The sequence below is a fragment of the Scomber japonicus genome, chromosome 13, assembly GCF_027409825.1.
Source record: "Scomber japonicus isolate fScoJap1 chromosome 13, fScoJap1.pri, whole genome shotgun sequence".
NCBI classification, from domain to species: domain Eukaryota; kingdom Metazoa; phylum Chordata; class Actinopteri; order Scombriformes; family Scombridae; genus Scomber; species Scomber japonicus.
The window spans coordinates 23,069,998-23,214,176 of NC_070590.1; the positions used below are offsets into that span (position 1 = coordinate 23,069,998).

The window sequence follows — 144,179 nt, forward strand, 5'->3', positions numbered from 1 at the left end:
CAGCTACAGTTTTAGGTCGTTTTTTATCCTCATCTATCAAGTAGGAAATTCTGTGTGGCCACTGGAAACTTCAAATCCTACACCTCCCACTTCTCCTATGGAGTGCTATTATTCTCCATTTATATGCTATCTTTAGGTCAAATCTTTCATAAATACAACATTAGTCTCCATTTTAAAACTCCCAAATCTATTTCCCTTTTTACTCCAACAACACAACACAACGGGTCCAAATTAGGGATGTCAGTTTCGGTTAATTTTGCTTTCGATAGACCCATTAACCAGTAACTGACTTTTTCATTTTTAAGTTGTGATGTAGCTTACGTTTGAGGACTTTTATCTCATCCTTCTTCACCTCAAAGTGTGTTCAAAACACTTGAAGTACCACATTAGCTCTTTCAATCCCTTGCCCTCTACCATACTAATTGGCAGCATATCGGTCCCAATTATTCAGCACACCAACTTGGTAATGGCTTAATAACAAAGTAACACCTACATTGTCCTCACATGTATACCAAAGGATGAGTATTCTAGGCAAACAGTCTGACAGCTAGAAACCTATTTCAGGGCTGCACACATTCTGAGTCCTGCAAGATACCGAAATTTGGCACAGATTAATCTAACATGAATAATGGGAAGTAATGACTTCAGTATCCAACCCTAGTATGCTAATTAACCTATAGACATGCATTACCGTTCAAAAATATTTTCAGAGGTTAACCAACTAAAAGCTAGCTCAAAGACTACTAATCCAATAGAAGAGTCCACATAACATCTATTTTAACATGTCTGCACTGGTTACCTGTATGTTGCGGAACGGTCTCTTTGTAATTCCTGGCTAAAAACCAGAGACTGATCCTTTTGAGTCAGGGCCCCATGACCCTGGAACAACCTGCTGCATGAGATCATGTCTAGTTCAGTCTTCTTTTAAATCTCTTGCTTTCTCTTCCATTTCAACCAGTTTTTACAGTGTTATAGTCATTCAGAACTTGCTTATGATTATTACTGTAACAATTCAACTTTCATTTAATAATTACCTGGTAACTTATCTTGTTTTTATGGCTTTGAGAAGCAGTTTGAAACTTCTTTCTGAAAAGTGCTATATAAATAAAGTTATTATTTATTATTACAGAATTCCATTTAATTTCATTTTCAGCAACATCTATTAGCTCTGCCCTATGCTCTGGTGCATTGTTGTAAACAGAAAAGGGGGCAACTCATTCTGTTTCCCGCCTCTGCCTGCCATGCAAACTGCTGACTTGGTGCTGTGATAATCACATATTTGTGAGAGCTATTTGTGTCGTAGGAATGATTAATGTGGTCGTGGATGTGCTCTCTCAGTGGGGCCTTTTGCCAGAGGATTGGAGACTTCACCTGTGGGTGGTCTCTTAGATCTGGGACACAGTTAGAGCTGAGGATCTATTCACTTTTGGAGAAAAGCCTCATCACTCTGTAGTTGTTGCACCACTGGGAGCAGCTATTTGTCTCACCAATGGCCCAAAAGCCTGCTTTACACATTTCCTCCTGAGGAGTTGATTCAGCCCACGCTGAAGAGGGCAAATTTTGATCTGTCACGACTTTCATGTCATGTCCTACTTAATGCTGTATTAACATTATGGAAAGAATTATTCTACTGCTTGAAATTAGTATCATAATATTTAAAAGTCTTGACTAACTTAATATGTAATGATAAATTTATTGTTACAGTATCAAGAATCGACTATAAATCATTATGACAGAGGAAAGCAATTGAGCTTGTAATGTGACGTAATGTGCAATGATACATGTAATTATAATTAAAGAATATGAGCAGAAAAGCCTTGTAACAGTCATGCCAGATTCATACTACAATAGCCTACATCATGTCTAATGTGATTATAATGTGTGTATAGAGTTGTGTACAACAATGTGTGCACATTATTTGAAAAACACACGCACGCTCAATACTGAGCTGCTGCATTATATTCCTGAGCCAGTCCTTCAGGGACTTTCAAATGTTTTTTGGGCAGGCCAACTAAACTTATTTTGGGTCAAAAGGGATGTCTTCTCTCCAAAGATACAGACTTGGGCCTGGCCCAAAGCATATTTTATGCTGCAGTGGACAAAACTAGCTCGAGCCAAACTAATGGTAGTTTTACTGGGAAAAAAACCTTTGAAAAGCATCTGTTAAGCTGCTCGCAGCAACATTTATGCCCCTGGATGGAGGTTGAAAAAGCCCTCCTGGGCCAAGAAAGTTTGCCTGATGCTATCCAGCAATGCTTGAATCTAGGAGACATCTAATACAGCAGGTTCAGAATGATGATGTTGACCCAGCAGTCCGTAGCATATCAACACTGACATGGATGGCCAAAATTACAACAAAGACAGTAAGAATCCAGGTATTAAAACATCCAGGAAAGGGACAATGAGCATGCCTAAATCTACGGCTCAGTTAAATGCCAACAAGCAGACTTCACCTTCATGTACACAAACAATCAGCTTAACAAAGACAGAGCTGGAGTAAAGCCTTTTGTACACTGACTGCACTGTCATGTCTCCTGGTCCCTTTATGTGTCTTCCCTCAGAGAGTGTGACAGAAGTGAGGACAAACATCTATGTGACGAGTTTTGGGCCGGTGTCAGATACAGATATGGTGAGTATTAATCTCTTTATCTTCCTCTTCACTCTAATTATCACTATGAGTCATCAAATCTGTGAGATTTATTAGATTTTATTTCTCAATTCTGCCAACATCATCATCATATAATATGTGAATGTATAGCACAGCAGCATGAAGTAAACATCTTTTTATGTCAAGATAGATAATTAGATCTAGCTTAGTATGAAAACAATAAAAAAAAAAAGTCATGAGGGTCATTTTCAAGATAGAGCATGATGACCTTAATTTAATGAACTTGCTTGCTTCTCTTCGCGTGTGCTCTCGCTATCTGTGGCCCCAGTCCGACAGGCTACAGCTATTTTAAACCAATATTCCTGTTGGACTCCAAAGGAAGCTACTTTCCGCATGAGGCATTCTACCTGTCTACTTGATGAAGCTCCTACAAAGTTCCTGGCATCAATTTTGACATTGTTGGCCCAAGTAATTTATTTTTTATACATAGTTATGCGGCTACCGGCACATTTTCCTCTACTTTCATGCATGCAACACTTCTGGAAACACAGAATCTAGTTTGAGTACAGACAACTATACAGACGTAAATGGTGTTTCTAGCAACCATCGCAAAAACTAATATGACAACATTGTTTAATGAATAAAGTGGGGATATTTTGGTTGGACTAATAGCTTTGGGTGATATGATCAGTTTTCATCAATCATTACTAATGCGATTTGTAGGTAGTATCCATTAGGCCTGTCACTGTTATATTTACTATTCAGCTAGAGTCACACAACTTTAAGGGGAAAAAAATCAATAATGCAGTCTTTCGCAGCAGGAAAAAAATTGGTGTGTACGTCAATGCATTACATCAACCAAAATCCTTCAAACCATTTAGAAAGTTGTAGTGTTAAAGTGCTATCTTTCGAACAGCATTACTCTGGAGAAATTCCCCTCAGTGCCCTAGATGACCTCCTTTAAAAACAGCAGATGCTGGAGATGGTTCACCCTTTGTCTTGGGACCTTATAGGGCATTTGACATATTTGATTATGCAGCTCTAATTGACCGCCTTGAGCACTGGGTAGTTTCTCTGGTTCGCCTCTGAGCGGCCTCGACAGTCTGTGTGACGTAGCGAGATTAGCGGGTTTTGAGTTGAGGTTTTCTTGGTCTCACGAGAGGGACTGTTTCACATTATAACAAGGCTCTGCGCATAAGCTGCCCAGTTGCAGCTTTCGTTTAGGCTGTCAGAGTCAAACTTTACATGAGTCCATGAGGATCTCATGAAGATTTCATGGACTTAAGTGAAGATAATTATAGCGGCTGGATAGACGGCAAAAGTCTTCAGAAAGAATCGCTTTTCTTTCATTGATGGTGTATTAGCAGCAGATTATGTGCGAATCAATTGGTCGCCTATGCCAAAATTATGTCAAGAAACACAACTTGTTAAAGTCTGGTCATAACTGTGGCAGAGACCATTTTCTTTGACATTTTCTAAGTTATCGCTGCAGTGCTGTGATCGATGTTCTTGAACTGACTCCCAGAGACCATTTTCTCTGACATTTTGTAACTTAATCGCTGTTGTGCTGTGATCAATGTGCTTGTACAGACTCCCAGCCATGTGCACACACACACAGCAGGTAGCTAACATTAGTTAGCGATAGATATCAATAATTTACCAGTTTTAACTTTGCATATTTAAAATCTTGAGGGCGATTGATTCAGTAGCCTGCAAACATTTTTCCATCAGCGCAGCCCTGGGTGACATGTGCCTGACTGTGAATAGCAAATAGATTCACAGCCTCGAGGTGCAGGAACCGGTGGGGTGTTCATATTTTTCAGTTGATTTAATGTGGAGCTCCCATCCGTACATTAGGAGCTGTGGATTGTGCTCAACAGGAAGGAATGATTTACTGCAAAACATCATTTGTTACGAACGCCATGTTTTTTGAATGAAAGCTTCTACAACTTGAAAAAAGAAAATTCTGGGTTTGGCTTCCACTTCCACCCTCATGCCATTGTGGATATACAGTTGCTGAACTTGCTTTGTGTGTTAGCTCTCTTACTTTATGACAATAGGAAGTACTTTATCTTTTTCTGCAGATATCACCTTTGGGGTCTCTCTGGGCTCAATTCTAGCTCCAATCTTTTATTCTCTTCACATGCTCCACTTGGCAACATCATGAATCAATGGCAAACGGCACAGAGCACAGTCAGTGGCACACGAGATGGGTGAACAGGACATGGCGGTGATGCTGTGGTCAGAGCCACATGTTGTGCAACTGCAGCGTGGTTAGAGATAAGAACATTTGGCCTCTGTGCCACAGGGCTGTATGTACAATAGCTGCCACTGTTTGACTCTTCCAATTTGTGGAAACAAGGCATCAACATATATATTTTTGCATTGCTTAGTTAGTTTCAGATTTGATGTCAGGATTTCACTGATCATTACCTTGGCAAGGCTCATTCTGGCCCCAAGCTACACTGTGTGTTCGTCCTCAATATGCACTCGAACACTGCATGAAGGCTTCCAGCATTTCCTTTCAAGATTTTTCACAGTCTAGCCTCAAAAGATGATAAGGATTTAGCCTTCAGGAAGGCTCACAGTATGGGACACATGAGTCAGTATCATCTTGTAAAGCACTTTGCAAGTCTGTACATACATGCATTCCAATGTGTATATTATATGCTCGTTTTTATCTTTCACTTCTGTGATATATGTAATGTATAAAGCCAAATCTCTTTTTTCCACATTTACATCTTGCATATTCACTGTCTCGATTTGAGTAGTGATTACAAAACAGCATATGTGGGAAAATGGATTTGAGCATTTTGAGCAAAAATTTAAGAAATTCACTACACATTCTCTCTAACATTTCTATTGTATCTACTAAATTCAGCTTTATAGAAAAGGTAGAATGTGTTGTGGGCTATTGTATTGGATAGCATGTTATCCACAGCAATGAAAAGTTGGTCACAGATTAGCAATAGGAGCCCTGGTGCTCTTTTTGCAGAGGAGGGAATCAATGGACAACAACGCCGATTATACAGTACACTGAGCAAATGTGGCTGCACTACAGTAAGTAGGTTTTGACTCTGGACTTAAATAATAAGCAGTCTCAAAAGCTGAAATTGGTACCTTTTTCCAAAACGGAGGGCACCCTCTGTGGGTGAGTGGGTGGGAGGGTGGCTCACTTTTTCTTTGAGTTTAGAGAATAACAAGGACTGTTCCATCTGGTAAGCAGAGAGTTGCACTAGGTTTATAAAGCAGGTAAACCTGTGACGGTCGAGTTATTTTCATGATTTTATGAAAGTAAATTTGGGTTTTGACACTGACACTGAGCTCTGCTGCACACAGACAATGAAGAAAAATCTACAGTAGGTCAGGGTTGAGCGATCATGTTTTCTGGTCCATGGGTTTCCAGGCTCCCAAGTTCAGAATGAGTTGGAAGTGTTATTTAAGTGTGCAGAGAGAGACGGCCTCAGAGTATTGCAGTAAACAGTTCTGGGAAACAAAAGCAGGGACCAGTTTTCTAGGTCAGTTAAAGGAAAGGAAATGACTAAGCCTGGAGGTATTTCAGAGGTGAAAAGAGGCTTTTCAAGATATTTCCTTGATGTGCTCTCCAAAGGGAAGTTCTGTATTGGAGATAATTCACCAGAGTTTAACAGATTCATTTAGGGCAACTATGTATCCAGTCATTAAAATAAAGTGAGGAAAATCAGCCGTAACCTGCCAAAAATGAACAAAAGAGAGACATCTAATTCTTATCATGTTTCTCTGTGATTGTTTGGTCAAACCTAGTTGTTTCCCCTGTAGATTCCTTTAATCAGCCGTTTAAATAATGCTCATTAAACTCTTTAATACGCTTTAAATTGAAAGTGTTCCACCTGAATAAACTAATATACCACTTTATAAATGCTACCTTTCCTTTTGATGCAATGCAGGGACATGAATGAAAAGTCAGCTGGGCAGGTTAATAACATCTAAAATGAATTTTAACGGGTCAAAACTGTTTATACATGCAGATTTTTGTTTGTAATTAGTTTACTGTGAGGTTGTAAAAATGTAGAACTTCATTCGAGGCTTGCTTTTTAGTTCTGTATGGAAAGAGATAAAGCAAGCACATGCACACAGAGATAGCACTGGATTGTGCTTGGCATCAAATACCTTATCACCTAAACCAGAGAAAGCTACTGTCTATTCAGTTCTGTCCAAAGCCCATCACCAACTAGTCTTTGGAAACTTGGTCTTATGTTATTTGTTTGGAGCACATTAACTGCAGGAGACCTTGAAATTATTTGTTGAAACATTTGTTAGAACTCTTTGTTAAATTCATGAAATGGATTTTTGATATGTTTCCAATAAGCATAACAGTCAAACTAATGGTTTTGTGATGCTTTACTTAAGCAAAGCAGTACTTTGAGCTAGATGCTAACGTCATCCATCCAGCAGTTGTTGAGACATTTCACTCAAAACCAGAAATGTCAGCCTCATGGTGGTGTTTGCAGAAAAATCCAGGGACAGTAGAAAACTGTCCAGGAACCATACATGTGTGTGCCAATCATCTTGTAGCTGTACAAAAATTTCACCAGATAAAAGGAACATTTTGACATCTTAGAATTCATCCTCTGGAGACAATGAATGTCTGCGCTAAATTTAATGACAATCCATCCAATATTTGAGATGTTTCAGTCTGTGCAAAAGTGGTGGAGAGACCAGCATTGCCATCCCTTGAGCCACAATATGCCATGAGCAGTGTGGCTAAAAATGTGGAGCATTAAATGCTTGAAGAAATTGTTAAAACTGAGATATCCCAAGACAGAGGACACTCTATACCCTAGGCATCTCATACTTTATGTGGTGTATATCCAGTGGTCCAATTACCCATCTTTGTAACATCAAGTGTGCCAGAAATGTCTGCTTTTCGCTCACACTGGGGGCCATTCGCTCAGCCTTCACTTGGACCCCAATACGCCACATCTGCCTTTAGTGTCCCACAATCACAACAGGAGGGAAGCTAGCTGCATAATTGGAGTGAAATTCGAACATCAAGCCAATAACAAGGCAAGTTATTCAGAGTCTGTGCGAAGAGCTTAGAGTCAGTGACTGTGGCAGATTTCTCCAGTGTGTCACAAAACCCTGAAAGTGGGTTACGGTCTTGATGCTGATCTCTAGTAAGTACGTGGGTGTGTTTCTCTACCTCGAGCCTACCCCTCCTCCACTTCCTCTTACACATCCTATGCATTGCATCTCATCCACATGTATGTAGTGTCAAGGCACATTTACCTGTTTCATGGTAGGATTTGACAGGCCTGCTCTGATGAAATGGGTAGCGATTTAGGCTGTCACAGGTACTGTGCTGAAGCCTGCTTTCACAAAGATGTCAGCGATGGCCTGATCTCCCAGAGGTTTCACAACCTCTGCAGGAAAACATTGCTGGAATAGCGAGAAAAGAGTTTTCAATACACAGCCACTGTTTAAAATACAATAGATTCAAACTCTAAAGTTCCTGTGCAGTTCAAGGTGAAAAGAACAGATGGAGGTTTGTGTTACAAAAATTTGAAGGTGAACTCCTAGATTCTGCATCAATCATGTTGTCCTTGTTCAAAGACTAGCACGGCAAACTAAGGCCCTTTTCATGAGAAGACAGAGAATTGGAAAAGCTGTCGTGGTCCCTCAGAACCTTTTAAAAAAACATACACTCTTAAAATAGGGCTTAATTTTTATCCCCTCACCATGCAGGTCAACATGTTCCTTAAAGTCTCAATATGATTCATGTGAAGGGTGGGAACAAATTGAAAGCAGAGCAGGCAAAGCCTTTTTGCATCCTAGCACAGTGTATTTTTGGTGCAAATTGTAGCCTCAGGTGGCAGGACTTTTGAGAACTCCTGTACCCTGCAATCATGTTGCAATCAAATGACAGAAGGAGCCCAAGTTTTTCTCAATTAGGTGCAAGTTATTACATAGGCCCTAGTTTCAACTTGTTCACTTCTAAGCACACAGATTACCCACCTGCTGTCATAACCAAGACAACAAATACATTTGAGAAAACGTTAGTGGTACAATGAGACCTTCTCCCTGTTGCATCCTCTTGTTGTGAAATTTGTGTTGTTAAATTGATAGTGTATTATATATGATTTTTTTCATTGAAATTTATGTTGTTTAATGAAAAACATGTCTCCTCCCTAAAGACATAACCCACAAATATTCTTGTTTAGCATCATCATTATTATTGCGCACTTATTTCATCCAATTACATCTTTCCTTCCAATTACATCATTTAGTTTTAGCTTTGATACATTAGAAAATCTATTAATACTTATTTAAAAGTTTTAAAATGTGTTTTTGTCAGCAGTAACTTAACACGACCCCAATACAACTGAAGGCAGATAACTGAAAGTACAAACTAACCCAGGAGATAAACTAAACTTCTACCACAGAGATTCAATTAGAAGCCACAGAAGTACTGAGAACGGAACACAGAGACACAGAAAACAGACATCAGTTGAGGGTGACTGCGTGACACATGCTTTTTGAGAGGGGAAGCAGGGAGAAAGGGTGTTCGGCCATAGTTGGCGAGACATCACTGCATCCCACTTGGAGGTGGGTCAGGCTCACTTTGGCCTGACTCCCGAGATGGTCTCAGCCACGACTCTGCACAACTTGGCACTTTTAAGCTGATAATGGAAAGGAAAATCAAAGCACCCTGGTTTGACTTGGCACAACCAAAAGTGCCAATGGAGAAACCCTTAAGGGATATTTCTTCTCAAGGTGTTACAGCAAGGTGTTACTGTTGCTCCTCTGTCACTTTGTCTGCTAAAAATTTGGCTAAACTGTAGCATTAAATACATTTTGATTGATTTGATGTTTGGATTTATTGGGTTGTTGTTTTTTTTGACACATAATGTAACATTTTAAATGAAAGCTGCAAAATGTTTTTCCTTTTTTTTCTCACAATATTCAGTCATTGCAACTAAAGCATGATTAACATTTACATAGCAAAGAAAAGAATCACCTGACGTCAAAGATGTCAAAGATAATGCACACAGAGAATTATCACCCAGCTCTGCATTACCCCTCAGCTCTACAGAGCATTATAGCATCTTTTATCTCATTGCTTTGGTTTTCTATTCTGGTTCACAGTCACTTCTCTCATAAACACTGTTTCCAGAAAAAGCAGGCAGCTGTTTTCCAAGTAGGCAACTAGCTGGCGAACATAGTGGTGCATTTAGCAGCTAAAAAGGTAGACACGTCCTTTTAGTAGTAGGTGGAACCCAAAAACAGAGCTAAAAGGAGAGTAAATATATCTTACATATATGTATCAGTAGACCAGAAATACAACTCTAAATAAATGCTTTTACCCTGTTTCTGCTGGATGTGTAAGTAAGCAACCGTTTCCTAAACATTTCCCATTTCAACATAAAAAGTTAGAATCTGTCTGTGTTGTTTTTCTAGTTTTGTTTCCGTTGCCCCAAATGGGTGGAATATCTACCAGACCAGCTGCTGTTTTATTATTAAAGGTATTTTATAGTTTACATTTTGGGGCCAAGCAGTGTTGACTGAGATTGTGACATGACAGAAATAAAAGTTGAGTCTGACAAGCTTTAGAGAAAGATCGTTAGTGAATGGTCTCAACCGTATGCTCTGTACAGCCACTATCCACCCTGATCAATAATGCAGCATTTAGTGAACATCAACCACACAGCTATTACATTTTACTCCAATAGGTCTGAGGCAAAATCAATTAGCCCATCAAAAAGCCCATTTTTAGAAGATACTGTTCTTGAATGTGAGTTGCTTGACAGAAGCTATAAATATCCATGATTTAATCATGTGTCTGATCTTGAAAATGAAAATGTTTATATTAGCTTAAGTTATTGCATAAACATGTTCAATGCAATATACAGTTCATTTGTTTCTGCTATCCAATTCCTTGCTAGTTTAGTTGTTGAACAAAATGTCGGTGTCTAAAAGTATGGCATAATGAAGTGCTAAAATGTGTTTACGCCTTGGAGCAGCAGACGCTGGTGAACACGGAAGATAATTGGAGTTGGTATGGGATTCACAGCTCATTGCAAGTCTCACACAGGTTACACTCCCAACAGGGAAAGGTGAACTGTACGCAAAAAGCAAAGCGAGAGAGAATAATTGACAACGGGAGAGCAAGAAGGACTTGTAATTACAGCATTAATCAAATCCTCGACAAATCATCACAATGCTCAGAGTGTGAAGTTCAGAAGAGCCAGGTCTAATAGATATGCCTCCTCCAGGAAGTAGTCGGTGTCATTACTACACCAGCTAATCAGTGTTATCGCTAGTTTGCTGTGAACTGTCAAAAACAAGACACTATCACATATATCACACCTAGCATTTCTGCCTGAGAAACTGTGGAAATGGCACTCTTGCAGAATACAATATCTTGTCAGGGACACTAAATCAATCCCATCAAGCGAGTCAGTTAATGTAGATAAACACAATGTGTGTGTTATGTGGTTAGCGAGTAAGAACATTGGACAATAATAAAAACGGTGCAAAAATATTCAGCTATTTCAATTTCTTTGACAGAGTAATGTCTGTAGGCAATCTTTCAGAGATGAGAGATCCATTGGAGTGGGGTTTGTAATTTATTTGAAAAAAGAAAAAGATTGGTGGGCTTTTAAAATACCAGCTATGTAGTGACCAAAATACTAAGAAAAAAAGAGCTGAACCTCAAAAGCACAGAACACTGAAAGAAGCCAAAAAAAGTGCCCAAATCTGCTCATGAAACCAAATTAAAACTAAAACCTAACGACATTATTAAAATGTGAGGTAAAATCTAAATGTTTAGAATTTAATGAACTCATTAGTTCAAGATAAAAAGGCTGCATTAATATTCTATCAGATATTAGACACAACCTTCCTGCCATTATCAGGGAACCAGACACTCGTTTTTTTAACGTCTAGACTCATTTAGCCTGGTCTACTGTACATCCTACCTTAACTGCCACCATATCAGCCTTTCCTCATTTCCTTTCATTCTCATCATTTTCTCTCTACTTCTACCCGACTATTGGCCACTTCTCTCCTCCACTCCCCCTCCACTGAGACTCAGTCTCACATTTGAGCAAAGGAGACATTTCTTTGTGTGCGTGACATGCTTGTTTTCTCTTGTCTTCATTTATCTGTCTGCGTGTTCTTTTCCTGCTGCGACGATCCAATGCTATTTACTGAAAGTGTTCAGTAATTAACCTCAACGGGGAACATTAGAGACCCTTTTAGTTAAGGCATATAAGACAATGATAGTGGCTTCTACAGTATTATGTTCATGGGGGGAAAAAACTTGATTAGTCATTGTATATACGCCGCAATCAAAGTGACTTGCTTAACTGTAGCCTGATTTGAACCATTAAAATGTGAACTTAGAAGCACACCAGACGTGTATCTAGAGACAGCACAGAACACTGCACCTTTAACCTTCTTAGTTACTGTATGAAGGACATTTAAATTTAAAGTTTCTACTGCTGGAGATTGGTCAGATTGAATTTGAGTATTTTAGCTTTTCAAATGTGAGTGTTTGCTACTTTTTTTTTTTAGTTTTGGACTACTAGTTGGACAAAACAAATAATTTGAAGGTTTCTTGTTGGGCTCTGTAGAGTTGTGATGGGTAGAGACTAAATCAATGCAAAAAAAACATCAATATACTGCATGAAGACTAATCATTAGTTGCCAGAGAACTAGACTCCACAGTGATAAATTCAACATTGACTCTAATTACCATTTTTATCTGGGGATGTCCTGAGCAGTTTTTTCTGTCCCTGATCCCGATCAGAGTCCTTTAATATTGGGGACAATCTGATACTTAATTTTAAATAGCAGCAACAGATATGCAACGTTGATTATAAATTCAGCACTCTTTATTTATCACTATCAGGTCAAATCTATTTAGTTGATAAGCTTAAATTGTTAATATGATATGAATAAAAGTTTAATTGGGGAGACTTCTGAAAGTGAGAACACACATTCAGCTGTTCCTTTACTGTAGAGGAATCACTCGGGTTGTTTGAACAATGAAAATACTGATTGTACAGTGGAGTTACAGAGTGGAGCTTCTTCCCTTACAAACAATCTTGACCACGAACAAATCCAGACATGTTTACAGAGAGCAATCAAACCGCCAAGACAACAGCCAAGTTTTATTTTGACCAGTCATTAAGTTACAAATATTATTAATTAACAACAGCTGATATGAGCTGTCGCAAGTGACGTTTGTCATTTTAACAGCAAAAGTGACAACCTATGCTGTAGAAAATGAAAAGCTACTACCTAGATGTTTTGTCCTCCACTCTTTTCAAAAAAAAGACAACAGATTAGTTACGGCGGGAGCCTCTGTTGTAAATCAATTTTTAATTTAATATATTTGGACTGGTCTGTGCTGTTGGTCAGACAAGACAAACAACTTGAAGACATCATCTCAGGAAACACTGACATTTTACAAGCCAGGCAATGAAATGAAAAAGCAGATTAAAGTGATAACAAAAACACAACCGCTTGTTGCTGTTCTAATTGTATCAGATGTCCAGGTTGTTAATCTGTATGTAGAGGAGTCTTGGTGACCAACTGAAAATCTAAAATGTCTTCCTCCTGTTTCTCTCCTCCCCCACATTTCCTCACTGCAAGATGCCAAAAATTACATACAGGTTTTTAAAAAAACCCTATATCTCATCATATATCTGGAGAGTAATTCTGTATTCATGAGTGTATTTGTAAAACTGTCATACAGGTGCCACAAATGTGTTTTAAAATGTCACTTAGATTACATTTGTTTACTACATTAAATCCATTCATGATCCTCCCTGCTATAAAAAAGGCATTTGAAAAGTGCTGTTGGGTAAAGGCTCCACTCTGTCCCCTGTGTCAAGGAGAAATCAATCACTCAGTCTCTGGAGAAACACCAGCTGGCATTTGAACTGATTGTGCCATTTGGCTCTGTGTGGAGACTGAAAGATAGGAATAAGGAAAAGTGTAGTCAATCTTCAAATTTATTCCTGTGTTTACTGAAGATTTCTGTTTAAAAAGGAACAAACAAATGAAGGCTTTGCCCAGCTGGGCCAAACACGCCATTGTTTATTTATTTGTCACAGGACATTTTACACTGATTTGGATGGGATCTGGCAATGCTGCTGGATCTCATAAGGAAGAAAAAAGTGCATATACGTGTAAAACTGCTGACATGGAAATGTAAGTTATCCTGGGTCATTGTGTGGCTAACCTTTAAGAATTACTGCCAGGAAGTTTTGGACAAAGATACACAGAACACAATAAAACTAGCATATTGTGTCTTACTCGTACCTTAAGTCCTTTGTTGTCTTCACAGGGTAAAAAATGCGCCAGACTTAGCATTAAAGTGGATTAATTATTTAGACCTTGGATTTTTATTAGATATATAAAGATTGTGGACACATTAAACAGCGACTGCAATTAAATTAGAAACATAACTCAATAAAAGAGAGGAAATGGTTTGAGGGGAACGTGTTTGTCGCACTCCCTCTTTATTTCCTGCCATTATTCATCAAAGAAGACCTCTGCGGGTTTTATTAAGGGCAGCGTTTTACAGTACTGCAGGTTTTCAGGCTGTCAGGAGGTCAATCATATCAATTAACAGATGTCCATCCTGTGCTGTTCATCCCTGTTGATGTGTTAAGTGAAAGCTGTACACCTCCCCTGCTGAGGGTGATGGCTTCCTGGTGTTAAAGCCGTTGAGAAATGGCCGCTTACAGCTCACAGGTGAATTGCAAGTGCCCTTTCACTGAAAGAACAAAAGCACCATTATTGATCACCAATAATGTGGACTGTTGCATGATGCGGTCAAAAGATACAGATGGCTCACTTCCATCTCAGTCTCTGAAGACGGCTGCACAGCCGCTGCACACGGCTGATGAGGGAAGTCTGTTGCTAGGACACCAAGTCCTATTGAACGAATAATGTGAAATAAATTCCTTTTGGCTCACTACTTCCTGCATTCATTTTATTTTATTCAGATTTTAATGCGCTGGCAACATTACAAACACACATTGTTGCATTTTAATAAAACATGAAACAGATGTATTACAACATTTCTTGCTGAAGCTAATTTGACTTTCAGCCAATGCTTTAAGTTAGAAACAAAACATTATTAGCAGAGCAATAATGACATAATGGAGGAAGAGATAACTTTTTTTACAATTACTACAATTAATAATGACTGATGATAGTTTGACATCTCTATAATTGCCACAAGTGATGCTTCCACTACAAATCTAATGTTATCAGTTTATCATCAATCTTTTCGTCACTTGTTCACAAATGACTTCTTTGCATCAGTTGGGTTTTCTTGTCTTTATATTTTCCTTTATTATTTGTGTGTCAAGGTGCAGTTTTGAAGTCTAGTTTAACATAGCGCTAGTAGAACGGTGTATTAAAAGGTTAATATTAAATACAGCATTCAATTACCTCTGTGTAAAAAGCTCCATCTATTTCTGTTTGGTATTACATATTGTTTCTCAACTCTGTACACGGTTTCCTTGCCAACTAATCCCTCTTGCTCTCTCCTCATCAGGAATACACCATCGATGTCTTCTTCCGTCAGAGTTGGAGGGACGAGAGGCTGAAGTTTGACGGGCCCATGCAAGTTTTACCCCTCAACAACCTTCTAGCCAGTAAAATCTGGACACCTGATACCTTTTTCCATAATGGAAAGAAATCTGTGGCCCACAACATGACAACTCCCAACAAACTGCTACGACTAGTTGACAATGGCACTCTTCTCTACACAATGAGGTGAGCCACTTTTAAAAACAGCCCTCGGTCACAATGACACTTTCTTGTTTAATGATGATGCCACCATTAGTTTAGTGTGTCAGCAAGTTCAGGTTCAATTGAGGCTGATGGGATTGCTGTTAGTTCTGCAGGGTTTTACCTTATTAGAACTAAACAATTAGTCAATCAACAGGAAATTAATTAGAAATATCATAAACAATTTACCATTAAAGCCATACAGTCTTCCAACTTCTAAAATGTGAATATTTTTTAATGAATGTTTTTTAAGTTTGATATAATAGGAAAGTAAAAATCTTAAAAGACATCATGTTGGTTTCTGGGAAAGCACATTGGATGTTTGACTATTTTCTTACATAAATGATTTAGCAAGAAGATAATAAAGCAGTTTAAATGATCATGAAAATACCCCCCAGAGCTGCTGCTATTTCCATGAGAAGAGTCAGATTTTACAGTTCATCCTGAGGATAGCATGAATGCGAGGACAGAATTTCATGGCAGTCCATCCAGTGGAGTAGCCAGCACTCAATAAAAAGTCAAGGGATCAAAAATAAAGTTTGTGAGAGCTGATGCAGCAGCTACTGTACCTGAATCATATCTGATCATCTCATCTGTTGCTGTCACTGAAGTGACTTGCAGACAATCTGGGCCACATATGTTTCACACAGACAGATCAGTGAATAATATTCACTTGATCAAAGGACTGACACTCTGTGTATTTTGTACTTAAAGTATGAAAGTAAATAGAATCAGTTACTATGACAGTCACAGTCAGTACTATTACCTACAGGATCAGAGAAAAGAAAATTCATTGGTTTAAACCCACTAATCACTGACTGTCAGTCAATCAGACTTCACTGCAGCTTTGCATCAGAGCTTTATCAGAGCTTGATGCTCAGCCACAAGGTCAATATTGATTTTCATGGGTGAAAATAAATAGTGAAAGAATTTCATTTTGCAGTCCCACATGAGTAGATTTGATGTGGTTGCAGTTTTGCCAAGGCCAAGAAAGACATCTGAGCTCTAATGGAGTATTGTAAGGACTGTCTTGTTTACTGTATATAAACAAGTTCATGTGCAGTAAGATGATGAATAGATTGTATAATGAAGCAGTATGATCAATATCTGTCAGAGAAAAGCAAAACCAGCTTGTTAGTCATCCTTTATGCAGACTGAACAACATTTCTATTCAATTCCAAGCAACAATAAAAAAAACTTAACTTGGGTCTCTATCTTTTGTGTTGCATTTGCACCAGGCTTTATTCAGATCTTTTAATTTATTTGTGCTATTAAAAGCTTACAATAATCTTTTACATCATTCCTTTTTTTAAACTAGCACTATGCAAAATGCAATAATAAAACCGAAGGCTAAAAAGTATTATTAAGAATAATTTATAGGTGTTTCATAGGTTACTCTCATGGACTATAATTCTCAAAAGGAAAGACTGATAACTTTACATTTGCTTGAGCACACTTTGCAGGCATTAGGCTTTAGAAAATAAATCCATATTTTTAGTGGAAGTAGAAAGTGGGGTGTCTCAGCAGAGCAGCATGTGTTGATTGGCATTTCTCACTAAACAACTGCTTAAATCCATGTAATCAGCACGTCGACAGCATCTGAACTGACAAATGCTGTGAAGGCTTCTCGTTCTGCAGGACTGCGTCATTATTTTTTGAATTGAGGGAGCTGGTATTGTCTGCCGGTGCTGCAGCAGTCTTGTGTTTGAGAGAAAGCATGTTATCACTCACTCTCAGCTCACCTCAATTTAGATCAAACCCTATACTTACTATAGTTACTAAAGCAATTTGGTTCTCCTGACAGACAATATTAATTTATGAAAAGTTTTAAATATCCTCAAAGGCAGTAGCGTATACTTCTTGCAATAATTTTGTTACTTTTCAATGCCTGAATTGGAGCTTATGAATCACAAAAACAACTGTAAACCCACATATAGAAAACTAAGCTATTGCACTGATTAATCTAGTTCTTCTTGTTCCCCCTGACCTTTCCTCTAACGTCACCATCAGGTTGACATATGTGGTTTTCTGTTAAATATCTAAACAACTATTGAATAGATTCAGCCATGAATTTTTCATGTCCCCCTTTATAATGAAATGTAGTAACTTAGGAGATCCTCTGAATACTCCTGCAGCACCATTGCCAGATATCCATTTGTTCCAGACTTTATGGTTTATGACTAAATATCCTCAGCTGTAAGCAAATGACTAAGACAACTAAGATGGTGAACATAGTAAACATTATACATGCTAAGCATCAACATGTTTGCATTGTCTGTGTCAGCATGTCCTTAGGCTAACATTAGCTCAAAGCACTGTTGTGCATGAATATAGCCTCACAAAGCACTAGCATGGATTTAGACTGTACAATGACAACTTCAGATTTAGTATAAAGGGAACCAGACTACGAAAACAACTTGCCGTGTTGTGATCAAAGTGATTCTAATATCCGTTTTGTTGTTCTCTCTTTTCTGCATTTGTTTCTGTCAGAAAGTCAGTACAGCTTAGAAATTAGATGAATTTCGTCAATTAGTTGCCAGTTTAAATGCTGTATGTTGCATCGTTAGCAAGGCCCTTTTCGTAATGAGGCAACAGCCGTGAGGGTTGAAGACAGGAGGCACATGGTTGTTGTGAGGGCAACAAAAGGAGTTAAGTAGAAAAAAATAAATGTGTCTGTACAAGTGGTCCCTGATGTTGCGGATGTTATTACAAGTGTTAAAACATCACATTATGCAATATTATTTTATATTATTATCTTAAGTTATATTTAGTACAACTGACATGTTTTACAAATGAGAATTATAAACAAACTACACTGACTTGCTTGATTGCCCAAATAATCAAGTTTTGTATTGATGCATAGACTGTAAATGTTGTAATTAAGTACAAATAGCCAATTTTGTGACCCATTTATTAGTAACTCAGTCCACTGTCATTGTATAAACAACAGTACAAGTATGAATGAGACAGTATGAACAATTTCTCTATTCACTCAGTGAATTTTGTAAACTCACTCCTCTGACCAAATGAAATAAACTTTGGTGCAAGAGATCGATATTTCCCCTTGCTGTCAGTCAGCTGAGCACTCATTACCTCTGACAGGCTGGGTACAGAAGGGAAGATAGAGAGGGTAGAGTCTGTTCGTCCTCTGGTTTTTCTTCAAACTTACATCCTGTGGCTTTAAAATGCCTGTAATACACACTATATGTGGGCGTATCTCAGCTTGACAAGAATATTTAACTGGTTTAATTATTACAGTGATTAATCTCTGTCACTGAGTACAACAGGGGCATGTAAATAAAGCTTGAGCTGAATGAATTATGTGTCTATGATAATACACCCTGCATTTTGTGTCTTTTGTCACATGTCATGATGTGTTCATAACGGCCACCACAACCATATTGCAGCCTGACTGCTGGAATATTGTCTCTCCCCGTCTCTCCCTCTGACCCCCTCAGGCTGACCATTCATGCCGAGTGCCCCATGCACCTGGAGGATTTCCCGATGGATGCACACGCCTGTCCTCTCAAGTTTGGCAGTTGTAAGTTAGACCAGATGGTCAGAGTGCGGACTGTTCTCTGCAGGTGTTGGGCTCCTTTCCCGTCCTAAAAAAAACTTCAGGACTCAAACTGTACCTAGCACTAGACACATAATACCAGGAGATAACATTCATGCTTAAAAGTCTTTTATGGAGGGGAAACATAGCAAAAGTAAACACTGACTTGAAATCAGAGTTACCTTGATAAAGATAAGCAAAAAATATATCCTTTCAAATCACTAAATTATACAATATGTTTATGTTTCTAGCATGTGGACCAAACTTTAAACACCATTAAAGGGAGGAATGTCAGTCTACTGTTTGTTAGAGCTTTATTTATAAACTGTCTGGGCCAAGATTGACCAAGATAGATCAGTATTGACGTGTGTCGGCTGTTAAGTTTACAAGAACGTTGACCTGTCGGTTAGCCTAAATGAAAAGACAGGTGATCACCAAAGTCATGAGGACTCATCCTCTGGGGATCATGGATGTCTATATAAATTTTCATGGCAGTCCTTCCAGTAGCTGTTGAGCCTGAAAAGTGAAAGCTAAAGAGTCAATATCAGCCGATATATTTTTTAAGAACTTAAACACCTTTATTAGTATTGGCTTCAAAGGTCTACCAGCCTAATCGATATTGGATTGATACCAAAAATGTCAAGTCACTCCTGTCCCACAATGTGCTCATCTCATTCCCTTATTTCAAGGAGTCTAGGAAGAAGTAACAGAATGTAAAACGTTACTTCAAATGTTGAATCTAATCCATGTTCTCCACTATTGCCCAGATGCTTACACCAATAACGAGGTGATCTACCTTTGGACCCAGGGAGACGAGAGGTCTGTTGCTGTGGCAGAAGATGGCTCCAGGCTGAATCAATATGACTTGCTAGGACACGTTATTGGCAAAGAAACCATCAGTTCCAGCACAGGTACATCATATACCCTCTGCAGTCAAGACAGTACTCTGCAGTATTCTTTAAATGCAATCAAATGTTGTGAGTTCAATCAAGCAAAAGGTTTAGTCCTAAAAGAAACAACATAATAGGCTTGTATGCAGTTCGCCAGCGTCTGCAGGCACAACAAATTCTATTTTGAAGGAGGAAACTGTGAGCAGTGAAGCAAAATTAGTTTTTCATGGGATGAAACTCCCACCTTTGAAATAAAAACTCTCATTGTATAAAATTTCTAGTAAATGAAATTGCTTTCCTCCTTTTTTGTTGACACATACTAGCACTCTTTTTGTGAGTGTGTTTTTATAAAGTAACAAATGGGCACTTTTCTCCACTTTCTGTCATTTTAGATTCAGCTTGCATTATTTCAGGTCCATCGAGAAAATGAAACTATTCAGCATATTTACAGAGATAACATAAAGAGGTGTGCCAGAGGTGAAAGTCTTATTTCCCCATTCTGATTTGGGCTATGGTCCAGAGTCAATTTTAATAAGTCCAGAATTAAAAATGACAATCTGCCAGCCCATACGTTTGATTACATATTCATTTGATCTTAAATTCTCCTCGTCAAAACTGATGCAGGAACCTTTTATCTGTCACACTCCATCAAAATCACCTTTTTGTTATTTCTCTACTGGAGGACGTAAAGCTTATGGTAGCACTTTAACATAAAAGTACGAAATAACAAGGTATGGGCTGAAGATTTGCATATGCTAGTTACAAACAAGACCGTTCTCAGTTATTATCTGGTAATATAAAAGAGTTCAATCACCTCAGAAGAGGTGGATAGAGTACTGAAGCACTGATTACTGCAAAGCTATAGATAAAGGGTTGCATCAGTGGTTTGCTTGGTAATTACTGAAAGACTGCATGCCTAGCTCACAACTGAGCCACACCGAGTTTCCTTTTGAGAGATTTAACCTCTGCGGTGAAGCTGTTGGCTTGTGCAGCTCTCTGGAGGTGAGCTACTGAGTCACATAGATCTGTCAGACTTCAGTTGCATTGGGAGACTAAACCACCATTGACACCACTTTCGATGGCACTCAACTTGTTTTCCTCGGAAGCAAAAAGTGTTGTTGAAAGCTGTTGAAAGAATTTCACTTGTACAACTCCACTGAGAACACTTTCCTTGAGCTCATCTTTACTGTTGTGTTATTTGGTGGTTAGAATTTACAATATGTGCTGTATATTGCTGAGGTAATTTTAAAAAGGAACAAGAGCAACTAAAGTGTGGCTACAAACACCAAAATTTAGTTTGGACTAAAAATGATTCCTTTATAAACTGGTTTAGCCTCTGAATCTCATTTCTGACTTTAAACTTAATGGACTACATGAAGGCGAGGGCATGGGAGGATTCAAGACAGTTCAGCTCTGGTTAGAATCTGCTCAGAAAAACACCTCCGGGAATGAAAAGGCTGTTTTTCTCATATCTTTGCAGCCCAGATTACAGACATGGCAATGAGAGCTGGTGCTTAGGGGAGCTGTGAATTTGTCCATTTGCTGCCATCGCTGACAAAATCTGAGCTGAAGGAAATGTCCAATAAATCAAGGGTTAGAGTGACGCAGGGAGAAGCACTTCACATTTGCAGCTAAGAGATCACAGTAAAATTTAACTATATATTTAAAGGAATACTCCACTAAAAAGTTTGAAAAGTGGCACTAAAAATGTACCTTTTATAAATACTTTGTCATGATAGCATTTTTAACAATCTTTGTAGTGATGACTTTTTTTTCCATGACAAATTATGTGGGTGCATGTATAGTGTGCAAATACCAAACATGCATTCAACCACTGGCCCATGCCTTCATCATCATCTCAATCCACCAAAGCATTGTATTTTCTTTTACACATTTAATATCTAATTATATCCAAGAGGAAAAGAAGAGGAAGGAGAGGAGGGGTGGGGGTCTAAAACTAAAACAAACAGCAGCTGAAAACTGAGACAAAGCCAAAAACATACAAGGCCATACTCAAAGTAAAGTACAAGTAGTGCTCCCCGAAGTGACTGTCAGCCCTAAAATGGAAAACCAGTATATTTAATTCATTATTTGCTTACCATATTACACTAACTTGACTGCTGAGACCATTCTCTTTTCAAATAGCTTCATGTTCTCCCTCATTTTGCAAGTAGTCCATCTGATATATTTGTTGAAGCGTGTCTACCCGGGAGATGTTTTTGGAGCCATTTTCTTGTTATTTGTCTTAGTGTTCACCATTATATGCAGTATCCTTAAATATTTATCATTTCCTTTTCTTATTTTGTGTACCATTTTGCCAAACAGCACAAAGTCTACATTCAAACGAATACCATCACTTATGACAGTATTGATTTCCTTCTGTATAGTGTCCTTAAACTATTGAACCAAAAGATATAGCCAAAGCATGCATAAGATTCACCACACTCCCTCCAGCACTTTTTACAATTACATTTAGCTTGTTTCTTTGGTTTTATAAAGTAATGTGGTTGTATTTGCTATGCTGGAGATGTGTGTAAATTACAACTAATTTCCTTCCAAGCGTCCTCAGATATGAATGTATTAAGTTATTCCTATTTTAGTTTGGGTCTTGTTGCTTGTGGTTATTTTCTGCTGAGTTTAATGTGGCACTCTGAATGTGCTAAATGTTGCCTTAAAGATTCAAATGACATTATTCCATTTTCATTTGGAAATGGTCAAAATATGGTAAATCCCTCTTGTGCCCATCTATTAAAGGCTGTATTGTGTTTATTATATTCAGTATAATTAGGTCATTCCTCATTTCACAGCTTCTCTTAATTCTACCCAAAGTATTACTAATTAGAGCACTGCCAGTTATTTGTGCCCTTTATTGGTTCTCTGTACAGAATGGTATTCTTTTATTGAAACACAACACATGTACATCTCTATTGATCTCTACCTTGCTTCTGAATTATCATTTAACCAGGTACGTATTGGTTACATTTGGGCTGCTTCAAAATAGTGCTTTAGACTGAAGAGAGCCCCCCTTCTCCCCCCTTCTCCCCCCTTCTCTTTAGTCATTTGAACCACTTAACTCGTGGTTTTTTATTGTCTTATACAAATTTGTTTATCATCTTATCCCAGTTTTTTAAAGTACTTGCAAATATATACAGTGGTAAATGGAATAAGAACAAAAAATGGGTGAGTACATTCATTTTTATTGCATCCATTCTTCCATCTAATGATAAGGGAATAGATTCTCCACCTTATGTGTTGCAGTTCATGTGGTAAAATAACTTGATATTCTTTGGTATCACAGGTCCCAGTAATGTAACTCTATTCTTGTCCTTTTTCCATAAATATTCATTTTTCAGTTATCTGCAGGCAGGGGCACCTAGAAACATTGCTTCACACTTACACATAATTAAATTGTAAATTGATAATGAACAGCAGTTATTAATATAACTTGCAAAAGTGCTGGTAATGATTTTTCTAAGTTTGGTATATAGAACCACATCGTCTGCCTATAAAGTCAGTTTGTGACATTCCTCTGCTATTTTCACACCCTCAATATCATTGGTCGCTGTGAAATATGCTACCAGAGGTTCAATATAGATCACAAAAAATAAAAGAAGATAGTGGGCCCACATGTCTCGTTTCCCCATTTTAGCTCAAAATACTTGACAGGGTTCCATTTCCCCTGACCTGCTGTCTTGATGTTTTATACACTGCTTGAAGCCATTTGATAAAAGTCTAACTTAATACAGGGTTCTAATATAAAAGTCCATGACACTCTGTCAAAGGCTTTCTCAGCATTCCAAAATTAAAATCAATGTTTAAATTTGATTTTCTATAAGTAGTCTATTATATTATATTATATATATATAGGGTTTGTCTTAAATTATCATAAATTTGTGTTTAGCTTGCTTGGTCTGGGTCTATATTATTGCACCAAGCATTTGCCCACTGACCCTGATCTAACACCCAGCTCATGTTCTTTTTAAGATCAGCAGTAGGTCTTCATCTAATTTCACCTTTAAACCCGTTACTTACAGGTTTGCATTTTGTTTTTCTGTTATCTGTGGTAGTTTTACTCAAGAGAGACATTTATAAATTGTATTTTGAGGAATTTGAATATTGTCAGGACTGTATAATTGTTTGTAATATTCTAAAAATTCTCATGCTATTTCTTGTTTACCTTATATTCCTGGTTTGGTCTTTGATAGAAAAGATGTGCCTTGTTCCTGAAGTTGTAGTCAGAACTCTGCGAGGGATCAAGCAATCAACATCTAGAAAGAGACAGAACAGAAGATAGATTATTAGGAGAGTATTCAAGTTGAAAAAGTAAATACATATTTTATACCTCAGTCATCATTTTATCTCTCTGACCATAATGGAGTTCAAATGGATTTGTTGACATTTTAAAAAGGAGTGGCATTGGGAAAAGGGAATCTTATTAGGCTCTTTCTCGTTTACATTTGTACCTTAACTCAAGGTTTCCTCTCAAAGGGAATTGTCCTCAGTTTTCTAATACAAGTTGCTCCTTTGCCATGACCTCTAAATCTTTTCACAGAAAGCACAATCATCCTCAACAAAGCCGCTCAGTCAACGACTATGTCTCTTGTTTAATTTCTTCCACTCTTTCAAATTCCACTTTTTATGCTTTTTTTGAATAGATCTTACTTTAAACTGAGGTGAAATGGAGGGTAACGTTTTAATACATAGAGCACATGATAACGTCTTTGGAACATTTCTAAGCACGTGACATCTTTTTAAATGTTTTCATTTGTGTAAGTGGCTCCTCTAAGGGACTGCCCTGATATGATGGAAGCATACACTTTAATGTTATAACTTAAATAAATCTTAATCATTTGAATATTTCAGCTTGTTTTGTTCCTGACTGTGCATAGCTGCATTAATTATTATGATCTTGTGTGTCTCTCCATCTCTGTCTGTTTCTCTCTTCTCCCTCAGGAGAATATGTAGTGATGACAACATACTTCCATTTGAAAAGGAAAATTGGCTATTTTGTGATTCAGACCTACCTCCCGTGCATCATGACTGTCATACTGTCTCAGGTCTCCTTCTGGCTAAACAGAGAATCGGTTCCTGCGCGCACTGTATTTGGTGAGTGCCATTTTGTGTTTTTATTCAACTCACAAAAAAATGCATCAATGATTGATGATGTCTGATGATTTGATGACCGGCAAAAATGGAGCTTTTAAATTATGAGAGCATAACAAATGTGCAGAGCGGCATTTGTTCACATTGTCAGATGATTCAGCAAACAGCAGATCAAGCGGAGGGTTTAAAAAAGGAGAAGTTCTAGTTAACATAATGATGTATAAAACATAAGATGGTGCATTTAGGTGCATATGGGCATGAATGAGCAGTTCATTTTTTAATCACAGTATTGATTTGTGCCTACACCTTTGTTACTGTAAAACACTAATTAACCAAAGATAAGTCGAGGCCATGTTGGAATAAAAAATGTGGTAGGAGAAGCTGTTGCATCACATAGACAGGATGTTCAGCTGCTTTCTCGACTACATAACAGCCAGCCTAGTTTCAAGTGTTATTACTCACTGGACTATAGCTGCTGGAAATGAGATCAAACCAGAAACATGCTTTTTAAAAACAGAGATAATCTCTTTAACTCTTAAAGATATATCCAAATTAAACATGTTGGACAAAAAAAAAAGAAAGAAAGGGCCGTTTAACCATTCAGTCTAATAAAACATTGTCACCATTACAATAGGACACCAATCAAATCATCATTCAATCAAATCCAAGATTTTATAAGAGTATCTTAGATTTTACAAACAAAATGTCAAAGGGTATTCTTTAAAAAGTGTAAGATGCACAATACACCCATTTTTTAATATTGACATTTTGCCTGTCACGCATGTAAAACCTGACTGCATTATTCTCCCTGTGGACTGTGAATAATAGATATAATTTGTCCATTCAGTCAGTACCAGCACCATTCACATTAAGAACATTTTGTCTGCTTAGATCACCCCACACTCAAAGATGAGATGTGATTTGCCCCTCCCCTTTTTCTTGCTGTTTTTGTTGCACTGCATAATCTATGAAGGAGGTTCTTAACCCATGTGTATTGATGTTTGTTCAATAATTAGCATTTTGAATTGGAAATGAAGCACACATTTACACGCTGTAGCACAGGTGGTACAATGGAGGTTGAATAACATGGAAAGCAAATGATGTTTTTCATCATTTTGGTCAGGATTCAGCACACATTTGGAATAACCACGGCTACTCCACACACACACACACACGACCATTTTTCCATGAACAGTCATTTGAACATTATTTCAGTCACACATGAAATTCCATTTTTAGAGAACAATTTCCTTCACATGAAGAGAGAAGCTGTAGTCAGTGTCATTTGTCTCAGTGAAATGATTGAAACATTTACAGTGAAGAACACAGTTTCCAGCAGTGCTCACATCTTATCATTTGTTCTCACCGCCACATACATAGATCAGCTGAAAGAAGAATTATCTTTCTGCTCAGTTCTCAGCTGCTATTTGAGTAACTTAACTTACACCAGTGTTTGACTGGAATATCAAGCACTCAACGTCCTCAAATGATCTGACATTGTTTTACCACCACACTAATGATGATGATGATAATGTTGATGATGTTACAAGTTAGATTATTAGAGAGAAAAAAAACCTTGAAATGAACCATCTCATTTTAGATGGGGTCAACAGTTTGACACACTCCAACTAAGACAATTATTAACACTTGATAGCCACAGCGACACTGTGAACAAATGCTTGCCCAGCAAAAATAGAAAGCAAAGAGTAGAATATATATATATAGGTATGGTATCATCTACAACATGTACAATTTATCTCAAAATAAAGGAATGGAGAAAACATTGTATAGGATGCCCAACTGATAAATTAAGGGGTATGGTACCAAAAACTGTTGTAGGTAAAGAAGATAATTGCATTGCAAACATTTAAAGATGAGTTGCAGCCAATGAATGTGTCTTCTTACGTCAAGTAGAGGCCACTTAAGTGAGTCATTATACAGTAATGAGTACTGGAGAAACATCTAAGAGCAAATCTACATATGTTATTGTATATGAGTAGTGTAGTATGAACTGGTAATATAGGTTGTGAAGCAAGTTTCTTTTATGACACTGTTTGTAGATTGAAATAAAACACTGGTTACCAAAGACCAAAACGTAACATGTGGTTTCATAAGGTACTGAAATCCAATTGGAGGTCACTTTGGATTTGCAGTAGGTTTAGAAGTATAAATGACAGTATCATCTGTATATAGTCTGACAGAAGAATTACAACAGAATAAAGTGGACCCACTGTCAAACTCTGGGGTACACCTCTTTGTTTAACCAATAGAAATCAGAAAAATGACAAATAACGTATTTCAAAACCAACTGCATAAAAGACAATCTAGTTTAGGTAGTGATCAACCAAATCAAAATCCTTCTGGAGGTCAATAAAACCAGTACCAGATGCTGAAAACACACCATTGAATTCTATCTGGACTAATATGGATAGGATATTATTATTAGTGTATGTTACTGTGATACCCGATTAAACATTAGTTTTTCAAATACTTTAGCATAAGAACAGATTATTGATATAGATCTCTAATTATTTGGATCAAGAATGTCACCACCTTTGTAAAACAGAGATAGCCAGTAACTCAAAGGTCGATAGGAACATATTAAACAAGTCAGAAAGTAGGTGCATGAGTAAATGAGATACTAATATAAATGTATTTATCTGAATGCAATCACATCGATTCCTAGTATCACAACATCTGTAGGTGTTATTTTTTCAAAAGGAAAAGGTACTGTGACAAGATTAAATATTAATGCTAGTGTAAGAAGAGTCAGGTATTAAACCAGAGCAGACAGTAGAAAATTGCTGACTCAACCCTTGGGAAATTGAGTCATGCATCATTATATTGCCTCTATAGGACATTTATGTGTGTGTTTTGACTTTTATACTTTACAGAAATGTTTAAAATTATTAGGAGAGGCATTATTTATAATTTTAGGCGGTGCAGATCATGGTCTTGGAGATACTTTTTTAGTTTTGTGTATGTTTCCCAATCAGCATTCTCCTTGATGAAATTTAGCCAAACCTTTATCTATCTGCCTTAGAAATTCTGCACTTATCCAGGGTGCCCTCCCTTGACCTCCTAGATTTTCCAGGGAGTTACTAGTTGAGTGACCACAAAATATACAAAATATAAAACACTGCCTAAAAATAAATCAATCATTCGCTAAAGAATGATAATAGTTATCCATCTTTTTATGCCACAAATTTTAATTTCTTACCCATGACCCTCTGAAATGAGCTGACCTCTCCTTTCTGCAACACAATATTCATTTTTTTTAGAACTTATTGTGTATCTATTTTTCAGCAGTTGAGATAGGGTTGGAACAGATAAAGTGATTGCTTTGATGTGGTTGGATGAGCAGCCATTGTCCGAGCCGCATTTCATTCCAGGCAACACTGAATATGGAGGCCAGGATGTGAAATGATCTGCCAAAGTTTCCAAGTCTTATACGCCAGAGGATTAATTTCCAGATGTATTCATTTTAGTAGGTGGAGATCTGTTTTCACTGTGGCACATAATCCTGCGCTTGTGATTGCCTGCACCGACTGAGGACAATAATGTGTCTGTTTTTGTGTATTAAGTAAAATTAATTTGAACTTTTTACACCTTGGGTCTTATCTTCATGGTTCTTAATAAACCTGTATTCAATATTTGACATTGCATGCATTTTGTACCCTGCAACTCCACTAGAAGCTTTACAAACATCTTTTGGTGCCAGGAGGAAAATATAGCCCAAAACACCCATTATAATGGTTCATTGTGTCGAGAGGCCAGTTCATGTTTGAACCTGCAAGATGGATTGTGCACACTTATGTTTATGCATCACTGAATTGAGTCAGTGGCTCAGTTTTCTGATTTCACACATTAGATGATGTGAAATTGAAGCTGTGAAATACAGCGAACCATCATTTTTAGCTCGTAACTTTTAACTTTCACTGTACTTTTTAAGTTAAAAAAAAAAGTAGTTTCACTTCAACTGTTTTAAAGCGATATCAGATGGCTTCCTGAGTAAAAGGTCACCATGATAGAAATAATTATGCAAAATGTGACCCAAGTTGTTAAAAGAAAAAGAAAAAAAGTAGAGTTTGGTGTGTTACCTCAAAAAGAGACTTCTTAACTGATCTTTTCATTTTTATCCTCAGGGGTCACCACTGTCCTAACCATGACCACTCTGAGCATCAGTGCTAGAAACTCCCTCCCTAAGGTGGCCTATGCCACTGCCATGGACTGGTTCATGGCTGTGTGCTATGCCTTTGTCTTCTCTGCCTTGATTGAGTTTGCCACAGTCAACTACTTCACCAAGCGCAGCTGGGCATGGGATGGGAAAAAGGAGGGCATGGAAATAAGGGTGAGTGTTTCTTATTTGAAATAGTTTCATATCAAGAAATGAATGGATATCACACGCCTGCACTTTCTATTCATCACGGCACACCAAACATTAACGAACACGTCATCCTAAGAAACTAAATGCAACACCTTTTTTTCAGTCTCTCTTTCGGCTTATTCCATTCCAGATTAATTGTTCCTCATCATCTTTTGCTTTGATAACCTTGCTAAAAATGCTTCATATAACAATGGAAGAGCGATATGGGCAAACTGCACTTTAGAAACACTGATAGAAAGTTCCATCCTTAAAGCAGCCCGGAGTACTCTATAAAGACTATAAAGAGAGCTTTTATTTATTCATTAACAGCCAAATGGAACAGGGACAGTGAGGCGGAACAGCGAGAGCAGAAACAGAGGTAAACTCCCAGAGACACTGGCCCTGATTTATGACGGCAGCATATGTTCAAGTCTCATCTTAAAGTCAGTGTAGGCTCATTCTGCCCGAAAGATCTAGTGTTCCCTTTTTTTTTTTTTTTTTAAGTGATTAAAAATAAGTGAGTGTGCATGATTGAAAATGAATCCCCACAGGCTGACGTTTTTATTTTTCAGTGTGAAATCTGATCATTCAAACTTTACACATCAACGGTGCTGTTTTTTGTGTTGTTTAAGAGGGCGGAGTAGGGTGGTAGATGAACCTACATCAGTGTAGGACAGTAGAAATAAATGTGTGTGGGTACAGAGCTTTTAAGCATAAAGTTGTTTGTACTCGGTTCCCATTCAAAGGATCTGTGGTTTTATTTGGAGGGAACTGTCAAGTGTGGATGCAGTGGTCTGATCAAGTTGCGATGAAATCACATAAAAAGTCTCATGATAGCCTCGACGCTTAGATTTACCATGATGTCTATGATATTTTATAGCTGATCACATCAAATGAAACAGATTAGAGGCATGAGACAATATCAGTGCAGACACGGAGAAGCAATAAAGGACAATTAAAGCACTCGGTTTTGTGTTGAATGCATGAAATGCTCATGTGTCTCTGTAATTCATTTAGCAGTAGCATACGCTGGAGATCTGATGAAGCAACAAGGAAAGTAACAAATGGTAATTTTCCTGTTTCAGTGTGGCTCACATAAATGACAGAATCAGGTGTTGATATCCTACTGAGATTTGAGCGACAGTGCTTATATGTTGACTATAAAATATGCCTTCCCTCTGTCGATAAATATATTTCTTTTTGGCATTTACTCATCCATACATGTGCATTATGGTCCGTTACCTTAGCAACTGTGCACATGGTGTTAAGAAAATGTAAAAAAAAAAAAATAGCTTACAATTTGATTTACTGTAATTTGTAGAACCACGTGGAGTCACACTGATTACTGACATTAAGAGAACTGGAGAACACACCTATATGTATTTTATTCATTTCAAATACTAGAAACTGAAGTGTACGACTCTGTTGTATGTTAAATTATTCTTTAAAATCTCATTTAAATGTTTCTGATCAAGAAGACAGCACAAAAACACTATTATAGTAGAAAAAATATAAACATGCTAAGGCCGATTACTAAATGTAAAGCTAAAATGGGATGAACAGCTGTCTGGGTGTTACTCATTGGGCAGCACAGGTATCACGGTGGCACTGTCCTACCCTCATACTCATCATTCTCAGGTAAATGCTGTTGTTACAATGTGTTGCTGCTAGAACAGAAAAAACACTGCTGTGCTTTTATCAGACGCAGACAACATAAAGAGCATCGTATTTCCTCTACTGTGACAGACAGTGCCACAAATCTATTTTCTGCTACTAATGTACAAACTGTTTGACACAATCGGTACAGCATTTCCAGTTTTTTTGTTTTTTTTTTAATAGCTTGACATTTGGTGCTCTGAGTGACTGACAGAAATGCGTATTGCTGCCACAGAACTTTTCAGTTGATGGGGATAATTTTCAGCGTTACATCACAGCAGAGTGGAGTGTTTTTTCTTTTCTTTTTTTTCTCCTGTTTGATGCCTCATCTTAATGGCAACAGCCTGGGCTGCGTACTCAGTGGGGGGGGGGGGGGGTGGAGGGAGGGGGTGGTCTGTGCTGAGCATGCAGTTGTCATGATAGATAAAAAAGAATGGGGTCACAGAGGGAGACATGGCACTCCCATCACACTCCCCCGCTACAATTGAGCTACTGGAAAGCAAAGGGATCACGCTACGCAGGCTTTTTTTAACCCCTCTTTTTAAAACATTTACAATAAAAAAAGCTTATAGGAGGGGAACCCTAACAGTGAAGAGTGCAGACCTAACTCAGTTAGTCCTTGAAATATACCCTGCACAGTTATCTGAGGCCAGGTTTCAGCCGCCGTTCTTACCGGAACCAAACAATGATTTCATCACCCCGGGGTCCTTCTTTTTTAGGTCTGCAATGGCGAGCTGCAGACGAGTCAAGAAGCACTAATTTACTTTGCTGGTTATGCAGCTTCTGTACCATTTTCTCCCCTTTTTTTTGTCGCCTAACATTCTGTTTGACAAGCGATCTACCTAATTAGCTCTCCCCTCGCCGGCTGAAGGTGTGCTTATTACAGAAATTAGCCGGTGGGGAGTTCGGTTGGAATGAAAGCCTGCGTATTCTTGGCTCTCCGTGACACATGATTGGACACCAGCGTGTTAGATATTATGAGCTGGTTTCATCAGCGGAGGCGGGAGCGTTGGCTCGGTGTGCGGCGGTCTTTTCGGCTGGAGCCAAAGGAATGATCACGGTTTCACGTGTATGCCTCATAATCTTGTGTAGTCACACCTGCACCACTAATGACTACATGTACAGACAGTTTGCTGTAATTGTTGGTTAGAAAACGGTGGTGACAGTCTGTCATCGTTGTTCCTGGCAGTCACAATGCAGCAGGGCGCAGCATGACCCCGGTACTCACTTAACTGAACAACAAGGAGGCTGCCGCAGTTCGTCTGGTAGCTAAAACAAAACTTAACTAAGCTACGGATGGAAATATGGTCTACTGAGGTGGGAAAAAAACGATCCTGAGCTGCAGTTTCTTGAGGCGTCTTGTTCAAACAGTCTTTGATGAGAATTGGTTTCTCCACACCTTTGTTGTTTGAGCTCGAGGTGTCACTGTGCACGATTATCTGCCTCATGGCAAGCTTCCTGTTACTGTGGTGACAAGGAACAACCTCTGTAATACAGCAAGATGAAGAGGTTACATCTGACTGACAACCCTAAACCCTGTTTTTATTGCATGTTAGCAAAAGCGTTCATGAGATGCAGGGCCTTTTAATCAGTTCAGTGTTGCCGTGTGAGTTGGTTTTTTTTCTATATCTGGTGAGAAGTGGATACACGTTTGGAAGGGATGATGCTGTTTTAGGAATTAAGTCTGAGAGGGACAAAGAAGAAAGAAAAGAGAGGTGGTGTTTGCTTTGATTTGGGATTACAGTGTGTGTTAAACTAACTCTCGCTGACAGGTAACCTAAAACACAATCTGCTGTTATGACATCATGCTCCACCACTACAACTACCAGATTTCCCAAAAATGTGGTAACTCAAACACGCACTCAAACACACACACGTTGGTCTTTATAACCTTGTGAGGACCCAAAACTGACCCTGAACCCAATTTTAACCTCAAGCTTAAAACCAAGTCTTAACCCTCAGATTTCCCCTTTGAAGTTATGAGGACATTTTGGCCGGTCCTCACAACGCAAATGTTCCCATAACACTGGTTTTCAACTGCAAGTTCTCTCAAAGACAGAAAGACATGTACACACACACACTCACTCACTCACTCACTCACTCACTCACTCAGGGACACAAACAGGGCCATAGTGGCTCCCTAAATGGAGTCAGCACATTTATACACACAAACACACACACACACACGCTCAGATACTTGAGGCTATTAAATATGCCAACACCTCATCTCCAATCTTGGACAGGAACAGACTGTCACAAGGTTCAGTTACACGCACACATGAACACTGAGCTCCAAACAGCAGGACACAGCGAGGCACATTTTACCCCGAGGATATTTAATCACACTCATAAAAGAAATTCGGATGCAACAATTTGCAGAAGTTACAAAGACAAGGTCAATAGATGGTGTTGTGGTTGTGTGGGGGGGGGGGGGGGGTTGTGCCTGCAGCTAGCCAAAATGACTTTGAATGGTGCGCAACAATCTTTTGGCCCGGGAGTAAATTATGTGCTGTGTCACATTAGGTTTATAAAAGAAAAAAACATATACACAGCACAATGTCGCATGCGGTTCCCCCTGCCCCCCCCCCACCCCCCCACCCCCGATAATTAGACCATATGAATTACAGCAGAGGACGACTCAGCTAAGTAGCAACAGAAAATTACTTTGTGTTGTTGGTTTGTCAGGTTTATGGGTATAAAACATCGCTAATGCCACAGACTTTAGATGGCTACGATTAAGGTCATATGACGTTGTAGTAGTCGGTCCCTTTTCTTGCTGAGTAAGCTTTTTGCTGTAATAGAGGAGGCCTTGATGTGGAGGAATCAATGTCCTGGGAAAGTATCTGGCTATCCAGGAGGCATCGGTGCAACTCTTTTGTCTCTCTGTGCTAATTGACTTGAGATGGAGCCATTCCTCTGTTTAATGCAATCGCCTGCAAACTTTGTTAGGCTCTGGCTGTTGCTTGCGGAGGTGCTTGAAGGATCGTCCTTTGCGGAGGAAAAACGCCAAACACTCTGAAATTGTTTCCTCCTCATTTCCGCCGCCTCCTTCACCATGAAGCTTAACAACAATTCAACTCGGGGGTCACCACCTGTATGTCGCATGTGACGTTGAAAAGTGGTCCTCCCTGTAAGTTTTATACATGATGGTGACGCACTGAGCAAACATAGTGTACGTTTCCTTGCCACATCTAAAATCATTTGTCTGTTTGTGTGTGTGTGTGTGTGTGTGTGTGTGTGTGTGTGGTTGTGTGTTAAGGATGAAGCCCAAACAAAGCGTTCAGTGATGAGCTGTGTGCGGGAAAGAGATCCACCGTGAAGCATTTTGGAGGGGAAAGAGGGGACATTAGTTATGCTAATTAAAAAGATGGAGTGAAGAGGGGGGGAAAGGAAGGAAAATTAAAGCTGAGAAAGTAGAGCAAAAATTTTAAGCCGGGGCTCAAAACAAAAAGTGAAATGAGGGAGCGCTGAGGGGGGGGGAGGGTTTGGGAGGGGGGGGCAATTTGTTACAAGACACACACGGCTTTAGTTTTGCTGCAGATCTTAAAAAGTGGTTGAAATGGGATGAATGGTGTGAAGAAAATTAGGCTGGTAACACAGGAAACGTAAGCCTCTTGCCCAGTGATCAATCTTGGGCGCCCTACTGTTCAGGGGGCGTGGCGCTCTATTATGCTGGCGGGATCCTAAGGTGATGCAAGATGAGCTACCTCAGTGTAGCAATTTAGCAAAAATTAAACTCCCAGTGCCATTATCATTTGAAAGACTAGTAATGATTTCTCTCTAGTAGTAGGAAGGAGGCAGTTTTTTCTCCAGCCAGCTTTTATCACATTCAGCCTTTTTTTGTCTTGTTTGTTTTATGGTGAGCTGTTTGCCTGAAGAGCCCCGGCTGCTCTCATTGATACAGTTTGTCAGACATGTCTGCAGGCTTTCTTATTTTTTTTGCTTTGTTTCTCATCCTGCTCTGTGCTGCTACTTTTTACTCTTAGCAGTATCAGACGCCAGTCCAGCCTGGTCCTGCAGTGATGCTAAATACAAATTGTTACCCTTTCCACGCTTTTAATTCTTTTCTCAGTCTGATAATTCAGTCATGATCTTTTTTTTTTTTTTCCTTTTTTTTCCTGCAGTCCAGATTTGTATGATGTAGATCACAACTGACAGTAGTGTAAAAATGTTTAAAAAACACTTCCAGCTAGAAACTGATCAATAGAGTATGTAAGTTGGGTAATTTTAATATAATTGGTAAACTTTTTTTCTTTTCCACTTTTCTTTTCAGGAACCGTTTCAGGCTAACATGGCCAGGATTAACGATATGGTTAGGCTTTTGTTTTGTTCTTGTGTGTGTCGTGTCTCGTGGTGTTGCTTCTATTTCCTCTTTATGAGTTCAAATGGAAGTATTGTTTAAGTCTGATGCTGCGCTCCTGACGATCTTTTACTTTTTTTTTTTTTACTTCCTTCTTCCCCTTTTCAGAGAAGAGAATCGGCGACGCTGTCCAAAAAGACGAACAACACCTTCAACATTGTTGGGACTACCTACGCCATCAACGTGGCTAAGGACCAAGGTTTGACCACCATTTCCAAGAGTGCCAGGGAAGCGGCCGTCAAACAACACCCCTATCTCCACAAAATGGACGACCCGTACATGGAGGCCAGGAAGTCATACAACCGTGTCAGCAAAGTGGACAAGATATCACGCATCATTTTCCCGGTTCTTTTCTTCATCTTCAACCTGGGCTACTGGGCCACGTACGTCAACAGGAAGCCCGCTATCATGAAGGCAAACGACCCAAACTGAATCTGACAAAATGCTAGGCTTGATAATGGTTTGGTTTGGAGGGTAGACCAGTTTGCAGGAGGCCAAGACCATAACATCTTATTGTGTGTGTGTGTGTGTGTGTGTGTGTGTGTGTGTGTGTGTGTGTGTGTGTGTGTGTGTGTTTCTTGTGTCTGTTTTTTCTTAAGAGTTTGATATTTTGCACGTCTGTATAGATGGAAGGCAAATACAGTAGATTCACATAGTGGACCTTGGACGGAGCACATTCTCACATCAGACTGTTTATGTTGCTTTTATTTTCTCTCCTCCATAGGGCTGAACAATTAGTATAATTTTACCAAAATTGCAATTTGGCCTACTGCTATTTTCAAATGGCAGGGGGTGCAATATTTGTTAAGAAAGGTTAAATGTGTGTTAAACTACCAGAGATGTCCTGGCCTATACACCATACTCTTTGTTTGGTACAGCTCCTCATGTTTATGTTTTTCAGTGAAAACTAGAATAATGATGGAAAAAATCAGCATTCCCTCCAATATTGCAAATCATACTGCAAATCATACTGCAATCGCTGTGTCAGTCAAAATATTTGCAATTAGATATTTATTTTCAGAATGGTTCAGCCCTACCCCTCCAGACTTAGCTCTGGCCCTGTTCCCTGCTGTGAGTAGCTCCTTTAACTGTATCTTGATTGCGTGCCGTTTTGTATAGTAGTCCAATTGTATTTCATTATGTTTTGAAATGTTTGCGCTTTGCTTATAATAAGTTACAGCAAGCATGCGTTTGTACAATTTTCATTGTAGCTCATTACCAATGATTAAGGTTATGACATATTCATCGAGTTAACAACATGCATGCACGCACGCACGCACACAGAGACACACCGTGACGCATTAGAAAAACGCCAGCGCAGCCGTTCATTGGTCGCTTTACTGTGCTCTGCTAGCCGGGGGCAGCCTGTATAGTTCTTAAGGAAAATCATTAATAATCGTCAGTGTCTGGCCTTCAGCTCGAGCTGAATCTCAACAGACCCCAATGCAGTATCATTTGGAATTGCTTTTGTGTCCCCACGGGTCGCCTGTACATTACGGAGCCCAGTGGCTCTTATTATTTTAACTGGCTGAGTATGTTCAGTGACAGAGAAGCTATGTGCCTTGGTGTATACACACACATCGTAAATAAAAAGGCTTTGAACGCTCACACTCACATCTACAGCACACATATGCACAAAAGGTCTGTGTACATATATAAATAAATACACACACATTGCAACACATACTGGTGTCCGCAGGCTCTGTATACTGTAGTATGTGGTCGTGCCCCACCCACCCGCGGCCTATGGGTACGGGCACCGAGTGTAAAATTGCCCATTAGTGTGGAAGGTTAACAGACCTCTGCCTGTGACCAGATGAAGCAAAGAGATTAAAGGATCCAGCGTAGTCCACAACAATTATCATGTGCATTTATGCTTGGGCTCGTGGTGCTGCGTCTCCATGAGCGTAGCGGTCATAACAAACTACCACCATTACCTCAGAATCGAGTCAAATTCTCAATTGCAGTCGATCGTAACATATCCATGAAAATGCAAACAACACTAGATGTTTTATACATTCTAACACACCAGACGCTCGTCCTTTCCTTAAGTATTGTGGGCACTCTGGTGCTGTTATTTTCTTTGTTTTATCTACATCGGTAAATGTTACGATTTCTTTGCATTTCTGCCTCGTCATGAGCTAGATTTGAATCCGTGTTGTAACTTTTGCCCTTTTTCTACTTGATTGTGAAACGTATATAGGTGTTGATTTGATTGTCTACATTTGCTGTATTGTTTTTGTGTTTTGTAGTAGACAACAAAAGCAGATATGTGGCAGTCATACAGTATTTCTGAACACACTTCAACACTGGAGACTGTATTATACGCAGCACAATGCTGTCAACACATGTATTCATATCTCTGACAAGAAAATCATAAACCAAATGTAATTGTTGTGATCACACTGAAGAGCAAACCAATGGTCAAACTGGATATGTTTCAACAACTGATTGTTCCAAAGTTTAACATCAGATTTGTCTCAGCTGTGTGAACTGTCTGCTACATTTGTTTTCTGCATTTCTGTCATGTGTTGCATTTTGTACATGTTGATACAGATGTTAAAGCAATTTCTGTTGCTTTTTATTTTGCTGGATGCACTCTGGATAGTTCATCGCATCATCTTAAAATGATAGAGTCTTTGATAACCACTGTACTTAACACTCCAACATGCAGCCATCTCTTTAAACTGTATCTTCAGTGGTAAGCATAGAAGAATGAGTAAACTGTGTTGTGGCCTCTCTCTCTAAAAAAAAAAAAAAAAGGTGTGTTAATGTCACTAACCATGTACAATGTATCAGTCATAGGTTAATGCATGACAATCTGTACACGTGTACAGATAATGGTATTTGTCACACTGAAATAGGGCTTAGTATCAATGTTTCTGTGATTCATTTCAGTTACTCATCAATGACCTGCTCGTAATCTCACCAACATCTGCTTAAAACACACTTAAACTGCCATTATTTGTGCATATTGACGGGATGCTGATAATGTATGGTTGGTGCAGAGTTGTGAAGGTGTTTTACCCTTGTTTGGTAGCACAGAGATTTTAGGTTTAACACATATTGAACTACAAGCCTTGATTTGGCTATTATATTGGAAAAGATTTTCAGGTCACATTTCGAACTAGTAATTACAAATGACACTAAAATATAATACAATGTTTTTTTTATCATTGTCCTGAAACTAAACAAAAAGGAATCAACAACAGATCAGATATCTACTTTCGTTTTTTTTACGATTAAATATTTTGGCTGGCTTCAGTTTCACAAACTCTTACAGTGAGTCTGAATTATTGGACACTGACATCCAATCAAAACAAGCATCAAAAATGGAGCCTCAGATCTTAGAGGGCATACTTACATTAATATCTCCTGGTGAACCATTTTCATATTCAAACCATAAACACATCAACCTGCAGACACCGGAGTCTATTTGTGAGGAACTCATTACATTTTGTCACATTAAATTCATAATTACAAACCAGGTGATGATGTCACTGTTTAATAGCATTTTTTAAACACTTCCACATATTTCCCCATACCACGGGAAGATAAAAGTATAGCCTAATAAAATTAAATGCATTTCATGATCAGATGCATTGTTCAGAGCACTGTCTCTTTTTCAGACTCCATTTCTATCATTTGGTCTGAAATTGATTCATGGTGCACATCTGCTGAGAGTGTTTAAAGCCTGCTGCTAATTCAGGATGCGATGACACAGAGCGCTAATGTTTATTTATGATTCTTCAGAGTCATGTGACTGAGGTATTGTAGGTAAGTAGTTCAAAGCGGCCGCCGTTGAATATTCAAACTGCACTTGTGAAATAAGTTGCCTCAAAGACAGCCATCCTGTGAGTGACACAGCTGTCTGTAGTGCTGAATATCACCAACATGCCCACTCGCCTCCACACTGCTGACGTGACCAGTAGCTTGTATAATGCTGTGACTGAAGATACATTCATGTGGCAATTTCAGATGTTTACAGCTGCTCAGTACTGACAAAGAATCCAATTTAATCCCATTAACACTGCAAATTGATTTTAATGAGTAATGCAACAATACTTATTACTTATTCAGAAAATAAATTATACATCTTAACATGTCAAATTAGCCACATTAGGATAATAAATGCATCCAATAGAAGTTACATTAAGAAAATGGTTTACCAGGAGATTGGCTAAGAGTTCTATTGTACTGTATTAACACTTGTGACTATTTTGACCCATTTTCTCATTGGTTCAAATAGTTACAAAACAATGTAATGCACATATATCTCATCTGTCTGTTGATAGCAAAAAAGGAGGAAAAACACTTTCAGAGCCATACAGCCAAAACTTGTGCACTCTGCAGCTGGACTACAGCAGAATCTCTGTCATCCAAACTGCTCACTGACTGATAAATGAATGGACCTAAATATGCAGTAGTGCAAGAAGGACTCTTAATACAACTGGTGATTAACTGCATTTTTGTTTTGTTTTATTCAAGGAGTGCATTTGAACAGTATTTTTGAAGAATATGCATGTGCAGTGGGTATATTAGGAGAAGAGTATCACATTTGGAGGAGTTTTGATCAACAGGACTCTACTGCATTGTTGTCATTTAGCTTTGGTTATAATTCATGTGGTGAATCTTTTCCTCACAGGGCCAGAGTTAACTTCAGCAGAAAACATGTCATCCTATAAGATACAGTATATTAAGAGTATATTACTATATGAATATATTTATGCTATTCAGTACAGCATTAAATAGTATATGTTTTATAAAACATAACCTCTACAGCATTGATGCAAACCTCTTGTAGAAAGCCGTAGACAAATAGATGAACTGAACAAAATTATTCAACTAAGAGGCAACAACTCTAAATCGCTCAGAATAGTGTTACAAAGTTGTGAATTTGTAGATATTGTGAAATCAATTCCAATAGTTTTTTGTGAATATTGATATGTCACGTTATTTATTTTTACATGGGATAAGTACTGCTGTCTTACATTGATCTCTGTAACACTACGTGTTATAGTATTTTAAAAAGACGTACAGTAGAGATTATGTTCATCAAGCTACTACTACAAGATTAATACCTTGTGTGCACTTTTTCAAAAACCTAACTGTGAATTAGCAGCTGTTTGCAAGCAGAGTTGTACACACTGTGTTCTCTCTCTCCAGCAATTTCACTGCATGTCCCTACGCATTGAGAGATCAAAGACTTCCTCCACTAAAGACAGCTCCGGGAACATAGTGGACTTTTGTGTGTGTGTGTGTTTTTTGTTTGTTTTTGTTTTTGTTTTGGTTGGGAAGTTGCTCTCTATATGCTCGATGACTGGACTCTGTATGTTGCCCTCTCTCGTTCATGTGCTTACTGTATGAGATGTAGAAAATGGAAATGGGAATTAAAGCAGACGTTGTATTTTGTCTCAGAGTTATGAGGCGCCCTTCTTGGTCACAGTCGAGCCTCCGGGTGCTTTTTTTCCCTCTTCTTTTCAACACAGTGGACTCGTCTGATGTTTCTTGAGACGCTCATTTAGAAAAAGCGCTCCTGTCTTTGTGGTTTTCATCATTGTCTGGGGGCTGTTTGTATTGTTTACACTGTTGATTAATAGGAGGAGGGGGAAAAAATCCAGCGGTACAGTGTGAACAAGACACAAAGCACAGCCACTTGAAATGTCTCTGAATATTTCTGTGATATTGCTGTCCTGCATGAACAATATGCAACTCACAATATTTAGGACTATTGTTCATTACACACAAACAGCCAGACAGTTTTATAAGCTCACTATACCTCCATTTTATCTACTGCTGTGCCTCGCAGGTGCACCAACAATTCACCCACTTGACTTCAAATGATTTAGCATTACAAGTACAAAACCTACAAATCCTCAGAGCCAATCTTTTCTATGAGACTGCCAACAATTCCCAACAAGCATTGCTTTTGTTTCTGGAGCATCAATAATATCAATATCACTATTTAAAGCTGGGATCTTCAAACTGTAATGAAATAGACACAACAAAAGATGATTCGACTAAAGCCTGTGCAGGGCAGTGAATGAAGCACAAGGATTACACTGTTAACATTACAGAGTTATTTTGAATAAACAAGGCTGTGCTGCTTCCTGCAGACTCTGAAGGTTACTGTTACTGTCCTGTACACTGCACAGGAACACCATTATGTTTAAAGCTAAAAAACACCTCATTTTTCTCAGCGCACCATGGAAATGATCTCTAAAGTACCCACGGGGACATGTGAGGTTGTTTTGCTTGCTTGTGCTCGCTATGATAAATCAAACTATCCATTACACGTTTAGTGGCTATTGTTCATACCAGCTCTAGGACCATGTAGTGCTTTGTGTGGGTGTGTGTGGGTGTGTGTTGCACTGTTAAGCTCTACTCCCTGATATCACACCAGAAAAAAAGAAGAAGAAAAAAAAAAAGACATTTGAGAATTTTATCATAGTAAAGATGAAAGACTTGTTTGCATTTATATTTAATCAAAAGGTAAAAGCTGTCTTCTGCTGGGAAAACAGCTCTATTTATTCAGAGACAGTGTAACATACAAGACAGAGTGAGAGCACTGATACAAATCCTCAATACAAATAACTTAATTATTATTTTTCTGGTGGTGTACGATGGTTATTTGGACATATTCAAAACACAAAGCAATTTTAAAGAAGATGTATCATTTGGAGTCAAGAATTATATAAGAGGTAAGGTCACAAAAGGTGTGTGAAAAACATTGAGATATAAATAATGCCCACAAATTCCCCTAATAGAAGGCAATCCGACACCTAACATTTTAAAGTAAGCCCAGTTAAAAGTTGTGTAAGTCATTCATGCATGAAGAAAAGTGCAATGCCATTGTTAAAGTGTTTGATGTACAAACTGACAACCTCAATGAAGACAGTAAGTCAATAGAAGCTAACATTAAACACGCAACTGGGGCTAACGTGCTTCTCTGTGTGACCTGAAGAGAGTTTGTGAACAAACAGAGTTCATAATGTGAGCCCTGGCCCTATCGACCGTGTGAAAAACAGGATGTTGCAGGAACGGAAGAAGCTGCTCTCTGATCTCTGCTGACTTTTGTTCTTATAAGGATGATGCGGAGCAATCCTGTCAGACGTGAAAAGTCCCCCCCCCCCCTTTATTTTCAACCTTTGTTTACCGTCATCTAAAAAATAAAAAAAGTGTCCACCTTTCTATAACTGAGGTTTATTTGTGGGCCTACTGACAAAATGTTTCCCTCCTTTTTGTCCAGGGATTGCTGTTCTTTACAATGAATAAAAGATAGAGTGATTACATGTGTCTGTTTGGTAAAAAAATATAAAAAATGAGCAGCTGATTCCAGTTAATGAAAAACATTACAGAAAATACTGCAGACCAGAGATGCACCAAGTAATAGTCTGGTCCACCAGAGCTACTCAGGGGAGTCTTCAATCTTGAAGACATGCAGTTGTGCACAGGAGATAACAGCATTAAACTGGAGCTAGCCAGGGGGGGGCACTTGAGATGTAGTTCAAAAGGTGCAGAGACACATCTTAACACTACAGTCAGACAACTCACATGGAACAGATTTATATGAATGCTTAATGTATAAGTCTCCTATACAAGCCCTGACCTTGTCATTCACTGTACTGCGCAAGTTCAGCACAGCAGAAAGAGCAGCGTGACAATAAACTCTACCCCTCCAACAGCAACATACAACCTGATTCCACATTATATGAGCCACTGCCCAAGCACTTTCACACATTGCAGGGAAAATGCAGAGAAAAAGCTTTAAATCAGCTGATATAGAAATATCTAAACTATGTCCACCTGATATACAGCAACAGACAAAGGCATGCCATCTATGCAGCTGGAAATGATATGTTTTAAGATATACAAAAATGATCTGGTTTGCATAATATTGTGTGTACATTATGTTTTTCTCCATGATAGAAGTTCAACTACCTTAAAATGAAATCTACTCCTCCTTTATTGGGAAAATCTGTGAATTATATGCAAGATGATTCTTAGTGTTTGTGCACTGGAGGCTTCAAGTTTCCACATCACTCTTGTATATGTTGCATACTGGTAAACAAACAGAGATGTCAGCACTCACACATTACTGTATATTATTATAACTTTAATGGTGCACAGTGGCAGAAGCAACGGGTGCATTTCAGCCCTGAGCTTTCGTCAGCGTTACTGTCACTGTTGTGGTTTGAGACTATAACACAGCAGACAGGGATCCGCTGATGATTAAACCTAGCTGAAACATATCATCTCACAAGGTTTTATCAACCACAAAATAACAAGAAAATACCTAACACATGAGATGTTCCAAATTGTGACTGGGTGACCAAAAAAAACACCTATTAATTTACATGAGCAAATATGTGAAGGAGTCTACAGATATGATTTCATCTTTTGTTTCTATAAGAACAGCCGACCATTGCATAAAAACAACCATCCTCAGGAGACTTAGTGTCTTCAAAAACAGCCTAAAAATAATCAAATAGAACCAAATATGTCACTTTCTGTGACTACAACAGCTCCAATAAGACCACTAAATCCACATCATGTATCACACATGTAATGGAACCATAAAGCATGTGTGACTAACTGATTTACCAAATACATCATATATTATACATATACTAGTGACCAATAGGTTTGCACAGGAACACTGAAAACATATGTCCACGTATATAGACTAATCATGTGCTAATCTCCACAATAAGTGCAAAAATACATATATCAATAACTAATACAAGGACTAATATTGTGTGTAAGGCCCATCAGTATACACACTAACAATAAAAAAAGTGAAAAAAAATAGTAACCAGAAAATGTATTTAAAAAGGATAGTTTTACTTTGATTTGATGACTCTTCTAAAAGAGTTGAGTACGCCACCTCTTTTGTACAGTAAGCTACATATTGGACCAGGATTGGCTCTAAACTGGTTACACAGCTTAAACTGAGATTTAAGGTGAGCACAGAGAAACTTTCCTCCTTCAGCAGCAGATGAATGTGAAAACAGCTTTACACTGTCAGGCTGTGCACATACAGTACCATGTCAAATGTTTGGACACACTAATTTAAAGCAATGGAGAAGTGTGTCCAAACTTATAACTGGTACTGTACATCATTCAGCATATTGAAAGAGGGTGAAGAGCTATTTAAACTAAAGCATATTACACTCAGACTTTCAAAGAATTCATGGCTTGGAGCAGACAGTCTCCACTTATGTAATGTTATGCTGTGTTGCAGCAGATGACCTCAGTACAGTTCTGTGTATATGAGTTTAATTAAACCATTAGGCTACTTTCAGATTAAATGTTTCTCTAATGCTGCTGAGATAAATATTACAGGAGAGAGGCCAGAGGTCACTTTGTTTTTTTCATTTTTCTGAACTACCTTACATTAGCAGGCAATATATTTTGCATTACTTGTAATTTGCCCTCTATTACCATAGAAAAGGTTAGTGTGTTGGGTCAGCCCTTCAGAGTGTTAATAAAATTTGGGATAATGGACCGCAGATCCTACCGAATAGAAAGATGATAGTCATGTACTTCATCATTTGTTCCTTTCAAAAAGGACGAGATCCAACAATATACAGACACTGAGTGTGACCACAGCTGCAGTAGGCTATTCATGGCAGTGAGATGAACGATGGCTGAAGCTGTGGCTCAACCTGTGACTGTGGATATTAGGGCCTAGGGCAACAGATGCAGCTGTGGCTGTTTATATTGCTATCGCTATGGACATGGCCTCGGCTGTAGGTGTATTGCAGCTATTCTTCAAAATTCCCATAACATTATCTGAGAGAGCATTGGAAATCCAGAGATGAACCAGGAAATGAACCCTGTATTTCACATTTGACAGACGTGATGCCAACATGCACCAAAGGGGTTCAGACATAACTTTACTACAATGATAAGCCAGTACAGCCGTGGCAATTCACTAAACACACACACACACACACACACACACACAAAATCCCTGCATGTAATTAATAAATGTCATAGCCACGGTAACCATAACAACGGAAGCCAGAGCCATATGGCTTTGGTTGGTAGGTGACAGTGACAAAGCTATATTGTCATCCTCTGGCCTCAGTCAAAGTACACAAATGTGGAGAAAAATGTGCCGCCCACCTGTGTGCCACAAAAGCTTTTAGTTTCCCATGAAGCTAATATTACTGGAGTATAATTATGTGCGATAATTGCCACACAATAGTCACATTTACACCCTGAACACAAACAAGCTTACAATATAACTCTCTGTTAGAGACTCTCCACAGTAAGCTAACAGCAAAGTCCCTGAAACAACAACAACAAGCTGAGAATAAAGATGTCCAATTGTGTTTGGTGCTGTACCTGGGGAGGTATTACAACTTCTTAGTGGTTCAATATTAACACACACTGAGATTGAAAATGTGTCCTATAAACAGTAGTGTATTTCTTGAATAAGTTGACATAACCAAGAACAAATGCTTAAACAAATATATTAGAAATCATGTACAAGTTGCAACACTACCCCCAGGAAGATTGTTTTGGTCATCTGTTTATGGAGAAGTTAAGCGGTTTAAAACTTGGATCATTGGAGACAAGTTCTGTCTTAATAATAAAGTTAAGGAAGTTGCCTTTCAAATCTGGCATCGTATATATATCCAGTAAAAAAAACAGAGAGATTTAGAATAGATATTTTTTCACTGTATACAATAAAATATTTTGGGTTGATGTACAAAATTGTATAATGAGGAAAACTAATCAGACATTTCATCTCAGAGATAGAGATGTGTTTTTACACTTTAAAATTAAGAGAAAGACAAAGGTTTTGTGTATCTTGAACAGTTAATATTGTTGCTGGGAAAATCCCATGTACATAAGAAGAAATGGACCGACTCCAAGCCCAGCTTTGGACACTTTGCTCAAGAACTAAATCAATATGTCACCATAATTAAGGACACTAAAAACTGTAAGGCAATGAACACAAACTGTACTTTTGAATACATGTGATTGTTTCCCTGGAAAAAACAGATTTGCCATAATTCAGCTCATAACACTGTTGAGTCATGATGGGAGTCCAAAATTATCACTCACAACAGAAAAAATATAACAAGAAATCCATTCACACATCACAGCAAATACTACACAGACTAGAGATAGATTCAAGTACACTACAGCAGCATAAAGAGCACCAATTAGGGCTAGCAGACGCCAAGAAAGTGACCACTAGCAACTCTGTGGTAACAAACAACCAACAACCACTAGCTTTGACAGCCATTTTACCAAATAAACAAAACACAGAGTAGTGAAAAAGAGAGGAAGACAGGACTCACAATAAACATGTCAGCAAAAGCACCAAATATAAACTTACCTGTGAGCACAAACAGAGGCGGTTATTCATTCACACAGTCGTCCTGAAGACACAGGCTGGTACAGGTGAGCTAGCAGCAGGTGTCATGTTCGCTAATTAGCTAGAAAAGTTGGTCGGACATTACAACAAGTTTAAATGGAGCGCGTTTTCTTCTTCTATTCTTCTATTGTTTTTATTGGCGGTTGGAGTATGGGTTTGTTTTTTTAAGGTGTGTTTGATAAATGTCACAGCCATGGCCGTAGCTACCATTGAGGACACCGATGCCATGTCCTCGGTTTTTTTTTATTTTTATTGAGAAGTGAAAATAGCATCAACGGACTGTCACGTGACCCGTACTTGCAGATACCGCTGCCATGTCAAAACCAAATGAAAGTAGTGAAGTAGTTGAAATCCACCGGGAATGTTTCCACTGGCCCCAGCCCCGGTGTTATGTCCCCACTGGTTTCCAATTTAACTGGTTTCCTTACCGAACAGCTGATTCGTCACAAATTCACAAATATACAGCATATTACTGGAGATTTTTAAGTCGTAGTTATATAGTGCTCACTTCCAGAAAAAAATATACGCTGCAGTAGATGTGAACTGCGACTTGAACATCGCCAGAAATATGTTGTCTACATTTGTAAATTGAACTCGACCCGATTTTGCAAACTGTTCTTTCATTGGATGAGTCCTTTTCTCCCTTTCCCAGCAGGCCGTGCTCCAGTCCACAGTTTAAGAACAAAAAAAGAAAATAATATATAGCAGTTATGATTTTTTAAATATACAACCATGAAAGTTGTAGAATACTGAAATAGGAGTTGATTTAAATGCATAGCAAGAAAGCATTATAAATACATCACGGATTACTCAATATTTGTATATGATATGAGGTCTTATTTTTGACCTCGGTATTTGAAAAATCCTGGCTACGGCCTTGGCCACAGCTAGCACAGTGTGTCACGTGTAGTTTGAGTGTAGCAGCTCAGTTGTCACCTTGAACTAGAATGAAGGCTTCCTGCTATGTAATACTGCCTTTTCACAACATTTTGACCTTTCATGGTAGGAAAAACGCACACGTGATACTAATGACATTAATAATGTATTTCATTTCATGTAGGCTATTCAAGTGTCCCAGTGTGCCATCATCAGAGGTGGAAAGGAACTATAAGTACATGACACAAGTCCTTAATTACAATTTGGAGGTACTACTTGTAGGCATTGAGTATTTCCATTTACTCCCACTCCATTATATTTTAGAAGGAAATATTGTACTTTCTACTCCACTACATTTATTTGACAGCTTTAGTTACATTTCATATGAAGATTTGACACAATGAATAATATAACAAGCTGTCAAAATACAACACATTGTTAAAGATGAAACCAGTGTTTGTCTTTTGATGTCTTAAAAACAGCAGTGTGTAGTCACTAAGTTGTTAACAGCTCCACCAAATCCACCTCTAAACTTCTCACATGGTTTACACACTGATGCTTCAGTATACATAATCTAATGATGTCATATATATTAATATATCAGTCAGAGGGACCAAACCACTACATTTACTGTAATACGTTAACTACATCAAAGTCATTATACTTATGTATTTTACTGCAGTACTTTAACTACATTTTGCTCAATTTTTTACTTAAGTAGAATTTTTACATTGCTGTATTGGTGCTGTTACTTGAATAGAAATACTTCTAATTCGTCAATTAGCTATACACCTGTGTGTGTCCTTCTGTGACATGTCCTCTGTGAGAAAGGAACACAGTCCAATTTTTAAAACTATTTTGAGATACTTGTACTTATTTCTCTATTTGATTGTTTCACATGTCAAAAATGTCCATGATTACAAATCATTTTGTTAATAGACCCTTTTCACAACAGACACTTTTGCTTATCAAAGCAATGTTGTAAATAATAACATTAACAATAGCTCCATTGTTATTTCCATTAATTTTCCTAGTTTAGTTTAGTTTTACTAGGATCCCCAATAGCTGCAGCCTTGTTGAAGCTATTCTTGTTGAAGCCATGTTGGTGGGTGAGCATGCACAATACCATGAGGGCACTGGAACTGGATCACCGTCCTAAATCTTCCATCACAAATGTTTTTGATTCCACCTGTGCTTTGACAAGTCAAATGTCTGCCATTAAAAGGGTCTCTACTTATCTTGTCATTTTGGGATAACAGTTATTAGTTATTAGTGATAATATTTCTAAAAATGTTTCTTTGAAGGCAGAACTTTAACTTGTGAATTTCATATACTGTACATCTCCAATTATTTCTCAATGTCTATTTGACTAATTTTACCATCCCATTTTACAGCACATCACTGCACCAACCACCCTCAAATACGGTAAGAAAACCTAGTCCAAGCTATTAAAGTATGTCTGTAAATGTTTGAAATTTGATGTTGCAGATCTTGTCTTACAGCTTTTACAGTCAAGGTAGAACTGTAAATGTTGAAGAGACTCCAAGAATCACAGCTGCTAACAGATTTTCATCTCCATTAATACATCACACTTTGTTCCACCATGTAATTTGACAATAATACAACATTTATGGATAGAGGTCACCACTACCAAATAATAAACGCGATGCCGACTGAAATCTATTGCAAATTTGTCTGACTTTTTCATATGGTATATATTGAAATGGAAACTCTGGAAAATCACTAATTTTTGAAGCTGCTAATCTCTCCATGATCATAAAGAAGTCTTTTAAAAGATCAGGAGATGTCAATGTAGTCAGACACTTTTGAGATGCTTTGAAAGTGCATGTGGAGGTGTGAATGAAATGCATCAATGTGAACTGACATTTAATGAGTCAGTCATCTTTCAACATCCCTTCAGCTTATAAAAGCCCAACCTCTGTGCCCACTGATGCAGCTGACAAGTACATGTAAGTCTGTAATGCACAGTATTATTATCTTTAATTGTAGCCATGTAGTGAAGCAAGAGCATTGCCTTGTCATCTGCTTTCTTCTCAGTGTCAACTACGATGGTTGCAGTGAATACGGCCTGCTTTTTTCTGGTCGTCACTTTCATACATTACGACGAGTCTCTAATTGTTCAATCAGAGTGTGAACGTAATCCCATCATGATCCTTTTCAACTATTTAGTCTCCTTTGGGGCCAGTGTCCAATGCAACTGTAATGCTCAGCACGACTCCACATTATTCTTTAAGCCACTTGTCACTTGTACAAGTGATATAACCTTTCACTTGTCCAAACCTATAATTACCCAGACAGAAGAAATGTGTTTCTCTGTAGACATCTGTGCAAAACATACAGTGTGGTAGCATTTTGTGTATCAGAAATTGTGTATTATTTATTGGCTCATTATAAGTTAAGTATGGCTAGTCAGAATAATTGATGATTATTATATAGTAATAATTATAGCTATCTAAAACACTTACACTAGTGTACTATAATTATTACATAGTAGATAATTTTACAGTTATCATTTCTACAAAAAGATATATAAAGTAAGGACCTCAAAATAATGTCAGGTTTCCTTCTTGTTATTACCAGGTGACTTGTATGCTTGATTATGTCCTTTTTTATTTTAAGACTATTGGAAAGCGTGTAAGTGCTGTAAACATAACCACAAATATGTGGGTTGAAACTGAAGCTTAAATTTGATTTATTTTCCTTCAAGGACTCCTCTACTTTGACACCTTGTAATATTAGGGCTCAGCTCAGTGGTTCTTACTGAATAAGATACCACTGGCCTTGGTACATGCTGCTTTTCAGCGATTCGTTCAGGTACTGGATCCCCCGCAGGCAGATACGTTGCCTGGAGGGCTTGTCGAGGCAGGCTTTTGTAGCTATGTTGTATATTAGATTGCTTGCTTTGTGTTATGCATTAGTGAAAATATTACTTAAATTGTCTCCTTTTATTACTGCTATTCTCATGGTACAAAATACATAAAATAAGTAATAAGTGGAATTATCACAATCAAACACTCAAAACATGTAAAACTGAATGTTATGGAAGGAAATTGGAAGATAATAATAAGATAAATTGCCTTAAAGCACCACTCAGTAACAGCTTTAAGTGTGCTGTGCCCTCTAGTGGACAGGTGGGACAGGTGCAGAATAGGTATACAACTCCATTACCCAAAAAACTTTCAAGTTTAATTAATTAAGTAGTGACTGGAAAGGTAACAAATCAAGGGAAGATTTTGACTTTCCAGAATCACTGTGTACTTGCCAATGAATCATTTTGGTAATCAAATCTTTTTCACAACAGACATTTTAACACCTTAGGAAACAAGTAGGTGTTACTAATAACATTAACAATGGCTCTGCTCTAGTCAAGCATGCCAATTGCCTTGACAGTGTGTGAGCCAGCATGCACAATAGCAGGACCCTGAAACTGAAGCAGCTAAATTGAATTCAGCTACCATTAATTTAATTATTTACACCTTTGCTTTCTTTTACTACTGTGGCATGTCAAAATGTCTTCTGTTAAAAAGGCCTATTGTCTTCATGGAGCCATTGTGTCATTGTCTCACATTTGTGGTCCTGTGTCAGTACCATGGTCAGTACCAACAGTTAACATTTGATAACCTTAAGATTTAAAAGTTAAATACCAGTATAGAATTAGGGAAAAAAAATACTCATTAGGCTGCCTTTGTGGAGAAATTGTAAATTATGGAGGATACGTACTTGCCAAGGTTTTTGTAGGTCCCTACACCTGCCAAATGGATGTTTCTAAAAAGCCATAATTTACTGATTGTACCTTTAGAAGCACAGTGAATAGCACCAGGATTTTTGCTCAGGGTGATTATGATTTATCCTCAGGGGGCTCAGCCCAGTGATGACGATAAATACTTTACTCAACACCTGCAATTAATACCCTGCAGGCAATTATTTGGTGTGTGCAAAACAGACTGAAGAGGCATTTTTTCTGATCTGAACTGTTGACTCATGGGGCATTCTGGTGGGCTACAGTGCTAATGTGTTATTGTGATGTCAGGCACTTTTTGACTGTGTGAACAGGGACCTTTGTCACATGCCATTGCCATTGGGGACAAAAGCCATGTCCCCAGTTGGGAGAAAGCTGATTTTGGGGTCAGTGGTTAAAGTTCTGGCTAGGTTGAGCGTAGGGTTAGGGTTACACAAGCAGTGGCGATGGTTAGGGTTAGATTAAAGCCCAGGGAAATGAATGTTAGTCTATTTAAGGTCCCCAAAAGTGTCCATAGTCTGCTTTGTGCGTGCCTGTGTGTGTGTGTGTGTGTGTGTGTGTGTGTGCGTGCGTGCGTGCGTGCGTGCGTGCATGCGCGCGTGTGCGTGCGTGTGTGTGTGCGTGCTTGCTTGATGCAATGTCATTTTATCTGCCTGGGAAAAGATTGCCCCACAATCTCTGATGATTTCTCAAGCATACAAGAGCAGACTGACTGGTCTAAACATTACGACGAGGCTATTCATCTGCCTCTGAGTTCTGACACGGCCCTCTGCTGCTGGGACAAGCAAAGGCCCCTGTGGCTTCAGACTGTGGATGACTAACAAATGGTTTTGGAAATAAATATGTTATGACCCGAAGAAAACTTGACTTGAAGAAAAGTTTTTGGCTCTAATGTGGAGGAGACACTGGATACACACAGATGCCGATATGAACGAGTTGTGTATATGAACTTACTATACTTTGTTGTATTTTGGGGAAACAATTGTCCATGTGCTTAATCAAATGATCCCCTAATTTTTAATGTGTGTATGGCTGCACTGCACATGGACAACTTATGTAAGTATGTGTAATGATGTCAGTTCCATCAAAATTAAAAATGTTTGACACTGAAGCGTCCTTGACCAAGACAAAATATTGCATGGGCAACAGAGATGTATCACAGTATTGTTGCTGTAATGCAGTAGCTGTCATATGTCGGGTTTTGATTCATTACGTCATAGCAGTATGGCTAAATATCTTCCCCTTGCTGCACATTTAATGGAATTGCTTAAAAATGTACCTCTATGCAGCCTTACCTCGAGTAGCTGAACTGTAAATTCAGCTTTGGTTATGCCATTGATTAGCGAGTTAAAATGGAATATGTTGGCATGTTTCTGTTGCAGTTAGCACACTTGACAGTCGTGGTACATTAGATTAGCTGTGGAGTGGAAAGCTCATGCCCCGCAGTCAGTATGGGGTATCCTCATGGAGGAAACAACTCGACAGCTGTACATGTCCTTGGGAACATAACCCAGTGTGAGCAGGAGAAACACAGAGGCAGAACTGAATATTGTGTGAAGGTAACTAGAGAAAATGAAATGCAGCATATTTTAGGTAATAAGAAAATGGACTGGTCTTGAATTTTAATATTTCCAGCTACTTGTGTGCCTTATTACAATGGCTGGAGGATTAGATTTCACTAAGATGAATTACATTAACATATAACTCAGACATATAGCTTTCTTCTTTTCCCACACAGGAGACACGTGTTGTTCTTTGCGGGCCACTGTGGCGACAGTGGCTTTCTCAGCTCTCTCTGGCTTTTTTGTAATACAGATTATGATGTGGTTCAGTGAGCTATGCACAAATTTCAGTTTTGATGGTGCCAACCTCTTCAGTTTGGGTTTTATTGTGTGCCTAAAGTCAGCCCGCATCACATCTCCTGAGATGATACCCTGACACACTTACCCATTCAACTCCCTTCCTCAAGCCCCCCTGCCTCCCCCAGGAGATGCATGGATGAGCAAGCTTATTCTCCTTGTGGGGTGTTCCCCATGCATGACTGATGTTTAGATTAATATCCTTGACTGATTCCTGCTCCGCAGTGAAGAGAGGAGCGGGCCTATCAAAGCACAGCCGCACTCTCAGGAGTCCATTGATTTTCACACCATTCTGACAAATATAAACCTCCTAGACCCACAAAATATTTTATTTGTTGTCCATTTAGATGCTATCTCTCGGGCCCAGCACAGCTGTCCACATCTGCTTTTTTGTTTTAAATGAGTGTCCTTCAGCCGTAGTCGCAAAATCAAGTCTGCTGCCAGATAAATCTTGTGAACCGGATCCAGCTAGAGATCAGTTATGTAAATGTATGCAAAATGTGAATGATGAGTGTACACTTTGACTGCATCAAATCACTTTATTTATTTATTTGGTTTTCTATCTTCTTTGTTTTGAAGCCACAGTATAGCTTATTCTGTAGCAGCTGTAATGTTCTTGTGGTCCGCATAATAAAATGTAAAATTACTAAGTCAATATTTAATAAAATAACTTCTTAAAACGATAATGAATTAAATGTAAACAAAATCACAACAAACAAAATCAATATGAAGATTTATGTTAAAAAATATTGACCTAAAACGTATGATGTGAGGTCCAAATGAGGTTTGGCAGCTGCACTGTGTTGATTTGACTCCTAACTCTTTTAGTATTTGCAACATGAAAACAATAGAATGACAAAAAAATGCTGTTTTTGGATATTAAAGCACATTAACCAGCTAAAGAACTAGAGCCCTATAAGCAATTGCTCTGTAATTGGTCTACATTCAAGAAGGTTGGGATTTGCAATAAAGTGGTACTTTATCAAATATCCTCTGAAAAGCCTCATGCGGGATGAATGCTGAAATCCACACGGAGAGGAAAAATGACAATATCGCCCCCTGCTGACAGTAATGATACTAAGGAAAGGCTTCTCCTTGTGAAAAACATTATACATTTTATTGCCTTATTAATTCATTTCAAAATGAAAATTCCATTTGTAAAAATGTTTGACATTATGTTTGGTATTAGGTTTCATCCCAAGTCCAGGTACAAATGTACAGAGCAGCAAAGCACAGATATTACAAACAGTACTGACAAAGATGATACGGAGCTTGTGCATCAGTGTGTGTTTGTGTTTGTGTGTTTGTGTCAGACATAATCCATTTTATATTTGAACATCGGGTTTTGATTCAGTTGTGACAACACTGGCCTCATAATTTTTGCAGTTTGGAGAGCTCGAGAGTCAACCCAGCTTTGAATCCTAATGCCTTTAGGTTGACTCAGAGCTTAAAAACTCTCACGCAGCTCTGTATGAGCTTAACAGCCAGCACTTATTTAGAGGGACAATTTGTTCTTTATTATAGGAATAAAAAGATATCAATAATCGATGAGCCAGCCTAAGTATTATTACAGCATTAAAGGAACAAATGGTAAAGAGGACTAGGGAGGATCGTGTGGTTGTCATTGTAAAATCAATCTACAAAAGGATGAAAATAGAGTACGTACTATATACTAACTATATAATTTCATATACATTTCACGTTTTAGCACAACCAAACAAATCCCATCAAGTGTGACGTTTATGTGCACTTTTTTTTCAGTATTGACAGTCTCTTAGGGATGCATATTCTTTAGCTTTAGTTGCAAACATATGGTAGTTTTTAGATGAAGAGGTCTTGCCCAGAAATATCTTATTGTTCATATTTCTCCGTGATCTGCTTCCTGTGTTTCCTGACAAAGACTGCAACCTTGAAACTACAGTACATAAAAAACTAACAGAAGCTGTGCTGCAGTTTTCCCTCCAGTTGTTCTTCCTCCATCTTTTCACTCTTAAATTATTTGGCCTCTTAAGGTCGACCAGGCCTTAAGGGTCTCGATTTTAAGTTGCACCTGTCTGACAGTTTTCTTTTTTTTGAGTTCCGTATCTCGAGCCAAGGGACCAGCTCACTCTTTATCCCTCAGGATCAAGTACTAGGAGGCCATTTGATCTTTAGCCCTCTTTCTGCTCCTCTCCACCTCCTGAAGCGAGCCCTGGAATCAAGCCAGAATTGGTTTTTGAACTGAGTCAGCGTATTTCCCCCCATGGGACTGAGACAATATACTGTATCACTGTTTTAAGAATGTTGGAAGTGGGGCTCAATTTATTTTTCTGGGCAGCAAATGATAGGAAAGTGTCTGGTGATGAGATATCAGCAGGTTCTCTTGCTTCTGAACTGAGGTCTGATTCACTTCAGCAGCCTGTTTGGAGTCTTTCAGGTTTTATATGTTTACGTTACAGCTCTCCCTTTCCTGGTACCAAAGAATGTGATTCACTTTTGACTGGTCATCTCAAGTCACAGCACCTAAACCCTAATGTCCAACTAACATGAATGATAATGACTCTCATGAACCTTGACAGGATATCAATAATTAAACATCATGTTCATACACAAAGCTAAAAGGGATGTTTTTTTCTCAAAGCACTGGATAGTAACATAGTGCTGTGTTTGCATGCCCACTCATGGGTTTCATTTATTTAAAATAATAATAATAATAATTAATTAATTTAATTTGTACTGCACTTTTCGTTAATAATGAAACTCAAAGTACATCAGTATTAATAACAGAACACACAAACATAAATAAAATAGTAATAGGAGATAAGTTTTAAAAAGTCTTGCTGAATAATACGTTTTTTAAGCTTTTTTTATTTTTAAAGAGCCTAGGGTCTGTGCTGCCATCAGATGGTTAAGAAAGCTTTTTCCACAAGTGTGGTGCAGCAGAGCAGAAGGCTCGATCCCCCATGGTGCAGAGCTTAGTACTCGAGGCCTGGAGGAGCAAACTGCTGGCAGATCTGAGGGTGTGGGTGGAGATTTGTGATATGATCAGGTGTATTTAAGGTATTTCCGTCTGATAAGAGACAGTTTTGCCACTAAGAACAGAAAGCTCATTGTCGTTATGCAGTAACTTGACTAGAAACTGAAAACACACTCAGACTCAGTTTCTCCACCATTAAAACCAAACCAGAGTGACATGCTAATTGCTTGTTGTGCTCAGTAAAGCAGTTTTGGCCACAACTGCAAAATTTCAACACAGTGTCATTTCCAGTCAGGATGGTAGACACTTTGAAATGAGCCCTGCACTACTACTGAGTGCTACACACACACATACTGCTACACTAATGGAAATATGTCAGCGTGTGGTTATTTCAAAAACTGGGCATATGGCAACCAAAGCAGGCACTGTGGGAGAAACATTAGATACAAACCAAAGCTTCCTTATTTCTCCTCTTTTCTCTTCCCTCCTGAGTATGTCAGTCCATTTCCTGCAGCCTCAGTCAACCCACTCTCTTTGTGGCTTTGTGAAAAAGTATTTTCCATATTGAAGGGCATCTCAAACCAATAAGTGTGGAGAGTGCGTACGTCATTTCCCCGTACTACGATGGAAATCCAGTGCCAAACAATCACGTAGGAAAGCGGCTTACTGAGGAGTTCTCTGTGGACTTCTATATTGGCAAGTGTTTTGTAATTCACATCAATCAGACTTTGTTGCCTTTTCTCTCTCGTAGTTAATGAAGTCATTTCAAAGGAAATATTTGGGTCCCATCATAATACTAATTAAAAAATGGCTCTCAAGTTAAACCTTCCTATTGCTATCAGTTCTGTTCATGGTTTAAAGAGGATACATGTGTTGTGATAATATTGTATATGTAATGCATTTGTAGGGATTAAGTTGAAAAAACAATAATAACAATTAGATGAATGCAGCACCCTGGTGGTTGAGTGGTTAGAGCGCATGCCACGTAATTGCAGCATCCTTGGGTCAAATCTGGCCAGGGACCTTTACTGCAGGTCATTCCTCTCTCTCTCTCTCTCTCTCTCTCTCTCTCTCTCTCTCTCTCTCTCTCTCTCTCTCTCTCTCTCTCTCTCTCTCTCTCTCTCTCTCTCTCTCTCTCTCTCTCTCTCTCTCTCTCTCTCTCTCTCTCTCTCTCTCTCTCTCTCTCTCTCTCCTGTTGGCCTCTATGCTATCTAATGTATAAAGAAAGGCCAAAATTAAAAAAAAAAAACATTAAGGTGAATGACGTATCTATTGATAACCATGGTGATGGCTGATTTCTTCCAGCTGGTGTGCCACAATTACCAGTTCTTTACCCTGTCACTCATTAGGGAGCACTCTGCATTTGGAATGACACCCTGCAATTAAGTGGTGGTGGAGATGGAAGCAGAAGGTACGACTGGATACTCTGTTTATGGCAACACATACATGCTGATACATGGATTTAGATATGTAAAAATTGGTCTGACAGCCGAGCTTGAGGAAAGGTCAAAGGGTCACCAAATTTAAAAGGTTTCCCACTCTTAGGAGGCTGAATTTGGTTTTAGAGGATAAACTGAAACTGACTAAGATAATTTATTGTTACTGTGTGTGTCCACTAGTGTGGATATACATGGAGGTCTAACAAGGTCTAAACTGTATCCTTACTCTTTAGTGGCAACATCTGGACATAAATATTGCACTGAAAAGGTGTAACTGAGATAATAAAGTTTATGGGCTAAATAAAGTGCAGCTAAGAAAGCCATCTGAAAATTTATTATGGATATTATAGAATTAAATAACTTAACCATAGATGTGTCCATATGGAGAAGGAACCCAACCGTCAAAATATGAACCTGCAGCTTCTCATGTCTCCCATGTGTAATGAAATTACACAAATGAGTAATACTCATTTGGTTGACGCTCGACGCAACTAATTCAAGATTCCTGATTTTTCATGAACGCTCCATCCTTAACATCACGTGTGATACGTCCTTGCTTTTTCAGGGTGTTGTATTTCCTGAGTTCGGACTGTCAGGCAATGTTCAAACTCGGCCAGGACGGGGTGAAAATAAAAACATTTTTTTCCAAAAACGACGTTGCCATTAAACACCCAACAGAAGTAATAACTACCATTGATGAACAATGAACATTACTCTACTAACTATACTCGTGTTTACTCATTAATATACATTTAATGATAGCTTAGTTGCATGCTTAACTTCCATACGTCTATATTAATGTGTCAAACACTACATGGTACATGTTGTTGGTAGTAAGTAATTAATAATAGGTTACTGAGCAAACAAGAACATTTAGTCCTTTAACTTACATCGCGACCATTTTCCCACTTAAACTAAGGGCCCTGAATGCATCACTACGCCTAGACCCAGAGCGATAGATACAACATGTTCCATCTATCGCTCTGCCTAGTCCCAATGAGATTCGTGCTCAGCCTGAGAGACTAAACTCAGGGTGCAATAATGTGTCGGTACCTTTTCAGCAAGGTAGTCTCTGTAGCTAAGCTGTAGCTAACTCGCGCTAAAAGTCAACCTCCGGCAAACTGCTGCAGACAGCTTGATGTGACTCCGAGCACGGAGCTTACATGCGTGCCTACTCCGTTTAATGCGGACTGTCCACGTCGGAAAGGACGGTTGCTGTGGTGTGAGAGGCGTGAAAGAGGAGAGAGAGAGAGAGGTAGAGAGGCTCGTCACTGCCCACCACCACCACCAGCAGCAGCCGCAGCTCCGGGTAGTCTACAGCTGCATCCTGCTGCTAGCTGAAGTTCCTCATCCGTCTGTGGAGGAGGTGGTTCTGGAGAAATTAGCTCAACTGGAAACACACCGAGGCGGGTGGATACATGTCTGCCTCTCAGCCACGACACCAGCTACGAAAGGGAAATCTCGCAGTTCATGTTTCGCCAAGAAGTCGGTGTGACGTCTTTTATTCCATCTTGTTCGTATCTTTTCCAACACGAGAAGAGGAATATGTCCAGATATAACATATACAGCCTGTTGGACTGGATCTATGGCGGGGTGGACCCGAAGTTTGAGGGCAACGGGGGCCCCGAGTGCGCCGCCTTCATCGCGCCCCAGCAGCGCATTAGTGAGAGTCTGGTCATCGTCGTGATCTCCATAGTGGAGATATTTGTGGCGCTGAGGAAGATAAACATCTCTAAAGAACTCAAAGTGGTGGGAAGAGACTGCGTGAGGTCGAAGGAGGATAGCCTTGGCAAGAATCTGTTGCTGGTTGCCCTATGCATGACTTTTGGTGTGGAGGTCGGGTTCAAATTCGCCACCAAGACTGTGATATATCTGCTGAATCCATGTCATGTGATGACCATGGTGCAGGTAAGCATGTTCCTGATACGTGTGTGTATACACCACATGTTTCCTGATACGTGTGTGTTAACACCACACACACACACACACACACACCACCACACCAGTGTGAGTTGCTTGAAACATTTAAAGACATTTCCCTCCTTTTCTCAACGGTGTTATAGTTTCTAATGTAACATATTAGCTGGCTTTGATGGGAGTTGTCCTATCACAGTCCTCACCCCACCCAATTACAGTGCAGTGACATACAGTGGTTGGTGTTGTGCAGTCAGTTACCTAAGTACTTGTTGCTTCCCTCAGATGCGTTTCAACAAGCTGTTCATTATGGTCCTGCAGAAGTAGAAGTTGAAACTTTGTGGCTTTGTGACTTTGTTGAACTATATGATGTGTTGATAGTTTTCTCTGTGTGTGTTTACATGAGGTGTTTAGTATTGCTTAGTCTGCTTCTTGTCTTTTTTCCACATAAATAGTTATGTCCAATTCAAATCTGGCCATCATCTGCTAGTAATTATAAACTAAATGGCTGGTACACAGCTCTACTCAAAAACAATAACAGACCAATAGTAATTGCAACAAACCATTCTATTAAATCAGAAAAGGGCAAGCACAACTCAAGAAAATGAAAGTTTAGGTCCTTGTTTTTAATTAATCTGGTCTGTTTTGGGGAGGTGGTTCACACACAGGGAGTCCTGCTGGAAAATAAGACCATATGTCTTGAGTTCAGACTTCGAGCTTTGCAGAAAAGAGCTGGGAGTCATTTGATTTGAACCCAGCAGGATTGTTTATGACTCAGCTTAGTTTATAACCACACAGATAGCTAAGTGAAGAGTTTGAATGACACAACAAAAGAGTTGAAGTGTGTAGTTAATTGTATTTAATTGACAGAGCAGAACATTACAAAGGATCTCCAGCCTTTTTTTGTTTTGTTTTGTTTTTTTAATGCCCGAGGGCCCGGATCTCTGCTGCCATAACAACACACAGTACCTGCATGTTTTTCTTTCTTCGCCTCCAGGTTGACCTTCATGGTACATGATTGCCCAGCACAGGGTCGCGGTGACAGGTCACTGCCAGCTGTCTTTTAATGTGGCTGTCATGAACTTTAAAATATGGAGAACAAGCAATATTGATGTATTCTGCTTAATTTACATAGTGTGACGGCCCAGTGGACACTGATGAATAATTCCTCATGATGAAGGGTTGAATGATGGTAGAGAAATGTCCTTCGTGAATGATGACCAAGGTTAAGATCACCTACGGCAGGTAAAAAAAAAAAGAAAGAAAGAGCTGCACTGAAATGAAGTGGAAGTCATCAGCTTGTTGTTAAAACTTTTATTTAAAGCAGCTGTTTCAGTTGGCGGGGCGGAGAAAGAGAAAGTTCCCTCCAGGTTTATTTATTGCATAGAAAGTGAAGCAGAGGCTTGCTGCAGCTTGACTGTATGATAGCAGGAAATACTTGTGTTTGTGTGTTGGTTATTACGACTTTGATGAAAGCGATGAGGTGCAGCTGCAGAGGATTTCTTCATGAGATGTCTGGAATTGTTCTTTGTTAAGTCTGTTTATATTCCCTCACTTTATAATCTGACTCAGAGTTGGTGGATCAACAGTGGTTGGGTGTGGTTCCTCTTTCTTTTTAATCCCTTTTAGATCTGATGGAATAGAAGGGATTGCAAAGAGCGGCCCAAATGCTGCTTATCCCACATATTGTAATTATTAGACAAACACAAACATACTTTTTAGGATGGAATGTCTTTCATGTTACAAATGTGGATTCTTCCTGTACACTACAATAATATAAATACACTGATTTGGAAGAAATTGTACACGTCTAACTTAAAGGGACCCTTACCTTTCTTACATTTTTACACAATTTTGGAGAGGTTAAAATGCTATTAATAAGACAATGGCACTCTAAAATGTTAAAGAGATCCACCAGGCATAGAAACTCATTATTCCATTCTCATGTGGTTCTGTGAAAACTCTGACCAATCACATCATTAGGTCCGAATGAGGGGTGGTGTGTGAAATGCAAGAAAGGTAAGAGTTGTTTTAACAGAACTTGTGATGGAAAAATAATGCTTGGTCATGTCAGCTGAGGAGTTGTCACACATGTTGAGTACCAGCAGAGAGAGGGTAAAGAGTTTAGAGTCTGATGACTGATGAGTTGATGCCCCACATCTGACAACCCAGATGTCTGATGTGGTTTTCTCCACATAATACAGGAGCCGTCACTCGCTGTACGGTCCAGCCGATCACGGACTGTCTGGCTGATCAATCTGCCATCATTCATTTTCATTTACATGCGGTAACGCACAAATCTCATCTTTTCCTTGAGTCATGCTGCCGGGGGTTGGATGATGAGATGGAGAAACATAGATACAGAGAGCTTCGGAAGTAAACAGCCACATGCATTCAATTTCAGGTTTAGTTTCTTTCTCCTCAGCAGTCGGTAAGAATTCATGGCACCTGTAGAAATGCTGTCCAACAATATGAATGAGGATGCTTCGGGGAGGATATGGAGTTCAGGAAATTGAATGTCTTTAGTGTTTATGTGACTTCCAAGTGACTCATCAACCTGTCACATGATCCTCCGGTGTTGTCCCAAGAGAATGGGTGTTTCCATTTAAACACATGATGATCGGTAAGCTCTTATCAAGTGAGCTTTCTTCCCCACAGGTAAACAGTAGAGGATAAATATGCTCAAGGAATATATAAAGTAATCATTTTAAAAGAAACCTCTCTGTAGCAGCTTTCAACAGGTTTAATAAGAGTTTAAAAATATATAAAGACTTTGCTCCATAGCTGGACAGTTTGTCTATAAAGCAAAGTACAGTGTTTTTAACAAGAGTCCTTCAGTATCAATAAGAGATTACAGTATCAGTGTTATCATCATCTTTATCACAACCAACAAAACAGATTGTTGACTCAGTCAGTGAGATTATGCCGAAAGTGCTACACTGCATTACTGTAAAACTCGTAGAAGGGAATCATGGCTTATCAGTAATGAGTTCTCTCTCATTCTATAAATAGTCCTTTTTTGATCTTTTTATATATCAGTTTTTATTCTCAGCTTGAAAGATGATTACACAGTTTCGGTTGTAACAGTGACAGAACATGTGAAATGTTAATGCAGTTATATTTGCACTGCATGAGTGTACACTGTGAAGTCACATTTACATAAGCAAATAGTCAACATTACTCGCTTTTTTACTTGCAGTTTTCCAGGCCAGTATTTTTTTCTTCCTGTTTTGTTGGATCGCTTTGCATAAAAACTCCTCATGCAACACTCTTAAACCTCTTTGTCCCCGACTCTTTCATGTTATTTCCCAGTCCGTTGGAAGCAGAACAACATTAGGAAACGGGAGCGACGATGACATAACGTTTCAGCCTGTTGCTTCTCCGGAGCACCTCCAGATACATTTTATATTTCAGCTGTAAAATTAATAGAGAGACACGACCATTAAAGTTAATAGTGTTTGTAATGCTACAACAACAGCGTCAAGGATGGTTTGCCTCTCATCATTGTGATGCTGCATGTTGATGTAGTCTGGGGCCCGACTCAGTATTAGAGCAGCAGAGGCTCCAGCGTAGTGATAAGACGATGAAGACGATTGACCGTTGAGATATTGACTTGAGTCTCTTGCTTGTTGGTCAGTCAGCGTATTTCTTTTTAGACTCTTTGTTAATTCAACAAGTGATTATCCAGGTCAATGACTTTATCAACATTCAATAACTGAATCTGTGAAAATGTTAGTACTAGTCCATAGAACAAGACGTCTCAAAAACACTACAATATTTAGCTCAGTCCCTCACTTATCATTCTCTTGTGTGTTCAGTCAGAGCAGAGTAGTGTAGCTTATTTGTTAGAACAGAACACCTGCTGAGCTACAAATATGGTTTTCCTGCATCTTTTTAAACTCAGGTATTAGTGCTGATTAAATTGAGTCATATTTGTTCAGGATTCAGCAGACTCCACTGTGGCTGCAACCAACAATCATTTCCATCATTGATTAATTGTTAAGTCCAACCAATAATCTTAAAGGTTTCTAGTTTACAGTGATTTCAAACTGATTTCAAGCTGAAATGATTAATAGCTCAGTCAATCAACAGAAAATTCATCGCCAACTATTTTGATAATCAGTTTATCATTTTCAGTCTTTTTTTTTTTTAAAGAAGAAATGCTATCATACTCTGGTTCCACCTACTTACTTTTCTGATCTCTTGATTTGATTAATCAAGAAGTTAATTCCCATGAAAATGAAAATAATCTTTAGTTATAGACCTACTTAAAAACATTCAAATGGAGACGAGTAGTACATCCCCCACACTGGAGAACCTGCATCTGACGCTGTTTGGAGTTTTTAATCTTAAAAATGATCCATACCATCATTCAATTATCAAGTAGTTGTAGATTAATCTCTGTCTGATTTCTAATGAATCCATTTAGTGGAAAGCACAAAGTAGGATATGCCTGCCCTCACTAAAAGATTAATACACCCACATAATACCAACATTTAGTATTATATTAAATGCTAATAGAATCTCCAAATGTTGCTTAATGTGAGTCATCTAAACATTTGGAGGATTTGTCGACTTGACAGAAGTTCTAATGTTGGTCTGTCTTTAACAGTCCATCATCCATTTAGCTGAGTACAGAGTGTGAAGTAGTCTACGTAATTAATATGAGCACAGTGCTTTAGATAAACATGTGTTGTCTATTTAATGAACGCCCAGGATCCTCTCTTCCAATATATACAGCAGCTGGATTATACCTAAGCAGTACTCCTCACCTATAAATAGGATCATGACTTCATGGACCGGTATCCCAAGGATTAATGCTTGTTTGAGACTGAAGTGGCCCTTTGAATCACATTAACTCAAATTGGCTTTCCCAGACACTTTTTTGGGGGGGAATATGCCTAAATCTAGCAGTAGTCTTAAATTAATTGAACTGATTAAACAAAGTAATATAATTGTCCAGGAGTGTTTCAGCAGGGACACATGGAGGGTTTAGGTTTATTTCAGAGTGGACCAGCTAGCATCACCAATCACACATTTTCTTTAATTGGCGTCGAAACCCAAACTGCTCTTTCTAAAATAGTGAAAGTCAGCGGTAAAGTCTTAGGTTTCCAGTACAGTAACCCCACTGACAGGCCTAACAGACAGTTAGTGCACGAGTCTAAATCTATCCTATCAGTCAGTACCCTTTACCCTGAGATCCAGATCATGCATTCTGGCTCTGGTCTCAGGTTTCCACTATAAAGAGCAACTGATACATTCCCAACATCATTCCCCTTCCTTATTCAGGCCAGGGGCGCAGATAGTGGTGGTGATGATGATGATGACGATGATGATGATGATGATTGTGACAGTGTTTCACAATACTGCCAACCTTGGCTAATTATGTTGATTTGTTTTGTTTATTATCTATTAACTATTGTTATCTATTATATTGTCTGCTGGGTTGTTTTATGTAAGGTAGTTAACTTGTATTGGCATAATATCCCTGTTGTGTTTATTTTGGTGACCTCTTGTAATTGATGTCCCGAAATTCAGCACTGCAGTTCTATGATGGAGAAAGGGATCACTGTTGTTTTCTCCACAACATTCATTAAGATGATCACTGAGAACAGCTTTGTATTGATTTGCAGTGACTCTTCCCTCTAATGGGACCCAAACCATGCCAGCAAAATGCCCCCCATAGCATAGCAGAGATACCAGATCCTCTCACTGTAGGGGTCATGCATTCAGACCTCAAATGGTTTTTCCATTCATTTGTCACCAGTCTGTACATTTATACTTTGATTTCGACAAGGTAGAAAAGTGTAAACAAGATGAAAGATGTACAATAGAAACATTTATGCCTTCTGGAAACTGTGTACATGTAAGTTCCTGTCACTTGTGTTCTCACTGGTGCAGATTTCTATGAGTTGATAAGTGTGCAAAAAATCACACCTATACACAAATCCCAAAGATTCTCAGTCAGTGGATAGTTTTACTACACTTTAAGTCAGTTGCTTTCCTTAATTTTGTTTTTAGCTTTTGTCTTCCATGCAAATGAACACTTTTTGTGTCAGATGGTATTTTGAACCAATCAGTGGATTTTATGATGCTAACTCTGTGATTCATTGAGTCCTCTCTTCTCCGGCCTTTAGCCGTGATCCGCAAACTCATTTCCCTCTATCATCATTGAGGATCCTTCAATCCCTTAAATGCCTCTGGTGGAGTAATGAGTCTCCATGGGAGCTCAGCAAAGAACCACAGGTGTATTCTACGCAGAAGTGTTTTACTAGAGAGTAACACCCTTTTAGAGACAGTATGTTTACTGACCGGTCAGCTGATCCGAGAGGACAGTTAACAGTCGGGGGTTCGTAATACAGCAGATCAGGAAAACTACCAGTGGAACAGCATTCACGGCATCTCATCATGTTTATTCATAACGTTCTCTGTTTCACGTATGTCTCCACTCCTTCACGAAAATCTGACACTGCACAGCTATCCTGAACCTCAAAATGATTAGAGGCTTTCACAAAGTAAACAAGCAATATTCTTGTATATAATATAATATTCTACAGCGGTTGTTTTATCGCTCCTGTACATCAGTTGTGTTCCTTCAGTGATTTACAGATTTGAATTGTCTATTGGTGTCTTATTTTATGAAAGCCAGACACTGCTATCAATCTAAACTCAAATGATAAAAATCGGAGCAGTTTTCAGTTTTTTTTACTTCCAGCTTTCACTATGTAGAAATTATTAAGTAACAATGTAAAGCGTTAATTAATTTAACGTGAATTTTAAGGGTAAACTTTAGAGTTTAAACTGTTATTGCCGTCTTCTCAAAGTGAGGCTTGAGTGACCGAGGACGTCCAGTCTGATGAATTATATTCCTCCGTTCTCGCATCTCTCTCTCCTCACTGGATGGAGCTAAGATGCGAGCGTGTAGCGAAGAGACAAGCAAGAATAATGAAAAACGCCTCATGTGTGAAGTCTCCTACGGGCCCCAGTAGGATCTTCACTAAGTGTAGATGAGATGCATAACTGTCTTGGAGCTCGCAACCTGAATCCATACTCAAGATTTAAACCAGTATATTAATCTGAAAATGAAGATATTAGAGTCTGCACTTGCTACTGTTAACGTATAGACTATTTTGATAAATCATTAGCGAATTTATCCTGAACTCATAAGTCCTAACTCTTCATTTTGTGTTTTTTGGTTCCTCTTATTTGAAGCGAGCAGCACTCCACAGTTGCCTCTGGGACTTTCTGTTTCAAAGTTGCTGCTCTTATTATAATATTCAAAACTTGTTAAAGCAATTTGTTCCCTTTCTTTACGTACAGCTCTGAGCACTGTAAGCTCTCGAAGCATTGAAGCTGCTCCATAATGAGTCGAATACGATGAAGTGATTTCTTATTCATCTTTCCACTCTCCTCCACAGATCTTCCTGCTGGCCTGCCCGCCATGTAAAACAGCGATGGTTGTATTTAGGTGAGTATATGTTACCTCATGTGGCTTTAGAGTTTAGACCCCGATGCCTCAGCTACATTCAGGGCTGCCCATTTATGATGAGATCATGCCGGCAGCTTTTCAGTGCCACATCCTCACAGAGTCTTACAACAGTCATCCACCCTCCATTTCAACCTGCCATAGAACGAATCTGTCATGAATGAAACTCTTCAATGTGATATGAAATTGGCAGACGGAACCAAATAAAACACAGATTTTATCACCGTAAGAAAGCAAATTGCCACATTGATTAGAATTACCTGCAGGCGTCTACAGAGTAAATAGGGTTTTCACTGTGTTGATACGCCTCCGCAATAGCAATAGCTTCAAATTTGACACAAACGTCTACTTTGACTCAAGGACGAAGTGATTAGATTTTGGTGGTCAAAGGTCAATGACAGTGTGACCTCATTTCCACCCTATTCTCTCGTAAATGTGATATCTCATAAAACACCTGAGGGAATTTTATTATTTATTTAGTATTTATCAAGCACAAACGTCCACTTGAACTCAAAGGATTGAGTCCAAGTTTTAGAATTTCTACCGTCTTAAAATCAGCTTTACTAGCCAAGCATGTGAACACTTTACTGTAGTTGTCTATAAATATGACCTACACAAGTCATACAACTAGATAAAGGAAACCCACTTAAACAAATTAGACAGTAACATTAAATGTAGTCATTTATATATTGATGAAAAGCCTGTGATGGAAACCCTGTCCTATTTTGTGTGAGGCAAAAGTATGTGAACCCATGCTGTCATTAACTGGTGTGACCCCCTTTCAAATCAATAACATTTCTGGTAACTGTTATCAGCCCCGTACATCGGTAGAAGAATTGTATCCTGTTCCTCCTTACAGAACAGTCTCAACTCATAGATGTTGTTGGGCTTCTTGGCATGAACTGCCTACCTCAGGTCCCTCCACAGTATTTGTGTAGAATAAAGGTCAATACTTCAAGACTCAGCCATTCCAAAACATGAACTTTATTTTGCTGTAACCATGCTTTGGTAGAACAACTTGTGTGTTTGTTGTCATTGTCTTTTTTCATGAGCGACTTTCTGTTGACCTCCAGGTCATGGACGGATATCTTGACATTTTCTTGTAGAATTTGCTGGTACAACTCAGAACTCATAGCTCTATCAATGATTACAAGCTATCCTGGACCAGGTGCAGCAAAGCAGGCCTAAACCATGGTACTGCCACCACTATGTTTCACAGATGAGATCAGGTTCTTATGTTTGAATGAAGGGTTTGTTCATCACCAAACAAAATGCTTCTCATTCAAACCGAAAAGTTTGATCTTGGTCTCATCCGTCCACAGAACATTTTTCCAGTCACCATCTGGTTTATCTATGTGGTCTTGAGCAAACCGTATATGGCAGCAATGTTCTCCACCTGGTCTTGAGCAATCCATATATGGCAGCAATGTTCTCCACGTGGTCTTGAGCAAACCATACATTGCAGCAATGTTCTTTTCAGGTTTGCGGCTTTCGCTTTGCAGCTCTGCCATACACACCGTTAATGTTCAATGTTCTCCTGACATTGGACTCATGAACATTGACTGTAGCCACTGTAAGAAAGGCCTTTAGTTTCTTAGACATTAGATTGTGGTCCCTTGTGGCATCCCACACTATTACACACATTGCTCTTTGCATGATCTTTGTTGTCCCACCACTCCTGAGAAGGGTAACATTGGTGTTGGATGTCCTCCATTGCTACACAATCTGCCTGACATCGGCAACTGGTGGAGTTCAAATTCAATATAAATGTTTTTTCAACTCTTTCCAGCCTGCTTATACCCTTTTTCCACCAAAGCAGTTCTAGTGCTGGTGCTGGGCTGGTGCAGAACCAATTAGCTTTTCCACGGCTCGAGGTGGTTAGGGAGCCACGTCATTATGTCACTGTATAAGTCAGTTACGTCGCAGCTTTCCCATAAAGACTCGCTCTAAAATCGAAGCAACAATATTACAAAGAAGAAGAAGCAACAACAACGATTGCAGACTATGCATTTGTACAGCTGTTGCTCCTGGCTCTACGAGGCTTCATTGGCATCCAAACACGGCAGATACAACGTATTTGTGCTGCTCGACAGGATTGAGATGGTTATGTTAGCCTTTGTTGTAAGCTAACGTTAACTAGCATAGCACAGCTAACTCACAACACAAATGTGTATGAATTTCACCATCAGTCAAATGTTCAAGGGATAATTCACTCCTTATCTATTCACCACTATGCGGTCTTGTTTGTTGTGGTTGGTCTTAATAAACCCGCCCCCTGCCCCTTAAAGTAAGCGGTTCATTCTTCTAGTCCAGCAAAGACCTGGTGCCACTCTGGAACCAGTTTTTCTGGCCGAGAGCCGGTTCTTTGTGTGTCGAAACAAAAAAAACGGTTCCAAATTAAGCAGTGGCCCAGAAGCCGCACTGGAACTGCTTTGGTGGAAAAGGGGTATCAGTATCACCTTCTCCTCCTCTAAGGTCCTCAGGAATCTCCTTTGTGTGAGCCATGACACACTTCCACCTTTGATAGTGAAGACCATTGATTGAAACACCTGACTCTAATTTCCCCGTCAATGAATTGATAATGCCAAAGGTTCACACACAAATATGTAAAATTAGATAATTTCCCTCAATAAATAAACAAACAAGAGTAAGGTAGCTGATGTCTCTGTATCTAGTTTTAGGACTTGGATGGAAATCTGATCTCATTTTAGATCATATTTATGCAGAAATAGAGACAATTCTAATACAAGCAGCAATCTACATAGGCTTAAAACCTCTTTTATTGAGTTCCTTTAAAATCTTACATGTATTATGGACAGACATGGATGTAAACTGCAACTTTACTGGTTGAAAGAGGCATGCAACCATGAGGCCATGTTTTTAGTATCGTAATGAATTTGTTGGAGGTTATTGTCTCCTCAGCAGCTGCCCTGCTCTGGTTAGTTAATTATTCAGGAGAAACAATTGTGTTTTTGCCAGTGGGAGCAGGAAATGGGATTTGCTCAGAAATAAATACAAGCAGGGTCACTTTCTGTTGCCACAGCCTGTAGAGAGCACGAAGCGAACTGACACTGTAGCCATTTCTTAACTGAAATGACCATAAAGTTTCTAATAAAATATAAGAAATTGAGTTTTAAAAGCTTTTATGAAACACATTCTAACAAGTCTCTCATGACAAATACTTCAATAATGCAAAAATAGCTCTCCATTTATCCATCAGAGCAAGTTTATAATACTGTATAATTTCATGGATTTTTCCATTGAGACATTATTCTATTTAAGTCTATTTTCATTTCTCTAACAATGCATAATAATTACCTGTTGAGCTGGTTGCACCAGTTGTCGGTAAGTTCAAACTTAGCATTGTTAGCTTGTTGCATAAATATTTACTAAGTGCAGATTTACATCAGCAAATTAAAACCAGTCGCACCACAGAAAGTAGCTTTTACAGTGAATGTAAGTGAATGTAGAGATGAGTTGTTGCCAAATATTTGCATGTTTGTGTTAGCAAACACCAAAACTGTCATTTTAAGTTACAGTTTGTGATGCAACCATAACTTCGTGGTTACATAGTTGGTTGGTTCTTATTGGACAAATGTTTATATCAGCAGATTATTTAAATTCCTTAAAAGAAACATGACTGAATTGTTTACTAGATAAGACATTTATCAGATTTGAATGGTGCGACCTGGTAAATCACTAGTTTGAAACCAGCTAGTAGTACCCTAAAAACTAAAGAACTGCACACACAAACTGAGACAGCAGCTCAGTCTTGGTTCAAGAGGCTGGCGTCTCTAGTTTGTGTAAACAAAGCATTTAGCATGAACCTGGCAACGGTAAGGTCAGGTGGTACTACTGCCAACAACCAGGGATGAGGACAAAAGCTTTTCAGAACTGTGTTTTTGTGATGTGACTCTAAGAGCTCAGTGGAAGACTGAACATTTGACTGATTTGGGTTTATAATCTCTGCTTCATCATCATGCACAGATACAGCTGCAGTGTAATTCTGTATCAGAGATTTAGTATCGATCAGACAGTCCTAAGACAGAGTAGCATTCACACATACCAAACCTCCATCTCATTTTCAAACATAGTCAGTCAAATGAGAAATCTAACTGGGCAAAGGTGGCTAATGATCAATAAATGCGGTGGCTTTTAATCCTATATTGGATTGAAGCAGACTGTTTTTCCAAAAAAGATCCGGAGGCCCCCGGAGTGACAGTTGGGCTTATTGGAACTGACATTCCTACAGCACTGCTGTTTTTCCAGTGACCTTGGCTGTCACAACAGTTATTTTGGCTCATTTGACAAAAAGAGCAGTCAGAGGAGATAGATGTCTGCCCACACTTTGACACATAAGCTCCTGGCTTTCTGTACACGGTGGCTCTTAGAATAATTGTTGTTTGAAAGAAGCATTTATTCTCATGCTGGATGTGCGGCTCCGCAAGTGAACTGAACAAGCATCACACTCTCTCTGTCTGCAGGAGCAGACAGGCTGTGTGTGTACTGGATGGTGAGTGAGATGAAAGCAGCTGACTCCGCTAACTAAAGGCTCCCAAATGTCCAAATTATACTAATTATGAATGAATAGCTGGAATGACTTGATTTATCAGAATCACAGCAGCAATTTGTGCAATTTCTTCGTCGGTTGTAATAATGTCATGTCTCTATCTCGCTCACTCTCTCTCTCTCTCTCACACACACACACACACACACACACACACAGCGCTAATAATTGCCTGAAACAGCAGTCACCTGACTTCTCACAAACGCTCACTCCCACAAGGAAGTGACCCTGACAGCGAATGAGACAGCTGCTTCTAACAGCATCAGGGAGGACTCTGATTGGTTTTCAACAACACAGAGCATAATCAGTACTGTCCTCCACCTGTTCCTCTGCGCTTATATCAGCACTAATCAATTCAAACTAATATGCCAATGATGCGTGCAATGTAGAAATGATAGTTAAAATGTCCCTCTCTGGCAGATGTGGAGGAGGAGGTCGCACACATCTGTGGTTTGGTGAGGTCATGTTGTAGCAGCATTTACTAATATAAATGCTGAATATGTGAAATGTTTTTTATTATTAGCTTATTTTTTTATCCCTGTGTGTTCTCAGGCTGCAGGTCCATATGTTGAACGGTGCTCTGCTGGCTTTAATGTTTCCTGTAGTCAACACTAGACTGGTAAGTAACCCTCAGCAAAGCCATGATGTCATTCACAGCTCACCTTCTGGTCTCATCGCTCTCGCCCTGTCTAACAACAAGTATTTGTTCCCTTTTTACCTGAATTTCATCGTTCTTTATGACAGCTCAAGCAGAGAGCAGCATTTATTTATAGGTTAGAGTACTACTTTGTGACATGTTATGCCAAAAATGTGACGTTTCAATGAATAGAGCCTGAAACTGAAGAAGAATTCCAGCACACAGAAGACAAAATGTTGGACACAAGCAGCAGATCGGTGTGACAGCTGCTTTCTATAGATGAAGCCTAGGTGGATTAGTGATGCAGTAACTTTAAACTCAATTTGTGCAAATGAAATCAAGTTTAACAGGTTTGATCTGTTGAAAATCATCCAATTCTAACATGAGCCCAGTGAAGCTCATAAGTAAAGCTACGTAACTCTAGTTCCCTATTAGATAAACCTCCAACAATGAAAGTATGCGTTCACAGAGCAGCTGAGGTGTGTAATAGTTTCATTAGCATCTCTCTACATTGTCATTGTTGAGCCTCAGCCTTGGAAACAGTTTTCACAGCAGATATTCAAGGCTGAGGACTGAACACTAACTTCATTTAAACTTTAACTATTTTAAATGGAATCGACTCAGGAGGCAATTTACAGCAGATCCTCTTAAATCTTCTTGTAAAAACATTACATTATGCATGAAAAGTATTAAAAATGAACACATGCCACACATTTACAGAGAATAGGTGAAGCATTTTCTTCAAAAAACTGCTCTCTGTACTGCTTAAATAAAATAAAGTTACCATCTGTATCTATATATTACGTATCTGAGTTAGTTGTAGTTATTACAGTCCCTCCAGAAATAATGCACTGTGCCTGTATTACTCATTTTATAAATATTAATAATAATAACTTCAGAGAGGCTGCTGATCTCAGGTCTGCTTTGAAGATGAGTAATTTCAGATAAAGTCAGGGATGTTTTTCCTGACTTTACCTCAGATGTTTCTTCAGTGTGGCTATCTGTTTCCAGCTGTGTGTGTCTTGTAAAGAAGTGACATGTTTAATTCTCTCCCCAGCTGCCGTTTGAGAAGGAGATCTACTACATCCAGCACTCCATGCTCTACCTGGTGCCTCTTTACCTTTTCAGGAAAGGAGGCAAGTGTTGATCTTCAGTAATTATAATCAGCTGTGTTGTTTCCATTCCACGTTGTTTCTATTCACCCACAATGACAAACCTTTTTACTGGCCGACCGAGCAAGTTAATAATCACAGGACGTGTTTTATCTTTTCGTTGATGACGTTTGAGTCGATGTGGATACTTGGTCCACTCTTCCTTGGACACATCAGCTACACAGTTTTTGGCTTATTCTAAACAAACGTCAGTTGCTGAATTAGAAAATTGGAGAATAATATTTTTATGTTGCTTCAATGTTTCCTGTTCTTCTTAAACGAGACTAGTTTAAAACCTACAGTAGTACATGAAGCAGGTATGAAATGCTAGAAAGCTTTTCAAAACCACAGATGCAGGAAGTAATGACACGTGGCAACCAAGCCCCCAAGAAGTGTGCCAGGTTTTAACTGAAGCCAATTTAACAGAAACTTTCTATATACCAAGTGTGCCAAGTTCAGAATTGTTTACCTGCTAGTTCAGACTTGACAAGTTGAACTCAAGAGTACAACACAACAATGTAACTGTACTGTGACTAAATAACTTTTTTATTCACTAAAAAATAACCTCATTGACCAAGAGATGCAGTAAATTATGTTGTTGAATCTGTAATGTAGCCATAATACACATCCAAACTTTAGCTTATTAAAACAAAACTAAATTGAATAGACTGATCTTTTCATTTGAATACATTTATATTTATGTAAATGTGGTGTTATTTTTACATATAGAGATCCAGAGTGCAGTGACAGAGGCAACATTTATCTTCCAGAAGGAATTATTTCATATATGAAAATGATACACAGACATTAGAGTCAGCAGAATCAACAAAGGAGCTGCTGCAGATCAGATCATCAGATTTCGTTCTCCACGGAATGTCGACAGACGTTGACCAGCCGAGAAGACTGCCTCGTAATCTCTGAAAACATCAAAGCAAATTTCCAAACAGGCATTATTTGGATAAACTAATCACATGTTGGGATTCTACAATGTTACTTTCTCACCTGGAAAAAACAATATTAAAACCTAATTAAGTGATATATTAACAATAGTTTTTAATCTCCGCCAACGCTGCTGGTTGTTGTGAAATACATTACGGGATGTTTAGCTTAAAAAAGCAGCACAGTGGTGTAACTTCATCCATCTTGACTGTCAGTGACAGACACATTCAGTCATGCTAACAGTGCTGGCAACGGTGCCGACCAGCCAAAAATACCTGCTCACTGCCCACATTCTGCAGCAGCATCATTATCATACATGCTACATTTCACCCTTTGTTATAAAGTAATTCAAACCTTCAAATTTCGGGAAAAGGGACCAACATAAAGAACTGAGGGACGTGTCGGATCAGTTATCCAGGGTGTAGTACGGTAATCAAACCCCAGTAGTGCCTCATTGTTCTGCAGTAACGTGACACTGGAGCCCACAAAAGGAAATATCCATTGTTCTAGTTAAACCAATAGTAGAGTTGCACATTTGGAGCCTTCCCCTGGTACAACTCGTACTACTGCCAACAGTGAAGAAACAGGATAAGCCACTCTGACACCACAGCTTCCTGTTCCCAGCTATCGACTCCTCTAGTCGACTTGTTACAAACACATCAATGCAGGGAAGAGAATGGAAATGGTGTCCCTGTCCTTTTTTTACATGTCTTTCTTTTTGTAGGCGTTTACAAGCCAGAGCCTCTGGGGGACATGTGGTGGGCACTGCTGTCCACTGGCATCCTCTTCCTCTACCACTTCCTCTTCTTGCAACTTCTGGGTCTGGTAAGATGGAGCCCTCTGCTGGGCATGCGTCATAGTTCACTATGCAAAGTACACTGTGTGCAGTGATGATCAGGTGTGGCTACACACCATCACTTATGTCACCAGATTCATTTAAAGGAGAATGAAAAGTAATTTATTTTAACATGGAGGTGTGATCAACAATACTTTCCAATATAAAGCAAAGCCACACAGTTGTACAGTTGTGCTTCAGTAAATACTTCCTTCTGTGAAACTTATACATTTTATACTGCAGTTTTAAATCATCCTCTTGATGGTTCCTTTGATTAACCCCTTTTTACTGAAATGAATTTCAAGGTATTTGAGGTATAAATCTTGAGGGTGGCGCCTTTCAGTGACCATTGATAAGAGTTTACATGTGAGCACTGCTGTTTCAGAAATGCTTTTTCTAAGCTTGCGTTTCTGCTGCTGGTTACTTCAAGGTTAATATCCTTGTTTGTGACTCATAGCTGTTATCTTGTCCACTTGCCAACCACAGTTAGATAGGAAGCATAGAGACATTGGATTGAACACCAAGTATATAGACGAATCTAAACTATTATGAAGACTAAGACTAAAGTAATAAAGGAAACCATTAATGGAGAGAAACAGTGGTCAGGTACACTCTCCACATCACTGACTGAGATTTATTAGTCTTTCAGAGCAGAAATTAATGATGAAGATATGTAGGCGGAAGTCAGACATGCCATAACTGAAAACTCCAACTGGGTACTTGTATTCTTACTCTGAACACGAGCATCATGTGAAGACTTGTTCTTATTCAACGTGTCTCTCTGTCCACCTCTAGGCTACTGAGGTCAATCTAAACAACATGCTTTGCCCGGCCGTGTCCGATCCCTTTTATGGGCCCTGGTACAGGGTTTGGGCGACGGGCCACCAGACCCTGCTGACCCTCAGTCACGGGAAGGTCCTCACACTCCTGTCGCAACACACAGGTTCAGTCTGCAGATACCTGCTGGACACCCTCCGACTACGCAGCAAGAAAGTTGACTGAATATCTGCAAAGACACACACAGACCTGGCCTTTCACTCTTAAATGCCTGCTCTTTTCATGGAGTTTTTTTCTTTTTTCTTTTTCTTTTTTTTTTTTTTATTGACATTTTAATACATCTTTTAAGACTCACCATCTGTTTTACTGAAATGTGAGCATTTCAGGGTCAGTGAATCAATGTGTCATTCTTTTTAGTGTTGTAGTTGGCTTGAATACATACAGTACTTGCATGCACAAACATAATAGGCATTTTAAGGGTGGTAGTTAGCATCATCGAGTTAGCCTTTTTTGTTTTGTTTTTTGGAATACGCTTTCCAGAAATACGTACATGAATTTGAGGGAGATAACTATTTCTCAAGCTGCCTTTTTGTAAATGTAAAGTTCTAAGGACAGAAAATAGGAGTCACTCTAATGTCACTATTGATCTACATTTGTTACACTTTCAGTTCTTTACATGGTAGTTATGCTAGTTCATATGTTAGTGGGTATAGCTTCCATTTTATTTGTCTCAAGTGCGTTTTGAACCAGATTGTTAATGTGAGATATTGTAAAAGTTGTTGCTTGTTTATAGTCGGATTGACATGTATGGTCCCATGTCAGTGTTGTCATGAATGCAAATAGAAACTTATTTATGGCACCACTCTGTTCCCACCTCACTACACACAGGTACAGGGTTAAAAAAAATAAAAAATACAGCGTCTGTCTCCCACCTTCAGCCCATTCAGAACATTCCAGCTGTGATAATCAGGGGACACGAGGATGTATTATTGTGCTGAGATTCAAAGTGATGAATGAGAATTTATAAAGTTACACTGGGGGTGTTATTGTGACCTCTGCCGAGGAGGCTATGTGTTTGTGTGTGTTATTTTATTGTAATGCTGGACCATATTCAATGAGGTATGAACTTCAGTGGTCGTTTGGATGAATGTGATGTTTGCCAAGATGGAACAGATCTTGACAAAATATGTATTTGGGCTGGAAACTTGCATCATGACTCTAATATTGATTTTTTTTTTTTTTTTTTTTTTGATGCTCAAGTTAATCTTACAAGACACCCCAAATTTACGGCACCACCCACAACTGTAAGAGTCACAGTCTCAGTTTTGTATAAAAAATTAATCTGATGATTTGCATGAAGTCACTTTGGGTCATGTATTGACTACCCATTGGGAAGAAAGTGTTAACTATTAACATGGATAAATGGAATATGCCAGTCATAGCCTGTATCATTTCAAGTGTGAGGGGTGTGTGTATCGTACTGTAATGTAGCATATACTGTACTTCACTGTAAAGAAGGGATAAGAAACTTTTGTATTTCTATAAGTTTGACTGTGTGTGCTGTATTGACAATAAAAGTGATTTCAGTTGATGAAAGTCAACATTATGTTTTGTCTTTTCTAACAAGACCAGAGTCTGTTACACATCTTGGCATTGTACATTTTGTACAGATTCAATACTTAAATCTCTTTTTCCTCACACTTTTTAGCTGCACAGTGGTGTAACTTATACTTTTTTATTTTATTTAGCCTCAAAAATTACTTTAAATTAATTTGAAGTTACTGAATAATTTTACCTTACATGCTCTTGCTAAAAGTTAAATTAAAAGACTTCACCGTCTGTCTATTCAATTGAAACTGCAGCCAGTTAGCTTAGTTTAGCATAGAGAGTTATGTTAGCAGCGACTGGGATTATTTTGTTATTTTGTAAAACTAATTTTACTTAGCCTCACAAATGACTTAAAAATCATTGGAGGTTACTTAATAATGTGACATTGTGGGAACTCATGTTCAATGAAAAGACTGATGTCAGTCTCATGTCTGTCCATTTTACATGAAACTGCAGCAAGTAAGCTTAGCTTAGCATAGAGACTAGCAGCAGCAGGGAACAGCTAGCTCAGCTTTGTTTGGAGGTAATGAAATCTGCCTACCAGCACCTCTATTATATCGAGTTATATTTTATTTGTTTAGTAAAGAATTAAAGTGAAAAAACAACAATTAGTTGATGTACTTTTTTAAACATACTCTGAAGTTTTTGACCACTAGTAGCATTGTGGATTTTTACCAGTTGAATGAGGGATATTTGGAGTTAATGTACCAACAAAGATAAGGAAAAAGAACACTGAAAATGTTTTCTGAGAAAGAAAATGCACTCAACTGTTAGATACAGATACAGACACTAAAGATAAACTTTGTTTACAAGAAAACTCCACAGGGAACCAAAGCTGCAGGAAGTCCCTCCAACCAGCTAGTCCCACATATAAACCCCACAAATGTCGTATAACTTTCCAGCTGCTGTGGGTGGATTTTATTGGCTTTGGACAGAGCCAGCTTAGATGTTTTTAATGTTTCTGCTAAGCTAAGCTAAGATAGCCAGCTGCTGGTTATTGTAACATATTTAATGGACAGTGGTATCAATTTTTCCATCTAACTCTTGGCAAAAAAAAGGGAAATGCTTCACAAACTAACTTCCTTTAATAATATAGCTTCTCAGCACACCGTAAAACTACACTAGAGCCATGTTCCTTCCTGACACATGACTCCTGCTCTCATACTGTATGTGTGGGTTTATTGTTCTCAATGAGGCCAGATGGGGTAAAAAGCTTGAAGTGCAGCATATCGACTGAAGTGAGCCTGCAGCTGCTGATGGCCAGACAGTCAAGAGGAGGAGGAGAGGTCGATCTGAAACCAGCACAGCAGCTCAAGGTGACTGCAGATGATGGTGGAAAAATATGTTGAAATCTGCTCTTTGAGCGCTTGAGTGGATGAAACAATACATACAGGCAGTGCTATTTTTCAAATGTTGTAAACACAAATGATAAGATATAAATCTCATCATATATATTGTGTTCATGTGTCCAACCCCCTGTAAATGACTTCTCACAAATCAGACAGTCATACATTACTATTTGAGTGCAACGAGGTGATTAGTAAATTCTATTTTAATGTGGATAACTAACAATTTTAGTTCATTATCATAGTTCATATTAAGCAAAAATGCAAGTTTGGCTAAGAGTCAGACGAAGAAAAAGGGCAAAAACTTTTTCATTTTTACCATTTTGTAGATCAATTGGTTAAAAAGGTCATAATCGTGAGCTGATGATGAAAATGAGTCACTCAGCTCTATATGTGTAGGGGTCTTTACACGTTATGTGTCTGATTTTACTGCGAGGCGTCAGTGTGTCAGTTGTTGCAGAGCTGGCAGGTCATTCACATCTCAGTATCATTTATTCAGACAGATGGAAGCCCAGCGGCAGACTCAGGAGAGAGAGTTAAGTGCTAGTTGGATTTGAACACAGGCCAGCGCTGGGTTCAAGTGTGGCTGTGCACCAGCATCAGACTGAGCAGCTCAACTATCTCTGAATGTTCAGCTCTGAGTATCATATAACAAGCTGCACATAGTTTCATATACACCTGTCCAAGCTTCTCCTGACTCGATGCTGAGCTTCAGTGGAGAAACTGGTGGAGAAGGCGGTCAGACATGTGAGGATCCTTCTCCTTATTACCCTCCCAGCTTCACATGAGCCATGAATGCAGCTCAACGTGGCCAGGGTTGTTTTTGGAAACACTGAACCACTCTGCTCAAATGCCATTATGATAACATCTTCAATACAAACATAAAAGCTTGTCTTTCAACAAGTCCAGTTCTGGAGCTTTTGATCATATCACATGATCTTCATTAGTAGATAAAATTTGCTCATTTTCATGAAAGGCAAAATAATATTACATTGCTGCTGGCACACGCAGATCTTTTCAGGAACAAAAAGCTCCCCTGTTCGGTTAATGTCATAAATTTGGATTGAAAGGACATTTTTTGAAAGGATGTTTTATAGTTTGAATTTGGGCTGGACGCTCAATACCACTTTTATCAGTCATTGGAGAAAATCCTCATTTAGCCCACAGTCACAGCATGTGGCCTGCATGCTTCATCTGTGGTCCAAACCGCCTGAAGTCATTTCATTTCATATAATTGAAGTAAAGGCACCGATGCATCAGAGCACACCATCAGACAGTACCTGCGGGACTGTGAGGACGTCATCGTTTCTCACTGATCTCTGGTTTGTTTTTCTCTAAGTCCACATAATAAGATACACCTGAAATGTCTGCCACAAACACAATACAGTGGGAGTAAATGGAAATAGTTTGTCCCAATGAGAGCTGCTGACAGCGAGTTTGTCCTGCTCTATCATTTGAAGCCAATATGTAACGTAAGTGACATCCTGACCCTGCAGCATTCAACTGCACATTGATCAGCATGGATCAAGTATACTTGTAGTGAACAAAGCTACAAAATGTTGACACATGACCATGCAGACAGGCTGAGAAAGATCTTCTCCTACTGCACACCTTTTAAAGGATAAGTTCACAATTTTTCCAAGTCTTTTAAGACAACAGTCAGGTGCCCAAATGAACACTGAAACTGTAGTGTAATCACTCCTTTTCATACTGATTGATCCCTTAATCATGGGTAAGTGATGGAGGGCAAAATCCAGAGTCATTTATATTAAAAGCACATCAGGAAAGGATCTTTTACCAGCCAGTATGAACAGATTGAGTGATTATAGATTACAGTGAGGAAAACTTCTTTCACCATTCATATGGACTATGGATTGTTTTGAGACACACTTAAAAAGTTGCGAACCTGCCCTGAAGCATGTCGATTTGGCATTTTAAGCTCTGATTACGTGATGCACTCTACACATGCTGAATGTTGCAAATGCTCAATTTTTCAGTATGAATTTCAAATAAATGCTGCGTGTGGATGTGTGCTGAAAGAAAATCGAATGACACGTTTTGTCTTTTCAGTTGATTTTGTATTTTTTATTGAATAAATGATTTTAAAAGGTAATAACAATGTTTAAAACTACATTATCTTCACAGCCATTGCTTACATACTCAGATAACCCATCTATATATATTCTGTCAATCCCCCCCACCCCTCCCCCCACTTTTCTTTTGCAATTTTTTTTCTAATTTCTTAGGTTGTTTTTTTTTTGCCTTTTTTTATATTTGTTTGTTTGCTTTTTTTCTCTTTTGGAGTCATAGTATCATAGTAAATGCCCATTTCAAGTCTCGTCACACTAACAGCAATTCAATAGGAAAGGAGGAAGGGTCTAGTTCTATAGGGGATGGATTTGAAGTTCCCAGTTCATTTTTTTCCATCAACATTTTTCAAGTTACTAAAGCAGAGAAAGAAAGTTCCAAAAAATCGAACGGAAAAGAAACACAAGTTGGTATGAGGAGTTACACCAGGCAACCCTCCCAGCCCATCAGGCCACTGCAACAGAAAAAATTCATTTTGTACAGTGACACGTCTTAGAAGCCAGTGTCTCAAAAATTCAGAACATAGAAAACCACTAAAATAATTTTGAAACTAGATCCAAAATATTCTTTTGAAAAGAATTTATTTTGATGTACAAAAACAGTCATTTTCTTTTTTATTTGCTTTTATAGTTTTTTTTTATAATAAAAAAAGTTTCAAACACAAGTTTATTGTAGTTCTTATTTCATTTGTCATTATCATTATTATTATTGATTCATTTATTCTTTTTTTTATTTTTTATTCATCTATCAGTGCGATTGTATACCAGTGCAGCTACTGGGTCCAGAGTAAAGAAAACAGGCTTTTTCATCTTTAATGGCATAAAAAATAAGGAAAAATCCATCTTTTATACAAAGTATAACTGCTGGTCTTTAGGGAAAAAAACATTTATAAACCCATAAAGCTAGGAGGCACACCATGGGATTTTCATTTTTGTAAATTATAGCAATAATAATACTAATACTAATAATAATAATAATAATAAACAAAACAAGTAACAACAATTTGCAACCATTTTAAACCATCCTCGATGCCATGAACGGCTTCAGAGACAGATTCAATGAAAATTCATTGAAAAAATCGGGTTGCTCAATAAGTCGACAGTTGAGAAATCGCACACACACAAAAAAAAAAAGACATAAAGAACATTTTGTCAATTGCAGGGGTGTTTTTTGGAAGGACAGGAAGCCAGGCCTGAAGAGCAGCATTTGGGCATGGCCGCTGGCATCTTTGGTTCAGTCGAACATACGAAGGTAACATGAGCTTGAGCATTCCACCACGTATGAGAATGACCGCACAAGGAATGCTGAGGCTGAACTCTAACCCTGGTATGGAACCGAAACACACACGATCTGCTACAACAAACTACACATGTCGTTCCATAATATCCCATGAGGTATCAATGCTTTTTAAACAGTTCATCAGTACAGAAACATTAACTAGAGTCTGCGTGTTCTACGTAAAACATTAACTCCCGTTGTAGGAGACGCTTGTCTTCAACTTAGGTCCTTCTCTACTTGACAACAAATCAAACCATGCCTTTTCAGAGGAGGTCAAACGGATTCAGCAGCTAGAGGAAAATGGAGGATGTGCTCTGATAAAATAAAAAACACAAAGCGACATCCGCCATTTCCGGGAGAGGCAACGATCACTACTACTGCCACTATCTACCGAACGACGCACACATCACACCTTGACAAACTAGGCCATGAGGTTGGGCCACAGTGTAGGGGAGTAATCGAGGGGAGGAGGTTAAACGTGTGACTTCTTGTCCTTTCAAACCTGCAGGGGTGTTGACTTGCACTGGTAGGAAAAAACAAAACAAAAACAAAACAAAAAACAAAATAACACCTGTTGAACAGATCTGCATATATCAAGGATAGTAAAGGTAACACATGTAGGATTTTCTCTTAACATATCACTGTTAAATTGTAATAACGACCACTGACAGTACATTCCATAGCCCCTCTGACATGTTTGCTGCTGGGACTTGTCCTTCTTCCTTATATGTGAAAGTATCTGTTTTTCCCATAGGGAACTGATCCCAAAAAAAATTCACCCGCACTGGACACAATGAGAGCTGGGGCTACTACGTATCGATGACAGTCACATCCATCAATATTAAAAGTGTGCCGTCGTGAACAATTTCACAGCAATACAATAAAAAAAAGAGGAAATCTTACATGTAGCATCTTTAAGTATGATATGATCGATGAGTCCGCATGACCAGTCACGAGATGTGACCACCCCAATATGAGGTCCGATAGCACCATATTTGTCTTTTAAATCTCTTAACGGTTAATAAGAGTGTCTAAGCCATAGATCAAGCATATCATGGATAAAACCATAGGTCTCATACTCATACATACATGCAACAAAATACATTGCATGTGTATACAAAGACATATATGTAAAAGAGCATGGTCAATTTGGTTTTGCAGCAGAGAAATTCAGGTTGTGCTGTATTAAATGGACCAGGAAATGAATGCCTGACTGTTCCTCTATATAAACAAATAAATAAACGTCATGAAATGTGTAGTGTATTTGTTTTTAGCAGTGTGAAGTCTCATCTTCCCGTGGTTTTAAATGACGCCACAGTGTGCAGAATTATTTTAAAACAGAATGTGTTTATGAATAGGTTTTTTAAAAAGGAGGGGGGGTGGGGGGGTGGGGGGGGGGAATGAAAGTATTGAGGAGCAGCAGCTGGGTAAGACGTGAGCAAAAACAGGAGTCTGCAGGCATACAGGAGCCCCCATATGTCTAAGAAAGTATTAGCGATAGCATTCAAGTGAGGAAAACACCATCTGGGGCCCTCTCCTACCCTGTGGTGTAAAGATGGAAGTGGGAATAAAAGGAAAACCACGGGGACAGAGGAGCACTCAGGAGCAACATCTACTGGTCCATCACGTATTAAATCATTCATTTAAGGCAACACAACTTAAATCTGGGTCATTTCGGGTTACTGTGGATGGAGTGCCAAAAGCCCTTGACATTTTGCATAAAGAAAAAATAACCTGTCAGTTAGTAAAGGCTGTTACAAAGAAAGTTGTTGGTCAAGTAACCTCTCAAAAATTCCAGTTAGCAAAACCAAACCCAAAAACGAAGTGGACCCCGTGATGGTCCTCGACGGTTCAAAACATTCCGGAGAGTATATCCGACTAACCTAACGTGTGTGTGGATGTGACTCACAACAAGTAATATTTGGATGGGGAAATGGCTTCTTAAGTCCTTACAAAACAAAGCTCTGGCTTTTTTCTTTTTTTTTTTTTGTCTTCATTGTAGACTTCGACTGCCTGGGAGCCGCCCCCGGCCCCGTTGCGGAGATTCCGCTCAAACTGATTCGACTGTCTGCTCTAACTCGCTGCCAAACAGCTGACAAAACAGGCCTCATATCAAAACATTTCCTGCACCGGGGACATGCAGATCAAATGGGATCTCACTGTAAAGCAGAGTGTGAAAAAAAAAAGGGGGGGGGGGGGGGTGACGCGGCTTCGACAGCTAAAATCCACAAGCTGCATTACTGCAACTCAAGAATGTAAAAAAAAAGAAGAAAGAAGCACAATGACATGCAGCTCTAAATGACACGAACATGTTGATTACATCACTTCCTTTGTGCATCAGAGTGGTGTGTCTTTCATTCAAAAATGACTATTTTAATACATCATACGTTGTGGACAAGTGACAATGGTTAGCTATTAATCTGAAAAGGGCAAGACAATGATTCCACAAGACGCAGGCAATATTCACGAGACATCAGACAGATGGCTGAAACCGCCGAGCTCGACGAGTATTCAGTGATGCAGCCTTCGCCTGTGGCTGGCTGGTTTACGTCTGCATTCAGAGGATGAACACCCCCTCCAAAATGTTTAGTGGCATCGAATGCAAACACTTCAAGCCAAACAACTGACCACTCTTACAAAGTGTGGAATAAAAAGAGAATATGGCTTTAAGTAGTTATAGCATGTCCCTGTCGAGTGACTCCCTGCCAGTGAACTCAGAAACCAACACACATTTGAAAGCATGCATTTTTTTTTTTTTTAAACTTCTTCTAGGGACCTGTAGTTACAACTGCTCCCCCTCTTCAATGCAGGGAGATCGGACCCACTCGTAGCCCATTTATTTTACAAACGCAGTTAACAAATCACCTGCACAGATGTGATTATCCTCAGACAAAATGGCTTCCTCCGCAGTTACCATATATTTGGAAAAAAAGTTGAACCAGAAAAACTAAAAGAGTAAAGAGGGAACGCCGCCGTGAACTCTAGCCAAACATACGCAGTTCAAGATTTACAGGTTCAACCACAAAAACACTACAAATACTCAGAGGGGAGCGAGGGTGGGGGGGGGGGGGGTCCAAAAAAATGTTCTTAGGGAATCTTTAGGTTCAATCCAATTACTAATTTACTCTACTGGTTTTTCATCTCATGGCAGACCAATGTCTATATCCACACACAGAAATACACACATACACACACACGATTGTGAGCTCAAACAATAAAGACAACCAGCGAGGGCTGGTCAAAGGGCATCACAATCCTACAATCTATACTTTGGAGTATACAGATCCCAGTATATATAGTTCCAACTACAACACTACAGTTTACAAGGCTAAAACAACCTCAACAGTCGACCTTTTTTTTGAGAGGAATCAGAATAGAGACGACACAGCCTTTGAGAACTGCAGTTGCCTTGCTACATGGTATACGTAATGTCTGGATAGTAAGATAAAGAAAAAGAGGAAAGAAAAAAATAACGAATTTTCTTAGTAAATGTAAAATTGTAGCAAAGCCTAAACAATATAAAGCGCAAGACTAATCCACTGTAAGAGACTTCCTTCCATCCACAGAATCAAACACCTGATTAGGTTTGCTTAAAAGATTAATAAAATCTAATATTTGTTAAATTTTTCAAAAAATATGAATGAAGGGGGTTATAGATAGAAGTATACATATGCTGCAAAAACTTAACCACAGGCAAAGAAAACGAAAAATGTGGATCTCTTCCCATTATCAAATGATGCTTCGTTGCCACCCGTTGCCATGTCAACGTCTGGGAGACGGCCAGCATGGCAACGGAAACTATCATCATAAAATGGTACAGTAGTAGAAATAGCTAGACCAGGAGGGGGCAGGCTCTCCTGGGAAAAGGTCCGCAGAGAGGTCCAATGATTGGTCATGCGGCTCGCTGTCAGGAATAATGGTTGTAGGGTGGTAGAGGGTGCCCAATGCCATTCTGGTAGTGATGGTGCTGGCGGTGGGCAATGTACTCTGCATAACCCATTGTCATCTTCTCGCTACGGTACCTAGAAATGAGAACAGACATGTCGGTGAAGGGTAGCTGACCCCGTCGTGTCCTGTGGGGGGGGGGGGGTTGGAGCTATTATCAGCCACAGTGAGCACATGCTGTGACCCTGTGTGGCTGAAGTTAGTTTAACATGAATGAGTCAATACTAGACTTTGGAAGCTTCGGTCAGAACAACAAACAGTCTTAAGGATTTTTTTCTCTTAAAGGGGATGTTTCAGGCACATTTGTAGCTCTGTATTTAAATTAGACTATACTAAGATATCTTTGACTTACAGTTAAATAAGTCATTTATTTTAACCTGGCTGATATAAAGCCCATCTCCCGATGAGCCCACTCTGTTATGATTGGTTATTTTCTGGAAGCTGCCTCCTACATACAGTCGTTTCAGGATTTCACATCTTTCTCGTTCTTTAGGCAAAATGTCAACTTCTCTAATACACCCATACATCTGTGAGCCTGGATCTGATCTGAAATATGAAAGCAGAATATGAGAACAACCCAGGTCACAACCTTAGACATGAAGACTACAGAAGTGATGGCTGTTTATGAGTGAATAATTTGACATCAGTTTGAGGGGAAACTAGAAATAACCAAGCATTCAGAGCAGATTGACGCCTGGGTGTTTTGATTTGTTGGGAGCATTTTTACACATGTTCACCTCATATTTTGGAACACTGACCATGTTTAACAGACATCCTATCAGTATATAACTGAGAAGACTGACACGGATAAATTGATAAGAAAGGATAAAAAGGAGGACAGCACTGACTTCAATCCGATACCTGATCATACAATATTAACAATGTAAGTTTTGTACGGCTCCATTGTGTAACTAATAAATAAGGTCAAATTTTCTCTTATACTTTGTGTATATGGACTTAAATGAAATTGTGTATCAGCGTGTGTGGAGATCAGTTTCATACACCAAGTGTCATCTTACCTGGTTAACTTAATGGTCTTCCTGAAGTCATTTGTGATGGGAGCTTTGTAACCTCCCTTTCGTAATAAGGAATCTATGGTTTGAATGTGGTCCCAACCTAGATAAAAAAGGAGTTAGTAACGTATATATAATCATCTTATTTTAATATAAAGTAGATGGCTTGTGAGAAGCACAGAATAATCTCACCTTGCTCCTTTGCAACCTCTGGTAGGTAGGTGGCGGTGCGCTTTGATCCTTTTTCATTGAAAAACTCTATCCTAATACCGTGAACACCCACCTAGGATTCAAGACAGGAATGAAAAAGAAATCATGTATATTTTAAACTCCATAAATCTCTCTGGCTGACAAAGTTAGGTGTAAAAACTTCAGTTTAAACCTCCTAATAACTACAGCAACCCTCTTAAGTCCATATATGCTTTCAGGTGCCATACCAGAAAGGGAAAAAAATGTAAAAAATGTGGACGAGCGGCTGCGTGTCAACAGGAGAAAGAATGGAGGCCCCTGAGTGAGCTTTTAAAGATGCTGTCGAGCACTAAAATTCTCAGCTGAAATGAAATTATTACCTCCCAGTCAAGGTAATCACCGACGTCTTCAAAGTTGGTGAGAAGAGACACTGAGCAGAAGAGGCGAGGCAGCTCATCCCTTGTCATGGGGGGGAAGCGGCTGTCTTTAAGGGCACTGCAGACATACAAGCACAGAAGAAGAGGCTTTTAAAAAGTGCTGATTTGGAAAAGTCATCACAGTCATGTATTGAAAAGGTCCCGCGGTTTGATTAGTATGTGTAGGAATTGAAAATGTCAACCGCTGTGGCGTGGTCGCAGCTTGATCACGGCGGCTCGCAGCAGTCCGGTGCCATTATTGACATTTGCATCTGTACACAATAGCAGTAAGGCTACACGAGGAGTAGTGTGTGTTTACATGTATTAGACAAGTCAGCTGTGTCTGCCCTCAGGTCAACAACTGCTGGAGAAAAATATTCCACACCAGGTGTTTACTTAGAGCTCTGTTTACGTGAGGAGGCCAACTCAGACTTCAGTATGCAAATGAACAGTGCAAATGTGACCACCCGACAGTATGTTAGAACCAAATGAAGATTAAGTTGCAGTTCTCCCCGCACTAACGGGCCCGCCTGTGCTGCCTCTGCTTGGTTAAATGAGTCATAGTAACTACTGTAGTAAATATTGGATTCTAATTGAAACACCTGCGCAACTTGCATTAGGAAGGGGGTCAAGAAGCCCAGCGGGTGACGCTGACCCAATTAGATCAACCATAAACATAGGTTTAACTCTCTGTGGGTCTGGTAAGAGAACCGTCTGATACGACTACATGACGGGTCTTTATGTGCACAGCTTTACAATGATCCACATATTACAAAAATATCACACATGGTGCCTAACCTCTTGATTTCAATCAGCCCTACTGTTAAAACAAACTGTGTTACTATGCTAGCACATGATAAGTACTGTTTGACTGTTAAACAACACTGCTTACACATGCACAGTAAACATCTTAACCACATGACAACCTTTTAAAAAAAAAAAGACACCCTGTGTTTCCTTTTTTAATATAATGGATATGGATGTTAAAAACTAACATTGGGAGAATAATAACTCTTTTTTTAAATAATTGTTTGAACTCCCAGGACCTGAGATCATATAGAAACATGCTTCCCTCACCGTTACAGCAAGCTGCATAAATGAAACAGAGCAAAAATAAATCATGTATGTAAATGAAGTTTTTTATACACATGCACAGTTCTACTATGAGTGCTGAGGGCAGGTTGCCATTATTGTTAAGACAAAAATCAGCCCTGTTAAGGTACTTGATTTCAATATGCTGCGTCACTGCTCCGTCACAGCACTCGTCTACAGCTTTGATGTATAGAAAATGTACTCGGTATCACTGCTCACCTGGTAAGGGTGTACTCCCTGAGTCCTGAGTGCAGATTCATGGCAGAAAATGTACCTATACAACCCCTCAACCGCTTGTCTCTGCCTATTTTCCATGTGACAAACAGCGGGCTGAAAAGAAACAAAAGAACAAGAGAACGGGTTAAAGCAGATCACTGTTAATAATGTGCACGCCAGATGTTTCACACAGGTGATGAATAATACTGTTGAAATACTACAGACATAATTCTGATTTTGTATGTTTGATATTTATTCACATTGGGTAAAACTGGTATTGGGTTATCTGTCCACTGGATAAGCTTTTTTTTTTTTTTTTTTTTTAAAAACAACAGCTTTCTACTCTTCATGGCATCAAAATGAGTTTCCAACGCTAAATAAGCCTCGGGACAAACAAACTGATCATATGAAGATATTTAAATGATCACATACAAAGAGTCATCACATGTCTGAGTGTAAACATTATCAATGCTGCACTGATTAATCAATTTGTCGCCAATTATTTAATTCATTTTCAACTATTCTTATAATTGATTTATTGAGGATTTTTCCCCACTCCAAATACTTTGCTTTCAGCTTCTTAGATGTGAATAATTTATTTTTGTGTAGTCCTCTGTGACAGTAATCTGAATATCTTTGGGCTGTGGACTGATGGTCAGGACACAACAAGATATTTCGGGATATCACCTTGGGCTTTGGGAGACAATGATTGACAGTTTCAGTACATCATAAAATAATCAACAGATTAATCGATAATTTAAGAAGAAAAAAACAGTTGCTATTCATAAACAACATGTGTGAATTTCCCCTCTCAGCAATGAATAACATGATCAAATACTGCATTAGAGGACTGTTTCTGATAATTGCAGAATATATTATGTGTTTAACCATTTAGATGTTGTGACTTAATTGTTAGGTATCATGGTGGATCAGATCCAAACAGACCCAGATCCTTTTCTAAATGCATTGATATTTAATTTTAATATATAGAGCTGTCTACACCAGTCATATAATGGCTCAAATAATTCAATCAAGCCTTACATTTATAACTGTGACCAAATGTGTATTTTTATGCTTACAACCTTTGGAAACCAATGATTAGTGTGTACATAATGTATTGTGTACAGTATGCGGGACTGTTTCCCAGAATGGATCAAACGCGATGCAGCTGTTAACATAAATACACATTTTGACGACATCCAACCCATGATATGCGTTTGAAATTAATTTTACATTTTAATCTGTCACATGACAGTTGCAAAATACATATTTTCAGACATAATACTGTAATTCTCCCAACTATTAATAATATAAAAGAGCGATATTTGTCATTAAGTCAATCCAAAATGTCTTCATTCAATTCAGTTCGAAACACTGAATAATCAACCACATTTATTTTACAGCCTAAATATGTATGTAAAGCGACCGAAAAGTCATACGCTCACATTACAACGCGTATTTAAAAGGTGGGGTCAATATGTTTCGGTGGAGGGCGCAGGAGTGCGGTTACACACAGAAAATATACATTTCTTTTATTCTTACGGTGAATATGGTCATAACACATTTTCTTATGTCAATATATACTTCATATTGTCTATAACAGCGTTTGGTGTATGTATTTAACGCTGCCACTGCGTATTTTTGGTTAAATTTAGCTATTCGTACTGCTAAGTACTTGGCAAGAACCACCTTTTCTTTGTTGGTGGATGCTAAATTCAATTGTTAAGTTTCCTTTATTCGACAGTACACTCACCCCTATCAAACAAACGCTGCTGAAAAACGACTCATCTGAATGGTTGTCTGGCCGTGATATCAGAGACTTTTTAATACATCTAACGTTACCATTAAATTCATGACTACAAGCTCATTAGTCCTCCGTTAGTAAGCTAACGTAGCTTAGTGCTAACAAAGCTAAGCCTTGTATGTGGCAAGCCACAGTTCATTAAGGGTAACTTAAAAGATTAAGAATACTAGCGTTGACTTTTGATGTTTTATATATTAGTGGCTTACATTGCCTTTCCTTGGCTGGTAAAGGTACCTCGTTTGAACCGAAATACATCGATGTTATCTTGTTCGTTTCGAGCCTCTTTCTTTTAACGCTAAATGTTAGCGGCTAGTAACAAACAGGCTTAGCTAACGTTAGCCAGTGTTAACCAACACCAGTGTTAACAGCGTCGTAAATGTATTTTTCGTCGAGTATCAACGGGAATTTTAAAAGTAAAATAGTAAACCATTCACCTGTACGTAACATAACCTGATGACAGCACGTCAAACCATTCATTTGTGATGATTAATGTAAGACTAGTGTTAACTGCAGGCCAGTGCAGACAAGGCCCGAACTCCAACTTCGCCGAATGTAAGCTTTTCGCGTTGAAATGATTGTAAGTGAAATGTTATTTCGGTGTGACAGTCGGTGTCCTAACGCTGGGACACAAACTAGAGGCAAACCCAATCAAGTGTGCCGCAGCAGACATCACTAGTGAGAGCATATCCCTGTGCTTTGGTGTGCAGCAGAACAAACAAAAGGCAGAAATACTCACTAGGGATCGTTTGTAAACCTGGGTGTTCTCGGAGGTTGGTATCCGTACAGATGGCAATAAAGCACGTCGAAACAGAAGCAGCACATCTCCGCGGAGACGACCATTTTTCTGCCCCCACTTCCCGAGCCAGGTCCCGGGCTAAGATTCGGGGAAAGGCCGGATGAAGTGTAACCGGCTGGGGCTGGGGACAGAGCGTTCGTCCCGCTACTGCCACTGCTGCTGCCGCCGCCGCTAACGTTACCCCCGGGTCCCCCCAGGCCGTTGGCTCTGCTCGCGTTGGCCGCCGCTGCTGCAACAGTCGCCGAGGAGCCAATCCCTAACTCCGATCCACAATGTCCGGTTCCTGCCACCCCGCTTCCCGCCCCCACCCCGCCGGGACCCCCCGACCCGGGCGATCCCGACAGTTTCTGCTTCTTCACCCCGCAGCACCCGGCCGCCATCTTGGAACAATCTGCACCGACACACCGCTTCCGACCCATAACCGTCACCGCGGGAAGGGTGGGGGGGAACGCCGACCAGACGTAGAAATCCCACTGCGTTGATGCGTATGACGGACAATACTCCACTTTCACTCTTTGATTTTTTTGTCGGACGACGAAATAACCGATGTGGTGAGAAGACTGCAATGTCACCCTAGCGTTGCCTTTAAAAATGCGTGACTTCGCTACGCAAAATCCATAGCTTGACAAGCGTTTTTTCCTTGAGTAGTCAGCCAGTCCAGCTTTGGACAACGGTGTTCCCAGCGGATCACCGATAACGTCAAGTTCCCTGTCAAATATTCACCCCTTCCCCTAACACGACACCATCCGAGGCGATGTCAATAAGTTTTCCCACTCAGACATACAAGTTCAGGGAGTGCACAGTCCGAGCAGGCCGCAGATGACAGTATCCAGGCGGTCCAGATGTGAAGCTGACAGCCAGTGCGCTGTAGCCCCGCAGCACACCTCTCCAAGTGGAAGCCGGGAGCTGGAGTACGCAGGACCCATAAGCTTCAGCACAAATTGCGCACAATGCCTTGGACAACGTAGCTTCTCATTGCACCAGCTCGTTTGCCACTGCCTCACTCACAGACTTCTAATTACACAACAGGCCCAGTATGTTGGAAGTCCAGACGCTGGGGTAACGCAGAGTAAAATGGCATCTGACAATGCGGGGCTGGCATGGTACAATGAAACGCGTCAGCGCCGAGCAAGTCATTTCAGTAACGTTAGCCCACAGTTTGCACCTGCATGATGTCTGCTCTTGGACCTGACTGATAAAAAATGTCAATAACACCCCCGCGTCAGATGCAGAGCTGAAAGTTTTCAGTGTAGGTTTGTTTGGAGGTTGTCATCCGTTCATGGGGATACATATAGAAGTGCATTCTAGTCCGTGAGCCGTGAGAAATCCTCCGGGTTTGGCCGCCCTTGCTCCGCACCCGTCTCTCAGCTGCTACCATTCAGTGCTGTTCGGGTAAAAGCCCTGTGATCAGTCCGTGGGCACGCAGGCATCGGTGTCGTCGGCACGCCGGACCCGGATTCAAGAAAATGTGTTGCGCCCACCAGCTACACATAATGCGTAACTTCTGGGGGTATCAAATGTGCAATTCAGAAGAAATCTACGGTGCTCTGAAAGCGTGCGCGCTCATGACGCTCACGCCCGTTTGCGTGCGTGCATGAAAAAATATCCGTGAAATGATCACACTGGTTTTTCTCTGGGCTTTTTTTATTGTAATATTTCCCACTTCAGTGTAAATGCATGCTGAGTTGATTTGTCTATATTTCATTGAGGTGCAGATAAAAGCAGCATAGTTGACTTTCTTTAAATAGTTCTTGATGAAGTAATGTGTCTTTTTGGTTTCATCCTGATTGCTCAATATGACATTTAAAACACATCATATCCCTTGTTTTCAGAGCTGCTGTCTGAGATATAGGCATCAAGACCACAGCAAATACTGTAATCTGTAGTAAAGTCACCTGTCTAGCTCTGGGCCAACTCCATCACCCCTCAGTACCTGTGTGTATTGGTTACACATTTAGTGAGAAATGATTTGAGAGAGCAGTGAGCATTGTCTAAATGTCAAGGATTACTACATACACGTTAAGATCAGATGATCATGACTGAGCCCTGACTCATGATGCTGGGCTGAGCAAAGGCAAACGCTGTATGCCTGATTTAGTAGGCTGTAATATTGCTTGGGTGGATTTCATGGGTGCAGGAGATCTTGATATCCAGCTGCTAAACCTGCAACTCATGGTGCTGGATTTAGTGTGCACATTAATCATCCAAACATCTAGATATTTAAAGCAGAAATCAGATTCACATGCCCAGATCTACACTATATCTGTGAGGCTGACTGCTGAAGTCAGTCTGGAATCAATTTGCTTTTGTAATACAATTCAAGGCTCATAAGACTTTAATATCTGTTTTTCCATACACATTTTTCAAATGAAGTTATGGAGATTTATTTTACATTTGTGGCCCAACCTTGAGGAAAAGCTGAATACTTTGTGAAAAGAACAAATGATGAGCCAAAACAGTTAAGCTGTCCAAATGATCACCAGACTTCATACTTCCTCAAAGTCTCACTCTTGCCCAACATTTAAAGTCTGGCTGGCAGTAGAGAACAGGGTGATTATGATAAAGTTGAGCCTAATATCCTCAGCGCTATTTGCTTTTTGTGTGGTGTTGATTCTCATAACAGCACCAGTGCCAACAAAAGTGATGTAAATGCCTGCAGTACTGCAGTGCCAAAAAGGTGATTTTATTAAACAGCCCTTAAAGTTACTATGCATTCAGTGCCCACCGGCTTTGTCTTTAGCCCCATTTACTCTCAAGTGCAGACACATTTGAATTCATTATGTGGGTCAGAATGGTAAGCAGTAGCCCACAGACACCCCTCTCTTAAAGTGGCTCATGCCTGACACAGTGTGCTGCCTAGAGCCTGGTTTAAGATTTACAGCTAATTATTTGTAGGGCCTTGAAGATGCTGCATAGTGGCAATCTGAGCATTTGCCTGGTAACAGCCCCCTTGAGCAGCCTCAAGTACATTTTAGGGTAAGTAACATTAGTTAAAGCAAAGGTTTGGCTTAGCTTCAAATCATCATTCTACTGCATGAAACACTACACTTGGACAGTTCACTACTATATTTTCTGTAAAACTTTGTCGGGGAATTAATCTGGAAGGCATGGCAACTGATGCAGTCACTGATTGGTTGGCCTGGTTTTTTCTTATTTTAGACAAATTATGGTTTGCATTGCAGTCAACAAAGTCCTTGAAAATAATTGCACCACTTCTTCCCAGGTTACATCCATCATCTGTACTGCATAAGTAGTAACATGCATGTAAAAGCTGTAGTAGCAGTGTCAGCACTCATATGTTTTTTCTTATTTGAGAAAGTTGTCTTGAGATCAATTAAATGGTAGCAAAACATGTGTTGTGTTACTGTGCAGATTGAAATAGTGACAGTAAAATATTGTAATACTATATCAGAAAACTGCCAAGCCATACATTTCTTTCCACTTTAAAAAATATGAGTCAACTGAATAATGTGGAACATAATGTCCTCACTTTTGGTGACATTACAAAATGATGTATTGTGACTTTATTGTCACGTTCAGCATCTGAAATTTGCTGTGTCACAGTTGCTCCATTTAAAACACAGAAGTCAAATAAGTAGTGCTGTGAAGTTATGGAGTCTATAGATTAATCAGCTCTGATGTGACATTTGAGGAAAGTGAAAACTTTTCAATGACAAATATCTATACCAGAAAAGTCAAATTCAACATTTCTTTTGTTCAGATGTTAATTTCTACAGTTAAAGGGGAAACTCCATTATAGATAGTTAAGCTTAGCAGAGCATGAAGCTGGTATGTACACACAGCTTAGTGCAGCTGAGCGGACTGTATTCTTGACAAAACCCCATTCATGCAACCATTGGATTTTAGGTGTCGGTGATGTCATTGCAATGCAATTCACCCCCATCCAGATTTTCTTTTGAAACTACAACAGGAAAGGGGCGAGCAGGCCGAATTTCCTCCCATTCCAGCAACTGTACAAGAATGTGCACTGCTGTTCAAGGTCTGGGTGGCTTTAAGTAAGCCAAATGGGCTGAGCTGAGAGCATTTATTGTTCCCACTGTAATCTTCCTATTCAAGGCAAATTCTGACATTCATAATCAATACTTAGTGTATATATGTATATGGAGAATATTGACTGGTTTGTTCCATTCATTTACTATCTGTTCTTTCTTGGGAGTAGGGACAATCTGGTATGTTGTTATTAGGCCTTGTGGTGGAATTTCCCACAGCAGCAGGACTCCACTCGCCTCTGAGACAATGTGTACAGTAGCTGACTGACAGAAAGTGAACGATAACTCAAATCGATAGAAAGTTTGGTAAAACTTTACAGGCTCTTCAAAAAAACAGAAATGACAAAATAACACTATGTTCGGACCGAATATGGGGTCAACCACATACTTCTTTTATTGATGATGTTTTTACTTCTCGCTGACACAAAATAGTCGTATACATCAGCAGGGATCCGGTAAATCCATACTAATGACTCAGTTATTACATTTGTCTTTTACTGCTGGGATTCACAGATTTCAAAACAGCACTTATCAAATAACATTGAATTTTTGCACAAAATCTCTTCACCCACTGGAATTTTAAGACCCCTCCACCTTTACACAGTTTCAATGTATATGATTTCAACTGCTCTGTGGTAGGTGATAAATAGCAAATCGAAGTGATGGCAGTGACCAGTATTCAAAAGACATTTTATTACAACATATTGCAACATGATATAACACACATCCACAAAATTCTTCTGTTCTCATAGTTCACCCATTCAACTTGTGAAAATGTGACTTCATTGTTTGTATGTGGGGTTTAACCGCATCTGTCACAGGAGGGGTGGAGGCTGAGCCAGACATCTGTGTTGGAGAGGATAAGCTCTATCAGTGTTGCTGCAGTTCCCCGTGGTCGCAAGGTCACAACACAGCTGTGAGTGTTCATTTGTCCTATACATTCAATGAATCATCCTCCTCTAGCATGTACAGGCAGGGCAAAAGGGTGGATGCAGAGAAAACATTTTGGTGACACTTATGCATAGTAACATATAGAGGTAAATATAAAAAAACATAATATAAAGTAATTCATCCTCTGCATGTCTACCCACACAAACATACCCAGACATACAGTGCCTTGCAAGTATTCATACTCCTTGAACCTTTCCACATTTTGTCACGTTACAACCACAAACTTAAATGTATTTGATTGGGATTTTATGTGATGGACAAAGTAGCGCATAATTGTGAAGTGGAAGGACAATGATACATGGTGTTCAAGATTTTTTACAAATAAAAATCTGAAAAGTGTGGTGTGCATATGTATTCAGCCCCCTTTACTCTGATACCCCTAAATAAAATCCAGTACAACCAACTGCCTTCAGAAGTCACCTAATTAGTAAATAGAGTTCACCTGTGTATACTTCAATCTCAGTATAAATACAGCTGTTCTGTGAAGGCCTCAGAGGTTTGTTAGAGAAGCTGGTGAACAATCAGCATCATGAAGACTAAGGAATACACCAGACAGGTCAGGGATAAAGTTGTGGAGAAGTTTAAATCAGGGTTAGGTTATAAAAACATTTCCCAAGCTTTGAACATCTGAACGGAGCACTGTTCAATCCATCACCCGAAAATGGAAAGCGTATAGCACAACCGCAAACCTACCAAGACATGGCCGCCCACCTAAACTGACAGGCTGTACAAGTCAGATTAGTGGCCAAGAGGCCCATGGTAACTCTGGAGGAGCTGCAGAGATCCACAGCTCAGGTGGGAGAATCTGTCCACAGGACAACTATTAGTCGTGTACTCCACAAATCTATTATGGAAGAGTGGCAAGAAAAAAGCCATTGTTGAAGGAAAGCAATAAGAAGTCCCGTTTGCAGTTTGCAGCAAGCCGTATAGGGGACACGGCAAAGATGTGGAACAAGGTGCTCTGGTCAGATGAGACCAAAATTTAACTTTTTGGCCTACATGCAAAACGCTATGTGTAGCGGAAACCTAACACTGCACATCAACCTGATCACACTATAAAAACTTGCAGCTGTAATTGCAGCGAAAGGTGGTTCGACAAAGTATTGACTCAGGGGGGCTGAATACATATGTACGCCACACTTTTCAGATTTTTATTTGTAAAACATCTTGAACACCACATATCATTTTCCTTCCACTTCACAATTATGCTACTTTGTGTTGGTGTATCACATAAAATCCCAATCAAATACATTTAAGTTTGTGGTTGTAACGTGACAAAATGTGGAAAAGTTCAAGGTGTATGAATACTTTTGCAAGGCACTGTATGTCTGTGCATCACACCCACTCATATACACCCAAAGAGAGACAGACAGCAATAGGTCTGAGAGAACAGGTAGGTTCATAACTTGCTTTTAAAAGACAGCACAGTTGTGGTACATCTTATTGTATATCATCAGGCAGTTTATTTGAACTAATGATCTGATGGTTCTGTGGGGTTTGTAAGCAGTGAACAGGTCAGTGGTGAATTTAGGAGATTCACAATTAAGTAATTTGTACACAGTGAATTGTATTTTGAAATCAATGTTGTAATTTGTTCAGTTTTTGTTGCCCCAGTGAGTATTTTGGCTGCACTATTTTGGATGAGCTGGGGCCATTCCACAGTATTTTTGGGAAGTTTGGCAAAAAGGGCATTGTAGTAATCTAGCATAAAGGAGATGAATGTAAACCAGCTTTTCATCATCTGACTGAGACAAGATGGATTTAACTTTGGAAAAAGTTTTTAGGTGGTAAAATGCTGTAATTTGGCTTGTTCTGAATCATATAACACCTAGTTTCAGAGAGTGAGATCAATTTGGAGTTGAATGGTAAGATATATTGCACTTCTGTACGATGGAACCAAGTGGTGATTAAACAGTAATGGACCTAGTGAGATGTTGAAGTTGCCTGATTTGAAGTTGATGAGAGACACAGAGAATATCCTGCCTGTTAGATAGAAGAGGAGCCAGAGAATGACACGGCCAGATAAGCCAACTGAATTATCTAATTTACTGAGTAAAATGTCATGATCGACAGTGTCAAAAGCTGCAATCAGATCTAATAATACTGAAAAGGGAAGTTTTTTTTGCGGCACGTTGACCTTCAAATATTCACTTTTATAATTGCTGTTTCAGTGCTGTGTTTAATCCCACAACCAGATTGATACACAACAAACAGATTGTGAAGAGATAGTTACATATGCAGCTGTTTGTATCCTACATTTTCAAGTATGTTTTTAAGAAATGAGATATTGGAGATTGGTCTGTAATTGCTAATCACAGATGGGTCTAATAGCATGCTTGAGGGAATCGGGGAAGACTCTTGATCGTAAATGGACAACATTAATATTGCACCAAGCTAGTCTTCCTACCACTCCTACCACAAGTGCTTTACACTACATGCCACATTCATCCATTTACAGGCTGCCATGCAAGGTATCTGCACATCAGGGGATCTAATCTAATACTCATTCACAACAATATGGGAGCAATTTAGGGTTCAGTATCTTTCCCAAGGACATTTCTATGCAGACTGGAGGAGTAGGTGAAAAAACTGCCAATCTTCCGAATAGTGGACCGTCCACTCCTGAGCCACCCGCTCCATAAACTTGTATTGAACTGCTAATAATATTCAATATTCAGGTGACAGGCAGTGGAATACACTTTTTTTAAATGTCAGAATTAGGTCAAGGGAGCAGGTAGAGGAATTTAGTTGGTTTATAGGCTCATCTAGATCATTAGAGGTAATGGGTGAAAAATAATAGATTGTGCCCACAGTGGTATGATGAGAGAGGCAGAGACAAGCCATATCCATCAAAATGTGTAATTGTTCTTCAGTGTTGCCATCTGCTGTTTACTGTGCATGTGGCAATAAAAGCTATTGAATCTTGAATAGCATTGTAGTAATTTCTGGAAATATTATTGCAGCTTTTCAGATGCACACAAACACAATGGCAGTCCACACTACCACTGGTTCCTTCTTCGCACTCTCTTCCCTGCAGAAACCTTGTCATTACTTTATCTGGACTCAGCTGTTTTCCCCTCTGGCTCCCAGTGTAATGACCTTTCTCTTCTAGCCAGAACAGAAGAGTCACTCCCCATTTTCCATTGTAGGCTGAAAACTCATCTCATCAAGAGGGATGTCGTGTCACCCACTCAACTTCCCTTCTGCCAGATCATCCTCCTCTATTTGCACTTATCTTGAAGTGAACAAAAAAAATCTTCTGAGCTTCTTATTTCTTGACTTGACCTCACATCCTCATTTTGGTCGTTTTATAGGGGATCTGAGAAATGTTTTTTATTCCTTTTATTGCCTTCATTGATGATTGTTTCAATAAGAAAGTTCATTGCACATTCATCTTTGAATCTACAAATATTAAAGATGTAATAATGATTTTTTTAAAAGCTTTTGTAGTAGATTTTTTTTTTTTTTACCAAACACTGACTGTATATTTATGTACCGTCAATAGTACTCGTTTTTCCTGTAGGGGTCAGTAATGACGCCCAGCTGCGTTGGCTCTGCCACAAAATGACGAGTAGAAGAAGCAGTAGGAGGCGGAGCTGCGTGTTTAAAAGTGGCGGGCAGTAACAACATTCATTTCAAATATATTTCTGGGAGTATACGGTTCAGGAAAAATAATAATCAAGGTAACCGACAATTTCACAGTAAATAGTTCGTTAATGGCGTCTAATATTAGTCCTGTTGATTGTCAGATCTGTTGAATACTTGTTTCGTGATATTTAAAGGTTGGCACCAGGGGAAACGCGAGGGTATTAACGTCTGTTCACATTACGTTGACGATGGTTTTTATTGAATTATTATTTCTCATTAAGGTTGGAAACGGTTTATTTTGCCATTGGTTCTCAGTAAAAAATGCACTTTACCAACTGCCAACTAAGAAGTAGGCGATGTTACATTGTTTTGCAAGACTTCATTGAAGTAATACTAAATGTTAAGTTTGACGTGAAGTTAGCTTTCGTATCCTGGCGACGTGTTGAGTTCACGGTCCATAGGAGATTAATTTACAGGCCTAACACTGTTCGAAGTTATTGCACTGCTCGGTTTGATATGCCTGAAAGTGGGTTGTGTGTAGGCGATGTCAGACTAAAACTGGAGCTGCTCCACAGACGGTGAATAATGGATAATTCACTTTGCATGACAATGACAACAGGGTGATGTATTGATTCAACACGTGAAAAAGCCGCAATACTCACATTTTGCAGACAGTCACCTCAGTGTCAGTGAACTAAATTAGATTATATACATTTATAAATACGGGATGGATGCAACCAAATGATTGCTTCTGTTGTTCAATGGACACATTTTGTAGGTTAGATTTTATTACATTTTAGAGACGTCCAAGTAATGCTATATGATATTTCACATTTATGTACACGACACTCAACAATTATATTGTTATGGTGATATGTTTAATTTAATCTACAGAAGCAACACATAGTTGTTAGTTTTGTTATGTAATGTTGGCATACATTTAAAAAGTCAGCATTAACTGCTTATGTAATTGTTTAGATCTCTTGTTTTGCAATACCTCTTTAAATCATCCTCTAGTATTCACACAGTGCTTAACTGTTTACATGATGCTTCATTACTTGTGTCAGCATGAAAAATAAATCACAGTTGCCCCATCACTGTTGCATTCAGTGTTAGTTGTATTTCTTGAAAATTAAGTTTTAACAAAGTCTTCTGTCCATTCGAAATATATCAGCTGTTAATTTGTAACATGTTAGTTGGTCACATTATAAGGCTGATATTACCTGGCTTCTTTATGATAATCTCTTCTCTTCTTTTATTACTAGTTGTTAACTGGAATCCTACACTATGGCAAATGAGGATGCAAAGGTGATCCCAGTGCGGGTCGCCTTGCGGTGTCGTCCATTGGTACCAAAAGAAATCAATGAAGGATGTCAGTGCTGTCTCAATTTTGTGCCTGGGGAGCCACAGGTTGGAAAAAAATATTCTGTCTTTTTTTTCTGTGTGGTTTCAGAGTAATGTTTTGTAGCAACCCAACCTTCATCAGAGACAATTAAAACTCAAACATGTGCCTAACAGTCTTATTTAAATTGATATTTAAATTGTTGTTCTGTATTACACAGCAGAATTTCACTCTGGGTTAAGTATAAGGACAAATAAAAGTGTGACAAGAATAATATCAGGACTGATACAAGTTTTATTGGTTAACAGGTTTCTTACTGTGGCATTAGTGATGTTTCAACAACACCATGCAACTATTTAGACCACATATAGGTGGATATAGTGTCTTTTTTTCACTCTTATGCAACACTATACATTATGTTCAATAATTGCTAAAGTGCTCTATATTTGCAGGTGATCGTTGGTGCAGAGAAGGCGTTCACCTATGATTATGTATTTGATCCCACTGCTGAGCAAGAAGAAGTCTACAGTTCTGCTGTGTCCCCCTTATTGTGTGGGCTTTTTAAAGGTAGCTGTACCTGTTTTACATGATGATTTATTGAGCTGTTTTCTTTATGGTTTTTACACACTACCTGCGAGGTTACAGTGCATGGTCTGCAAGATGTGCCTCGAACCAGAAAGTATTGTTTTTAATTGTCCTAAATGTTTTTATGCCTCAGGGAATGCTTTCTACAATTCATTGTATTGTTGTCTGTCCCTCAATATGATGACACTAAAGCTACGACAACCAAATACCGTTAAATGTATAGTTTAAAAAAGACAATTCTACGTGGACATTGTTTGCCACTGGTGGCGCATAAACGAAAAGCTAAAATTACAGTTGGAACTAACAGAAAAAACATATTTCAATTAGCTAAGATCTTAAATTAGTATCATAACTTTTTTTATTTTTGAATCATTTTGCCCTCCTTCTTTTTGTAGGCTACCATGCCACTGTACTCGCATATGGACAGACAGGATCAGGAAAGACCTTTTCCATGGGAGGAGCATACACATCAGCTCAAGAGAATGATCCTTCAGTCGGCGTTATTCCACGAGTCATCCAAAGGATCTTTGAGGAAAAGGAAAAGAGGGCTGACTGTAAATTTGGCCTGGCAGTGTCTTACCTGGAGGTTGTTGGACATAATTTTTAGTTTATAGATAAAGCCTTTAATGTCATTTGTGAATGTATTGTGGTCAAGATTTACACTAATGAGTCAAGCCTTTTCCTTTTTGATTGTAGATTTATAACGAAGATGTGTTAGATTTGCTGTGCACATCTAAAGATAAACCCGCCATCAGCATTCGGGAAGATCCTAAAGACGGCATTAAGGTAAGTGATTGACATGTTTAGAAGAATCTACCTATAATCCTGTTTTTCTGTGACACCATGTTAAAGTATACTGTGTCAGCTTCTGTTTATGTTCCTTATGTCCCATTTTACAGATTGTGGGTTTAACTGAGAAGAAGGTGTTCTCTGCCCATGAGATGGTGGGCTGTCTGGAGCTCGGAAACTCTGCTCGCACCGTTGCCTCCACAGCAATGAACGCCGCCTCGTCCCGCTCGCATGCTATCTTCACCATCACACTGGAGCAGCGCAGAGGGGGAGACAAGTCAGTTTGTCATCATTTCATCACGTCTTCTGCTAGACATAACAATTTAAATTTGAAATGAATTCTGTAATCACTTTTTGCCCCGGGCCATAGTTATATTATTATAATTAGCTTTAAAATAAGCCATCTATCCTCCTCCTCATTTGGATAGTGAAGCCCAGAGGGGGAAGGCTTGGAGGTTTTCTGAGGTGAAACAGAATACATAAACGGTGCTGTTTTTTATAAAGACACCATATGATTTTGCCCCTGAAATTCTTTTTTTTTTTTACAATGAATATCTGTCTAATATTTTATTGCAGGGTTGACTCCATTGTTTCAAAGTTGCACCTTGTGGATCTGGCTGGTTCAGAAAGACAAAAGAAAACCAAAGCAGAGGGAGATCGTTTAAAGGAAGGTAACCTAAACAGGTTTTTCTTTACATTCATTCACTTTAAAAATTGTCATCATTGAATTAAACATTCATCTCATTATACAGTATTGGTTGTGTAGAATTTCTGTGTTTTTTCTGTCTTGTGATGGTGTGCTGAATATCAGAGTTTCTGTTTTTGATGCTATTTGTCGTCATCTTCAGGCATCAGCATCAATCGAGGCCTTTTGTCTTTGGGTAATGTGATCAGTGCTTTGGGCGACGAAAGCAAGAAAAATACCTTTGTTCCTTACCGAGACTCCAAGCTGACTCGCCTGCTACAAGGTACGCTTTGATTTTTAGATGTTCAGAAGTTACATAGTGATTATCAAGACGGTCTTAGACATCATCCTCATTTTGAAGACCTTTTTAATCATTTGAGGAAATCAATTTTGGGAAAAGAACCATCAGGTGTTCAAAGCAGCAACACAGCTGCTTAACTTTTGTGTGTTTGTTTAATCAGATTCTTTGGGAGGCAACAGCCACACTTTGATGATTGCGTGCATCAGCCCTGCAGACTCAAACATGGAGGAGACCATCAACACGTTGCGATACGCTGACAGAGCTCGCAAAATTAAAAACAAACCTATTGTCAACATCGACCCCAGAGCTGCTGAAATGAGCCGTTTGAAACAACAGGTACAGGAAGTGAAAATCCTCAAATCCTCCATCAGTCCTCTTTAGTGCTGCTCAAACTAACGTTTTGCTTGTGTAGCAATGCTGCAAGTTAAATGCTGTTCAGTTACTTGAAGAGAAAGGAAAAAGTGAAGAAATGCATCAAATGTTTAGCTTTGTACACTTTTTCTCCCACAGGTTCAGGAGCTGCAGGTGATGCTTCTTCATGCCCGCGGAGGAGTTGCCCCAGTGCTCTCTGGGTAAGAACCTGATGTAACCAGGTTACATATAACTCATAACTCATAACAAAAGAGCATAACAGTTACTCAGTTCGTCCGTTACAGGCCCGAGTCAACGGAGAAAGTGAGCAAGCTGTTGGAAAAGAACCGTTCTCTGCAGGATGAGAACAATAAACTGAGCAGGGAGCTGAGTGAGGCTGCAGGACAGACCGCCCTCATGTTCGAGAAGATCATTATGGTGAGCTAAACCTTAACATTTACCAATCCTACCTGCAAAGTTATTGTTGAAAACTGATGGAAAAGCGTTGCCACTGGTTTAAAAAAAAAAAAAAAGGCATTAAACTTAATTTACAGTGTATGCTTTGTTTTTGTTTGTTTTTTATCCTTCGTGGTTATCACGCTGTATTTGCTTAATTTTTATTAGACGGAACAAACAAATGAGACACTCCAGAGTAAACTGGAACAACTGCGGCACCATGCAGCGTAAGTTCACAAAAGCACAGATCCAGGAGGGTGTCACCATGTGTCTGCCTAAGCTGAATACTTAAAAGCTACTGTTGTTAAAGGCTTTGTTTGGTTTTTAATGGCCTAAGCCAGTTTTGTTCATGATTTGTTGTTGCATACTGAAGATCTCATCAATAGCTATAAAAGTAAAACAAGTTTTAGTTGAGGAAAGGTAGCAAAAGTCCGATATACCAGGTTCATTTAGCACAATGCTGACTCATATCTTTACGTCTTTCTTTCAGATGTACAGTGGATCTTGAGAAATTAATGGAGACTCTGGAGGATCAGGAGTTGAAGGATAACATCGAGGTGATGAGGAACCTACAAGACATCATCCTGGAACTCAAGGTAACTAAGTCAAGCTTATATATTAATGCACCTATTTATCAAGACTCATGTAGCAACAGTGTTAAATCCAGCAATACTGATTTGAATGTTCCCAATATTTAAATTTCACGGATTACTGTTTTGTTTTTTCTAAGAATGAGAGTGCAGGCATCGCTGCCTCCATCGATGCTATGGCTGCAGGAGAGGATGAACCAGAGATGTCAGAGAGTGGCGGCAAAGATGCAGCAGATGAGTCCCCATCAGTATGTTAACATTTATTTTCTCTTAATGTTTAAAACTGTTTTTCTTAAAGTGCTTTTTATGACACTTTTTAGTAGTGAAACAATAATATATTCACTCTTTTGTTCACATCAGTTGATCAGAGAATAAAAACTGCTGCAGCTCTTTGTTTACATTTACACTTTATAGTGAAAAAAAGCAATGTCCCTTCTCTCACATTCAACAGGATAACGCTGCTGCTGGTAAGGACTCACCAGAGGGCTTTACAGCCCATCATGCACTGCGACAGGCCCAGCTCTCCAAGGAACTGATCGAGCTCAACAAAGTGTTGAGTCTGAAGGAAGCTTTTGTGAAGAAAATGTGTCAGAATGACAGCCAGCTGGAGTGCATGCAGTCAGAGCATCAGGTGAGAGGACCTTTGACTCACTTGCTCATTTTTAAAATCACTTTATAATTAGTTCAACTTGAGTGAATTTTGAATTAAACTTGAGGGGCGTTAATCTGTGGTGACACCTATTGGTTCATGTGGGAGTTGAAGTGGGTTAAACTGTGTGATTACATTAAAAAAAATACTGAAAAGGACTCTCGTGCATTTATCCCTCCAGAAAAACGTACACAGTCTCCAGTCGTCAGTCGATTCTCTGCAGAAGGAGAAAGAGGAACTGATTTTGGCACTTCAGTCTGCAAAGAAAGACACCAACCAGGCTAAGTACGAACACTCTGACTTTTTGGCCGCTGTAGACGTACTCGTGCTAAATTAGTTTTGACGTGAATTCTCAAAAGTAATCCCATAATCCTTCACTCTTCACGATTTTCCTCATCTGACATACACCATCTTCTTCTAGGCTTAGCGAACAGCGCAGGAAGAGGCTGCAGGAGCTCGAGGGCCAGCTGGGAGACATGAAGAAGAAGCTTCTTGAGCAGTCTAAAATGCTGAAAATGAAAGAGACCTCTGTTCAGAAAGTTAGCAAGCTTGTGCAGGAAATCCAGGTAAGCAGCCATTTTCTTTACTTTCACTGAGTTCTGTTGATGAAGGAAGTAAACATATTGATGCCAATTTTTATGTAATTAATTCTCTAATATCTGTTTAACTCTTTTTTATTGATCAATAAAGAGGAGTGCATAATTATGTTCAAGAATAAATGAGATCAAATTCGTATATTTCCTACTTTATTACATCACTATGTGCTTTGAGTTGAAACACAGCACTGTTATTACATGCGTGAGCTATAAATCCCGAACCGTAGCACAGTAACATTGTCCTTGCAGGCTATGAAGACTCAGCGTACACAGCTGATGAGACAGATGAGGGAGGACTCTGAGAAATTCAGAGCCTGGAAGAGCAAGAAGGACCGAGAGGTGCTGCAGCTCAAAGAAAAGGTCTGTAGCAATCCAAGTTCTTCCTGAGACACTGTCAGGATTTTATTTATAAATTCATTTCATATGGGCTTCATTTTCTTCTCGAATCCCAAAGTTGAATATTTATGTTTTTACAGGATCGTAAACGTCAGTATGAGTTGCTGAAACTCGAGCGGGATTTCCAGAAACAGGCCAATGTCCTGCGTCGCAAAACTGAGGAGGTGAGGCCTCTTCCTTATGTGTGCAATATAATTTGTGTGAATCAATATTTTCAAAATGAGCATATAAAATGGAAAGTTTCTACTGAGTACTGTAAGTTTTGATGTGTTTCACTTATTTGCACTAACCTGGCTGCAAACCTCCTGAGTCACTACCCCATTTTCAAATTCTGCATGCAGTATTAGGCTGATGTTCGAATTATGTGTAACAGGAAATTATTCACAGGTTCTTATTATGATCTCCCCTCCCCCCCCCTCCCTTCAGGCTGCAGCTGCAAACAAGCGGCTGAAAGATGCTCTTCTGAAGAGAAGTGAGGTAGCAGACAAACGCAAAGCTATCCACAACAGAGGAATGGAGGGAGCTGGTGCAAGAGTTAAGGTAGTAAATCTGTTTCTAGGACTTCTCTACACTCACAATGACTACTAAGTATAAAAAAAAGTATTGAATTATTATTATTAATGTTATCATTATTAATTTTGTCATCTTTTTTTAAATTTTTTTTAATTATCCTGCTTGAGAGGTTGAGGCTAGAATTATTGTGTGTAAATTCAGCCAAAATGAATCCAAATTAGACAGATAATGTTTCTGCATTACCTTTTGTGATCAGGCTTGGCTTCTCAATGAAGTGGAGGTCATGGCGAGCACAGAGGAGGCCCGGCGCCACCTCAACGACCTACTGGAGGACAGGAAGGTCTTGGCTCAGGAGGTCAACCACCTCAAACAACAGATAGAGGCAGGGGAGCGATCATCTGCCAAAATCAGGGTGAGCATATACTTTGTGATTCCAAAAACATTCACAAAATGGAGAATAAGCTACAAATGCAGTGAACCAACAAGATAAAAAACATCAAGAATCAATCTTTTGTTTCGTTGTGGCTTTCCATGTAGCGCCGGACGCTGATTATCTCTGAGCTGGAGAGCCAAGGAGCGATGGAGACTCCTGTGACCAAACAAGTGGAGAACCTGGAGACAGAAATGGGCCTCAGGTGAGTCAGAAAAAACAGTTCAGTCACTCCTATAAACATTTTATTCAACCCTGACTCCTCATAGGAAGAATTAGCTTCTCATCTACACATTTAATGACACACAGTGTTTTAAAAATCAATCTATAGCTTGTTCTGCTAGACGCATTGCTGCTACCTCATGAAACACTTTTACTACTTTTAACAGATATATTTGTTTTTATTTCATATATCAGTATGACAAATGTCCACATTTATTTTCTACCTGACCACTGGACAGGAAATGTTAAGATTTTCAGTATGATTTGTATTCTAACAGGAATGCTCAGATAGCTGACCTGCAGCAGAAAGTTCTTGTTGCAGACAGCGAAGGACGTCTGAAACAGCGCTTGGACAGCATCACAACTATAGTTGATGCCAAGTGTGCTATTAAAGTGCTGATGTCTGAGGTGAGCAAAAAGGCTAATGCATATTTTTTATATTCACATTTGCCACGGCTTGTCCGTATTTCCAAAAACCATAAAATGTTCTTTTTATTCAGCTGGTCTCCACTAAGTCAGACAACGGCAAGCTGGAGAGCGAACTCAAACAGGAGAAAGGGAACGCACAAGATTTAAGAAAGATGATGGCTGATGAGAGAAATGTGATGTCCACCATGGACATGGAGCACCAGCAGCAGCTGGTGGAGCTGGAGCAGAGCCATCAAGATAAGGTGCTCATACAACATCTGTTATTCATATACCAGTTTGCATCTGTTTCTAGTTAAATGCATATTTATTAAATGGATAATTTCATATTTTTGATTTGTCTTTTTGTTCCCTCTTACAGGTCCTTTACCTCCTGAACCAGCTACAGAACAAACCTGTTTGTAGAGAGTCAGATGAAATGAAGAAAGAGGAGGAGAGTTCAAGGGAGATAGAGCTGCTGCAGCGCCTCAAAGTTCAGGTTTGTCTCTTTGAGCTGAAGAAGCTTTGTCTCCACATTTCTCCTTGTTTTAGGAGAAAATGTGCAAAATGACCTCAGTGTGTTACTAATGTGGTTCTTTGTAATCATTTTAGGAAGAAGAGCTTGAAAAACTGCAACAACTAAGTGAACAGAACCAGAAACTGGTGGAGGAGAATGAGCAATACAAACAGGTATCTGTTTTTGATTATTTTAATGTTAAATTGAATTGTAAATAATAAATATTCAGACAGGTATAACAAGTGTAAAAATGTCAAGAGGAAGCTGTGTGACTTGCTTAAATCCAGTCATGTCTTGTTTTCTTTCCTCTACAGAAACTGTCACTGCTCCACTTGGCAAGTACAAAGAAAATCCTCATGCCTATGACCAACGCTAACAGTCCAGATGACTCATTTGAGTATGTTCCTCCAAAGGTATGTTTTTGCAGATATTCACTGTTCATTTTTGTACAAGGTTACAATGTATATGTCAAATTCTGTGTTTGCATTGAAAGCTTCCTTTGCTTCCACAGAGAACGTAAAGGGACATACTGTACTTTTTAAAAGTGTGTTCATTTTCCTTTGCTTGTGTTCTCCACCAACAAAAGCCTAAAGCGAAGCGCTTCACCACAGCTAAAGCACCCGCAAACATGACCATCGAGATTGAAGAGCTGATGTCTCCCAGTGAGGATGAGAACGAGGAGGAAGAGGACGAGTGGCGTCCCGTGAAAACTGAGAAAAGTCGCAGAAATTCCAAAAAAACAAAAGCTACTGGGGTGAGTCTGAGATTAGGATTGAAATCCTTGAACTAAACAGCACTGGAATATTACCATTATTTGTGATTCAACAGTAAAAAAAAAAAAGATGTGCTGATTAGCCTCTTCTTTTTTCTTCAGTGTGCGTGTAAAGGTCGCTGCAGTAACAAGCAGTGCAGGTGCCGCAAAGGAAAGATGACATGTGGCGAGAACTGCCAGTGTGACCATGAGAAATGTCGAAATATGGACAACCAGGCACCTTCTGAGGTAAGTTATCTGATTTCCAATTATCTATTGATAAGTTACCCTGTACCAGGTGTTACTAATGACATCTACGATGACTCTGCTCCATTCAAATGTCCCAGTAAGCCAACACCACAATACCAGTACCCTGAAACTGAAGCAGCTGTTGTCATAAGGAGCAGTTAATAGCTGTACTGTCATTCTTTATGTAATGACTGAGATTAAAGCTCAGAACTGAATGTATTATTAGACTAATAGTTGTTACAACATTAATTATAGTGTAGAAATGTTACATTACAAATGATAAATGAACCATAATAACCTGCTGCTACTTTTAACAGGTTATTACATAACTTACCATAGACATGTTTCTTCTGTCCAGTCAGAACTTGGCTTTCATTGATTTGCTTTGTAGAAGAATAAAATAAAATGAGCTCTGTTGTTCATTTCAGGATTCGAGTCAACCAGAAAACGTTTCCAGAGATTCCACATCCATCAGCCCTGACAACTCCACCTTCTTTAAGCGGCCTTCCTGTACACCCACCAAGAAGGTAAGCTGTCTCCTTCTGAGGACCTGAAGACACAGTAATATAAAGAATAATCATCCATACAGTGTTCTGGAGAACAACTGGAACGTGTACAGATGTTAGGTTTAAGACAGTCCACTGGAGTCCAGGAAGTCTGGTATGTAGGGGTGTCACGAGATCTCGCGAGATTAAAAGATGATGACTGTTCTCGTTGAGCTTAATGCTGTCTTGTGAAGCAGTATTCAGGGGGTAGCATGGTGCGGTTTTCTATTGCTCATTTGGACATCACGTCTTTTTATAATGTCACCGTGTGGATCAATAACTTTGTTAGAGTGAGTGCCCTCATTTTAGTTTGTGAAACTAGCAGCTTCTACCTGCTGAGAAGATCTCAGTCAGAAGTATGAGATGAGGAGAGGAGCAGCGGTAGGTTGACCTCAGGTCTCTACACTGAAAGTCTGACGTAGGAGGAGCAAGGGAATCTAGTGCAGCTATGGTACTTGTATATTCGTGTGATAGGATTTTTGCAATTTACCTTTTTTTATTTGTTTTGATTAGCAATATGTTATCATTAGTGATAATTTGTAATAATTTTATATTTATATACTAGAATGGTTTATTATTCTTCATACTTCATTTCTGGTATTTGTGACTCCTTTTACAGTGCTTGCATAGTGCATATGATTCATATTTAGAAAGTAGAGCTGATGTGACATTCATTACAAGATGATTAGTGAAACATTTCAACATGCACCTGCATTGTTTTGCATTTTGTGACATTCAGTAAAATAAAAGACTATTTTTCCAGTCATTGAGGTTTTCTTAAATAGTATTAAAATCTTGTCTCGTGAACTTAGTGCATCGTCACCTAGTTTAGTAGTTGTATGACTTCTCAGTGGAAGTTTGATCCATTCTTGCTCAAGTAGTTTAAACATCTCAGGTGATTTGTTCTCTGGACTGCTGCTTACTCACAGCTGTTTCCAGTTATCAATCTCACTATTGTATTCTTCCTGTTCAATAAACGTCTCACAGCAGGCTGCTAGTGAAACTGTTATGACTCTGTGTGTATTTTGACATACAGTCAGCCTCCAATGTCTCATTTCACTCTTCAGGTGCTAAAGGAAATTGGAGACATGGGACATGTCACCGCAGACCTGAACTCAGCGGGGAAATCTGTCTTCTCAGATGAAGAGGATGATGATGTCGATGAGGACGAAAAAACAACTGCCAGCTTCCTCAAGAAGAAGAAAAGGATCTTGACGAGTTTTCAGAACAGTTTTTTCTCTGGCTGCACTCCCATCAGAGAGGAATCTTAGTCAGCACAGAGCATGGTGCTTGGTTTTTTAACATTAGGTGTCTTTGTTTAAATGTTTTGTCCTGTTTCAGTCTGTTTTTATATGTGACTAAACTGTTGTGTTACTGTAACTTGAAAGTAGCTGTTGATTCTAAAACACTTCACTGTTTTTCTGTAGAGGGTCATAAAAGGACTGTGAATAGTATTGAATTAATTACTGGAACACACAATGAGATGATCAAGAAGCCTGTACATAACTTTTAGTTTCACATTCCTCATAGAGTTAGAGTAAATTGACTTTGCTAATATGTACAATTAGTAGTCCACAAACTGATCATTATAACACAACATTGAGGTTTTTAACTGTGCTTTATTATCAGAGCTGAATAAAGTCTTACAGCCAAATCTTGGTTTCAAGCAAACACAAACTGTTCTTTCATGTCTAAATTTAATAAAGTAATTGATGGAAATTCATTTATGTTTATGATTCATGTTTTACTTTTCACTCACTTCTGTTGTTTCTTGGAGGCAGCTAATTTTTAGTGTTTTAGGAGCAGATCTTTGATAGACAACTTAACTACTATTTGTCAAGTCTTTATGAAGCAAAGGTTCTAGAAAGCAGAAAATCAACATGAAAATTTGCAGTTTTCTGTTTAGCATCATTTTAAACTATCTTTAGCATTTGGACAGGTCATTTATAGGCATCACTTTGAGCTGTGAGAACAGGATCAGATTGTTTATGCTGGATTGATTCTGCATGTTTGAGTTTAAAAAAACCAAACCGGATTCACGCATATTACTTACAATAATTTTATTGTCATTGCACAGGAATACAACAACATGGTGTGTCCCCAGTGGCTTATTACACCCAAATACAACAGACAATATACATAAAACAATATAAAAAAATGTTTTTGAGGATGATATGTACTGAGTGGCATATTTCACTCTTGAATTGATCTAAATAATGCAGACACATTCTATATCATCACAAACATCTTTAGTATTTCTCTGCTTTAGACTCTCGTTACTTATCGACCAACATAAATGCAGGTAACTGAGTGTGCCCAAGTGACAGCAGCATCTTCAGGATGTTTTGGATTTTATTCAGTTTGTTTGTCCTGCTCCTATCAAAAGTTCTCTGAGGGCAGGTGAGAGAAAATCTTTAGTGCCCTTGATCTGCCTGGTGGGTCTCCTGAGTCCACCATGCCTTATACACACAATTTCCAAAACTGAGTCAGCAGGGAAACATCCTCAGAAACACAACAAACAAGTCATTGTTTTAAAGTCCAGTCACAACATATTGATCAGGTTTTTAATTACTGGCAGTGATTCAGCAATTAAAGTTCTCACAAGGTGTTCCTCTCCTTAACTCCCCAAACATTTTCACCTGATAAAAAGTAAAGTAGAGATTATGATAAATAGATGTAAAAAAGAATGTATCAATAGAGAACATGAAGGGAGAGAAATACAAAGGTGAGACAAAGGCTTTGTTCAGGACTTTAAGAAAAGGCAACAGAAACAAGAGGATAAGAGGAAATAGTGAAAGTTGTAATATTACAGTGTTATTGCTTATGATGTTTGGTCTACCAGAGCTTTTGTGATGGACCTGAGAGACCTGAACCACAAAGCATGTTCAATTAAGTTTAGCTGTCTGTGGGTGAGCTGGCTTCACACAGGCACATGGATATTGATCGCAGTGAATTATAGGTAATGTAATCACATAACTACAACAGAAGATGAAGAAGCATGAGAAATGTGTGATAATACAGTATATGTATTTAGTATAGAGAAGGTTCATGTCTATATATTTTGCTTTTTTTTCTATTCTGGATGCACATAAAACCAAAGCAGAGAGGAAACGACAAGTAGTTAATGCTTGATGAAGTCTATCTGACTAAAATGTTGCATTTATAGTGACAGCAGCTAATCGCAGTGTGTGGATTATTTTTCCAGCAAAAGACAACACAGGGTTTAGTTTTCATTTCCACCTATCATCACACCGTCGCCTCATGTTATCCTGCGCTGCAATGATGGAATCAGAGTGTAAAAGCATGGACACTGCCAGCTGTCGCTTTCAGGCATGAAAGAAACTTTGTACAATGATAATGCAGCTTCACTCACCAGAATCAGAAGAGTCTTTATTAGCCAGGTATGATTATGCTTACAAGGAATCTGATCTCGGTTTTATGACTCATGTATTCACACACAGGATATACAAGAAATGACTATACAGGTGAAACTCTTTCTGTGAACTGTAAATAAAATGCAAACAAGTGTGAAGAGTGCTGAGATGAATACTGAATGATTAAAAAAATGACTTTTCAGTGTTGCTTTTTTTGCTATGTGATCTGGTCACCCATAGAGGGCGCTAGAGGTCAGACACATTTTATAAGGCCTGTTGAAAATCCTCAGTATTTGTCAGCAGGTGTTTCAATACTAAAAACTGTCTAACTATAGTATAAAAGTCTGTATAACAGCTCGTAGGTGATTAGTGAGCCTCTCTGTATCCAATACTACCAGTCTAAGCAAAGTTCAACAGGTTTAAACTCTTTTAGTTTTCTTCAAGACTCACATTTTCATATCCAACTTCAGTAATGAGGAGATCTTTGAGTGGAAGCAGAGATGAAAGTATGATCCTCACTGATGTTTAATGCTATTCTCATTTGCATGCAGGGAGGAGAAAAGTCTTTGAGATTTTTAATTTGTTTAATACATGATTTAACGATTATTACATTTCACAGTGGGTCTATAGCTTGCTGTGAATATAAATGTTTAAACGAGTTTCAAATGAATAACTTCTGATTATCAACTGACTCTATTTTCGTTATATCTTTCTGAGTCAATCCACTATCCAATATTAGCACAGGGTAAAAAAAAAAACTATATTTGTTATGCTATTCCTGTGTCTTTCAGTTTGTGTCATAACTACTTGCATGAGATTGCTTTAGTTAGTTGTTTTGTTGATTTCATTCATTCATATTTATTTTACAGCTTCCTGGGAATCAGTGTCTTCAGTGGCAAGGTTTTAAGATAAGGGACACAGCTGATAATTGTATTTGCAGACAGATGAAATAAGATTAAGATAAGATTCAAAAGAGAAGCTAAAGTTATATGTACGTAGATTAGATTCAAATAAAAGACTGAAGATTAAAGTTCCAGTGTCCTCAATAGTTATGACAGTTAAGGAGATGTTTGCAGGTGTGTGCCCCTGTGTATATTTTAAATTGTGCAAATATGCAGTACTGGACATTAGCAGGCTGTGTACTGAAAGTTAAAATTAAAGAACCAATTTTGATGGTTTATTATGTTTTCAAGAATACATTAGAATAATAAAATCAAGTCAAAAAGGTTATTTTTTTACTGTAGATGTCAATATCTGTGCACTGAATAACAAATATCCAGCAAACATAGCTTCAAATTTTGAGTTTACAGATTTTGGCAAGGCAAGGCAGTTTTATTTATATAGTGCATTTCATACACAATGGCAACTCAATGTGCTTTACATAAAACAGAAAAACATGTCATTTGAGAAACATTAAAACAAACACACACACACACACACACACACACATTAATAATAATAAAAACAAAGTACAGAAAAATAGAAAGAGAGAAATAAAATACTAGAGTAGAGCATTAAATATAAGATTGCAGCATAAAATAATGATTAGCTTTATAATCATTAAAATGACATAGAGTGCAAATGAAAGATTAAAATAGCTTCAGAACAGTTTTTTCTCTGGCTGCACTCCCATCAGAGAGGAATCTTAGTCAGCACAGAGCATGGTGCTTATTTTTTTTTTTTTGGGGGGGGGGGGGGGGGGGGTTTACATTAGGTGTCTTTGTTTGTTTTGTCCTGTTTCAGTCTGTTTTATATGTGACTAAACTGTTGTGTTACTGTAACTTGAAAGTAGCTGTTGAAAAGAAACAAGAGATTGTAACTGTGAAAAATGGATATATGTATGGTGGCAGGTATATGTCTGTGATAATAAAATCTATCTATCTATCTACTGTATCAATTCTAAAACACAGTTTTTCTGTAGAGGGTCATAAAAGGACTGTGAATAGTATCGAATGAATTACTGGAACACACAATGAGATGATCAAGAAGCCTGTACATAACTTTTAGTTTCAAGTAACAAATTGGATGAACTAAAATGTCCTTCAATTAAATCAGGACAAAACTGAGGTCATTGTTTTTGGCAATAAAGAGAAGAGGATTGCTGTCAGTAAACATCTGGAGTCACTCTCTCTCCAATAACTAGGGACCAAGTCCGAAACCTTGGCGTGCTGATAGACTCAGATCTGACCTTCAGCAGTCACATCAAATCAATCACCAAAACAGCCTTCTATCAGCTTAAGAACATATCCAGAGTGAAGGGTTTTATGTCTCAAACAGACCAGGAGAAGTTGATTCATGCTTTCATCTCAAATAGACTCGACTACTGTAACGGTCTTCTGACTGGACTCCCACAAAAAAGCATTAAACAGCTGCAGCTCATTCAGAACGCTGCAGCTCGAGTTTTAACCAGAACAAAGAGATCAGAGCACATTACTCCATTTCTAAAGTCTTTACACTGACTCCCAGTCAGTTCTAAAGTCTTTACACTGGCTCCCAGTCAGCTATAGAATAGATTTTAAAGTTCTTGTCTGGTCTACAAATCACTGAATGGTTTAGGTCCAGAATACATGAATGACATGTTAGTAGAATATAAACCCAGTAGAGCTCTGAGATCTACTGACTCAGGTCAGATAGTTGAGCCCAGAGTTCAAACTAAACATGGTGAAGCAGCTTTTAGCTGTTATGCTGCACACAACTGGAACAAACTACCAGCAGAACTGAAATCAGCCCCAACTGTGAACATTTTTAAATCCAGATTAAAAACACGTCTGTTCTCCTGTGCTTATGATTGAGCTCTTTTAAAGCACTTTACATTGATTTACATGTCCTTTTAATGATTTTAAAGCAAATCAAATCATTATTTTATGCTGCAACCTTATATTTAATGCTCTATTCTTCCTATTTTTCTTATTTTGGTTCACAAATGTCTGAACCTCACAGTATCAACACACAGGTCATTAGTAGATGTCAATATCTGTGCACTGAATAACAAACATCCAGCAAACATAGCTTCAAATTTTGAACTTCAAAATTTGTAGCTAAAATACATATACATAGTCGTCAGTGTAGATAGGACGGCATGACTAGCTAGCTTAACTTTAAACACACTGAGCAGCACCAACCTTTTCAGCTAGCTTATGTTTCCATGCTGAAGCTAACGTCCCTCATAACTAAACCATCATTTGTATGTACCGTTTATGACTCTATACTTTTACTGCACACTGCTGTAGCATCACTGTATGAACTCTTGGACTGAGATAAAACATTTTAGTTTACAAGCTAACACTAAAAAAGTTAGCTAGCTAAATTACTTGAGGGAGTGTGTCTATATTCCCACAGCCCTATGTTCCCCCAGTTTAACAATAAAATAAAGAATATCACCTGTCTTTCACACATTTTCATAGATGAAAAACAACAATACGTTATGTGCATTAGGGAATGGCCATATGTGTGCTGTGGGAATGTAGGACTGAGGAAACATAAAGCCTAATTTGATGGGAGGAACATTTCTTAGGAATGGGGGAACATACAGCTCTGGGAACATAGGGCTGACCCCGTTACGGGAAAAGTATAACAGATACCACACGTCTGTCTTCATAATCATCATTACTTCATCTTTAATGCCTTTTATTATCAAGTACAATGATCAAAATAGAGGAAAAGGTCAATTGAGATATCAACGGATGAATGGCAAAGGTGAAAAAACTGACTGGAGTTTAAAGGAAAATGTGTTTATAAGTCTACATTTTAATGATTTATCTAACACTATCATTTATTGAAGTATTCAGTTACATTTCTGACTCATCTGATAAAAAGTTAACTACATTTGGTCAAACTTGGGGCTCCACACAGCATGGAGCCATTGAAAAAGAAATATAAGCTCTGCAGGCTGAACACTGTTGGACAGAAACAGTGTGAAATCGAAATGGTGCAAAAATGGTAAAGGTTCATATTTCAGGCCTAATAAAAAATACAGCTAACATGAATAACATCATTAACATTATACTGTTTTTATTGTTGAACATTGTGCTTTCAAATAGGACCTACAGCTAGCCTACCTGGTGGTGCCAACCTGTCTGTGACCTGGAAATGTGGATGAGTGACTCAGATATGATCACTTACACCACTTGATTTCTCTGGATTTTCAGTATGTTTGAAAACACGTCTCAACCTTTTTTTCCCTTAATCCCATGTTCAGTTCAGTTTGGCACAGCTGGACCACAATACAGCAAACCTATGAGGAAAAATAAAGTGTAAAAGGTAAAGTGCATAATAGTAATGTGTCATAGAGATAAAGTTATGTAGGGGATTGCAACATGTGAGTGACCCTTTGCACAAAACTCTAAATTTAAACACAAATAAGTGGCTGACACAATACAAAATTGACTGAAATGTTAAATGAATTAATTGCACTCAGAAAATGGAACAATTTGTCCATTAAAAGAGGTTAATCTATTCTTATTGAGTAAATCATTTCTGAAATGAGCTTGTCCTGTGACAGGATCAACCAAAGTTAAGATTTGAGGACTGTTTGTGATCTTTGCACGAAATGATTTCATGCTCAGCAGATTGATGTCGTTATCTGATCTATATTGCAGCTGAAATTATTGTGACCTTAGGCACTGTCAATTCAAAGGCATAAGAAACGACTTTATCTGTGTGGCAGATTAATGCTGTGCACATATTCTCTCTCTTAAAGACACTGGACTCTGCACTCTGGCATACCAATCCCTTGAACTTCTGAGATAAGATAGCCCAAGTATATGAACGAAAGAGGAGGCAGAACATGTGAAAATGCTCTGACTTTGAAGAAAAAGATCTATATTTCAACACACACAGTATTATACTATGTTAAATAGCGTGTGCTGCAGGTGTGAAGTGAGGGAGTGAAAACAGTAAGCCTTATGACCAAACCTTATCATGAAGACGGAAAAACAGGTTACCTTTTTCTGCTGATATACATTCTGTTTCATAATGAATCTGTTTATATGACTTAAAAGACTTTTGCCCCTTTTAGATCACCAGATAGCTTATCTCTTCATTTGCAGGCACTCCTCTAGCAGATCAGAGAGGAAAGATACTTATTTTATATTTAATTAACAGCAGAAAAGAGTGAGATCCAGAAATGCAAGGTGCGTGTGAGTGAAATATAATCAACTGATGGCAAGAGATAGGAGCTCCTTTAAAACTGTGCAAAACAGTAAAAGTGTTAATATAATTGTAAAACAGTTTATTGCCAGCATTTTGTGTCACATGTCTCTTGTTGTTTTACAGTCTCCCCTACGAGTTAAAAAATGACAAGAGTTTATCATTCAGGGTCATATACTATGACTTCACACGTCCTGTATTAAATGATAAAGAAGCTGTTTTGCTCCAGGTGTACTTATCATAAACACTATTTGTTGAATTATTAATAATTTGCATGCATCAAAGTTCTTCCTGCATCCTCCTCCGCTCTACCAATCTTTAACAAACCATTCAATCTGACTTTTATTGTGCTGTCGTTCACTCTTGCTCCGTGACTATAGCCCTGCTTCCTCCTGTACTATTGCTTCATACCTACTGACTTTCATATCTGCCCATTCCAGTAATTGTGCGTAGGTGTTTGCCTGCGTAAGAAAGATGAATGCAGCAGTAAATGTAGATTGAACTCACATGCTATAGACAGCTAAAACACAAAAAAAGCAGAGGGAGTGTGGTTAATCATATTTTGTCACGCCTATTTTGGTGGGTAGATAGGTAGCTTTTTTACAATATGAACTCAATTAATACGTAAAAGCCTTATGAATTATAACACAGCAAATCAGTTTAAGTTTTTCAAATCACAGAAAAAGCACTTCTTGCAGAGGTTTTTTTTTAATCTGCAGGCCATGTGAGGCGTTACATATTTTGTATTGTGGACAAAAGAGATGTGCTTGACGCTGGCCCTACCCTCTGTGTCAGTCAGTGTGGAATCAGGATGTTGGACTGAGGGGCAGGGCGCTCGGCCTGTTAAATATTGACTGCGAGTGTAATAATTAACCTTCCAACAACTCCTGATCTCTTAAACTGGCTGCTCTGCCTTGCTGCCATTGCTCTGCTGTCATTGCTCACCTTAACATCAAAATGCTCTTCTCTAAGTGTGCTTCATCCTCTCCCTGTCACTCTTCACCTGTCTCGGTCCTGCCTGCTGTGTGTTTCTGCTTTTCTGTATTGTATTTCCCTCCCTTTCTCTCTTCTGCTGCTCCAGCCCAGCTTCCTGTGTCACGACACCCTGCCGTTCTTCAAACCTTTGGCCTCGTCCTTTGAAAGCCACCGGGCCATGTTGCATCTAAAGGTGAGTACAGCTCATGTCCAAAACTGAAGACTGTATTTTGTGAACTCTACAGGATTTTATTTTAAAGAATACCTGACAAAAGCAAAAACCTATTTTCACCATAAAAAAAAACTAAAATTATATTTAAAAAGGTCCATATTGAGGGAGAAAGTATGTTTTCTTGGACAAAATCGTTCTTACTTTCATATTCTACTTTCAAACCCTAACCCTTTTTAATTTTACTTTGCTCTTTTCTGATGTTTTAAAAAAGAAGTCTGAAGTTTGGTAGGCTGATAGTATTATTAGTCTTTTTTTGGCAGGATAATGTAAGTTGTAATTCTAGTCATTTTGTAATAATGTATTTCTTTCTTCGAAGAAGCAGAAAGCAATAGATGCAGTCTTATTGGTCTATTCAATAGAGTAAAATAACGACCAAGTATGAGCATAGACGGCCTAACAGAGCAGCTAATCATTTAATTGCTTTATTGTTCTGTTTTTTTGCTAGAGTCATAGGTGGAGGAGTTTTATTGCAAGGCAAAGTCTACACAGAGATACCACTGTACAAGCTGAGCAAGACAGGGTGAAAAAGAAAACAGTTACTACAGAATTTGTAGGAGAAAAAAATCTCAATTTGGTCCAAACTGATTTAAATCAGTTTAAATATTGAACAACAATTAAGCCAGCCTTTTAGTAATTATGAAGACTCAGTGTAAGTAGGAAATGTCAGGCCCAAAGCTACGCTGGTCAGACACACCCATATATTCTCATATTGAAAAGCGGCCTCATGTTGATAGCTACCATAAAATCTGTGTTATCTATACTGGCTTTGGCCCTTTGGCCATGCTGTTGGAGGAGTGTAAGCAATGATGGTGTCTACTTTAGGCAATAAAACTGGGAGGAGGAAATTGCCAGGTCAAAGTCACTTGTGAATGGAGACTCCTCATGTACTAAAGCAGCTGCCTCCCAGTCCAGATCCTTAGTTAACCTTGGTGCTTTCCTGTGCTCCTTTTGTCCTCTTTCTGTCTTACTTTCATCTCAGGTTTATTTCCACACCGGCACTCGACCGCCTTGAGGGAACTAGAGGTGAGATTTTGTCACAAGTTTCTTCATTTGTAACATGACTGACTTGGAGAACACCTGGAAAAGCGACACTTTGCAGTCAGTGATGGTGCTTGCTGGATGTAACAGCAACTCCATGTGGAAGCTGTGGCTGTTCCAGTGGAGGCGCTGTTACCTGCAGAGAGCCACCAAATGCAACATGAAGCCTTTTCTTTTTAACTCTTTTGTCACTTGCGGAGAGATCATGAAGCTCACTGTTAAATCATTTTATTTTTTTTAAATGTTGAAGTAGCTGGAGAGCAATGGGGCACAAGGTGATGACCTATGAATTGACAGCCAGTAATTGTAACATCTGCCTGTCAGTTCTGTAGGCCACTGCTGTTTGTCCCCATGAACGTGTGCAAATAACAACAAGAAGATTTTTTTGGTTTCATGCATGTGTCGACAGCTGGTGCATCAATGAGCAAACAGCGACTTTCGGGGCTTTTGAAATAATCCTGATTGTTTTTGATGGATCTTTTTTATAATGAATAAAGTCTGACTGTGTTGTTCTGTGCATACATGAGTTTGCTCATCTGAATAAAATGAATGTGTTGCCAAAATTTGCCTCTACAGTGTGTTTAATACTTAACCTACCCTCTGTGTGCATAAAAAAAATTATATAAGCGTGAGTGAGAGTGTTGACACAAACATAATTAAGGTATAGTATTAAGTACAGGATCATTATAGGAATAGCAAAGATAAAGCTGCTCATTTATACATCTCATGCTGCAGTACTAACTAATTTTAAAAGTGAAAGCTGAGGGTGGTAAGGAAGTCCTGATGCCATTGTCACCAACTGTTTCAGCCTCATAGAGACAGGTTGAAACGATCCACTACATCTACTGAACACTTTAGAGGGCATAAATTCAATATCCATTGGTTTTATTTCACATGATATTGCACATAAATAACTATAAAAATAAAACCAAACCTAACCGTTTTTCAAAATGGAAACTGACAAAGATGTGGCAATATGCCACATGCTCTTAATTGAAATCCAGTTTGCAAACAAATCTACTGTTTACCAGATCATCATTAAACAAGAATGACTGATAACAGCCAACCAAATTTCACTTTTACATTCTGTTCTATTAATAATTCACCATTCACCACTTTGCTAAGTCACTTGTTCACTGGACTCTTAAATGTTACTGAGCATTAATAATGACAAAATAGAGTTTGTTTAAATGCAACATATCTTTAATCTGATATGTGTTGCCTCAGTGGAGGTGCAGTTATTCTGCTTATTTGATCATCGATAAAATAATTAAGAGGAGATATCTTTTTTTTATTCAAGCATAAGACATTTACACGTCTCATTCGAGCTTTACCACTGTGTCAGGTCACTGTTTGAAGGATCAATCCAGTGATCTGACCTGAGTGACCTGTGCAGTCCTCCACTCTGAATATCTTCTTCATTGGATTAAGGGATGGAGGTGACGACTTTTAGCCACAGTGAGTCAAAGCAAAGATCACGCAAACACCCCATCGAGTTAGGTGAACATAATATTACACTGCAAAAACACAAATGACTAAAACTACAAATGACTACAAAAATACAACAGTTGTACAAAAAGAGACAAGATTCAAGCAATGAAGCAGAGTCATTGCAAGTAGGCTGCACTGTATCTGAAACAAATAATAGGATGAGACAGATGTGAAGACTTGTGATACAGAATCTACCAGCAGCCAGGCACTGGAACATTATTTGATCCCGCTCAGTGTCAGCTTGTTTGCAGGGTTTTGATTAAATGCAAATCTGTTTTGGGATATGTACCTGTTAAGCACAGTGTTGCCTGAAATGACAGGGGCCTTTCAAGGACAACGTATGTGATGAAAATGTTTCCTTTGCTGCCACCTAGTGGTCAATAAGATCACCTTGATGCACACGTTGCAGTATGAGATCAGTATAGGGTGTTGGCTCAAAGGCAACAAACCTGAAACCTTCACTATGAATTCATATCACTCTTTAAGACTAAATTTTGACAAAGGACCCATTTCCAGGACGGCACCATTAATATTGATGATGATATAATGATAAAACACCTACTTTGGGCCTCAATCATTTTAATTGATGCTTAAACTGTGTAAATGACCTCTAAAATGTGCTTTTCATCAAATAACAACAAACCAGTTAATAGATTCTAAACCGAGGCAGTTTCCCTTGTCCACATATTGTCTGGTAGATATAAAGCAATGGATGTGAACTCAAAAATTATATGTAAAAATGTAAACAAATATCAAAATATTAAACATGGTATATTGTTTGTGCCTCCTCTATATGTACAGTGGGAAGGGAGGCCACACGGATAGATACATTGAGATGCCTTGAGATGACTTGTTGTGACTTGGTGCTAAATAAATAAAGTTTGATAAAGATTGACATTGGTCCAACTCAAACAAAAAATAAACATATTAACTAACTAGTGAGTGTGTGTGTAGAGACGTCAGTTGTGTTAACAGTGTATGGATGAGTGAAAATATGGTGTGAAGCGTGTTGGCTGGTGCAACAAACCAAACAAAGGCAGAAGGCTGAGAAAGAGAGAGAAAATGGCAGTGCTTTTATGTGTTCTTGGAAGCCCAGCCCAGATAGGCAGGTAAGAGCAGGCGACCTTCCCAGTTCCACCTGCCACCTACATAACAGTGTCTACAAAACAGGCAGCAGAGCAGAGCAAACATGCAATGGGAAGGGCCATCACAATGCAAATATAGTTAATCTTTTACTCATCTGTCAATTAGTCAGTCAGTCCTAAATCGTCAATGAACATCTTAATGTAATATGCTGTTTGAGGAACTTCTTTTCAAGGATGATAGCTCTGCTTTCCATTGTGTATCTCAGTGGACTATTTACTCATCAGAGCAGACACTCGTTTATGAGCGAATCCATTACTTCTGATTGAAGTAGAGTGAATCACATTATATTCTTGTACTCTCTGATGTCTTTTCACTCAGGTCTTTTAAGTCCCCCCCCCCCCCTCAAAAATGTGTTGTTCTTCTAGTTCCTCCAGTAGGATATTTGAGCTTCACTGTGCATAAAGATACAGTGCCTATAAAAAGTATTCACCCCCTTGGATGTTTTCCCTTTTAATTGCTTTAATGTCAAAGTGACAGATTTCTACAAAGTAATGTCAATTAATTAGAATAAATGCATAAATATCCACCCCTTCAAGTCAGTATTTAGTAGATGCACCTTTGGCCGCAATCAGAGTCTATGTGGATAGGTCTCAATCAGGCTTGCACATCTGGACACTGCAGTTTTACTCCATTCTTCTTTGCAAAACTGCTCAAACTCTGTCAGGTTGCGGGCGTGAACAGCTCTTTTTAAGTTCAGCCACAAATTCCCTATTGAATTGAGGTTTTGACTTGGGCTTTGACTCAGCCCTTCCAGAACATTCACCTGGTTGTCTTTAAACCATTTCTGTGTAGCTTTTGCTGTATGCTTCGTGTCATTGTCTTGCTGGAAAATAAATCTTCTCCCAAGTTGCAGTTCTCTTGCAGACTGAATCAGATTGTCCTCCAGGATTTCCCTATATTTTGCAGTATTCATTTTACCCTCTACCTTTACAAGCCTTCCAGGTCTTGCAGCTGTGAAGCATCCCCACAACTTGATGCTGCCACCACCATGCTTCACGGTGGGGATGGTGTGTTTGTACTGATGTGCAGTGTTTGGTGTCTGCCAACATAGTGTCTAGTCTGATGCCAAAAATCTCCATTTTGGTCTCATCAGACCAAAGAACCCTCTTTCAGTTGACCTTGGAGTCTCCCACATGCCTTTGGGTGAACTCTAGTCGAGATTTATCATGAGTTTTCTTCGACAGTGGCTTTCTCTTTGCCACTCTCCCATAAAGCAACAGTTGTTGTATGCAGAGTCTCTCCCACCTCAGCTGCTGAAGCTTTTAACTCCTTCAGAGAGGTTACAGATGTCTTGCTGGCCTCCCTCACTGGTCTCCTTCTTGCACAGTCCCTCAGTTTGTGAGTACGGTCTGCTCTAGGCAGATTTACACATGTGCCATATTCCTTACATTTCTTAATGATGGATTTAACTGAACTGCAGGGGATGTCCAGTGACTTCGAAATGTTTTGTATCTATCCCCTCACTACTTTTCAATAACCTTTTCTTGGAGTGTTCTTTTGTCTTCATGGTGTAATTCTAGCAGGAACACTGATTAACCAGTGACTGGACCTTCCAGACACAGGTGTCTTCATACCACAATCACTTGGGACACATTCACTCCACTCAGGTCATCTCCATTTTTCTCCATCTCCATTGAATTAGGCCAATCACTTTAAAGGGGGTGAATATTTATGCAATCACTATACTTTGTAGAAATCTGTTTTCACTTTGCCATTAAAGAGTTATTTTTTGTAAATTATTCTTTTAAAAGCCAAATTATATTGACCATGATTCAATTTATAAAAGGGGAAAACACATAGGGGGGGGGGGGGGGGATACTTTATAGGCACTGTATATTGTGCAGAGTTCAACACTAGGAGGCTATTTTCACATTGATCTGCTGAAAGTGTAAAGTTTCTCTGTGCTATTTCAAAATCCAGTTTTAAGGGGCAAACCCATTAACAGGATTTGTGAGATCACAACTAGTTTGGAGCCAATTCTCGACCAATATTTGTAGTAGTCGTGTTTATTCAGTCATCACAACACACCAAACAGAAAAGTACTTTACTACAGTAGTATAAGTAGGCTATATAGATTCTAAATAACAGCATAAAGTAATTAATGTATGATGTTAATGACTGAAAAGGTATGGACAGAAGCATAATGCTTATATATGCCGTCGTGGAAATTCTGTGCTCTTGGTGAAGAATGGAATAGAGACTTCTACCGGCCGACAAGGTTTTCTTTGCAAAGAAAAGGTCAATCAACAAAACATGCAAGCGGTTCTGAATGAAGAAAGACTCCGAGCATGGGGAAACTTGAACATTTATACCTGAGGGAAAGGCCCACCTCTGGGGTGTGTTTAACATCCTTTGTCTGCTGTGGGGTCAGTCCCACTCTTTTGTCTTTCGCAGGTATCGGCACTGACCCCCTGAAGTGTGAAATTAAGAGGTATAGACAACCTAATTTAAAATACACAAGGTTTGAATGGGTGTCTCAGGTAGTAGAAATGCAAAGGAACTGAATTTACAATTACAAGGTCTAGACAGCACAATTTAAAATACACAAGGGTTTGAATGGGTGTCTCAGGTAGTAGAAATGCAAAGGAATTTAAAGGTCTGATAGCTTGGTGAGAAGGTGGGAGGTTGGGTATTTTACAAAGGAGTTGAAATTACTATTACAATGCCTATCCTACATAAAATCCCACATTAAATTAAGCTACCCACCAAAAAATGATAATGAAAATGAGAAAAAAGACAAAGAAAAGACTACCTATTTCAATGTGTAACTCTCAAAAATAGCCATGTAAGCCCTTCGTAAAAAAATCAATAGTGAGTTACACATTGTCAAATTGAAGTCAGTTTACGCAAGTGTGATGTGGAAACCTGAAGCCTCCAGTGCACATCCACTGAGATTCACTTTACAGTGAAGTAGGATTTAACAAGATTAGATTTTAACAAGATAGTTGATTTTTCTGTGGAAAATTATTAATTATTATTCGTCAAAGTAGACTATATTATATACACCTTAAAACATAGTTACCCAAAAAAAACAACAGGTCGAGCCCTGTATAACGCGGTACTGAGCTCTGAATTGACATTGTAGTGTTTTGTGATTTCTCTAAAGACGCAACACTGTCATCTATCGGCAATAGCGACTAACTACACTTCCCGTGAAACAAAACGCGGTAAAACGATATTCCGGTTTAGAGAGGACAGCATGGCATCCGAGAGCACTATGGCTAACCTTAACGGACGCGAAACCGTCTCCGTGAACGGGGAGCCGGTCGTTAAGCGGCTGCGGGAGAGCATCTCGTCGGACTGTCCCGTCCGTGTACCGAAGGAGCCACCGAACTTAGTGACCGTCGTGCTCGGAGCGCAGTGGGGCGACGAAGGCAAGGGGAAAGTTGTGGACTTGCTCGCTATGGATGCGGATATTGTATGCAGGTGTCAGGTACTGAACTGTTCCGTTAATTTATCTTCACTTTTTTACATCCAAGCCGACCGTTTCACACAATGTCGCTGTTATTAACCATCACCGAGGCTGTTACCGTTTATCGTTAGCTAGCTACCGTTAAATATTCACGAGTTGCTGCTACGTCAACAACCTTGTCTGACCTCCCGGATGTAACGTTAAAGAAGCTCGGTGAGGTTTGGTGCCAGCTATGATAGCTTAGAAAATGTTTATTTAGTGATTAAATAACGTAGTGAGGTTTAGAAATGAGCCCCGAATCCAGCTAATGACCTCCACACACACACACACACACACACACACACACAGATACCCGTATCTATGGAGTGAGCGGTTATATAAGGCTCAGACAACACAGCTGTTCCTCTTCCTCTTAACACTTTCAGCACAAATGTGGATTTGTTTTAAGTATGTTGTTGCGGAAGCCAGCGGCAATAACGATCCTCTTGATAGTTCCTGTGAAAATCAATAAAAGGCGTGTTTTTCCTTATAAAGAGAATAAAGTCATATAGTGTAATTAGAGATGTATATCAGAACCTATAGAACGGTAAAAGGACTATTTATTTTATACTTTCTAGTCTTATCTATTGCTTAAAGGGCTTTACAGCACATGCCACATTCACACATTCACACATTCATATAGGGATGGCAGAGGCTGCAAAGTGCCAACCTGCCCATCAGGAGAGATGCAGGGCGTCCTATCCAGAGTGCCCCATAATATTTCTGTGCTTGTTCACCCAGGAGCATGCGATTGGGTGAACAAGCATGCGATTGAATCACCCAGGAGCATGGATTGAGTGAACAAGCATGCGATTGAACCACCAACCTCCTGATTTATGGATGACCTGCTCCACCTCTACCTCCTGATGGAAAAACTGATTTCCAGTAGGACTGAGAAAATCCTAAAAGAACCCAAACTTCTTCCTTTTAAAGTTTTAGAATTTCTTGGGAATCAGAAAGGATTCTTTTGGAAAACATAAAAGTCTTGTAGGCCTTTTTGACCAAGGTGGACAAGCAGTTTTTACATCAGCTAAATTACTTGCCCCTTGTGTGTGTACACTAAAACCCAGGCTGAAATGTTATACAAGAGCGTGACACTGTGACTGTCCTCAGCAAAGTTGTTGGTGTTAATAAACCCTCAGTGTTGTGTTATAAGTTGAATGTTTTGAACTGTTTTGCAGGGAGGCAACAATGCAGGTCACACAGTGGTTGTGGACTCGGTGGAGTATGACTTCCACCTGCTGCCCAGTGGAGTGCTCAACAAGAAGGCTGTCTCCTTTATCGGTACAAAATAATCCCAATGTTTTTATTTAGAAAGATGAAAGACTTGGCGGCAGGATAAAGGATAAAACACCAGTATATGACCATAGTCAGGGTAAACATCAAGAACCACCGCAGACAGCCTTATCAGTTATCTGTTCCCAGTCTATCAGGCACAACAGCAATAAATACTACATTCATGAAGTTTTTAATGTTCAGACTGTATGGAAACTGACTTCTTGGGTCGTTCGTCTTTATGCTTGTCTACCCATTTACATCAATGAGTGTAGATTAAGTGTTAGAGACAGTTTTTGGTATACAGTTCAACAACATTACAAAGTAAAGCATTCAAAAAGTTGAATCAACACCTCTCTGAAAACAGTTCCATCAAAAACATTATAACCTGCATGTAGGGCTGTTGTGTTAGACTGCATCAGTTTTAACTAGGTCAACTGTAGAGTACTTGTATGTACACATAGGAGCACTCAATACATAGGGCAAAGACTACATACAGAGAGTAAAACACAAACAGTTACCATACATTGTTACATAATGGAAACTAAAGGTTAACCAAAGGTAAATAAAAGTAAACTGTCAATTTAACTACAGTTGTACATCCATCCAGTGTCTAAATATCTCAGTTTACTACATTACTCTGGTTTGTTAATCACCATTTAATTTGAAGTAATTCCACTTGTGGTTGCTTTTTCTTTAGTTGGATGATTTTAAAGAAGCTGCAGGGATGATCTGCACTGTACAAATAAAACATAATTTGTTTGTTACTAGAAATATGTTGAGTAGTTGAAAATGGAGCAATTGTGTCATTTGTCTTTTTTTTTTTACATTACAGGCAACGGAGTGGTGATACATCTACCTGGTCTGTTTGAGGAGGCTGAGAAGAACCTGCAGAAAGGCAAAGGTAAAGTTTCCTAAGAATGAGAGCTACATTTTGACATTCCACAGTTGGCGTGTAGTTTAGTTCAGTAGTCTGGCTAGAAAAAAAGATCAAAGTAATGATTTGTTTTACACTAACCTTTAACCTTGGCTTCAAAAACAGATGTTTCCCTTAAAACAGGAAGCCTACAGGATGTTGTTATCCCTGCTGAGCCGAAGTCTTTACACACTGTTCTTCTTTCAATTCATTTGTATGTTAATATAGTTTTTCAAGCTGTTGTTTTTATCATGAGTACTTTCACACAGAATACAAATATTACACAGCGAAAAAGTGATGTTTTTTTTTCTTCTGGGACACAGTTTGTGTTTTCACACAGTGAATAAAGGCAACAACCAATCACAAAGTGTAATCTGCTCAGACAGCTGTTGATTGTGAAGGTTTGACTGTCCCGCTTTATGTGTTATTTTCTACATCTACATCGATTAATCAGCTTCCAGTCTGTATGTGAGTCCACCTGTTTGACTGCAGGCAGCCAGGCTCACTCACTATGGTTGGTAGCAAAATAAAACCAATGAATCAGTATATTGATTCATGAACACTGTCATCATCTCTGACCTGTGTTCACTGTCTCTGTCCACAGAAGCAGCCTAAGCAGAATCAGCTGTTGCAAATTTGTACCGCTGCCTGCGTGAATAGTTTTGATGCAGAATATTCACCGCTGTGTGTTGGGCATTTTCGTGTCATTTATTTAGCACATTGTTGGTGTGCAAAAGCCTGAAATTCAGCACAATAGTTTTTCACTGTAGTATAAACATGTAAAGTGGGATTTGTTGTATTTCACGCAGGATTACAAGGATGGGAAGACAGACTGAAGATTTCTGATCGTGCCCACATTGGTGAGTAAGCGTTTTGTCACTTTTGTCATTTTTTGATTGAGAAAATGCAGTTTTATTGAAAGACACCTCTGTCCACCTCTAGTGTTCAACTTCCATCAAGCTGTTGATGCCACCCAGGAGCAGCAGCGGCAGCAACAAGAAGGGAAAAAGTAAGTGTACTACTAAAATGTTTGTTATGTGTTCAACAACTGTCAAGCTGAAGTATTTTCTATTAAATCAATAGATCACACGTTAATCACCAGGATTAACGTTTGTGTTTTTGTTTGTGCTTCAGTTTGGGAACAACTAAAAAGGGTATTGGTCCTGCCTACTCCTCCAAAGCTGCTCGGAATGGTCTGCGAGTCTGTGACCTTGTCTCAGATTTCAAGGTTTTTGAGGACAAGTAAGTGTTCTTTTTGTTATTTCTGTAATTTAATTTTCATATTGTCTCTGCATGCTCCATGACCATAAATTAGATCAAATGATGAAGAGCACTGATAGGACTTTGAGATTTAGGGCCCCACCTTGCAGTAGGCGCACAGCGGATGGCGGGCATGGCGCATGTGTCTTTGTTAGTTTCCCCCAGCGCAGTTGTCATTTTATCGCCCTGCGCCCATGTTGTCTAAATAGCAAATGCACTTGCACCAGTCTATGCGCCTATAGGCGTGTTGATCTCACAATGAGGTGTGGTCAGGTACATTGGTGGCGTGTTGCTATTTTGAGGCAGAGGAAAGCAATTGCGCTACTGACCAAAAAAAAACAGGTGTAAAGTGACTGGCGCATATTTCACTGTTGTTAAAAGGCGCATCATCAAGAGTCTAATATGCTCCTAGATAGGAGGGTGCACAGCGTGCAGACACTGTGCCTGTTACTCACACACAGGCACACAGCAGCACACAAACACGCAAAATATCACTAATAAAAGAACCACAATGTGAATTCGTATTATGATGTACATCAACATATTAAAAAAAGTCACAATGATGTGCCACTATGTATCAGAATCAGTCAATCCAGTAATGATCAATAAAACTGTTAGGGATGTCCCGATCCGATATTGATATCGGAAATCAGTCCGATATCAGCCAAAAAAGTGAATATCGGATTTTATCGGACTGAATCTAAAAACTCCGATATAAACGCTCCGATATAAGCTGTCCAATTACCGCTCCAGCACTTCTATAATAATAGGTGACTCTGGTTTGATCACACTCCAACACAGTAGGTGGTGGTAATGCCCCATAATTAACGTTGGTGCCGGCCGCGGAAGAAGAGCGTCTCTGATCCAGCATGCACAGTCCACGTGATCACAACAACGACAACGTGTGTGCCTGCAGCAAGGTGTAGTGATGTCGGCTGTGTGGAAGTATTTTACTGTAAACTCGGACAAAGACGTTGCAGCTAAATGCAACATTTGTCAGGCGCAAGTGTCCCGTGGAGGGACAGAACCGGGAAGGTTCAATACAACCAACCTCATCGCACATTTGAAAAAACACCACAAAAAAGAACATGAGGATTTTCGCGTGAGCAGCAAGGCGAAGCAACAAGCCTCTGGCTCGCTTCAGTTGTGTTGGTAACCAGTGGTTATTTTGCACTTTAAATATAACATTTTGTTTTTATTGGATTTGTTGAGGTAATACTCTTATGTTGAAGGTTAAAATTTATGTAACCAATTGGTTAATAATAAATGGGTCAGTTTTTCCTATACCTACTGTTGCTGACTATTGTTTTCTGTTATATCACTACAACATCAGTAACAGTAACAGTAACATCACTTTATCAAGCCTTTTCTAACATTCCACACAACAAAATAAATAAAAAAATAGGAATAAATATATGTATGATTCGTGCCTATATCGTATCGTATTGATATCGGTATCGGCCAATACTCAAGGCTACAATATCGGTATCGTATCGGAAGTGAAAAAGTCATATCGGGACATCCCTAAAAACTGTCAATGTAGTCATGTGACCAATCATGGTAAATCCGCCATCAAACTAACAATCCACCAAGGTGACAGCGTGCCTAGATATTAAAGGGAATGGGAGATGACACACTGATTGGTGTTACGCCCAAAACACGCCTATGATCAATGAGGGGACTTGAGTCCAACCCTTTTAGACCATGCACCTGGCGCAGTGACCATTTTTACACCGTTAAAATAGCAAAAGTGGATTTGGACACGCCCCAAAGGAGCTTGCACCACACGCTTCATGCCATGCGCTATAGTTAGAATAGAGCCCTTAGAGTCTCTATGTCAAGCTTAATATTTCTCACTTTTAAGACATTTTGAATCACAGAACGATCAGGAAGGTGGATTTATTTCACCATGCAGATGATTTTTTTGGTGTGTTTTTGCCTTTGATACTTTTATAGTTAAGAGGCCTACTGTACAATTAGGGAAATGTTGAGAGAGAAGGGGATGACGTGGAACACAAAAGTTTTTAACCAGGTTTGAGCCAGGTTTACATGATGCCTATATTAGCCCTGCAGGCCACCATGAAAACGGTGTCCTCATTTGTTTATTTTGGTTTTTGCTGTGATGCGCAGCTCACTGAAAGAGTAGTTGTGTTTCCATTCTTGTTTTGTCCTTTCCTAAATGTGCCAGTTGAATCAAAAAGCATCTGTGGTAAATTTTGAGGTTTGACCTTGTAGACATCAGGGCATAATAGGTTTTTTTTTTTTTTTTTTAATCCCTATGAGCAGATTTATTTTTAAGTGTAATATCACTCCTGCCAGCAGGTGGCCACAACAGGCTGTGCACAGTGGAAAACTGACGCCTACTTTCATGAAAGCATTATATATCTAAAGTCTGTTTGTCCTGTGTATCATGTTGTTAAATAGATGTGTGGAGAAGTATTTTCATACAGAGGGTTTTACTCAGACTATTAAACTGTGTTGTCCTTGTGTTTTTCAGGTTTCGTATGTTGGCAGATCATTTCCTGGCAATGTATCCAAAACTTAATGTGGACATCGACGGTGAACTGGCACAGCTGAAGGTGAGAACTGACATGTACAAAACAACACATTACAGAATTTTTTGGCTAATTTTTGGCATTGTAGTTGTTGTGATAACAAAATATTGCCACAATCATTTTTAAACTTTTGTAATGCTGATAATAGATATAAAATATATGACTATAATGCAGAGACACTGCTGTAATCAAGATTATTCATGCCGTGATCTAAAGAGTGATTTAGAGTGATGGCTTGTCTGTTGCCCCTTTCATTTACAGTTAACAATGACGATTGAGTGTGAAAGAGTTGTCATAGGTATTTATTACTGAATATTATAACATTCTCACTATTGTACATAATTACAAGATGTGTTGGTGTGACTGTTTTCTCAGATATATGCAGAGAGACTGCGTCCTCTGGTGACTGATGGTGTGTACTTCATGCACCAAGCTCTTAATGGGCCCAGTAAGAAAATCCTGGTGGAGGGAGCCAATGCTGCTCTCCTGGATATTGACTTTGGTGAGCAGCAAGGGGTTTGTGGAATGAATGATGAAGAAAGATGGATGTTTTTGCTTCCTGGGGGTAACAGATGTTTCTCTGCTCAGGGACGTATCCTTTCGTGACCTCTTCTAACTGCACCGTGGGAGGCGTGTGCACCGGTCTCGGCGTACCTCCGTCATATGTCGGCCGAGTATACGGTGTGGTCAAAGCTTACACCACCCGCGTGGGTGTCGGTGCTTTCCCAACAGAGCAGAACAATGTGAGTATAGATATGTGTGCATAAATGTGTGAGATCCCATTAACTGGAGATAAATCATTTCAAGCTGAAGTTTCATTGATGTTGTGATTAAAGCTTCAGATTCTTCATGCTGGCTTCTCAGGAACTCACGGCAGCATTTTGTAAAATAGTCAACATTATTTTGAAATGAATGAGATGTGTGCCATCAGATCAGATGTAGCAATTAAAAGTGGTTGTTTTTAAAACTGTGGTAATGGAAATATAACGAAAATATTACTGAAATCTCATCATTTAACCGATGAAAGAATGTTTGAATTTGATTTGTAGAAACCTAAACCTGTTTGGATGCACATTTAGGTTTCTCCTAATTCTGATACTACACATGTAAACCTGAAAACAAACTCAATATTTAGGTAATCTCACTTTAAAAAAACCTTTCAAAATTAACATGAAAAAATTCAATAGAAGATAATGTGAGAACAGAAAGTGAGTTTTCATTTAGCACCCAGCTGTAACTATTATTGTATTTGTGAATTGAGTATTTAATGAGCTCGATTAGCCATGAACACAGAATAGTAGCAGTAATATCTCATGTTGCTGAAGTCCCCGTAATCCAGGTTCTTTAATGAGAAAAGTGTCAGTGGGCTTCACTCTTTCAGAAACGGCTGTCAACAAACTGACTGAAGGATTTGACTGGAGCCAGTCTGTTAATGTCTTTGGTGACCTCCACGTTCATTCAAGTACTAAACACATCTATCAGGTTGCTGGGAAAAACCTCTGTGAGGATGGTGGACATAACTCGTCCACTTTAGCTATGCACTTTATACCCATATAGTCTGGCAGAGCTTCTCAGTGGTTTACAGCAGAGGAGTGTGGTCATACTGGGCGACTACCACATATTTGTGTGTGTGTCTGTGTGTCTGTGTCTGTGTCTCTGTGTGTAGGGAGTTACCGGAAATCGGCACACACACTCAGCTCACTTTTCTTACATAGATAAAGTTGGAAAAAATAGCAGACGGGGTGAAGTAAATGTGTGTCTCTATGTTTTTATTTGTCAAACAGTTGTTTTCCTTACAGCTGACAGTGCGCTCTTTGTGTTTTAGGAAACTGGAGACATGTTACAGTCCAGAGGGAGAGAGTTCGGTGTGACGACAGGCAGGAGGAGGCGGTGTGGTTGGCTGGACCTGATTTTGGTCAGATATGCTCACATGGTCAACGGTTTCTCTGCGTAAGGAATCATCACACCATTTCACATTTATAACTTGTTGATGTAATTAGTGGAGGTCTTGCTGTTATAGTTTAAAAAAATACAAATTCATCACAAGCTCTGACTGTACACTGCCATCAGGTTAATCAGAGCAACCTCCTCTTTTTGCAGAATTGCCCTGACAAAACTGGACATTTTGGACACGTTGCCAGAGATTAAAGTGGGCATAGCCTACAAGGTTGATGGAAAAACTCTGCCAAGTTTTCCTGGTAAGTCATTGTCCCCTCAGATGTTAAATTGATCTACTTGTTGTTTTCCTATTGAAGTAAAATGACATAGGCTTTAACCGTCAATAGTTGTGACATAGTAAGACTAATATATCACTGCTGCTTTAAAAATAAGATTTGTTTCAACAATCTGATAACTTCAGTTCCTCATTTAAGTTTGGTCACATTTTACCTTCTTACTTGATTCACTGTTTATTTAAAACACTGATGTTTGAACTCAGAGTTCACTAACATTTGAATTGTAGAAAAAGTATTCTTATTTAAAATGATTTACTAGATTATTTACTATTACAAAGGGATTGTTGTGTTCAGAGCTACTGCTACTGCTATAGTAACAGGTGAATGAGCAGCTTTAATGCTGGCTAATGTCTTATTTTACAAAGGTCAGCATATACTAGCAGGAAATGCAACATCTTCAAAAAAAAATCCATTTTGCAGCAGATTTTAAAGCTGCATTTATCTTCTGTGTGTCTTTGCTTGTAGTGCAAAATGGAGAAAATTTGAATTGTTGAGCTAATAAACCAGAGGATGATCAAATAACTTCTTTCATTCTGCTTCACATGACTCTGCAGCTGCACCTGACCAGCGTGTTCACACTGATTTCTCTTATATATTTATTATTTTTGTGGTCAGTGAACTGAATGAAGTGGCTTTTTTCCTGATTTAGGTTTGTTTCTACAAGTGCTTCCTGTATGTGCACCAGTCTTCAAATAATTAGAGAAACACTCTGCTCACAGTTTATCAGAATATTAAACCTGTCATTCTGGCATATGAACCATTAAGTTGTGATGTACAGCTATACAGAGGGCGGGTTTGATGGTAGTCTCCTGATGAATCGGTAAGCAAAAATGTCATTTCAATCAAGGTTATTGATCTTCTTTTTCAGCAAACATGGACGTTTTGACACGGGTTTCTGTGGACTACGAGACGCTGCCAGGCTGGTGCTGCAGCACTGAGGCAGCTAGGAGCTTCGGGGATCTACCACCACAGGCACAAAGTTACATCCGTTTCATTGAGAAGTTCCTTCAAGTGCCAGGTTTGTAAAGAGACACGTTGCATCAAAAGACCAGTGTGTAAGATTTAGTGACGTACAGTGGTGATGAATACCTCCTTTCACTTCCTTCCTGGAGAGTAGGAGAACCTACAGTGGCTGCAAAAATTGTAAAAAAATGTGAAAAGCCGTCTCTAGAGCCAGTGTTTGGTTTGTCTGTTATGGGCAACAGTAGACACATGGTGGGTTCTGTGGTAGGGGGGCCAGCTCCCTATGTAACAGGGGTAGTGGAGCTGATATTCCAATATTTTTACCCTGATTTTATCCAATTGCCAATACATGCTCCTTTGGCTCTGATGCAGCAGCCTTTCTCTGCAGTCACCGCTGGTCTCGAACTGTGTCCCGCCCACAGCACTATCTGAGTAAAGTAACATTACTGAAGTGTCCTGAAGCTGTCACCTACTTAGCTTTCTGTAACTGTTAAAAAGGTGCTGGATCATTGTTAGAGACTTCAGACATAATGGAAGTGGAATGCACCTTAGGCCTGTTTTAATCCACAGTGAATAATCAATGAAGTAACCTAGTTATGAATGACAGGTTCTGTGCTAACTTTTAAAAGGTGGTAGAATTAGAATAAGCACTCAGATCTGTTTTAATTAAAAGTATCAGTACTACAGTGTACAAACATTGTAGTACTGATACTTTTTATTGGCCCTAGGGAAAAAACATATTGGTCAACCCCTACTATGAAGATATATAGGGCTGATTCTAAGGTTACAAAAATACAACTATTCTTATTTTCATGGGATTAAACAAAAATAAAAACATACTTATTCGTATTATATTCCCTTTCTGCCAGGTCTGTTCCACTAGATATCACTAAATATAACACACTGGTCCTTTAATAGAGAGACTGCAGCCAAACTGTCCTGACCTTTAGCAAACCTATAAATAACTTTTTGTCTTTTTTTCCGTTTTTTTTATTGTTCATTTCAGTGAAGTGGGTCGGGGTCGGCAAATCCAGGGAGAGCATGATCAAACTGTACTGATCTGTGTGCAGACCTGCAGTCCTCCTTGAAGAAGACTTAGATGATGATGAGTTCAGGTTTCGATAGGATCACCAGACGTTTTAAAATGCAGACTCTATCCTAAAGGAAATACTTCACCAGCAAGGTCATGTGTGAAACTTTTGGTTGCTGCTTGTGCATCACATTTACAGAAATCCTTCATAGATATAATTTATGCATTCCACACAATGTTTACTCTATTTATTAGGGTGTTGATTTTTAAAACCTGGTGCAAACAGATCGATCATTCCTAATTCTATTCCACAGAAAAGCATGCTTGGTCTACTTTTTTTGTTTAGCTTTTATGGCTTATTGACCTCTATTAACATCTGTTCACCATGTAGTTATTTTTTTACAAATATTTGAAGAGCCATTGATGAACAGATGTAGAAGCTGTTGTGTCAATGGGTGACACAATAAAGTAAGAATATTGCCAGGCTTTGTATGAGATGGAAAAATAATTGAAAGCCATCTTGCGATTAGTGCCATTGTGAATTTTTCTATTGAACAATTTTAAAAAATACTTGAAAAATGTGAAAGCATCTCAGTCGTTTAGTTTGTAATAATATTTTCATGATGATTGCGGGAATACTTTTTAAATCATCCTCAAAACATATATATCAACACTAAGAAATATAAGTTGAATTAAATGTTTTCTCCATGATGTTCGAGGAAAGGTCACGTCCACACACACACACATGCAGACATTGGCTGGCATTTGAAAAGTTTGTGTAAATGTTAAGATAGCACAGTTCCGGACTACATCTCAATATGTTTCCTCCAACATTTCATTCATTTTGTCAATAATGTACAAGACCCAGCTTGCAATTATCAATAAAAGGAAACTGTAAAAATTGTGTTTTTTTTTCTAGCTCTAGAAAAATTCTAGTTCTGAGAAATAGCTTGATCTTGCCTTTTAATGGGAAATGTAAAGCTGTTTACACCCTATGTTGTGTATGTTCTTTTTAGGGTTAAGGTTAGAGAAAATCAACATTAGAGCTTCTAGGAACATACTTAAATATCACAAAAACTGTTTTTAATGCATACCCTTTTGATCTACAGAATCATACAAATAACAGATCAATGATTTCACATCATGTACTGTCATACTCAGTTCAAAGCTCAGCCAGCACCAGATTTTACTAGACTGATATTGGTGTTTGAATCAACCATTTTTTAATATTGTAAGCACACATTTGATTTGTTCCCTTGAAAGTTTGTTTGTTTTTTGTAACTGTGACCACAATATGTATCTCAGCACATTTTACAGTTGAATGATGATAAACTCCTTTCAGGTGGACAGACTATGTAATGGAAGTAGTTTCTATATTATCTCAAATGTATTTTTGGCATTTGAATAATTTGTTATGCCTTATGTTTTCCTTTTCCCTTCCAAATCTTAGAGAGGTACCATAATGAAGAATGACACGGTTATCCGAGAATGGCAAAAGAGAACAAAATGTAATGGTTTTATATGGTATCACGGTATTAGGATTTTTATGTATCTCACTACACGGGTGGAGCAGGGGAGGAGAAAAATGGCAGGTGAACACTCAGGACAAGGAAGAAGGAAGGAAGTCAGTCACACCTTGAACAAAGCTACACCTCACCCCCCTTGGACAAAGGCATTGGGAATTCCTTCTTTTTTACCATAAGGTGAGAAATTGCTCATTTTGTCTTTTTTTTTCAGACAAATGTGACCCATCTCCAAAAATAAAATTGACCAAATAAATGAACTTAATTTAATGATAGATGAAAATAGGTATGAGGCATTATGTTTATACCTGTATCTGAGCCTACTGCAGTATCTATAACATGTCAAGTCTTCTCAATTTCTTAATTAAACTGCACGATCATTGCACACCAGGCAGCATTCTGTAAAGTAACTAGGATGACACCACAGCTGTACTAGCAGCCTTGGTAGATCAAAATCGACCCATGCGTGGAGAAAAAGGGAAGTGCATGATAAAATAGTGTTCAGTCTCCTTCTCCAATGACGTTGATTTGATTAGAACTCCTGAGCCAGTACAGATATTACTTAAACATATTGCCTCCCTGCCAATGATTTCACAGTATCCTCTTTCTCAAGAAAAGAGAGAGGGCATTTGACCTGCAATTCAATCTTGGCTAAACTGAGGAATAATTGTGGCATGCAACAGTCCATGCCACACTCCTGTACTTCCTGTACTGACAAGCCAGTGAAACCAGAATTGAGATCTGTACAAGACCAAAGACTTGTCAATGAAATTATGATCCCCATCCCAAAGATCTTTCATTTCCTGGAGGTTCCACCCTAACGTAATATGTAGCATTTGACAAGTTGAAATATGCATTACTGTCTAGGGCTAACTCACAAAAAGCAATCTTTCATACTCTTTGTACATGAGAAATGTGGATTTGCACAATCGGTTCTCACTCATTGCCTTAACCTGTTGCTTATTTTGCCTTCAGACTGGATCCTGTAGAGGCTTGCATCTTGTCTAAAAGCAGTAACTTTGTCCTGACCTTTCAGAAACTCTGTTTATGGAGAAAAAGGAGTGCCAATTTCAATTATTGAAAGCGTCACCCTGCCACCCTTGAGCTCTGCCAAGTAGCTGAGTTATATACCCTGATGAGAGCTTGCCACCTAACAAAAGGTAAAACTCTTACCATTTACAGACACTCCAGATATGTTTGTTTTGGGTGTTTGCATGACTTTGGTATACTGTGGGCAAACCCAGGATTCATTACATCCTCAGGGACACCCATTGAAACTTAGATTGGTGAATTGTTAAACACATGCCAAGTACCCATCTACTGCTGATGATCCTGCTTTGGGTGACCATACAGCCAAAGCAGCTGACAATTTTAGCATTCCTGTCTTCCATATCTGCTAACATCCCTTAAACAAGAGGGCACTGATGTGGAGAAGCATAGATTGTGACTTTCTAATGAATATATATATGTACATGGCTGTGACTTCGCCCACAGGGAGAGGTGTGTTGTGGCTGCCACAATTCTGTGCCTGTGGCTTACCCAAATGTAAAAGGTACCGGAGTCTAAGACGAAACTGCTGTACACCCAATGCTGACTAAATCGTGGAGAAGTAACACCATAGACAATAAAGGACCAACAAAAAGCCTGATTGGATAATACATAAACAAAGAGAAATCTACAGATACCACAAACAGGACCTTTTGGTACACCAAGAGAGAAAGATGCCTAATGGATTTGAACCACAGCCCTTAACAGACATACCTCCATCTGGCAAAAATGGTAGCTGATAATTGCCCCAACCCGTAACTCTTATGGATGTGGATTCACCCCACACAATAAAAGAGAAGGACTAACATTGATGGCACTTGCCACATGGTACACTTTAACTCCACCTATGAACACTGCAGCAACACAACCCTGGAAAAACAGTACAGGCAACAATGTTGACATCTTTTCCATTGGGGACCTTTTAAAGCTCTGCTAACTGACTTTATTCATATGCAAAAATATAATGGATATGACAATATTCTTGTGTTGATATATTCTCAAACTGTCCTAAAGAATGGGCGTACAAAAAGGATGACACTGCTTCTGTAACGAAATACCTGCTGAAAGACATTGTTCCAAGATTCGGCATCTGTGCGAGCATGGGTTTAGACAGTGGTAGTCATTTCACTGGACAAATAATGACACAGCTATGTAAATCACTGGGGATTAAACAAAGACTACATTGTCCAAACCGCCCACAGTCTGCAGGGACGATTTGAAAGACAATATGATATCCTGAAAAGCAAACTAGCCAAACTATATGCTGAAACAGGCCTGAAATGGACAATGCTGTTGACCCTAGCCCTAATGTCAATGATGTCCTCACCCATCAGGAAGCACAGACCAATAACTATACCAAGTAATTCAGTACTAGGAACTTGGGCTGTCATTGACACTGAATGTTGTACGTTTAAACCTGACCACAGTGCTACCATACAAGAAATAACTACCCATTTAAATAACATTGCCAAGACATTACATAACCCTCTCATCACAGGTTAGTTTGACTGGTTTAAGGAAAAGTTAAGGGCTTTGGGTTAGTTATTGATTTTTTCTTGCTTGGTTTTTAAAATCCTGACTGTGACTATAGTCTCCTGATCACCTGTCTCCAATCCATTTGCAAATTATTTATCACGTGAACAACCACTAAAATCATGTACTTCACCGTAACCCAACCTGTTCCACCAAGAGAGGAAAATTCAGATTTTTTTTATTGAAATTGAAGGTGATTTTATGAATATAACCTGCAACATAAAAAACAACAACAAAAAAGTGTGGGTTGATGAAGAAAATACATTTAAGCCCCTTTAGACTTGCTAACTGATTGAGTTTGCCCCCTGTGGGTCTGAATGCCTCCCCTCACCCTTTGTGTGCTGGCATGCTTCAACAAATTCACAATACTACAGCAAACCTCTGAACTGTACTTTAATGATTTTCTTCAACAGCCCTCACGCAGCTTTCAGTCAGTAATATTTTTTTCTCTCTCTCTTTCTTCTTTACTTTATACCCTCCTGTTGACATCCTGTCCTGGTTTAAAAGCTTTTCAGGACTTGGAGGGATTAGATTAAAGTATAAAATGGATTCCTTGGCAGATTGATTGCAGGTGTAACAGTGTACTGCCGTTAATGCGTTAGATGCATGGATGTATAAAAAGAACTGCATACAGCATTGGAGGCGAGGCCCCATTCATTCCTATGAAAGTTGCTCAATGGCACAGTCACAGAAATTACCCCAATTAAAACATACTGCACACACTCTATGGGCCCAATGCACCTGTAAAGTATGCCCACCAGAGACCTCAGTCAGTTGAGACAGCTAACTTCCAGCTTAGCTCTCTGGCTAACTTGCATGGGGATAAAATAATTAAATAGTGCAGCTCTTCTAGGCTTTCCAAATGTGACTGGACCAAATTGGTCAAATTCTGATAGTTATTCATTTTGTAGGGGTTGTGGTGCTCAAAAAAATGAAGTTAACAATAATATACACAAAGCAATAATATTTCAACAACACATTTACATTGTGTTAATCAAAATGTCTTACATCTTTCTAAATATAGAAACCTGCAGATAAATTAGTATTGTTCATGTAATTCATAACAAAGAATTTGCTTTCAGTTTTTTGCCGCTGCCAACACATTTTAAAATTGTCTTCTTTTCTGGTGTTTTTTTCTACTACTGTACACAAAGTGCATCTTCCATTAAATGAGAAAAATTGCAGACGTTTGCTAAGTCCAAGAAGTCCCTGCATCATCAAAAATGGTAGAAAGTGATCTTACAGTATGCGAGAAGGCTTAATTGAAAATAAAGTGCTCATAATAGCAGTGTACTCATCCTCCTCCTCACGCTTCTGTCCGTCCCCCTCCCTCTCTTTTATTTACCACTACCTTCCTTTACTTGTAATTGTGGGCATATTTATCATCAGGTCAATCAAGTTGAGATTGTTATTCTGGCGTGGCTTCTCAGATGTTCTGATCAGATCTCTTTGCAAAATTATTTTTCTCCACTGGATAGACTTAATTCATTTGTCCTCATATTAATAACAAATCCACACACAAAATTAAGAGGACACCTGGAAGTGAAGCCATCAGTCGACCAAAAGTAAGGATTTTTTTTACATTCTCTAACTTTCTTGCATGAATGACTGTTTGCGTGAGCAGGAGTTTGATGGAGTTTTAAGCTGCTTGGATTATGTTTGGTGTAGTTTGATATGATGAGAAACCAATCATGCAGATGCTAGAGTTAGTAGTGTACAGTACTAACAGTAAGCAAAGAAAATGTATCTATAAGTCCTTGAAAAAATAATATTTGTAGATGTATTTTAGAGGTCTAATTAATTTTCTGGTATCATATTTCATTGAAACTATGGAATAATATTTGTATTTTTTAGGTTTTTTTTTCATAGATCAACTAGATATGACGATGAGAAAGAATTTCAGAGATGTTTTTCAGACTATAATTTATGTAGAAGGAAGGAAACATCTTGTGTGAACTACATGTGTGCAAAAAGTGCTTTTCCTGCACTATATTTCCATCGAGCTTCTGTTTAACACTGATTACCACATTCATAATCATTCCTTTGTCCACTTCTGCAAACATTCCTCATACTGCATTGTGTCGTGGTTTATGTAGTCAGAGCAATAACACACTTGTTTCACCGCAGTTGGACGGTGTTCAGTTTTCATAAGAACAGCGAGACAGCAGCTCTCACACAGATTGAATTGAAGGAGCTAAATGTGTTTATTTGATGAGTGCAAGAAATAAATCAAATTTGGCTGTTCAGCAAGTACAGATCAAGTACAAAGTATTTACAGGAAAAGATGGACAAAGATGTGGTAACTTCTATCTCATCACTAATAGCATCTACACAATTGACAAAATGCATCGAAA

The 144,179-nt window shown here is 38.9% G+C and overlaps 6 protein-coding genes across 7 annotated transcripts in view; 5 read left to right on the plus strand and 1 right to left on the minus strand.

Annotated features, from left to right (window-relative positions):
• Positions 1 to 2,611: 2,611 nt before the first annotated feature.
• Positions 2,612 to 35,763, plus strand: gabra3 (gamma-aminobutyric acid type A receptor subunit alpha3). Its single transcript, XM_053331300.1, has 7 exons — positions 2,612 to 2,629; positions 15,165 to 15,385; positions 18,859 to 18,941; positions 19,724 to 19,867; positions 24,800 to 24,952; positions 29,095 to 29,300; positions 35,440 to 35,763. Exons 1-7 carry the CDS (start codon positions 2,627 to 2,629, stop codon positions 35,761 to 35,763), a joined length of 1,134 nt encoding a protein of 377 aa, XP_053187275.1. The 5' UTR covers positions 2,612 to 2,626.
• Positions 35,764 to 58,672: 22,909 nt separating this feature from the next.
• On the plus strand, positions 58,673 to 77,499 carry LOC128371218 (transmembrane protein 164). Its single transcript, XM_053331478.1, has 6 exons — positions 58,673 to 59,524; positions 66,949 to 66,998; positions 72,136 to 72,202; positions 73,278 to 73,356; positions 75,035 to 75,135; positions 75,941 to 77,499. The coding sequence occupies exons 1-6, from the start codon at positions 59,087 to 59,089 to the stop codon at positions 76,145 to 76,147; spliced, it is 942 nt and encodes a 313-aa protein (XP_053187453.1). The 5' UTR covers positions 58,673 to 59,086; the 3' UTR covers positions 76,148 to 77,499.
• Positions 77,500 to 84,613: 7,114 nt separating this feature from the next.
• Positions 84,614 to 93,204, minus strand: ammecr1 (AMMECR nuclear protein 1). Of its 2 annotated transcripts, none has more exons than XM_053331440.1 (6): positions 91,654 to 93,204; positions 89,117 to 89,227; positions 87,770 to 87,884; positions 87,393 to 87,483; positions 87,207 to 87,303; positions 84,614 to 86,264 (listed from the first exon to the last, which is right to left on the minus strand). In XM_053331440.1, exons 1-6 carry the CDS (start codon positions 92,130 to 92,132, stop codon positions 86,150 to 86,152), a joined length of 1,008 nt encoding a protein of 335 aa, XP_053187415.1. In that variant the 5' UTR covers positions 92,133 to 93,204; the 3' UTR covers positions 84,614 to 86,149. The 2 variants fall into 2 exon arrangements, with proteins under 2 accessions (XP_053187415.1, XP_053187414.1); XM_053331439.1 differs by having other exon boundaries at positions 84,614 to 86,733.
• A 7,069-nt stretch (positions 93,205 to 100,273) lies between these two features.
• kif4 (kinesin family member 4) lies at positions 100,274 to 112,301 on the plus strand. Its single transcript, XM_053331456.1, has 31 exons — positions 100,274 to 100,357; positions 101,528 to 101,672; positions 102,057 to 102,171; positions 102,585 to 102,775; positions 102,886 to 102,975; positions 103,089 to 103,255; positions 103,555 to 103,649; positions 103,827 to 103,946; positions 104,125 to 104,300; positions 104,475 to 104,536; positions 104,621 to 104,753; positions 104,940 to 104,998; positions 105,262 to 105,367; positions 105,502 to 105,609; positions 105,813 to 105,992; positions 106,192 to 106,295; positions 106,432 to 106,576; positions 106,856 to 106,966; positions 107,083 to 107,166; positions 107,429 to 107,542; positions 107,772 to 107,927; positions 108,053 to 108,150; positions 108,446 to 108,575; positions 108,668 to 108,838; positions 108,955 to 109,071; positions 109,185 to 109,262; positions 109,404 to 109,502; positions 109,676 to 109,843; positions 109,964 to 110,089; positions 110,518 to 110,616; positions 111,702 to 112,301. The coding sequence occupies exons 2-31, from the start codon at positions 101,550 to 101,552 to the stop codon at positions 111,903 to 111,905; spliced, it is 3,729 nt and encodes a 1,242-aa protein (XP_053187431.1). The 5' UTR covers positions 100,274 to 100,357; positions 101,528 to 101,549; the 3' UTR covers positions 111,906 to 112,301.
• Positions 112,302 to 127,170: 14,869 nt separating this feature from the next.
• On the plus strand, positions 127,171 to 138,617 carry adssl (adenylosuccinate synthase, like). Its single transcript, XM_053331831.1, has 13 exons — positions 127,171 to 127,471; positions 128,671 to 128,773; positions 129,600 to 129,668; positions 130,490 to 130,540; positions 130,623 to 130,689; positions 130,815 to 130,922; positions 133,438 to 133,519; positions 133,871 to 133,997; positions 134,084 to 134,238; positions 135,321 to 135,445; positions 135,596 to 135,693; positions 136,598 to 136,747; positions 137,699 to 138,617. The coding sequence occupies exons 1-13, from the start codon at positions 127,238 to 127,240 to the stop codon at positions 137,749 to 137,751; spliced, it is 1,422 nt and encodes a 473-aa protein (XP_053187806.1). The 5' UTR covers positions 127,171 to 127,237; the 3' UTR covers positions 137,752 to 138,617.
• A 4,751-nt stretch (positions 138,618 to 143,368) lies between these two features.
• LOC128371516 (potassium channel subfamily K member 4) overlaps positions 143,369 to 144,179 on the plus strand; it is a 13,320-nt gene continuing 12,509 nt past the window's right edge. Inside the window, exon 1 of the mRNA XM_053331854.1 lies at positions 143,369 to 143,390. Coding sequence (XP_053187829.1) covers position 143,390 — 1 coding nt within the window. The 5' untranslated portion in view covers positions 143,369 to 143,389. The remainder of the gene's footprint in view (positions 143,391 to 144,179) is intronic.

Bases quoted from the DNA above. Each gene is read 5' to 3' on its own strand.
- gabra3 (XM_053331300.1), top strand. The intron at 15,386-18,858 runs GTGAGCCACTTT...TGACCCCCTCAG, and splicing joins ACTCTTCTCTACACAATGAG to GCTGACCATTCATGCCGAGT. The intron at 29,301-35,439 runs GTGAGTGTTTCT...TCCCCTTTTCAG, and splicing joins AGGAGGGCATGGAAATAAGG to AGAAGAGAATCGGCGACGCT.
- LOC128371218 (XM_053331478.1), top strand. From the start codon at position 59,087: ATGTTTCGCCAAGAAGTCGGTGTGACGTCTTTTATTCCATCTTGTTCG. The intron at 73,357-75,034 runs GCAAGTGTTGAT...TTCTTTTTGTAG, and splicing joins TTACCTTTTCAGGAAAGGAG to GCGTTTACAAGCCAGAGCCT. The intron at 75,136-75,940 runs GTAAGATGGAGC...GTCCACCTCTAG, and splicing joins TCTTGCAACTTCTGGGTCTG to GCTACTGAGGTCAATCTAAA.
- ammecr1 (XM_053331439.1), bottom strand. From the start codon at position 92,132: ATGGGTCGGAAGCGGTGTGTCGGTGCAGATTGTTCCAAGATGGCGGCC. The intron at 87,304-87,392 runs GTGAGATTATTC...TTTTTTATCTAG, and splicing joins AGAGGTTGCAAAGGAGCAAG to GTTGGGACCACATTCAAACC. The intron at 86,734-87,206 runs GTAAGATGACAC...TTCATATTTCAG, and splicing joins AAGACCATTAAGTTAACCAG to ATCAGATCCAGGCTCACAGA.
- kif4 (XM_053331456.1), top strand. From the start codon at position 101,550: ATGGCAAATGAGGATGCAAAGGTGATCCCAGTGCGGGTCGCCTTGCGG. The intron at 103,650-103,826 runs GTAACCTAAACA...CGTCATCTTCAG, and splicing joins GGGAGATCGTTTAAAGGAAG to GCATCAGCATCAATCGAGGC. The intron at 107,167-107,428 runs GTGAGGCCTCTT...CCCTCCCTTCAG, and splicing joins TGCGTCGCAAAACTGAGGAG to GCTGCAGCTGCAAACAAGCG.
- adssl (XM_053331831.1), top strand. From the start codon at position 127,238: ATGGCATCCGAGAGCACTATGGCTAACCTTAACGGACGCGAAACCGTC. The intron at 130,690-130,814 runs GTAAGTGTACTA...TTTGTGCTTCAG, and splicing joins CAGCAACAAGAAGGGAAAAA to TTTGGGAACAACTAAAAAGG. The intron at 133,998-134,083 runs GTGAGCAGCAAG...TTCTCTGCTCAG, and splicing joins TCTCCTGGATATTGACTTTG to GGACGTATCCTTTCGTGACC.